This window comes from Haliotis rubra, unplaced genomic scaffold (assembly GCF_003918875.1).
Source record: "Haliotis rubra isolate DU_JTF1 unplaced genomic scaffold, ASM391887v1 Scf925, whole genome shotgun sequence".
Lineage (NCBI taxonomy): Eukaryota > Metazoa > Mollusca > Gastropoda > Lepetellida > Haliotidae > Haliotis > Haliotis rubra.
Window position 1 is genome coordinate 90,921 of NW_025767663.1, and position 144,179 is coordinate 235,099.

The 144,179-nt window shown below is 40.9% G+C and overlaps 4 protein-coding genes across 4 annotated transcripts; 2 read left to right on the plus strand and 2 right to left on the minus strand.

Annotated features, from left to right (window-relative positions):
* The first annotated feature begins 2,059 nt into the window (after positions 1-2,059).
* Positions 2,060-16,286, plus strand: LOC124264460 (putative transcription factor p65 homolog). The gene is made up of 12 exons (XM_046699202.1): positions 2,060-2,163; positions 3,824-3,943; positions 6,308-6,573; positions 6,887-7,038; positions 7,652-7,743; positions 8,373-8,507; positions 9,324-9,422; positions 10,098-10,189; positions 10,602-10,740; positions 11,164-11,232; positions 11,659-11,754; positions 13,198-16,286. Exons 1-12 carry the CDS (start codon positions 2,145-2,147, stop codon positions 13,674-13,676), a joined length of 1,758 nt encoding a protein of 585 aa, XP_046555158.1. The 5' UTR covers positions 2,060-2,144; the 3' UTR covers positions 13,677-16,286.
* Positions 16,287-27,682: 11,396 nt separating this feature from the next.
* LOC124264456 (axin interactor, dorsalization-associated protein-like) lies at positions 27,683-39,084 on the minus strand. The gene is made up of 11 exons (XM_046699198.1): positions 38,966-39,084; positions 37,543-37,685; positions 36,422-36,485; positions 35,898-35,951; positions 35,571-35,625; positions 35,076-35,163; positions 31,517-31,557; positions 30,861-30,989; positions 30,077-30,199; positions 29,193-29,310; positions 27,683-28,477 (listed from the first exon to the last, which is right to left on the minus strand). Exons 2-11 carry the CDS (start codon positions 37,665-37,667, stop codon positions 28,384-28,386), a joined length of 891 nt encoding a protein of 296 aa, XP_046555154.1. The 5' UTR covers positions 37,668-37,685; positions 38,966-39,084; the 3' UTR covers positions 27,683-28,383.
* A 5,393-nt stretch (positions 39,085-44,477) lies between these two features.
* On the plus strand, positions 44,478-80,593 carry LOC124264458 (son of sevenless homolog 1-like). Its single transcript, XM_046699200.1, has 23 exons — positions 44,478-44,857; positions 56,602-56,868; positions 57,688-57,771; positions 59,204-59,284; positions 60,797-60,991; positions 62,742-62,882; positions 63,601-63,714; positions 64,384-64,482; positions 65,654-65,784; positions 66,198-66,328; positions 66,677-66,871; positions 67,591-67,795; positions 67,990-68,202; positions 69,263-69,382; positions 70,148-70,304; positions 70,537-70,638; positions 72,263-72,418; positions 73,051-73,233; positions 73,864-73,981; positions 74,542-74,714; positions 77,231-77,347; positions 77,888-78,128; positions 79,483-80,593. Exons 1-23 carry the CDS (start codon positions 44,762-44,764, stop codon positions 79,905-79,907), a joined length of 3,744 nt encoding a protein of 1,247 aa, XP_046555156.1. The 5' UTR covers positions 44,478-44,761; the 3' UTR covers positions 79,908-80,593.
* Positions 80,594-82,611: 2,018 nt separating this feature from the next.
* On the minus strand, positions 82,612-126,796 carry LOC124264459 (tRNA pseudouridine synthase Pus10-like). Its single transcript, XM_046699201.1, has 19 exons — positions 126,765-126,796; positions 125,972-126,106; positions 124,097-124,219; positions 123,577-123,663; positions 122,044-122,078; positions 119,778-119,889; positions 118,854-118,915; positions 117,720-117,765; positions 115,873-115,946; positions 110,082-110,164; positions 109,086-109,211; positions 108,872-108,928; positions 106,237-106,313; positions 105,954-106,009; positions 104,560-104,677; positions 103,719-103,762; positions 102,466-102,564; positions 101,391-101,490; positions 82,612-83,951 (listed from the first exon to the last, which is right to left on the minus strand). Exons 1-19 carry the CDS (start codon positions 126,780-126,782, stop codon positions 83,916-83,918), a joined length of 1,488 nt encoding a protein of 495 aa, XP_046555157.1. The 5' UTR covers positions 126,783-126,796; the 3' UTR covers positions 82,612-83,915.
* Positions 126,797-144,179: the final 17,383 nt, after the last annotated feature.

Genomic DNA, 144,179 nt, shown 5'->3' on the forward strand with positions numbered 1-144,179 from the left:
CACGCCGAAGACCCGGGTTCGAATCCCCACATGGGTACAATGCGTGAAGCCCATTTCTGGTGTCCCCCGCCGTGATGATGCTGGAATAGTGCTAAAAGCGGCGTAAAACTAAACTCACTTGCTCACTCAACTCACCATGATCTTCTTCTCACTCAGTCAGTCAGTCAGTCATGACGTCATAGCATTGTCAGAGCATTGTACAAAATCTACTGTCAAAATGATATCTCCCAGGAGATATGTAGAGATTATTACACTTCATTTTTCATATCTTGCCCGATCTTATCCCGAGACACCCATATCGGGGTGGCAAAAAAAGTCCATAACAGGGAAAATATCACTGTATTAAGTGATAACGTTTGATCTCACACGTGCAATATCTCCTGCTGGAACAGTATGTATGTATGTATGTATGTATGTATGTATGTATGTATGTATGTATGTATGTATGTATGTATGTATGTATGTATGTATGTATATGTATGTATGTATGTATGTATGTATGTATGTATGTATGTATGTATGTATGTATGTGAGTGAGTGCGCACGCGTCCGTGTGTATGTGCCCGTGCGTGCGTGTGTGTGTGCGTGCATGCGTGTGGAGAATCCGAATTAGAATAGGCTCCCTTCAACGTACAGAGGCGACCGGATCAGCTGGTGAGAGTGTCAGCGTCCCCCGACGGCGTGGTTCTTTGCTCATTTCATCAACCGCTGGATTCTCCTTTCTAAACTGATTTACAGACCCTTCTGTTTTATAGCTGGAATATTGCTAAAAGTGGCGTAAAACAAACCTTACTAACTCACTCACTCTATTTTAAGATATATGGGCGTGGGTACAAAACACTTTTTTCAGTTTAAACACCGGTAACGTTTTAGAAAAACTGCCGGTCAAAACAATGTTTGATGGGTCTAAAAATGAGAGAAGAAATGTTTGAAACGGGTATCACAGACTTATGCTTAGTCTCTGAATATATATAAATTTGATAGATACAAGTAATTCCAGTTAAATTAAAAGGGAGCCCCTGTGAATTGGGAAATCTAGACTCGCTTCATTTAGAGCTCCAGCATTGCAGAAAGGGCTGGTCGAAATTGAAAATAATGCGGTTCTGGGACTCTGAACCAGCCAGTGAGTATGGTTTTACGCCGTTTTAGCAACATTCCAGCAATATCACTTCGGGGCCGGGGCGCACCAGAAATGGGCTTCACATATCCCATGTGGGGAATAGAACCAGGGATTTCAGCGTGACGATTGAACGCTTTAACCACTAGACTACCCCCGCCTCATTTGAGAGAGTCTACGGGTACGATAGCTCTGTTGGGTATTTAATTTACGCTTGCAGTGTTTCTGCGATGTTTTTCGGACTACAATCGTTTTTGATAGCATGTGTATTTCGATCCCTGATCCCACAAAGAAATCTTTGTGGTTCGATTGTCTTACGTCTTTGTTAAACTTTGGGAGTTACGATCGCCTTTACGCTAAACCGATCTATGTCTTAACCACAACAGATCATGTCGAGCCCCGATACACTAACGGGAACTCAACACCTGCACTCGCTGCTCATAATGCTATAATTTCTATTTTCATGAGATTGATGTGACGATCGAAGGTTCAAATAAAACTTTTAGATTTTTGGTGTGTTTGTAATAAAAATCGGCCGTTCTTATGTGTAATGTAAAACAATATTTACAAAAGAAATTTCAAATCTCCAAATTTGACACTATATTGATCCAAACAAACGAATAAATATTTCACCACAGTATTTGATATTTTCACTGATCGAATTTGTTGCATTATGGCTGTGAGCTATTTTGAGCAGTCGAATTTCCATCAATTGTAAATAATCGTGTCTGATGGTTTTGCTAAAAATAAACGAGAAAACTTTCAAATGTGTCATATGGCTGAGCAAAAGGGACATTTTGTATGGCACTGAGCGAGAATTTCCGATTCATAAACCCAGGCAATATTTTAGATTAGCTGCAATGTACGCTGGGATATGAAATTAACCAATCAAAATCGTTAGTCTGCTTGGTAATTCCCCGAAATCTATTTATAGCATATGACTTCTCCTGGAATTATCAGGAAGGTTGTGAGCATATTTAGAGTACTAGTACACCACGAGTAGTGGTCTACCACTAACTTGTCAACAATGACGACTCTCAGCTCAGGTAGGTACAAATTTATGTCTACTGCAACACCCAACTGTGACATTTAGGAAATCATGGGGCTTGTAATGTGCGAGCTATCGTGCAATATACTCGATTTCCGTCAACCGCTTCATCAGGACGCCATATTTGTTGACAGCCATATAACCAAGATCACGCCTGCATGGCCGAGTACGAAGTGGCGGTGCAAAACATTGGTAGGACATGATTTAACTCTGCCGTTACTATAAGGTGCGCTGTGTAATATGGAAGAAGACTCGTGTATAATTTATGGATGATAAGCTATATTTTAAGCGAATAGGTGATTGTGATTGGAGTATATTACGTATTTTCGATTTAGCTTCAGCATCAGCATCAAGCTAATAGACACTGGACAATTTATAATGCAAATAATCCACGACTTTGACGTTGACAGTGGCTGCAACGACAACGATTCGCCTTGCAAGTGGTAATTGTTGCTACTTCAGGTTACAAAACTTATATTTTATTTTTAAGTTCTGTGGCCAAGATGTCAGTTTGTACATATATTGACAACTGAAATACTGCCACATCAGGCACACATTTCCGACTTATGCACTGTCTCTATTTATGAACATGGTATAAATATTTTTGGGTGTGGTAAGCATAAAGCATTTTAATACATTTCAACACATTTCTTAATGATGTAAATGGACTTTTAAATGTGAATATGACCTGAAATTGTTCTGTGTTTTGATATCATGATATTCTTGTCAACCGAGTACAGTCCATATAGTTAGTATTGGCTAGGCATCCAAGAGATGATTGATTGTATTCATAAAGCATCAACTTGGTGAAGGTATCTCTTGGAGCAGGATCTCCAGGACTTGACATGACAGCATGATATTTATACTTGCCTGACATGTACTTTTATGATGCTGTAAAAGTGCAATAACCTGAACAAGACCCAATATCACCTGACTTCATAATCATTATAATCATTCAAAAAACCCATAAAGCTGAAGTAACTTTATTGGTTATGACCTCAAAGACAAGATTAACATATGAACTCAAGTTCTTATATATTTCAATGCAAATTTTGAGCACAGGTGCTAGTACCTCAACAACTGATATTACTGACTGACTCAAACACGTTTTCTTGACAAAAAAGTGGTATTGAAAAAAAATTAGCTTAAGTAGCATATTCCATCCTCTTCTTTTCAAAGGTACTGAATGATTACTTGTACTATATCATTATCAATACATGAAATCAACTGTTACCTCAAACACATGAATGTGAATTAGTGAAATCTATTTAAATAGAATATAGTTTTGTACAGCTTTAACAGGAATGTTTACACTATTGAATAGGACTAGTTAAGACGTAATGTTTACATCATTTCAGTCCTAGGGACGGTGGGGTAGCCTAGTGGTTAGAGCATTCAGTCATCACACCGAAGACTCGGGTTCGATTCCACACATGGGTACAATGTGTGAAGTCCATTTCTGGTGTCTCCCGCCATGATATTGCTCGAATATTGCTAAAAACAGCGTAAAGCCATACTAACTCACTCATTTCAGTACTTTAACACAGAGATTAACAGGGTAACACATGATAACATAGCTTAGAGGAAAAAAATATGCCTGTGTTCAGAAACTTTAAACTATTTTGAGACTGCTGTCATTAGACTGTGTCTTTCTTCAGATTTCAACTTGGATGACCTGTCTGCTGTGCAGCTGCCAAGTGGCGAGCTCGAGAGATATATTCACGCTAACTTTGGATTACCCGAAGAACAACCAGTCCAGGCCACTCAAGAAATGAATGGTTAGCATGCAGGGTTTTACCTAGATTCTAAAACATTAGGGGTCCTGGGGACCCTCAATTATTAGTTTTAAGGGTCCTTGCAGTCAATATGAAGGTTGCCTGTGAAGGTCCGGGTTAGAATATTGATCTTTAGTAACCCATGCTTGTTGTAAGAGGGAACTAACGGGATCGGGTGGTCAGGCTCGCTGACTTGGTTGACACATGTCATCGGTTCCCAATTGCGCAGATCGATGCTCATGCTGTTGATCACTGGATTGTCCCATGACTCGATTATTTACAGACCGCCGCCATATAGCTGGAATATTGGTGAGTGCAGCGTAAAACTAAACTCACTCACTCACTCAATATGAAGGTCCAATGAAGTGACGGTGTAGAGAACTGTATGTTTTGATAATTTCCTTAGAGTCTGGAATGAATCGTTGATCATATGGACTGGTGGATTAGATGATGCAGGTAACTGCTCTGAAAGAAACAACCAAACACTTAGCAAAGTCATAGATGTGTCGGTACAATGAATAATATTGTGCGTCCCTCAGGGAGCAGTGAATTTTTCTTTCTGCGTCCATTCTCTACATTTGTGTATACAGGACTCACATTTGTGCGTCGTGTAAAACCCTGCAGTATGGTTTGGTTGCTGTAGCAGTTGCTCTGTCATGCTTAGAGATTGTTTTATGAGAATGATGTCATAATATACATAATTTAGCTGACTGTCCTTGTACACGACATCTTAGGGCTGCAATAGTTTCGAAAATTTGCTGCGACAGTCCACAATTTTTCTATGATAACTGTACAATATTTTAGGGCTAAGATCATTTTGAAAATCTAAGCCCAGAACATTAGTGACAGGATATCATGAACATAGCAGAACTATTGCTTGTAACATATCACTATCAGGGATGCATCATAACAATTACAGATGACCAGATAAGCTGCGTATCTGGGTAAAATACGCATAGAAAACTTCCAATTACGCATTGAAAAAATAACTGTTGCGTGCCAATTAAAATGCATTTAAAATGTTAGATACGCAAAAAGTTTAAAACAAATGCGTACAGAATATATTTATAAAAATCACTTGCGTAATGAAAAAGACATCGATTGCTATCAAGTTGTACTGTTAGTATAGGACAAGTGTTGTACTGTCAGTATAGGATGAGTGATTTTTATGAAATCATTTTCATTATATTTTAGTTAGTTTTGATTAGGTATGACATAAGGCAGAACATACCTGCTTAGTAAACTTACTCAATGACGTAATACTTAGGTGAGTCAAATGACTGAAATACACACATATTTGAAAGCAGTGGGTAACGGAAAATGAAATACACACTCAACATTCATAATACCCTCTCCAAGAAAATACAGTGGGTACAGTACCCACATGAGCTACATGTACAACAGAGCAAGAATGAAAACGTAACGTAACGGAGTAATAGTACACGTTGGCGCTTCACATGACAACTATCTGGAGCTCTGCATTTAGCAGTGAGTATGTGTAACATGGATGTCTAAGTTGTCTGAGGGTGTGGGTTCGAATCCTGGATGGGACTCAACCCAATATAAATACTAAAATCTGTACTTTACTGAGAAAATTTAATCACAAACATGTGTTACATTTGTTCTTGTTGCAAGAAATCAAACTATCACCATCATTGTGTATGGATTCGTTGGACCATTTGTGCACATGTTCAAACATTTGCGATAAATCCTTGCAGCCAATCGACATGTACAGATATGAGTGCTAAATATTTGCCATTATTACACAAGTTCAAACGTTTGTGATAAATCCATGCCACTATTCCATATGTACAAACATTTGTCATAAATCCTTGCCACTATTCGATATGTACAAACATTTGCAATACATTCTTGCCACTATGCGACATGTTCAAACAATTGTGATAAATCCTTGCCACTATTCCATATGTACAAACATTTGTGATAAATATTAAAACATTTGCAATAAATCCTTGCCACTATGCGACATGTTCAAACACTTGTGATAAATACTTGCCACTATTCCATATGTACAAACGCTTGCAATAAATCCTTGCCACTATGCGACATGTTTAAACATTTATGATAAATCCTTGCCACTATTACACATGGTCAAACATTAGCTATAGTATAAATCCTTGCCACTATTCCGCATGTTCAAACATTAGCTATAAATCCTTGCCACTATTCCGCATGTTCAAACATTAGCTATAAATCCTTGCCACTATTACACATGGTGAAACATTAGCTATAGTATAAATCCTTGCCACTTTTCCACATGGTCAAACATTAGCTATAAATCCTTGCCACTATTCCACATGTTCAAACATTAGCTATAAATCCTTGCCACTTTTCCACATGTTCCAGGTCAGGTTTCGTCACAAGTCCAGACCGGAGTACAGGGTGGCATGATCCGTCAGGTGCAGTCACCGATGTTTTCTAGTGCTGCTCTCACCTCAGAACCAGCACCTCAGCAAGCACCTGCTCGCTCAAGCAACCAGCCATATATGGAAATAGTCGAGCAGCCCCAGTCACGTGGACTGCGGTTCCGATACGAGTGTGAGGGACGATCTGCTGGCAGCATACCAGGGGAACACAGCTCATCTGAGAGAAAGACTTTCCCCACTATAAAGGTGAGCACCTGTTTGAGTAACACCTCATTGAGCTAGCTCTCGTGCTACTTTGAAGACTTTATCTGTGGATTAGGGGCTAGAATGGATCCTCTGAAAAATATACTGCGTGTGGAGTGTATGTTTAGGCTGAGAGACACGTACAATAGTTACAATCTTTGTTCAATGTCGTTGCATGAATTGTCTTATCAAGACTGGACTGCATGTAATGAGATTAACATGCTTCAGCCAGGAGGGAAAGATGAATCTTCGAATGTTCATGTTTCTTGTAACCATGACATTTCCAAAATGACATTTTGTATCGCTTTGATTTCAGATACGTAATTATAAGGGCCCAGCTATAGTAGTAGTCTCGTGTGTGACCAGAGATGCTCTCCCACACTGTAAGCCACACCCACATTCTCTTGTGGGGAAAGATTGTAAGAAAGGCGTATGCACAGTAAAGGTCAAGGACACGGACACGATAACGTAAGTTGATAATAAACTTGAGGAATGTCTGGAAAGCGAATATATCATGTTTCATTTGTTTTGCTTAACAATAAGTCAAACCCCTTAAAGAATAGTGAGTGAGTGAGTGAGTATGATTTTACGCCGCTTTTAGCAATATTCCAGAAATATCATGGCAGGGGACACCAGAGAAATGGGCTTCACACATTGTACCCAGTCTTCAGCATGACGAGCAAACGATTTGGCCATTAGGCAAACACACCACCTCACTCTGAAACATATTACAGAAGTTCACATCCACAAATTTCTCCCTTCTAAATGCACACCTGTGAAGGTCCGGGTAACCCATGCTTGTCCTAAGAGGCGACTAACGGGATCGGGTGGCCAGGCTCGCTGACTTGGTTGACACATGTCATCGGTTCCCAATTGCGCAGATCAATGCTCATGCTGTTGATCACTGGATTGTCTTGTCCAGACTCAATTATTTACAGACCGCCGCCATATAGCTGGAATATTGGTGAGTGTGGCGCTAAACTAAACTCACTCACACTCACCCTTCTAAATGCAAGGCAAAGACTTTAAGACCTATTTTCACCTACTGATCTCAGAGTTTTCAATTGATGTTCGTTTTCAGATTTCCTCATCTGGGCATTCAGTGTGCCAAGAAGAAAGACGTTGAAAACAGTTTAAAACAGAGAAAAGAAATTAATGTGGACCCTTTTCAGAGTGAGTAAATCAAATGGCTTGGTGATGATGACATTTTATGAAACTTCTGAAAAATTTCTATCAGACTACAAGGCTGATAACTCTTTTGACCTACAGAAAACCAACCATTCCCATCACAATTGCATAAAAGTATTCTTTATTTGAATAAAACAGAACAAGAGGTATGTTTGGTGAGCCTCTTTCAATGCATAACTTCCTCAATCTGATAACCTTTGACATATTGGAACCGTATCAAAGTTTCGTAACAAATACACATGACATGTAAACTTAAAATAATGTCTTTGGGGGTGAAGTCTGAAGATATTATTGATCAATTATTAACCTGTCCATCCTTCAGGAAGCTTAAAATTTTGTCATGCCTGACCGTCTCAGGCATTTGGGCAGATGGAGATTTCAAAAAGTGAGTTCAGTTAACAAAACCAATGGATGGGGATTTGTTCTTATCCAGGTCCTGACTGCATGACAGCAGTTGGACTATGGTATGAATGTAAGCTAGTTCTCAAGATCCTTGAGGATAGAAATGTCAGTTACATGTACTCTTGATTGCACATGCTGAAGTGAAACACTTCCTTTCCAGTTTGGGGAATGAGTTCCCGACTGAGTTCTTTTAATTTCGTGTTGTATTGCAGCTGGCTTCAATCATGGCATAGGTCAGATTGATCTGAATGTGGTCCGTCTGTGTTTCCAAGTCTTCCTGCCTGATGCAAGTGGAAAGATTACCAGAGTTGTCCCCCCTGTGGTGTCACAACTCATCCATGATAAAAGTAAGTTTGCTAAGTAGTTGCACATGCTACCATAAGGGATATTAAGTGAATGAGTGAGTGAGTATGGTTTTATGCTATTTTAAGCAATATTCCAGCAATATCATGGTGGGGGACACCAGAAGTGGGCTTCCTATATTGTACCCATGTCGGAAATCGAACCCTTGTCTTTGGTGTGAAGAGTGAACACTTTAACCACTAGCCTACCCAACTGCCCTGATAGTTAGAATAACATCACCTTCAAACAAAAGAAGTGGGGTGAATGGGCTTTAGAAAATGACAAGTTTAAATCAAAAGATCCCAACTAGATTTGTTGTGATTGAGTGGTGTCCGTTAGACATACCAGAAAATTATGATCATGGGTTTGAATCCTATTTCACCCTGATGTGTATAGGTTTGTCTGTACAAATTTATACCACAATACATTCAGGTTCAACTGCAATCATTTTTTTACAATCTGTGAAATTTATTTCTAGTGAGGCAACTAACGGAATCAGGTGGTAAGGCTCGCTGACTTGGTTGACACGTCATCGGTTCCCAATTTATGCAGATCAATGCCCATGCTGTTGATCACTGGATTGTCTGGTCCAGACTCGATTATTTACAGACCGCTGCCATATAGCTGGAATATTGCTGAGTGCGGCATAAAACTCAACTCACTCATTTCTTGTGTCCCTGGGGCGGTGGGGTAGCCTAATGGTTAAAGTGTCCGCTCGTCACGCTCGTCCATTCCCTACATGGGTACATTTGAGGTAAGGAAAATAGGATACATGATGAACACTTGATGAATAATATAATTTCCTTCTTTCTTTTTCAAAGAGTCTGTCAACGAGCTGACAATATGCCGCGTTGATCGCAGTTCGGGGAAGGCGAAAGGTGGCGATGAGATCTTCCTCCTGTGTGAAAAAGTTAACAAAGGTAATGATTGTCAAAGATATTATGTAACATGTTATACTTAGGATCACGCTTTCTCAGTAACAATTGTGTTAGGTTGAGTCCCATCTGGGACTCGAACCCCACTCCGAGTCACATGATCACATCTATTATTGCCAGAACGCAACTTAAGCCACTCAGCCAGCTCAGGAAGTATATCAGTACTTGTTAAATGTGTCAGCTATTAATTGAAGTGTGGTTGATGTGAGGTGAGGTGAAATTGGGTTTAACGTCGTGCTTGAGAATATTTCGCTCATATGACGACGTGCATGCATGTGTATGTGTATGTGCGCCTGCTTGTACTAGCCCAGACTGAAGCTGGTTTTATAGTGCTAGCCCACTGAGATACCATGCCGCAGTGAAGCATGAATACCCCACTCAGACACATTATACTGACTCCGAGACAACCAGTCCTTGTTGTACCCATTAATGCCGAGCGCCAGGCAGGGACCAACGAGTACCATATTGTAACGTCTTTTGGTATGACGCGGTCGGGGATCGAACCCGCGACCTTCCGCTCTCCGGGCGGACGCTCTAACCACTACACCACGGGGGCAGTCGGTTATGTGGTTGATGCTTATTAATCAGGACTGTGTGTTTCTTATTGTCAGTAATAATGTAACATTTCAGTGTGTATAGGAATGTTTGTGTTGGTTTCAGATGATATCCAAGTCCGATTCTATAAAGACACAGCTGCTGGTTGCATGTGGGAAGAATTTGGTGATTTTGGACAGGGGGACGTGCATAGACAGGTTGGTGTGCTTTGGTTGGTTGATTTGTTGTATAACAGTGCACTCAGCAATATTCCAGCTATATGGAGGTGGTCTATAAATAATCGAGTCTGGACCAGACAATCCAGTGATCAACAGCATGAGCACTAATCTACGTAATTGGGATATGATGACATGTGTCAACCAAGTCAGCGAGTCTGACCATCCATTCCCATTAGTCACTGTAGTGAGTGAGTGAGTTTAGTTTTTACGCTGCTTTTAGCAATATTCCAGCAATATCACGGCGGAGGACACCAGAACTGGGTTTCATACATTGTACACATGTGCGGAATTAGTCACTGTAGGTGTTCACAGACAGATGTACATGGGGAGGGGCACTGTGCTTGTGTTCCCAGACAGGTGTTAATTATCTTTCCCTTGTGCTATGTTTCAGTTTGCTGTTGTGTTCAAGACCCCACCTTACAAAGAGGCATTCATACAGCAACCCGTAGACGTGCTTATGCAGCTGAAACGACCGTCTGACAATGAGACATCAGAATCGATTCCATTCACTTACATGCCCGAGGATCCTGGTAAGTTGTGGAATCCATCACTGGTTCCATGTCTTCTGCATGACATTCGTTTTCTGCATGAAGCTGTTATCTTTAGCAGTCATTTATAACTTCTTTGAGCGGCATTTTAGAAGTTAGGACGTACAATATTTAACAAACTTTATTGATAACAGCTTCTTATATTTCGTTAGTGCGATGTTTGGATACAGATTCTTGTACTTCTCAATTCCTGCTTGACAAAGGTACAAGAATCTGTATCGAAACGTCACATGCATGAAATAAATGAAGTTGTTATCCATAAAGTTGTGTCAATATTGCAGACATTTATAGCTTCATACGAAAAATGTAAAATATTGATTCTGAGTGACAAGTGGCTACAGAAATCTTTTTCATTTTTCCATAAAATTGCTTGCGCTGGTTATTAATAACATTGAAATATTGCAGATCCAGATAGAATTGAAGAGAAGAGGAAGCGCAAAGCAGCACATTTTGTTCAGAACTGGGGTGGTTCAGGTAAGTCACTGACCAAATCACCTTGTATAATATCGACCTTGGTGTTGCGGAAAATGTGAATTATCTTTAACAATTTTCGTAATACTCACTCACTCACTAGTATTAGTGATCCCTTTGAGTTTGTTATAACATGAGTTAACTGTATTTGCGACCAGTGAAGATCTTTAGCAACCCATGCTTGTTGTAAGAGGGACCAGTGGGATCAAGTGTCATGTGACCACATGTTGTGTCCAAATTACGTAGATCGATGTTCATGCTGTTGATCACTGTATCGTCTTGTCCGGACTGCTGCCATGTAGCTGGAATATTGCTGGATGCTGCGTTAAACAACAAACTAACAGTATTTGCATCAGACAGCAATGAAGTACCAAGTTTCCTTTAGTTTTTCAAACACAGTTTATGCTGAAAGTTACTTCTGTTCTTCAGTGAGTGAGCGAGGAAATGCCACAGTCAAAGAAGGCTTGCGTACGAAACTGAGAGCCAATCGCAGGATCAAACAGGAAGGAGAGCCAATGATGCAAGGTACACAGACAGTTGATGCTGGGTGGAAGTGGGATGGATGAAGTGTTGATGGATGAAGTGTTGAAGCGATGTGTCATGGCTGATATTGTGGTTCATGGGAGAGTTGCTTTGTTCCTGCAGTGATTGAAGAAATGACATTAGTGGTGAAGGCAATTGAGTTGGTTGGTTGGTTGATTGGTTGTTGATTGATTTGCTGGTTGGTTGGATTGATTTATTGGTTGGTTGGTTGGATGGTTGATTGGTTGTTGATTGATTTGCTGGTTGGTTGGATGGTTGATTGGTTGGTAGATTGGATGGTTGATTGGTTGGTAGATTGGATGGTTGATTGGTTGTTGATTGATTTGCTGGTTGGATGGTTGGTTGGTTGATTGGTTGTTGATTTATTTGCTGGTTGTTTGATTTTGGTTGGATGATTGATTGGTTTTGCTGGTTGGTTGGATTGGTTGATTGATTGGATGGTTGATTGATTGGTTGGATTGATTTGCTGGTTGGATGGATGGGATTGATTGATTGAACAGAAACGGATGTTGCATGATAAACTGATTGAGGTTTTGCTTACAAGGAAGAGAGCAAGCTCCATCATAATGTACAAGATGTTTGTTTACTCTTTTATTATTGAACAAAGAATTATGTATGGCTGTGTGGAGCTTTGTCACAGTGTCTGGCAAGTAAAACGCTTGGTTGGCTTTTGTCATTTGTTAACAAATGTTGAAAAAGACAACACATCTTGCAATGGCTCATTTAGAGGCAAACTCTCCTATTTTGACATATCCTGACTCATGATCTGTTGTTTATCTCCCTTTCCCTTTCGAATGGTAGTGGAACACTTGAATCCCTTGAAGTTGGACCAAACAGTGTGATGGTAGATGATTTTATGTGATGATTGATGAGAAGGTGTTTATCCATGATGGTGTTAGAGGTGTATGACGCTTGGTGACAAGTTAGTGATGGAGGATCGTTCAGTCTTGAATGTGAAAGGTGGGTTAACCTTGTGGTTATGGTGTTTGCTCGTCAAGCCGAGGAGTGGGTTTGATTCCCTAAATGAGTACAATGTGTGTAGCCCTTTTATTGTGTCCCCTGCAGTGATATTACTGAAATATTCCTAAAAGTGACATGATACCCAACTGACTAATTCCTAAGCGTAAGAACAGTACCACCAAGAGTCTAAGTCCAAGACAAGATCCACCAAGTGTTCTGTCACCATGTGACAGTAGACAAACCAATACGGTCTCAGATCACCCTGGGGACGGTGTGGTAGCCTAGTGGTTAAAGCGTTCGCTAGTCACGCTGAAGACCCAGGTTTGATTCCTCACATGGGTACAATGTGTGAAGCCCATTTCTGGTGTCCCCGCTGTGATATTGCTGGAATATTGGTAAAAGTGGCGTAAAACTAAACTCACTTGCTCACTCAACTCACCATGATCTTCTTCTCACTGTTTCCAGACGAACTACCCAGATACTCCTTCACCAACACCGGCGCCAGTGCAACAGCTGGGAGCATGACAGGCATGCCCACGATGAACATCCGCACAGCAGACAACACTGCCATGGGAAGCATGACCGTCTCCAACACAGCATCCACTGCGGCCAACCCCCAGTTTCAGCACTTGAGGATCGACCACACGGGGAATGTAATTGACAGCTCGGTTGTACAGAACCAGCAGCAGCAGCAGAACATCATAATTGAAGGAGGCCAGATCAACATTAACCCTGAAACCATCGACATGGAGTTACTTCACGCCTATCTCCAGGACGCACAAGGAGGTAGCAATGATGCCCTGTCGGCTGACCTGCTTGACGAAACATACGACCCAAACGTTGCTGCGATGGAGAGTGTATCGAGCAACGTCCAGGCAATGACTCATCCTGGATCGTTTGCAGCCACGCAAGAGAGTTTACAGGGGCTAAGTGAGAACTCTTGAAGACAGAACAGTGTGTGGACATTTTGTTTTATACAGCGGACTTTGTGTACATCAAGGTGCATTGGTATCCGTTTAGTGTGAAATAAACGTGAATACTGTGTCTTTTTTCTGAAATGGATTCATATACACTGCCAGCAAGATGGATGAAATTTTGAACATTTTGTTGACCTTCAGAATCCCACTGTTTATATGCATCCGAATTATTGTTAAGGTTGTTTTTGTCTTTATAGTAAAAGACCAAAAGTTGCTGACCAGCAAGCAGATGAGATTTCATCCAGGCCCTGTTCGGATGCAAGGAAATCTGAAAATGAAAAGGCTGTTTGTGGTACATGCCATGTATGAACTAAATACTGACATGCTATTTGTCTCCTATGTAGAAACAGAATAAGAGAGCCCTCCTCTACACCCAAAACATATGTGTTTTTTACTCCTTTCAAAGATGTTTTTTACAAATGTTTTCAACATTATCTAAGATTTGTACATACAATTCAGAAATCATTTACAGATGTGTTTTTAAAATGTGTCTGTGCTGTTGTTTTTCTGTTGTACAGTGTTTGAAATTAAGCGGGAGTCTTTGTTGCAAGCTTAAGAATCAGTGAGTCCTACAAGTACCTCGTAAGGATGAGAAAGCCACAATAAAGCCTAGTGGCTGCAAGAGTTGTATACACCCCACGGAGTTGAGATTGATAGTACGATCTGCCATTGAGACTGACATCCAGTGATTGAGGGAAAAAAAATACCAGCGCCTTAAGCATGCACTAGTTGCATGGGTATGTGCGCTATATGAATATCCTATAATAATAATAAGTACTATTGTGGCATCCCCAAGAACCCAACTGCCCCTCTTAATTTCAAACACTGTAGATATATTTCTCTTCTATTTCTAGTGTGATTGATTCAGGCTTTAAGCCTACTATGTTAATCTGGCTGTATTTTAGCATTGACACAAGACTGTTGCATTGTATAGAGATGAACTGATCCATGGTAGAACTGTACATGTTTGTGCTGAATTCATGAACTGTTCATTAAGTGCTATGATATCATGAATATATCACTGTTTGTTTAACTTACATCATGTTAATGTTCATTGCTGAAACATGCTTGGCATAGTAAGTGCCATCTTTCATACAGCATCAAGAGTTCCTACAATACTGGGTCCCGATTCACAAAGTGTTCGCAGCTCTACGTCATTCGTAAAGCCTATGGTAACATTACAATCACTTTGTGGATCAGGACCCTGGTCCAGGATGCTGTTAATGCTGAGTATTTAGTATATTTTAGGTGATATGTCTCCCAGTATGATTATAATCAGGGTTTTGACTGATACAATACCTCCCTGTGTGAAGATCTGGCAAATCCTAGCTGGAAAGTCGTGTAAGGTGAACTTTCTGATCAGCCAATCAGTGGCAGGCTTCTGAAGTGTCTGCATGAGGTGGCAACAGGTTGCTAATAGGGCTGTTTTGCTTCATGTGTTCACTGAATTGATCTTTTTCCCTTCTTGAATTCAATTTGTTATTCGCCGTCACTACAATTTACATATGTGTGAGTGTTTTAAAGCATTTGTTTTACTTGAATTTAGGTGTTATTTATCAAAACAGGATGTGGAAAATGTAATATATCTAAACCAGGTTGGGGGCTGTGGTTAAAGAGTTCGCTTGTCGCCAAAGACCTGGGTTCGATTTCCCACATGGGTACAGTGTGTGAAGCCCATTTCTGGTGTCCCCTGCCGTGATATTGCTGGAATTTTGCTTAAAGTGGCGTAAAACCAAAACTCGCTCACTAAACCAGGTTGAATAATAGCCAACACACTCATATTCAGTTTGTCAGTTATGAGATCACGGGTCGTTCTCATGATAGATTTACACTGTCAAAATTGCCGAAACATATCAAATAATTATTTTCTGATTGTTTAACTGGATATAATGAATGGGACGTCAGCTGCTGACTTGTTGTATTCGTTACCCAATATTCATGACGTGTATCTTATTCGCGTCATTATGGATTCGTAACAGCCCTCAATTTCTGTATCTCAGAATCAAACATAAACAAACTCTTCTGATAATGTTTAAAAATCCTTGTCATCTCCATCTCTTCTCCATGGGACCTGCATCCGAAACTAGGTTCTGTGACAGTTTTCTTATACAGATGTAAATTTCGTGGTAATGAAATGAAACCAAATTGTTTAAAAAGACACATCTGTTTGGCTTGAGAACCGAAAGACACTTCATGGCAAGCTCCACCATCAACTGCCGAACTCATATCAATTTGTCATTTCTTCATGCAGGGGGGTTCACTGTCGCAGTGAAGGATTTGATTTCAGTAGATTGTGATTTTCCCAACGTGTTTATAACTTATAAGATTGTTTCCAGATAGCATCATGGCAAGCTCACAAGAAACTAGCATCATGACAATTCCTCAAGTCTTTAGAGGATCCTGAAAATTGATTTGAGAAAGATGGGTGATGAAAACAAGCTGATGTGTTACTTGGTGAATCTCTTTGTTTATGTAAAACATTACATACAGTCTACTTTCTAGATATCTGCAGGAAGTGTGTTATTCTTTATGTTGTGTCATCTTTAGCTTCCTATCAGAATAAAGCATTTACGGAGATATGTTTGTAGTGGATGTGTTTGACGATCAATTATTACTATTGGGAATATAAGTGATGGTTGCCATATTTGTAGCAGAATGAAGTGAACAAACGTTTTGTCTGGCTATTTCCATTTGAATTCACATGAGGAAATTAAGTTATATAATATTATTCCCATCGACATCATTATGGTCATGTCCTTATGATTGTCATCTTGAAAAGTGCAAGTAATCTACTTTTAGGGCAAACAATAATTTCTGGTATTGTCTGGTTTAAATTTTGTATTTGTGAATATCAGAATGGTCTGGATTTAAGGAATGCCCAAACTAGACAGCCATGTTTGAATTAGTAGTATGCAATCTTCAACTTGATCCACAAACCTCACCCTGAACCAGTAAAATTTCCATTCATTTAGTAAGTATATTATGTAATAGGTCATATTTTTACATTGAAAGTTTCAATGGGTTCAAAAGATTTAGTGTAGCTGCTCATTAAAGGAAAACAGAAAAGATTATACTGATGACTAGATGGTTTGAACGATGAGGAACATTTTTTATATCATTTTGATAAGTTTCTCTGCTTCATTGCATCACTCAGGCTTCCCTCTTCCGATGAGATGACCTGCCATGATATAACTGTACAGTTCTAATCGGCACTGAAGTCACTCACTCACTCTGAATAATCAAGTTACGCCTGTCAAAACGATTTTGTACCTTGTGCACTCTACCCTTATTTCCTGTTGGTGTTCAGTGCAATATGTTTAGGACATTTCATTTTGTTTTGAAACTTTAAAAGAATCCTTGGTCATCATTTTGTGAGCTGGGTACTTAAGACAACAAAACACCAAACAGGGTACATATCAAATACATCATGGTACCAAACAGTGATTCCCAAGGTCAAGGTTACCCCATCACCGGAGACATGGCTGCTATGTTTTAAGTAGAAGTGTACTGAGTCAAGAAACATTCATCTGGAGGTCATATCAATCATGTATCAATATGACTTTGTAACATATGATTTCCTGCTGTTATGTACAAGCCGTTTCCAAACACTATGCGCATGAAATTTAGGAACATAATTAAAATATAGATTTGTATGTCGCAGTGATAGTCATGGTCAACAAAGAGATAAATGAAAATTGTGTTAATGCATCGCCATTATGTTTTGGTATATACGCAGAGCCTATTTGCTGCGATATCTTTGTTTTTGATTCATGTTGAAATAGCCGCTCAATGTAGAGACAGTGTTCTGTCGTATTAAAATGGGATCAAGTTACTAGTTCTTGACTTGTTGCAAGCTGTCTCATACAGAACTGAGAACACTTGTAAGCGTTATGATTTCCTCACAATCTGTTGATCACAATTCAATTAGCATAGTGGTTAAAGTGTTCGCATGTCATGTGGAAGGCCTGGGTTCGATTCCCAACATGGGTAGAATGTGTAAAGCCCATTTCTGGTGTCCCCTGCGTGATATTGCTGGAATATTGTTAAAAGCGGCATAAAATCATACTTTAATTTTACAATATTTAGTTAAACTTCTTTCCCAGCTAAGAGATAAAAGTTTATTCACTAGTGATGGTATATAATTTGTTGATATATGGTCATTGAGACTGCAGCTTTGAATGTAGATATGTAGACTATCCAAACTTAAGAGTGTATTTGATAGGTAGTTGATTTCAGGATCATAGGAAAGAGAAATTCAGTTTGTGATAAGAGAAGGTGGTGACGTCCCTACGAAACTGAAGCTATGATGGCTGATGGGTCAGCAGTACTTGTGATAAAATATACTCAATATTTTAATTGAGAATGCTAGAGTTGATTTCTCTCTCTCTCATGTCCATGTTGCCTATCTCTGTAATGCTGAAGAAATCACATCATACACATTTGCTTGTGGATGTTTTTTTTATGAAATCAAGATACCAAAGTTTCCACTGATTAATGTTGAAGCATTTAGGGCATGTTGGAGCTAGTTGGTTTCACAATGGAAATGGTTACTTAAGATTAGTTGATAGCTATTACGTTTTAATATGTGAGGTGAGGTGAAATTGGGTTTAACGTCGTGCTTGAGAATATTTCGCTCATGTGACGATGTTTTAATATGTATTATTGAACTTTGTATATACTGATGTGATATATGCTCCACCATTATTTTCCAGCTTGTAGTCAATACATAATTATGAAACATTATTTTTCGCTATCATATATCCTTAAAGCACATTCTCATTATTTTCATATTTATCAGAGTATCATGAAGTGGTCATTTCATTGAGTTCATTACACGCTAAGTAATAAGTATTAGTTCATGAAACACTAATTAATAAATATTTTTGTTTCTATATATCTCGTTTGTTGTACTTCTGTAAATGTTCACCCGTGAAGAATTGATCTTCAGTAACCCATGCTTGTCGTTAGAGACGACTAACTGGTTCGGGTGGTATGGCTCGCTGACTTGGTTGATACATGTCATCATATCCCAATTGTGTAGACTGATGCTCATGCTGTTGATCACTTGATTGTCTGGTCCAGACTCGATTATTTACAGACCGCTGGAATATTACTGAATGTTGCGTAAAACTAAACTCACTCATTCTGTTCTGTAAATGTTCAGTGCTGGAACAAAATATTGAAGGGTCTTCATGGAGTGTCGTCAAAAGGCTTCCAGACCCATATTGTCATGTTACATGTAACATGAATTAACATGAATACATCTCTAGATGATTATGCTTTCACACCTCCCACAAGAGTGAGTTTTACGCAATTCCAGCAACATCACGGCGGGGGACACCAGAAATGGGCTTCACACATTGTACCCATGTGGGGAATCGAACCTGGGTCTTCGGCGGGACGGGTGAACGCTTTAGCCACTAGACTACGGTTGACTACCCCACTTCCGCCCTCCCACCAGAGTAACGCCACAGCAATCAAAGTTCTGATTGAAACAATATGTGTAGTATCATAAACAATTCTGTGAAACCTTTGGCTGTTTCTACATCCCAATGCCCTAATGGTCAGAACCAAATTTGACCACCAGTGTATTGTTTATTGCACACATTAGCTGACTAAAAATATGATTAGCTGAAAGGTCAAGGTCACTGAGGTCACAGAAGTATCCAATCACAGCTGTCAGATGATTCATTCTGCACTGAACCCACCCCTTAAAAAACTGCTTGTTAAAGTACAAGTTTTGATTTGGTGTAGTATAACCCGAGAGGACTTGTGGCCAATAATTTGTCGAGTGGTGGGGTAGCCTAGTGGTTAAAGCGTTCGCTGGTCACTCCAAAGACCCGGGTTCGATTCCCCCGCATGGGTACAATGTTTGAAGCCCATTTTCTGGTGTCCCCCGCCATGACATTGCTGGAATATTGCTAAAAGCAGCGTAAAACCAAACTCACTCACTTTCTCTAGGTCACTTATTTTGACATAATGTATTCTGTTTAAACTTTACATGACTGGCACTTGAAAATCCAAATAAAATATTTGTGTTTATCTGTCAAAATATCAAACATGAACCTCCAGCATCCTCAGTCATCCAAATCAATCCTGGGTTTAGTTCCACATTAAATAATATTGTAGTTACATGGGGGCATGTCAGCACAAAGTTGGATGAAAGACTTGTTTCAACAGTTAAAAATATATAGTTGGTAAATATCATCTGAAAGAGTGCAGTTACCTTAAACAAATGCTGAGTTATCGCTTTAGAGCCCCCTTATGGGCTAAAGCCATGGCTTTGGTTTGTAAGACTGAATATTTGTTATTCATGAGGCAATTTTTAGACAGAATAAATGTTCAAACCTTTTGGCCCCTCTTGGGACTAAAAAGCAAAACCAGATTATCTTGAAATATTAAGAGATGCAAATCCCTTATGTTTACCATGTACAGTGATGAGAATTTTCAAGAATCTGTGGAATTTCACAGATTCCATTGTGTCAAGGGTCATTTCTGTGCCTACATGCAGTTGTTATATACTTATAAAGTATTTCGTTGCACTTGTCAAAATACATCTTCAACAGTTCTTCCTACTGGGTACCCATTCACTGATGGTTAACAGAAGCACATTTTGACAGACGTATCCAACAAATCTTGACATCCCTTTCAAAAAACATCTTCCGTAAAATGAATTTTGAAAAGAAATCCCATTGTTATCCCATGAGCCCAAGTGTGGTGCTGAGCGAGGATGGCAGTTTACAGGAGCCACATATCAAGGAACAACATGAACAATATTGCATTAATAATGATTTTATTATAAAAACTTTTAAAATAATGTGATTAAAAATACATATGATACAATGTAGGTTGGATAAAATATTCAGCCTGTATAATGGTTCATCTAAAAAAAATACAATCTTTAGACAAAAATCGCATAAACAAACAACAGCAGCATTCGTAAAATGGACATGATCACATAACAAGGAACAACATGAACAATAATGCATTAATAATGATTTTATTATAAAAACTTTTAAAATAATGTGATTAAAAATACATATGATACAATGTAGGTTGGATAAAATATTCAGCCTGTATAATGGTTCATCTAAAAAAAATACAATTTTTAGACAAAAATCTCATAAACAACAGCAGCATTCGTAAAATGGACATCAGGCCATGGCAACTGAATCAAAATATATACTTCTCAACAAGAAACATTACTTCATGTTATGTAGAAACAAGCCTCATTCACAACCACTTGTACATTATGATAATATATCACTATTCTTACAGCGACACTGGTAAACAGGGTCCAACATATTATGGTCTAGGCAATATAGATGAAAGATAGGTTCATCTGCCAAATATTTCCCTAAAACTGACATTTAGACCCTGAAAAAAGAATTCTTATTTCACAATATAAAATAAAATATGACAGTCAAACATAAAGTACCACCATCAAGGAACATGACAGTCAAACTTCAGGTACCACCCTGAAAAACCATGACAGTCAAACTTCAAGTACTACCCTGAAAGACTGACTGACTGACTGAGTTTGGTTTTACACCGCTTTTAGCAATATTCCAGCAACATCACGGCTGGGGACACCAGAAATGGGCTTCACACATTGTACCCATGTGGGGATTCGAACCCGAGCCAACGCTTTAACCACTAGGCTACCCCACCGCCCCCACCCTGAAGGAACCATGACACCATCTTTGTACCATGACAGCGATACTTAACAAACTGACCCTAAAGATAAATCTTTTATGGTGCGTAGATGCTACAAGAAATAACAATTACTTCATGCCTCAGATAGCATGGGATGGGCTGATGAAGCCATATTGTCAGCCAAACATCACTTTGTACTGATCGTAATCACTGACCACTTTACTGAAAACTACAAAAGTCACTAAAGTACTGTCGGAAATGCTAGAAAAATGCTTTTTAGCTTTAATACTTTGATAAAGGTGATAAATGTACTATGTAGTCAATATATCAACTCGCCTATAGTGTACCTAATTTTTATTTCAATCGATTTAACATTCCCATGCATTTAAAGGGCAGTTTACAGGAGAGAATATGGTACCAAAACAACAACTTAAGATTTTTTCAGAGTTCAACAACAGAAATCTGAAATAGTCTTTACATTTATGCTAATAATACAGGTGGTGTAAAAATATGAATCAACGTTTTTCTTTAACAAATAAATGTTGAATGTTTGTGTTACTTTACTTAATTATCGTTTCTTTATTGAAGAAATATTAATATAAATGTTAAGTCTTGATAAATAAGTTTCCCGTCATGCATGCACATCTTTATCACAGCGTTCACTATGGCCAACTATTTGCAGTCAATTGTTGCAAAGGTTTATAAGTATTTTTGTGCTTGAAAAAGACAGAGGTAAACCTTTTATTAGTTTAGAAAGGGTTTATTACAGAACTTGTAGAGCTGTTGGTATGTCTTACCAACAAGTTTACAATATTGTAAACAAATCAGACAAAACAGGGACCGTCTCAAAAGCAAAACAAATCAGACAAGACAGGGACCGTAAAACCATCCTTGACAACTTTGACAAGGGAGTACTTAGACGGGCGGTCTACAAACTTTATGTGAAGAAGAATATATATATTATAAAGAAGCTACACCAGTGACTTCGTTAAATCTTTGGCCAATGTTCACAACTAGAATAAACTGACCGAATTACATCCATATTTTTGCAATGAAATATACTGTTGACATGCAAAACATTTATTAAAACGTTGCACATTTCTACAATCAATCGATAAGATAACACAAGTGAGAGGATTCTTTCCAATGTACAGTAATTCGTATGTTTATGTCAAAACAAACACACATACACAAATGATCCCTTACATAACCAATACGTATACTATACGTACACATTCAACATTTTGAAGAAAACATCTATTGAGATCACCCCTCGCCCGAGCGTGTGCTCAGGTGTCAATTTCACCTGTCGATACCGTGCAAGCTGATGACGTAACACAGGCAGTTAATGTTTGTATCAAATAAAGTCCCACTACCCCTTATTTTTCTAAGTTTTTGGTATTTTCATCAGTAAAAACACATTTTAGGGCATGTCTCAAAATTTATTCCCTCGGTCTACATTAGGTAGATGTTTCTTACAGTGATATTTGTTATTTAAGTTACTGTAATACCTCTGAATTTTAAATATAAGTCAAAAAGCATTTTTCTAGCATTTCCGACAGTACTTTAGTGTTTTCTCTTACCCACAAGCAATTGAACTAAAACACAATCACAGACACAGGTTTTCATTAAAGAAAAGTGCAATATGTGATTGGGCAATTTGTGTTGGCGTTTTATAATTTTTTTGAAGAACATGCTACCCACAAAGTTAATAATGGCATAATATGTTCACATTTAACATAATTATTAATATAATGGAATAAGTTTGGTAAACACAATGCTTCCACCGGATATTCAGATGACCATATGACTGTAATTAGATACATATCATATAAACCATGCATCAGTCTGTGAAATAATATGTTATATGCTTTAGGGCGAGCCATATACACCAACAAATTGTTTCATGGTTTTGTTATACTTTTTCCAGGTGTTTATATATGCGATACTTTTTTCCAGGTGTATATATATGTTTATACATGAAAGTAGAACCATACACATTCATACATTATATACACAGAATTGTAGAGGTGCAATCTCATACAAATCAGTAGTATCAACTTGGAGCAACAGACAGGATAAAATTCCCATGGTCTCAACGTGAATTTGTTTTCCTTGCTAGATAGTGATCAGTAGTGGTGGTCAGATTAATTGAAATAGTCAAAGATTGGTCGCATTGACTAAACGACCAAGCAATCGAACAAGGTTTCTCGTAATTGAACACAAACAATTTTGGAACACTTGTTTGCATCAACAATATTTTTCACAAGGTTGCTTTTGTCTGTGTCATTAAATTCACATTTCAAAAGCACTACAAGCTCATTCCAAGTCAGGATTGAATTTATCTTAAAGAGTCCAGGAAATTTTTGTTCTTAACATACTAGTCATCCTTTAAAGATGTGAAATTTGCAAATACATTTTTGCAAATGAGTGAGTTCAGTTTTACGCTGCACTCAGCAATATTCCAGCTATATGGCAGCAGTCTGTATATAATCAAGTCTGGACCAGACAATCCAGTGATCAACACATTTTTGCAAAAGAAACCAAAGAACTACATGTTTTTTCTGTATTGTTTGCACATTAACAAACATAACAGGAACCTTCGATAACTGATGCTAACCAATTTTTTCGATGATTGATTGGTTGTAATGGACAAACCATTGATTATGATTTTAACCAATTCCCAACATTAATGATCAGCAGGGGAACCGCCAATAAGAACTAGTCCCCCCAAGCACTTAAATATCACAAATGACCTTCACCCTGACAGAAACTGGTACATAATCGTGCAACTCAAGTTGCATTTGTCAAAATACATCTACCGGGTACCCATTCACTGCTGGGTAAACACTGCTGGGTAAGCCCATTTGAGCGACCTTTTCCAACAAATCATGCAAATCTTGACGCACCTCTCAAAAGACATCCTCAATAACATGAATGGAGACCGTTATAACAGCAGGTCTGAATGGGTGTGAGTCATTTCAAACATCAGTCATCAAATTCATCATATGGCCCCCCGCCAAACAAACTGTGACCAACATCATCAATTTCTACTCATATGTCTTGGGTAGCCTAGTGGTTGAAGCATTTGCTTCTCATGCCAAAGGCCTGGGTTTGATTCGCAGGCTGAAGTCCATTTCTTGTGTCCCCTGACATCTTACCACTTGAGTATTGCTATAAGCAGCTAAAAAACCCACTCACTCATTCACAAAACCTGACTGACTCACTCACTCACTCACTCACTCACTAAGATCGAGTAACCTTCCACAGCATGATGGTTGATTGTTATTATGACAGTGAACCTGATTGTCAGAACCAGAATTATGATGTGTCATGATTGTTGGTAGATCCCATTGACAACAAAGTACTGAAGCAATAGAGGATTGCCCTACGAAACTAATGATCAAAGATCAGAGCGCAGCTACGAACTTTACTCTGTACACTATGTTTACTCTGTACGCTATGTTTACTCTGTACTCTATGTCTACTCTGTACATAGTACCCTGTTTAATACCTCCAATCTATGGGTAAGGATATAAAAAAATCATTATCACAGCAAATCCTATACAGATAAATTTGTTGCTGAAGAGGTTTTGGTCATATGTGCTCTTTTGCAGATCTTTAGGTCTTCTGGATTTGATTGGTAGCACATTTCCAGCTCTTCTGTATATTCTATCTCTGTTTGTCATCCAGGTGGATGATCTCAAGCACAAAGGATGTACTAGATAAGTTTTTATCGTCATGTTATGGGTTTCCAGATGCTTAACAACATCCATTGTTTCCTCGATGATTGCATGGACAATTGCATGAACAATTGCTTGAACAATCGTAAAACATGTCACTAACTTATTAAAGTTGACTTTATCTAAAATACAAGCTACCATGCGAGTGTTTACAATTTCTCTGCTACACAACACAATAGTAAACGCTGCTGTCCAAAGATACACAATCAACTTAAAACAGGTCTAAGTAAACTTAGGCTCAGTATTATTCGTTACACTGCTATACTGAGTCTAACAAACCCTAGTAGAAGGTCGTGTCAGCTAACCTTTGAGCATCCTATGACTGTCCAATCAAACACAAGACAGCCAAATGGATTGAACCAATCAGACAACGGCTACTATTTAGGGTTCGGCGGGACTTACAAAATGATTTTGGATTTTTTCTTTCCCGGTCGCTGACACTGATCTCTCAACAATCTGCATAAAACACAGATATTTTACCTGCAGTATATACGCTTAGGGGTTTCTGATGACATGGTTACTATTAGCTTATACTTTTGCAAGATGACATCCTAGAATATTGACAAAAACGCTACTCGCTGTTCTGAATAATGGTTTACTCCGTGATTATCACTCGGAAGCGATCGTGCAGAAAATAGCATTCAGAATCGTTCAAGTACAAACGTTTTCGAGGTTAAAGTTCAAACGGTGTGTGCGAATGTTGACTTTCACAATTTTATAAATTGCGTTCTGATTGGTCGATTCGAAAGTTTAGCTGACGCGACTTTCTCCTGTGGTTTGTTAGACTCAGTTTAGCAGTGCAACAAATAATATTAAGCCTAAGTTTACTTAGACTGACTCAAAACACACTTAACAGTTAGTGTTTTCATTCCCTCTTATCCCATATTCCCATAATATTATGGATATGACCTGATCAAATATGGCAGTTACATTCCAGTGATGCAAGTCTCTGTGGTTGCTAGAGATATGAATTTAATCAGACATAGCTAAAACATTCCACCATGGTAACGGAGGTGCATATGCTTCCTCTTTTAAGTGTTCTGGAAGCCATTTTGTGTATACTAAGGAAAGTAATAGGGGTTTAGGTGTGTCGCCCACACATCCTCATCCAGGGCTCCAGATAAGGGCCGTATCGGCGTATGTACGGATATAAAATGTGCACGATACAGTAGGAAATAATTTAGAAAATGTAGCAGATACGCAGTACAGCAATGGTGTACGGTCTTAGAATCATTTACAGACGTATTTATCTGAAAAAGTATTGTTTTATTGTTTATTGACCTGTTTACACAAGAGTAGCAATGTTGTTGTGCATATATGAAACGAAACACACGATTACTGATACTCCATTAAATTCCATTAAGTACTCTATATGTACTCTTTAGGTTTTCAAGTACTCCTGCATTGAAACAGTAAGGAGTACTTACTCCTGATGCTGAAAATTTATCTGGAGCCCTGCTCATCCATATGCATTTGTACAAAAATAGACTTTATTAGTGCCGCAAGTGAATGGAAAATACTACTTGTTTATTAAAACATGGCCCTTTTCACAAAGCGATTGCAGCACTACAACTGCGTAATTGTTAAAGCATATAACTGTCACCTTAAGTAAGTCTATGTTAAAGTAGTGTTACGATTACTGTCGTAAGTCTATGTTAAAGTATGGATCATCACCTTAGCACTACGACTGTCGTAAGTCTATGTTAAAGTATGGGTGTTACGATCACCTTAGCGCCTTCGACTGTCGTAAGTCTATGTTAAAGTAACGATCTATCACGTGTAAAGTCTATGTTAAAGTATGGGTGTTACGATCACCTTAGGCTTCACGACTGTCGTAAGTCTATGTTAAAGTATGGGTGTTACGATCACCTTAGAGCTACTACTGTCGTAGGTCTATGTTAAAGTATGGGTGTTACGATCACCTTAGCGCTACGATTGCTTTGTGAAATGCAGATCAGTTTGCTATTTTTGTTGCTAATGAAATGTTTTGATATTCAAGTTCAAGTTTTTGGCACAACCGTACAAATGCAAAACATTGGGTTCAGCTTACCCTGAACTTCTTAGCCTACCTATTCAAATAGTAACGCTGACCCACGTGGCGATATCAGTGGCATCAACAAATATGGCATATAGGTAAAATACATGTATATATATTGTATACCTTTTGATTCGTAAGCATTAGCTAACCCATGCAGCATACATTCTTTCATATAATGTAAATGGGTCCCAAAACAAAACCATGGCTGTAAAATATACAATAAGAACAAGAGCATTTCCATTCTGAAAATAACATCAGACAGATATGTATGCTCTCTGCACAGTTTAGCCTTTATAAAGGTAGTTATACGGTTATACCTTAACAGCGTTCGAAATACCTGCCTGTCCGACCACTGCCGGGACGGGATTATTTTCAACACGGACTGCCAGATTCTCAAATTCACCTGCCCGACGGTTGGGTTAGAATTTAGACATGTATATGAAGTTATTCATCATATTTCAGGATAATAAATCATTATTAATTCACTCATAAAAATAAATGATGAATTCCAACTGGTGATAAACTACACCGCTTGTCAAACCTAAATTATTTGTGGGCAGGTAAGTTTTGGTCAGGGCTGGCAAGTTTTACATCTAACCAGCCCTGTGGTCTGGCTGAAATTTTGGGGAGTTTCATACCCTGACCTTAATTTCTTTTCATAGGCCTGTCAGGAATTGTGTCCTAGTTAGCTGGTCTGTTTGATGGACATTTTAGAAGTTGGTGAGTTACAGTAAAGGAAAGATCCCGTTATGGAAGACAACTACTTTCTTCCATCATGTGTCAACATTTCAGTATAGGATCTTATACCACTGCATAGGATATAATACTTCAATAAGTAATAACGATCTAATCCAAAACGTCACATCCTAATAGGACAGAGAGGTGTCAGAATATGTTGCTTCTATTGATAGTATGCTGAAATAACATGACTGATGTGTGTGTGAAAATACTTCGGACAAGTTGACTGGCAAACAGCAAACTATATTCAGTAACGTCTGGTATTTTCTAGTCCTCTACGACCAAATGGAAACATTCCTTGCATGTTTAAAGGAAATCAAGATAACAAACAATGTATCTGCTTATCAAGTTAACTCTGACTTCTACAGCAAGTCCTGCTATCAGTGAACACTCTTGCATTGTATAACTTGTCAAAAGTATACACGATTGTACAACAATTTCTTCCTATCTCCCAATACTGACTCCACTACATAGGTTACATGCATGAAACCAATCACTACTAAGAATCTAGAGACAGCTTTAAGTGTAGATACAAGGGTTTAACTGTCAACAAGTGGACTTTCTTTCGGCAAGGATCTGTCGGCTTCTTGTATCTGGTAAGAGACAGAGAATCACATGAGTGAAACATATCTTTAAACATTCCGGATATGATATAAACTATAAAGGTCTCACCATACTTGAGACCGCCTCCGTGGTGTAGTGGTTAGAGCGTCCGCCCGGAGAGCAGAAGGTCGTGGGTTCGATCCCCAACCGCATCATACCAAAAGACGTTAAAATATGGTACTTGTTGGTCCTGGTCGGCTCGGAGTCAGTATAATGTGTCTGAGTGGGGTATTCATGCTTCACTGAGGCATGGTATCTCAGTGAGCTAGCACTATAAAACCAGCTTCAGTCTGGGCTAGTACAAGCAGCCGCACATAGACATACACATACACACGCATGCATGTCGTCATATGAAATATTCTCAAGCACGACGTTAAACCCAATTTCACCTCACCTCACCACCATACTTGAATTGCCATATAGGTCTGTGTGTTAGTCTGTGCGTGCATGCATGAATGGGTGAGTGTTCAAGCTCGATGCTGTCGGCCTCTCTCTATGAGTGGCATGTCTGTGAGGTGTAAAAAAGCGTGTGTGAGGATGAGAGTGTGTGTGTGAGTGTGAGCGTGCACACACATGAGAGATAGAATGTGTGTGTGAGGGTGTGTAAGAGTGTGTGTAGGAGTGTGTCTTCTTTACCTTTGAACTTTAAGTGAAGTTAATAATCAATACACAACACAGTAAACAGGACAAAATTATGCAACTTACAACTCCAGATAAGTTGGTCCCTCTTTGATTTCATCCTGCTCAAGAAATGCCCAACATTTTGTGCTTGTAGTTTTCTTCTTCGGTTTGAAGTGTTTGAATTCAAAGAACACAGCAAATCCTGTGAATAAAGCGATGAAACAGTCCTTGAAAGCTACGATGCAGACACAATAAAAGTAAACACCACATTTGCCTATTCCAAAATGGGGGCGGTTGGGTAGCCTAGTGGTTAAAGCGTTGGCTCGTCACGCCGAAGACCCGGGTTCGAATCCCCACATGGGTACAATGTGTGTAACCCATTTCTGGTGTCCCCCGCCGTGATGTTGCTGGAATATTGCTAAAAGCGGCGTAAAACCAAACTCAGGCAGTCAGTATTCCAAAATGGGGAGAAATGTTCCCAAGTTATCTCCCCTATCCATGTTACCGCCTAGTTACCTCCCCTTACAAACACACCCTTCTGCTGCAGTTTTATATAATACCAACAAAAAAGAGAGAAACAATGAATTTTACCTTATTTCATGTAAGATACCACATTAAAACAGAGATATTCAGCATAAACTTCAGATATAACTTCAGGAACTGAGTATGCATGTGCTGCTTGGTAAATCTTGATATCTGGAGTAAGTGAGACCATACCAGAGGCGGATACAGCTTTTTGAGAAAGGTGGGGTGCACAGTTCATTTTCACCCTTTTTCACAAGTTTCAATGCTCATTTAATAAACTTTCAGGATGAGAGGGGGCACCCCCTCTGGATCAACCTATGTATACTTATGACAACTTATAACTCACGATATCTGGAGTGAGTTAATGCAGTTTTATGCCCCAGTCAACTAAACAGGGCCTTAAAGTGCAATGACGACTGTTTCAGGTGTTGCTTGTATCTCACCTGGTGGCAGACTTTCTAACGTCTTCTGTATATGGACGTCTACATTAAAGAACACACATGTGTCCTGCTTGTCCGAGGCTATTGGGGTGTTCTGTATGGCTGTTAGGTTGTGGCCTTTCACATCTGAAATGAAGGCAATCACTGATAACACACGAAGCAGACAGGTAATACATGTTGTGAGTTTTGATTAATTACACATGCTTGCAACCCTTTCCTGACAGTTAACACCTACACAACAGGTTGGTTAGTTGGTTTGTTCGTTGTTTAACGCCGCAATCAGCAATATTCGGTCTGTAAATAATTGTCTGGACCAAACAATCCAGTGGTCAACAGCATGAGCATCGATCTATGCAATGGGGAACCGATGACATGTGTCAACCAAGTCAGCAGGCCTGACCACCTGGTCCCATTAGTCAACTCTTACGACAAGCATGGGTTATTGAAGATCAATTCTAACACGGATCTTCACTGGTTTGCTGCTTTAAGGCTTGCATATGCACACGGGCACAAGTAATAGCTGTAGAGGGCTAAGTTATCATTTTTTTCTAAAAAAACATAATGTTACTTTAGAAGTCAATGGGAAAATATTTGGTTTTGTGGAACCCCAAAAGTCAACATGGGATACTGGCGACCTAGTTATCCCCTGTCCATGTTACCACCAAGTTACTTCCCCTTGTTAGAGCAAATTCTGGTGAAGGTATAAATGATAACAAGAAGAAGTAAAGTCGCCTCTTATGAAAGCATTCTAACCTACATATCCACAGGGAGGTAATTCTGTAGTTACCTTTGACAGACACACAGATGAAGGGATCTATGAATTGGGAAGCATCCTTCAAGCCCATCTTTTCCACTCGGACACTCAGGTATCGCATGTTGGCTATCGGCAGAGGCTTAGGTAAAAGGTTGCCTAAAACTGAAGGAAAACCCACTCCTTCATAACACAGCACAGACAAGCCAGAGGTCAATACTATGAGCAAACATCCATGTTCCAGGAAAATGAAAATTAACCAAACTACCAATCCTGACCACAAAATTTATTCTAGTTGCATCTGATGACAAATATTTGTGGTGACCTATTCAACCCTTAAAATTTGTTTGATAATAAGTATATTTCTCACAACTTTGAGGGAGAAGATATTTACAGACAAAAAAAGAATATTATATCCTCTGTTTTCAGAATTCTTCATAGAAAATAAATTTTGAAATTAACATCATGAGAAATGAAACCAATCAGTCCCTACTGAATCATTTATGTACCGTGGATGGTCCATACATGGACATTTCAATAATAAGCAGGTATCCCAGCTACTTCAACATGTCTTTCATAAACTATATACACTTTCACCTTGTAAAATAGGGAGAAACCTCAAACAATAATCACAGATTTAAAATTACAGACTCCCTTTAAATGAAATGACAGATGTGCTTTAAAGATAATACCTCTTTGTGATGGCTTGTCTTCATCATTGGAAGTGTGGAGACTGTGGACAAAAAAACAACAAATTGAACATCAACAAACAATTTCTTGATTGTGAAGTAATGTTATATAACATTACAAAACAAACTAAATCAAGACAGTAGAGTAAAGAAAGAGTAAGCAGCAGGTTTAATGCTGTTGACAGAACCAAACAAGTGGTCAACATGATGAGCAAAATTTAGATGAATAAAATCTAGATGAATAATTTCCCTGCCAAGCTGTCATCCGTCAAGTAATTGTACGTCTTGTGATTAGGGTTGGGTATTGCCAAAATTTTCGTATTGTGATATATTGTGACAGGTGTTGGCGTATTGCAGTATGTATTGCAATATATTGTGAAAGTGTAACACATGGGTTAAGGTAATGAAATTCCTTTCTTTTGAAACAATGCCACTGGTCAATGTCATGACTCAGATAAGATTGTACAAGAGATCAATTGAAAATGAAGACTTCAGCTCTAAAGTTTTGAACTGGCGAAAAAGCGTCTGCAGTGGCATCTGCCATTTTGGTTTGTTTATGAATACAACGAGTGTCGGTACCAATCTATTTTTTTTAATTATATGGTTTAAAGTCATGCAAATGCAATCATATGGTCAATAAACATTCTCAAAACTATTATTGTATAATAATATAAAGGAAATACAAATGTTATTGGTATTTTTTACATCACTAAAATTACCGATCATAGTCACGGAAATTGCTGATCGTATCGGGTGAACCGGTTCACAAAGAGTGTACAGCAATATATTGTATTGAGAAGTTTAATTTGCAATACCGAACCCCACTTGTGACAAATAACAAAAGGTGACTATGGAATAGTCAAATACATGACTATTCTGGTTGATCTTTGTGTAAAGTGAGTGAGTGAGTGAGTGAGTTTGGTTTTATGCTGCTTTTAGCAATATTCCAGCAATATCACGGCAGGGGACACCTGAAATGGGCTTCACAGATTGTACCCATGTGGGGAATTGAACCCGGGTTATCGGCGTGACGAGAGAAGGCTTTAACAATTAGTCTACCCTAAAGAAATGCTATGTTTCAGCAGCTTTTATATGTCCAGCATTTATATACCGGAAGTGAACTTAGGACCGTAGTGATTGGCGCCATCTGTTGGCGAAGTGGTAAAGGGAGATAACTGAGGAATGTTCCCTTTTGCATGAGTAAAGAAGTACTAGAATCTGTACTTTACTGAGAAAGTGTAATCCCAAATATATCATATGTTACATTTGACCACTTTCTAAAATGGCATTATGTATTTCATGAGTAAAGAAGTTTTCCAGACAAACATGTGGGGTGTGCCAAGGTGAGCTACACAATTTTTTTAAACACAATAGTAAAACAAGAAGACAAAGTCATCAATATCCCCCGCAATGGCAAAATACCATTCATGGTTATGTCTACGAGTTATGATTATGTCAAATATTTAGGTCTGTATATAGAAAAGTGGAAGGAGAGTATTGAAAGGTTTTTAAAGTTCTGCTCCGGAAAAGAGCACTACCACCAATTTCTGTTTTAGTCAAAATTGTTGCCATGGAAACGCCAAAAATATTTAATTCAGAATTCCAAAACTATCAAAAAGGAACCAGTACACCACCAGACCAATCTATGTGTCAAGTTTGGTGAAGAAATAGTGAACGGTTTTAGAGTTCAGCTCCGGAAAAGAGCACTACCACCAATTTCAGGCTAAGTCAAACTTGTTGCCACGGAAAAGCCAAAAATATTTTATTCAAGAAATCCAAAACTACCAAAGGCACTAGTACACCACCAGATCTATCTATGTGCCAAGTTTGGTGAAGAAATAGTGAACGGTTTTAGAGTTCAGCTCCGGAAAAGAGCACTACCACCAATTTCAGGCTAAGTCAAACTTGTTGCCACGGAAAAGCCAAAAATATTTTATTCAGAATTCCAAAACTACCAAAAGGCACCAGTACACCACCAGATCTATCTATGTGCCAAGTTTGGTGAAGGAATAGTGAACGGCTTTTAGATTTTAATAAAAACTGTAAAGAAAGCTTATTAGTTACTAGTCTCAATCATACTTTTACATTCTGATTCAACCTTTGGATCTGGAAATGGATACATATGCTGGCTTTGTCAGATCTAAGAACAATGACCACTGACGAGCGAATGTTTTAAATATTCAGAAATCCAAAACTACCAAAAGGCACTAGTACACCACCAGATCTATCTATCGGTATGTGCCAAGTTTGGTGAAGAAATAGCGAACGGTTTTAGAGTTCAGCTCCGGAAAAGAGCACTACCATCAATTTCAGGCTGTCAAACTTGTTGCCATTGAAACGCCAAAAATATTTTATTCAGAATTCCAAAACTACCAAAAGGCACCAGTAGACAACCAGATCTATCTATGTGCCAAGTTTGGTGAAGAAATAGCGAACGGTTTTAGAGTTCTGCTCGAAAAGAGCACTACCACCAATTTCAGGCTGTCAAACTTGTTGCCATGGAAACGCCAAAAATATTTTATTCAGAATTCCAAAACTACCAAAAGGCACCAGTACACCACCAGATCTAATCTATGTGCCAAGTTTGGTGAAGAAATAGTGAACGGTTTTAGAGTTCAGCTCTCGAAAAGAGCACTACCACCAATTTCAGGCTAAGTCAAACTTGTTGCCAACGGAAAAGCCAAAAATATTTTATTCAGAATTCCAAAACTACCAAAAGGCCCCAGTACACCACCAGATCTATCTATGTGCCAAGTTTGGTGAAGGAATAGTGAACGGCTTTTAGATTTTAATAAAAACTGTAAAGAAAGCTTATTAGTTACTAGTCTCAATCATACTTTTACATTCTGATTCAACCTTTGGATCTGGAAATGGATACATATGCTGGCTTTGTCAGATCTAAGAACAATGACCACTGACGAGCGAATGTTTTAAATATTCAGAAATCCAAAACTACCAAAAGGCACTAGTACACCACCAGATCTATCTATGTGCCAAGTTTGGTGAAGAAATAGTGAACGGTTTTAGAGTTCTGTCTCGAAAGAGCACTACCATCGATTTCAGGCTGTCAAACTTGTTGCCATGGAAACGCCAAAAATATTTTATTCAGAATTCCAAAACTACCAAAAGGCCCCAGTACACCACCAGACCAATCTATGTGCCAAGTTTGGTGAAGAAATAGTGAACGGTTTTTAGAGTTCACTACCTCCGGAAAAGACAAATGTGCACATGGACAAAAATGACGGACACACGCACACACAGAAGGGAGTCCATTTAATATCTATGTGCCAAAACGTGTTGCGCGGGGATAAAACTGTAAGGAAAGCTTAGTTACTAGTCTCAATCATACTTTTACATTCTGTTTCAGAATTCAAATCTGATGGACAGAAGGACAGATTCAACCTTTGGATCTGGAAATGGATACATATGCTGGCTTTGTCAGATCTAAGAACAATGAGCATTGACGAGGGCGAATGTTTTAACCACTAGGCTACCCCACTGCGCCTAAAAAGTTATAAAAGGTAAGGGCATAATATGAACATGACTGCACTGTAATATCTACCTGTTTGGATACTTCCGAGTCTGGAGCTGAGCTGCTCGCACATCTACTGGAAAATTCTCACTTGGTTTCAGACAAAGGTTCTTCAGAGCTGGAAACAAATTTCATATATTCATCTCGGAGCTAAGATGGCAGTAAAATAACTGAACTTGACAGTCAGGGAGTGTAAGCTGTTACAGAAATATACTGGTTACATCAGGTGCTAGGAGGTAGTTTAGGTTAAACCAATGTACCCCAGTACATATTTTCTGGACCCATGAAGATCTGGGATCGTCAGTAACCCATGCGACTTCAGTAACCCATGCTTGTCGTTAAGAGGCGACTAACGGGATCGAGTGGTCAGGCTCGCTGACTCTGTTGACACATATCATCATATCCCAATATTCTACTACTCCAATAAATATCTTAACCATTATGAATTTGGGTTGAGACTCCAGAACTGGTGCTTGATTTTAATGTGACTAAAGAACTACAAAAGATTTTTAGTGAGTGTCTTACTTGACTCTAGTTTCAGGAGATCTTCCAAGGATATGCCCTCCTTTGATACACGGTCCTGCAAATAAAGATGTTATCAAATCAGTTTGGAAATCACTCATTACTGTTTACATAAACTAAATATATGAATTTTGTTGAACACTGTAGTCAGTAATATTCATGCCATATCATGGCAGCCTGTGATTGACAACCCATTTTCTCAGTGGCTCTCCTGACATAAACAGATTGAGACACCTTAAAACTGAGAAATATTACTACCAAAAAAGGCCAGGCCTAGTCTACACAATCAACTGACTATTAAAGATTAAGATTAATCTTTCGGTCTCTTACCTGAAGAAATTTTGAACGTGAATCCAGGCAAACTCTAATTTTTTCCAAGAATTTCTGAAAATCAGAAAATGATAAAGTGTAAGCTGGACAAACAAATTAGAAATGGACCTCAATTTTAGTAGTGGTGTGAATATGCATGAAATAAATGAGTATGAGCACATCACAATCAAATACAGCCACAAAAAAGAAGAAATGAAAAACAGACATATGGATGTAAACAATGGTCAAGTCAAAAAGGGTCATCACCCTCATGAAAACCTAAAACAACACGAATGTTTCTAGTAACAATAGATATTGTTTGGGACAGTTTCTTTTATTTCTATTTGATACATTTCTTAATAATTACAGACTTCTTGTTTAGATCTGATGCAGTGGTTATTTGAACTCATCTTGAACAAAAACGTGCAGAAAGGTCCAATTTTCTTCAGAATGTGAAACATGGGTTCTGAACAGCTGTTTCCAGATGTGATAATCAAACATCGGTTTCTGTGCTTTATAGTAATTGTGGAATATATAAACAGTACCTTTTGTTTATCTGTGAAAATACCATTGTCACTCATGGAACAGTGGTGCAGCTGCTTGGATAAGCTGTAAAACAAAACTTTGAAGTGAGTGAGTGAGTGAGTATGGTTTTACGCTGCTTTTAGCAATATTCCAGCAATATCACAGCAGAGGATACGAAAAATGGGCTTCAAACATTGTACCCATGTGGGGAATCGAACCTGTGTCTTTGGCGTGATGAGCAAACGCTTTAACCACTAGGCCACCCAGCCGCCCCAAAACTTGGTCAAATCAAGTCAACCCTAAGCAACTCTTTACTTTACAAAGTTACTTTGATTTGTAAAATCTTTGTATGATTTTTATGTTTGTAATCCATTAAAAGATGAGCTATTATTTTTTTGTTTTTTTTCTGATTGCTGCCTCTGACCCATTCTCTTCCCACAGAGGTTACTCTTCATATCTTCCTACGTAACCTCTGTTCTAATATGGCCCTATCATTGTGAGAGTGTTCTGGATTCGTGATTGGTTGCAATCAGAGTTAGTTGTGCAGTCAGCGACGTTGTTTCAAAAGTGATCATTCGCAAAGCCTCGATAATTTCCATATGCTTCGGGAAAACTAGTACCTCTTCCCCAGCACGATGCGCATACGTTTCTTATAGAAAGAACCCAGTCATGTAATGGTGGATCAAAGGCGTCTCCATCGCCCTTGTTGACAACGGACATGTTGGCCATTAAATGTCTTGTATGTCACATCAACAAAAACATCTTGTCGATTGATTCCTGCACTCTCTATTGCCCTAGTTTCTGCTTTTCAGTTAAACATGAAATACCGAATCTATCCTTCGCACGTTGATCAACTAACTCAATGGTGGCGGCCGCCATATTGGATCTAAGTCGATGTAACATGTGATTTGGATTGGACAGAATGAAGGGAGATAATTTGTGTTACGATTTTTTCCCGCTAGGGGATTTTATGAGAACCGGGAAATATGGCCGTATTAGAACAGGGGTTATGTAGGAAGATATGACAGGAGTAACCTCTGTGGGAAGAGAATGCCTCTGATCCAGGTCAGTCAAATCTGTAAACAGAAACATACTACAGGAGTCAGTTTAATTCAAACACTGCTAAGTCTCAGTGTCTTACCTCTGGTACATTTCTGTAGCCTCCAGCGGCTGTCCCCATGTATCAAAGTCTGTTCCTTGTTTAAACAGTGTGCACCAACCAGTAACAATTGATTCTTGGTCATCACTGTCAGACACAGTCGTCATCTCTACGAAAACTCATTTCTGCAATGGATAAGCAGAACAATATTAAAGCACAAGAATAACACACCACTGTTGGTTTTATGGGGATTTAACATGTTATATTTGGTATTACACTTTCTCAGTAAAGTACAGATTCTAGTACTTTTCTGGGGTTGAGTCCCATCCAGGATTCGAACCCACATCCTCAGAGTCAGGCACCTAATCGCCAGCACACAAAGTCATGTTACATTTGACCAGAATCTGTACTTTACTGAGAAAGTGTAATCCCAACAACCGTGACACATCGTAACTTTGGTACTGACAATCCGGTTCACTGTCTAAATAGCAGTCAGGAGTGATGCTGTGTAAGATTATTTGGTTGGTTTGCTGCACTGAGCAATATTCCAGCTATATGGTGGCTGTGAGCTTTATAAGGAAGAAATGCCAGAGATAATGCAGGTCTAAGGCACCAGTCCTCGTTTGAGTATACTACATGTCTTTTGCAAACTACAGCCATTGGTGCATGTCTGTATATACACACTAATTCAATCCCAATTGGACAAGTTAAAGAATATTGTCCCTTTGTGTACAAAGAACAATAAATGCAATATGGAAATGTTGAACGAAATTAGTGCAAGTTTGCTTCAAAGTTTGAGAACAATTCTAGTCGATAGGTGAACACGGTTAAATGGTGAGATCTTGCAGGTACTGAATGTCTCTTGTTCAAAATCTGGAAATATAGTCTCATTGTGAAGGGGCAGTGGGGTAACCTAGTGGTTAAAGCATTCATTTGTCATGCCAGAGACCTGGGTTCGATTCCCTACACGGTACAAGGTGTGAAGCCCATTCCTGGTGTTCCCCATAGTGATATTGCTCGAATATTGCTAAAAATGGCGTAAAGCCATAGTCACTCACTCACTGATTGTGACGTACATGACATGGAAGGGTAAAAGTGGATGTTTTCTGTTTTCACTGAAATATAGCTATTATGATATGAGCTGATGTACTAATTTGGTGCCCTTCGATTACATCTGGTGCCGGTTTCGCCGTTGGCAAACATGGTAACGTATTCGGCAAGCAAATGGGATTGCATTTACTCTCGGCCTTATCCACAAGATGACATCGTTCAATCGATCCAATAGAGTGATAACATTTAAACATACTGAGATAGTAAATCAGCACATTATGTATAGAAGAGGAAACGTAACACCCTTGGAGCAGAGAGGCAACAATATACCAACACGGTATGCCGGTTTACACGAGGCTTAAACAGCTGTGAAAGAAAACAACCCGGTACGAGCTGATTATTTCAAGATACTCACAGAAGTCATAACCTGTGTGCTGTCAGTAACTAAATCACTAATACAGCCTTCACTCAGATGAAGAAATTAAAACATAAATCCAACCGTGTATCTCCTGAACAAGTGAAGTTTATAAATACAGGTAATACTTTAATACAACGTTATTCATCTCATTTAGTCTAAAACCATACAATCAATGCCTAGAATGGAGCCAAAGACTTGTCAAATGCCATCGTAGATTTCTCTACTTGATTATTTCAGTGACTCACGTCTGAATTACAGTTTATATTTAGAGCTCAGCCGTACTGTTTTCCACAGGGAGCACTAATAAATCGGTGTGAAGTCCATTTCTGGTGTCCCCCGCAGTGATATTGCTGGAATATTGCTAAAAGTGACGTAAAAACCATACCTACTCACTCACTCACTAATAAATCGGCTACTCTTACAAAATGTTGAATTTTCAACGCCGTAATAATTGTTTGGGGAATTCCTATTGTTACGACTTACAAAATGTTGAATTTTCAACGCCGTAATAATTGTTTGGGGAATTCCTATTGTTACAACTTACAAAATGTTGAATTTTCAACGCCGTAATAATTGTTTGGTAGTTTTGTAATGACCGTGACACGCGGTTCGGGTTCTGTCGTTTAGAATCATCTGCTCCTCTCGGACCTACAGAGGAGGTGCGGTAGCCTAGCGGTTCAAGCGTTGCTCGTCACCCCGAAGACCCGAGTTTGATTTCACAAATGGGTACAATGTGTGAAGCCTTTTCTGAAGTCCCCCGATGTCAGGTTGCTTCATTATTGCTAAAAGCGGCATAAAACCATACTCACTCACTCCTTGGACGTGACTAGCGAACTCTCCACTTGACCCTCTCCTCCTGTTCAAGCAGCCATTTCCCTTTTTCAGTTTCAGAATATGCAATTTTCATATAATTCTGTTTTTTTCTGGGTCGTGTTACGATGGCTTCAATGACCTACTTTGGCATTGTTCCGGTTTCCAAAATGTTTATTTCTCCACAAGAAGAAACGCGGAAACGTGAAATATGTAACGAATGAGCGACAGGGCGCCATGGTCAAGTTCATGCATTCCGTCCACGAATGGTTTCACATTTGCGCGATCTAGATCGATGCTCATGCTGTTGATCACTGGATTGTGATCCAAACTCCATTATTAACAGATAGCTGGAATATTGCTGAGCGTGACGTTAAACAACAAACCAACCAACCATGGTTTGGGTCATGAATATAGCTAAAAGGTCACGTGACTACACAGGGGTTGATACAGCTCTTTGAGAAAGGTGGGGTGCACGCTCAGGTCAAGGGGGAGGGGGGGGGGGGATGTTGCAACCCCACCTTCGGGATCCGCTTATGCAAGCTTTTTTCAAAGCCACAAAACCACGCGACGTCATTGGCGTGAACATTGTGAAGATGTGATGCCAAGTTCGTTTATTGTAGTAATGACGATGTGTGCATGATTTAATTGTTTATTGTAGTAATGACGATATGTGCATGATTTAATTATGTCTTCCAGTGTCTATTGTAACCATGAAGCAAGTTATGATCGCGTGTCTGTATAGGAATCACTGAAGGAAATACTGACCAAAGATTAAAGTGGTGTAAGTATACAGCTTCTTGGACTCAGGCTTAGTCTCTGAATACATGTATATATAATTTTATGATAGTGACAAATAAACCCATTTAAATTGTGAAAAAAACCCAGTGAGATGGGAGATTCAGAGTCTGAGGAAATCTAGACTTGCTTCATTAAGAGCTTTAGCATTGCAGGGAGTGCTGGGCAGTAGGTTGGTTGTTGTTTAACGCCGCACTGGGTGGGAAAAAAAGAAATATGATTCAAGGACCGTGACTACTAGAACACAACAGTGTTATAGTTGCCATATCTGTAGTGAGTGAGTGAGTTCAGTTTTACGCCGACTCAGCAATACTTCAGCTATATGGCGGCGGTCTGTAAATAATCGAGTCTGGACCAGACAATCCAGTGATCAACAACATGAGCATCAATCTACGCAATTGGGCCACGGTGACATGTGACTGACCACCCGATCCCGTTACTCGCCTCTTACGACATGCATGGGTTGCTGAAGACCAATTCTAACCCGGATCTTCACAGGTCCTGGGCCGTAGGGAAACTAATGTGGTTCGGGGACTGTGAGACTCACTATACAGCTTCTCTGAGTAGGGAATGATGTTGAGTGAGTGAGTTGGTTGTGTTTAGCGAAGCTTTTAACAGTATCTCACGCCTGTCGTTTCAGAGGCGCTGACCAACCTAGAAACAAGACAACCCGGGATTCGAACACAGATCTTCAGAACGAGTTGTGCCGCCTCAGGCTACTGGGGAACCTGTGGCCCCGTATGGTGGAGAAAAATCCAGTTTTGATATGTGAGAACGAAAGAGGCATCAGAATGTGAGACAGACAAACCACATTTGTGGAGCCCAAAAGAGAGATTTCTGTGAAATGAGAAGAAATCGTCTATGACACAAAAATATTTTTCTTATGACCTAACAGCGGCTATTTGTGATGAATGTTATAGTAATATCCTGTATCCTATGCCTTAGTGATTAAGCAATTAACCATAGATATCTATCAAGTGAAAAAGCACCAAAGGTTCTGTCCATTGCGCAACCTTATCGAATATGAATATCTTTACACGTTCATTTGTCCTATATTATGTTAACCAAAGAAAGAAGTATTTTCCAAAATGGCCCTTATCTCGAGTCAGTGTTAAAATACTCTCCTCCTTACTTTCTTTCCACGTCGAAGTCCCAGGTACAATGTGTGAAGCCCAATTCTGTTGTCCCCTGCCGTGATATAGCTGGAATATTGCTACAAGTGGCGTAAAACCACACTCACACATCTTTCCTACAAGGAATCTTCAAAACAACATCGAGTAGTCCTATTTATTCGTCTTGCATTTTGTCAGAAAATGAATTGATGCCCTAAATTGGATACGATATGTTAACTGTAGTATGTAACTCATTTGTATATGGGTTTATGGCATGTGGTGCCATAAAGATATGAACTGACTGACTGACTGACTGACTGACTGACTGAGTTTTGGTTTACGCCGCTTTTAGCAATATTCCAGCAACATCACGGCGGGGGACACCAGAAATGGGCTTCACACATTGTACCCATGTGGGAATTCGAACCCGGGTCTTCGGCATGACGAGCCAACGCTTTAACCACTAGGCTACCCCACCGACACAGATATGAACTGACTCCAATGGTCCTCAACAAGCTCAACAGGTGGTATTGTGCTGTGTCGCTGCAACCAACTAATCAACACTGATAATCGCAAAAAGAGCACACGTACGACAATCGGAAATTATTACTCTCGATCTGTTTACCTTTAAAATATGGTACTTGTTGGTCCCCGCCTGGCTCTCGGCATTAATGGGTACAACAAGGACTGGTCGGCTCGGAGTCAGTATAATGTGTCTGAGTGGGGTATTCATGCTTAGCTGTGGCAATGTATCTCAGTAAGCTAGCACTACAAAACCAGCTTAAATCTGGGGAGCACACATACGACAATCGGAAATGATTACTCTCGATCTGTTTACCTTCCCTTGTAACAACGGAAGTGTATAGGCAACAACGCCAGATATCTATCGGAACCTTCAAAATATTCCCTTCGAAGCTGAAGTGCTTAGTTTTTGTATTAGTGATATTCAAGTATAAGATGGGGAGAAATCATTAGCGGTAACTTTCTCATGTCTCATTTGGGCGGTGGGGTAGCCTAGTGGTTAAAGCGTTGGCTCGTCACGCCGAAGACCCGGGTTCGAATCCCCACATGGGTACATTGTGTGAAGCCCATTTCTGGTGTCCCCCGCCGTGATATTGCTGGAATATTGCTAAAAGCGGCGTCAAACCAAACTCAGTCAGTCAGTCATGTCTCATTACAAGTGTGTTGTTTAACGCTGCTTGTTCCAGCTATATGCATATATGTACAGACAATCCAGTGATTGACATCTTAAGCATTGATCTACGCTACTGGGATATGAAGACATGCATCACGCAAGTCGACGAGCTTGGCCACCTGACTCCGTTAGTCGCCTCTTACAACATGCATGGCTGGTTGAAGATCAATTCTAACCCGGATCTTCGCAGGTTAATTTCCTTACAAGTAAAAGTAAACTGCGACGTTATAGATATATAGCTTGAACGACTTTGTCATACAGACCCTGAAACAAATATATCAAAGAAAGCCCATGCAAGTCTAGAATATGTGGCAAGTCTAGATTTCCACAGTTTCAGGATGAAGAAAGTCTCTGGGCTCCTTAGATTAATATTTTTATGAACAGTTTTTTGTGTAAAATATGTTCATTTCAGAGACTGTATGTTTGTCTATCTAACGACATAAGGCAAGTAACATATATACTCCAAACACGCGTACAAAGTTATAAAGGAATATATCATTGCCATAAAACATAGCCTATGTCATATGAAATACTCAAGTATTCATTTTCCATTAATACTGATATTATTTAAACACCTACTTAAGAGGAGGGGCGGTGGGGTAGCCTAGTGGTTAAAGCGTTGGCTCGTCACGCCGAAGACCCGGGTTCGAATCCCCACATGGGTACATTGTGTGAAGCCCATTTCTGGTGTCCCCCGCCGTGATGTTGCTGGAATATTGCTAAAAGCGGCGTAAAACTAAACTCAGTCAGTCAGACTTAAGAGGAGCGACGGTGTATTTGGGCGAAAAGTATTCTCCCGCGTGGTACAACATCTGAGCATCTGGAATAATTTGTCAAACAGCATTTGCACTGAAATGAATAGTTCATGAGTTCAATGCGGTTTCACATTTAACTCACTCACTGACATCCATGCGCACCGCCCGTGAATCAATCAAGCCAGCAATATTCAGCGACAAACGGAGCATTTACCGTAACACATTAATTTCCACGTCCAGTGTTCCAGTTTGCAAACAAATCCTAATCAGGATTGTGTGCATCACTATTAGTTGAAGCAGACAGGGGTCGGGTGATGTCAGCTGAACGAATGTGTCTCGATGTAGAGGAAATCAATGATATATTCGTTGGTAAATATATGTCATATAAAAAATAAGGAATGGTCGAGATGTTTTGCGCAACAACGCTTGTGTACCACACAATTACTAATCATTAGCTTACGTGTTAAATTTTACGCCATTTGACGTAATTATCACGTTAACGCTAATTACGTGATTAATTTCTGTAAATGGGGAATAATTGGGCGGTTTTCTTGTTGAACCACTCGAGCGTAACACACCCAGCTGTACACGTTTCAATGATTTAATACTAACCGCTAGAAATTCGAAGACGATAATTGAAGCATAACCCATTTGTCGAAAAGCAAACGATATCTTATTTACGACAAATTATGACGCCAGTTACCCCAATTCGTAGAGAAATGTGTTGCACACTGTCTTATGAATCCCAATTATTTGTAATCGCTCTACTGTAATAATTGCTGGTTGATAAATATTGTCGTAAACATATTACCCAATCGTGTACGCATGCGTATTACGAATCTAAGGCCCTTATTTCCTGTGATAAATGCGGAAATTTCATGTAGTTGTTTCATGTAAACAGCAAGTAAAACAATTGTTTATGTGAACGCTAATGATAGTAAGATGCGAGAAAAATATATACGCGGACTGTTGGTCGCAAACATTTCATAATAACTTACCTTATGTAATTGTATTTGTGAAATGATAAATAAGGTTATTTCCCTTGTATGTTAAACATGGCAGGCTCGGAAGAGAAAACAGCAGATCAAGTGTGTAAATGGTTTAACTTGTCAGTTCCGTAGGAATGTCACAACATACCGGTATGTATCCAACATCTGAAACAGTTTCTGAAGATACTTCGTCGAAATGGAAAGGTTTATTCATCAAACCCTTAATAACAGTGAGTACAATGACATCCATTATTGAAAGTCGGAACATTTCCTGATATGTGTTCATCAATGTTTTCGTTTAACCCATCAAGTCACAAATATGCCCGTATGAAAGGATGTGTTTGAATGTAAGCCTAATGACACATATGCCTAGGTATGGTATGCGAGTTTTTTAATAATCTTGCTAAGCAGATGTTTATATCATAAAAAGTAGGAACTACATGCGTCCATATACACACTGTCAGTCACAGATTGATAGTAAAAGTTGTTATACAGGGACTCTAGATGGATAGGTTTTTCAACGATAGTGAAATTTATTAACAGCAGTGACAAAATGTATGTGTTTTTTTTACATGCTTATCCACAGCCCTTGTCATGCTCATGTTATGTGTCATTTGCATGGTGCTTTCAGTCTTTCACAGATTGATCATATTATCAGTTTCCTAATCACATGTAAGACAAACTGTATTTGGATCTTATTACGTTGAGAACAGTAAATCCATATTACCTCAGTAGCAAATGTTTCTTAAAATTTCATTCTGCAGTAATGAGACAAATGTTTATTATCTCAGTAAGTAACCATGCAAACAGTAGCTACCAGTGAAGACGGCAGTAACCTGCTAGCAAATTCTGTCCAACACCATCTTCAAAATGTATATCTTTCTCATTAGTAAGGCTTGGTTAGAATGTTTCTTGTATTACATGACCCACCTGTCTACAAAATTGCTACGCTATGTATATGTTTTATTACCTTTTAAACAGTGTATAACTTTTGCATCTGAAATTTAATCATTGCACTATATCAGAACTTGTGGCTCATGCCATATCACTTGGCTGTTGTACATGCTAGTCTAGTATGATCCTGTCATGTAAGTTGTGTGTCCTCAGAATGTATCCAAATCATCAATATAGCTGCAAATAACCAATGAGGAGTGACTTTGCACAATACATATTATAATAAACATCATATATACAAAGTAATTAAAGCATCTTGTTTAATTTCCTTTGAATTATATGTACTTATTGATTGTAAACCTACAGGAAATATCAAGACAGGATCCTCCCTACCTAAGCAATCACATGAAACAGGAAATATTTTGTACTCACCTAACAGAGAGTGTTTGTTTTGAGCCTCTACTATGAAGAGCTTGAGGTGGCATTGAATATTACAGTTATACTTTGTTCTATGTGTAAACCACTGTCAAATGCAAGTTTGAGATAAAAAGAAGTGAGCATGTTTAAAGTTTAGATAATATTGCAAATTCAAGTATGAATCCAATACTGTTTACAGAGGTTGACAGGATATATTATGATGATTATATGTGTTTAACACTGCAATCAGCAGTATTCCAGCTACATGTTGTGTAAAATCGAGTCTATACCCAATAATCAAATGATTGATACCATGAGCATTAATTTATACAAATGGGATGTGACGTCACCTGCATCAGCCAAGTTAACGAGCGTGACCACCCGATCCCATTCCTTTCTTCTTAGATATCATGATATTATGATGCATTGACAGTTGTGGTCTGTTGATATGTATATTCAGTTTGGCAAAAACTTTATAATTATCAGCCTGAACTTGGCTGTTAGCATTACTTTGAGTAGAATTTAGTGTGATAGTATCCCTGTGTTAAGTGAGTGATGGAGGCATTAAGGGAGTCCCTGCTATAGCTGCATACCAAAATGACAATCTTAATATTTTTGATACTTCTGACAAAAGCACAATGATCATGAACTTTGATGATCCATGATTGGTTGTTTCATCAAAATGAAGAAAAACATTTAAGTACAGAAAATGGAGTTAATACTCCCATTACCTTGATGTTTTTATCAGAGTTCAGATAGAACCCTCAATCCAAGAACATAATAAGCATTAGTTCAATATATCCTATTTAGTAACTTATCATTTCTGAAAGACAGTACAACATGATTAACATTGAGATGTAAGTAACTAGCCATGTTCATTTAATCTTGTTGGTAGTGGCCAGTGTTACAGTTCATCAGTTAGCTCCAAATAAAATGGTCAAAAGAAATCTCTCAGGGCTCGATTTAGATGTTAACCCTCTTGCACCAGGTGCAACCTAAGATAAAAACCTAGTTGCACCAGTCAAATTCCAGTTGCACTGTTTTTAATGCAATATGTAATATCAGAAATATGCGATTGAATTATGTAGATGTTTTATTCAGAAGTTTACCCACTCAAAAATTGACTTTCACCTGGTGCAAGTTAGACAAATAACTAGGTTGCACTTTGTAATATTGGGTTGCACCAGTGCAAGTAACAAAGCACTAAATCAAGCCCTGTCTATAATGTTAGATTTTCAAACATCACAACAGATGTTTTGGTTGCATATGTAATCAGTGAAAAAATAACCCAAAAAATAACAAAAATGCTTAAAGTTTTGAACTTTGTACATAGTTCAGTTTTCTTTTATCTTGGTGGTAAATGCAAATTTTGCTACTAGTGAGGAAGTTGGCTCCAAATAAAAACTGCCAGGAAAGTTCTTAGATTTTCAGACATCACAACAGATGTTTTCGTTACCTATGTAATTGATGAGTAAAAATACTGAATGCTTTGAACTCCAGTGATGTTGTCAGGTACATGTGAACTAGCACTTTTACATAGCGTACATCATAGCCAAATGTGCTGCCTTGTTACTTTATATATTATATGTCTATTTTGTGGATCCTGTGGCCTAAACTTCAACAATTGTGGTATAAGATTTTGGTAAATTTCCTACACACAAGTAATTTCAGTAATGATGTTAACTTCACACTGCATCTACTGAGTAATTAGCTGAGTAATTAGCACTGGAATGAAACCAAATTTAGTACCCAGGTACCTGACCCCCTAGACTAATTCTTAGTCTCTGAATATATATAATTTTGATAGTAACAAACAAGCCCATTTAAACTGAAAAGGAGCCCCAGGGAGGCCAGAGATTCCTGAACCTGAGGAAATCTAGACTTGCTTTATTTAGGGCTTTAGCACTGCAGAGAGGGCTTGGCAGTAGGGAATATAAGGTTAAAGGCCGGGAGAGCCACATTTCCGAAACAGATAGCCAAAATTGATGTGGCTCTCCTGGTAATAGTTACGGTTGCGTGAACATGGAATGTGGCTCTCCCGGCTATGCTGTCAAAACATGCTCAGTGATTAAAACGCCTTACCATATTTAACAAAACAAGACATGTTTCCTCATAATTTTATTCAGATCACAACAGGTTTTGTTTCTATAATTAGCACAATATGATATACTAATAGGTGTATTACATATGATATAATAATAATATCACACAACTGAACGTGTTCATCTTAAATTCCTTAAATTAGCTACCGGTCTTAGATATTACACCCAAGCTTTATGGTTTATGGAGAACTTGGAAGACAACCTATTCAGCTCAAACTCTCTAAACGATTAATAACTTATTGGTGCAAATTGAAATTTTCCCTTCCAAACAACAAAATAGCAGCTTTCATTCTAGATTATATTTGATAGATTATGCTCCCTGGCTAAATCACGTGAAACATGTATGTTGTAAATGCGGGGTACCGGATGTAATTGTAAAGCCCTTTCATTATACTCAAACCTGGAACATATCAAAATCTAAATCAATCCAGAAAGACCAGTTTTAACAATTGTGGACCAGTGAAATGAATAATTTATCTAAAGGACAATATTATAAGATTTTTAAAAACTCACCTTTACTCGACAAATAATTACTGCTATCTGAAAATATTTGGAAACCTATTCTATATCTTAAAACATCTAACCATAAATTGCCAATAGAAAGTGGGAGATGGACGAATCTCGCATGAAAAGAAAGAATATGTAACCTTTGTAACTCGCAATTAACTGGGGATGAATTCCATTATATCTTTAGATGTTCATATTTTAGCCAAAAACGCATCACTCACCAAGATGATAGCTCTTGTTCCTTCCCTAATCTCTCAACATATATAAAATTGATGTCAAGTACTAAAATTTCAACAATCAAACACCTATCTAAATTTATCAAATGTATATGTTCTAGTTTTCAGTAATCATTGCGTATATTCACTGTCATCACCATCCTTGTATATTCTGCATTCCATATTCATGTATGCCATTTACCACCAGACATGGTACCATTTTGAGTAATAAACTCTGAGTGAAGAAGCTAAACACCGCGCTTGTGAGTAGGAAAGATTATTAGTTTCTTGTGAAAACAATATTATACATGGGGACACTCTTTTACCGGTTAAGGTAATCCTTTACTTAATTAATCTATTGGAAATGTGGCTTTACCGGCTACAGCCACGTAACTGAAATGTGGCCTTACCAGCAATAGTCATTTTTGAAATGTGGCTTTCCCTGCCTGTCACCGAATATAATGTGGTTCAGGGTCTGTGAGACAGACTACTGACCCCCCAATAACTGACCTACCTAGTCATCAGCTGTAAGTCTCTTGAGTGGTTACAAAATGTGGGATTGGGATTTTTTGCTGGACCATGGCAAATTTATTTATAAACAAATATTTATTTAACGATCTGTTCATGTCTACTGCAGTAGACTGAATCTTTTCTTTAATCAAATATATTAAAATCAGAAGCAATGTATGCATAGTCGGAAAGAAATGAATGTATTATAACCGTGTTGACCTTAAAGTTTCAGTAAATTCTTTTTTGAAACAGTCTTAGCAACGAATTAAGTTCTAGGTCAAATTAGCTGTATTTTTGCCTTTGTAAAACTTGAATTTTTAGCCATTCTAACTGAATAAGGTGTGATCAAGACAAACTGTTGTGTACAGGGTGGTGGATCATTACCTTGCTACCAACCTCTGATTTGCCTGATCCCGACTTGGTTATTTACATGCTGTCATGAAATTGCTGTTATAATGTTGACTTCAGCAGTGTAATCTCCCTATCCCTTTCCCTCCTTTGGTGACCCATGAAGATTCGAGTTTGAATTGGTCTTCAGTAGCCCATGCTTGTCATCAGAGGCGACTAACAAGATCGGGTGATCAGGCTCGCTGACTTGGTTGACACATGTCATCATATTCTAGTTGCATAGATCGATGCTTATGTTGTTGATCACTGGATTATCTGATCCAGACTTGATTATTTACGGACTGCCGCCATATAGCTGGAATATTGCTGAGTGTGGCGTTAACCAACCAACCAACCCTTCTTTGGTGGTGCTGGTGGTTGAGTACTCTATCTCACAGTCCTTGAACCATATTTCTTACTTTTTAACACCACTACTCCAGAAAGTCATGTTAAAGGTCTAAATGAAGCAAGTCTAGATTTTTCTCCAGTTCTACCAGCCTCGACGGGGATTTAAATTCAGTTCTTTTTTTCTGTCAGAATTTTATCTTTTGAGGTATCAATGTTAATCTGGTGGTTGGGTGGTGGGGTCCTTAAAGCTTTTACTGCTATAGTATCAAGGGACCCCAAGAGATATATTCGTTTATTCATTGTTTACTGCATCATTCATCTGCATCATTCATTTCATGAAGTTTGGCATCTGCATTGTCAATACTTAATTTCTTTCATTGCTCACTGCATTTATTATTTAATACTGCAAATGCATTTAGTAATGCCCATATGATGAGGATATCACATATTTTAAAAATTCTGAACTTCTAGGAGGTCTGGTATGAGGAGTGTCCTTCACATTTATAGCAAGTCGACTTTGTTTTTGTTTCACTCGTCCAGCTGAAATACTATTAAGTGACAACTTATTCAGTCCTCATGGGGCCCCTGACAGGCTAGGACTGTTAAGTTAGGGTTGGCCATGGGGTGGTTATGGTTTGTTCATCTAGTTTTTGAATCAAGGGGTCCTTTAAGTCTGTAACTTCAAAGCATCACAGTCAAGATAAGGACCTCTTCTCTAGTATAAGGCCAATACCAGAGGCTGTGCCTTAGGTCAACAAAAGAGACTGTACCTCAGGCCAATATGCATGATAACATTGCTGGTTCCTGTGAAGTTTCTGTTATAAGGACATTCTCAATTCAACAGTTTTATTGTTTAGGGTGTTCATAACATATTGATTAAAAGTAGTGAAAAATCTTTCATTAAAATGCATAGTTCAGAATACCATGATAACTTTGCATATATCAAAATGTATTCCTAATTGATACATGCTCAGGGGCGATACGGTAGCCTAGTGGTTAAAGTGTTCGCACGCCATGCCTAAGGCCTGGGTTCAATTCTCCACATGGGTAAAATGTGTGAAGCCCATTTCTGGTTTTCCCCCTGTGTGATAATGCTGGAATATTGCTAAAAGCGGCGTAAAACCCACCCCCTCTCTCCCTCTGTCTCTAAACAAATATCTTTACTTAAATGTATGCTCCCGTATAATTGTGATGTTGACAGAGCGAATAGTTGATTTGTTGTTAAACTGAAAACATTTTTTGGTAGAGTTGATGATGTGGATTTTTTTCAGCAAATTTAATGTCAGTTCTCAAGACCAAACTAATAATTAAAGGAGGAATCATTCGGTGGGTTGATTTTTCACTCACGATTGAGTTGAAAACAAATCTGAAAAACAATTTTCTGGTTATGATTATGGTAATAGTTACTGAAGCCGACTGAAACATCAAAATCGGAAATATTGTTGATGTGAATTATTATTGCTTAACGATGATCAATACAAAAATAGTGTCATCAATAATATCTTATCTAAACTACTGTGATGATATTAAGTTTGAGTTTCACAGACAATACACCAAACTTACCTATTTATTCATGGTCTATTTCTAAATCATGTACAGGATGCTGCTTTTATTAACCCATGCATAACTGTGTAACCAGTCAATGCAATTTCACTCATTGATGTGAAGTTTGTTAAATTGTTTAACCATTTTGCTCCAAGTTACTTCTCCTATATTTAATTTGTCAATCTATCAATTTTTATTTGATGACTTTGATCTCTATGATCTGTTTTGATAGCCAGTGATAATAGCTTATTAAAAATGCAAATTGCCCTGTGGAATGGCCTGTTGCCAGCTGGCCATTAGTGTCATGGATAACAATCTGTAGCTCTCAAGATAAGCTGCATATTCATGTTAAATAAACAAAAATAATCACATTTACTCAAATAGATATGAGTTGTGTATGTACAGCAAGTTGGGGGCGGTGGGGTAGCCTAGTGGTTAAAGCGTTGGCTCGTCACGCCGAAGACCCGGGTTTGAATCCCCACATGGGTACAATGTGTGAAGCCCATTTCTGGTGTCCCCCGTCGTGATGTTGCTGGAATATTGGTGAAAGCGGCGTAAAACTAAACGCAAACGCAGTTGGTTGGTTGGTTGTTTAACATGGCACTAAGCTATATCCCAGCTATATGGTGGCAGTCTGTAAATAATCGAGTATGGAACAGACAATCCAGTGATCAACAGCATGAGCATCGGTCTACGCAATTGGGATACGATGACATGTGTCAACCAAGTCAGCAAGACTGACCACCTGATCAAGTTAGTCGCCTCTTACGACAAGCATGGGTTACTGAAGATCAATTCCAACCTGGATCTTCACAGGTCATGTACAGCATGTACAAATACAGGAGTTAATGACACAGAGTGTAATTACCCAGTGTTAAGTTTTCAGTTTATATACCAGCTTTGGTCCATCTCTATTACTGATTGAATGCAGGCATATAAACGTGTATGAACTCAGTCGCAGTGGATAATAAGACAAAAATGTTGTATCTGGCATAAAATAAGTCAGACATATGGATTATATACAAGTTTTGTGACAAATTTGAGGCATCACATAGACAGCTGCAGTTTAGAAATAACCTGAAACAGGTTGTCAGCAGAGTTGTGGTTTAAGGTTCACTTTTTAGTTTAAGAATTCCTAATAGACTGGACCCCTGAAGGTCTGGGTTAGAATATTTATCTTCAGTAACCCATGCTTGTCGTAAGAGGCGACGAACAGGATCGGGTGTTCAGGCCCGCTGACTTGGTTGACACATGTGGTCGGTTCCCAATTGAGCAGATCAATGCTCATGCTGTTGATCACTGGATCGTCTGGTCCAGACTCGATAATTTACAGACCGCCGCCATATGGCTGGAATAGTGCGGTGTAAAACAAAACTCACTCACTCACTCACTCCTAATAGACTGGTGTCCCCCGTCCTGATATTGCTGGAATAATGCTAAAAATGGCGAAAAACTAAACTCACTCACTCACCCTATTAAACTGGACCCAAGGGAGAGAAACGAAACTGAGAGATAACATAGGATACAGCAACTATTTCGAAGCCTGAATCATTTTCTTTGGTCAACCAAAAGATGAATCCTTATCAAAATTAAAATCTGATGGAAATGATGACAAGGGAGAGTTTTGGGTGTAAATGTTTGTGCAACAGATGGTTATAACAAGGAAGTAATCAGCAAGACAAGACATCAAGCACAATCATGGTTGTTTTTCATTACTAATTATGCTTTTCCTGCTTTGGTACATTATATAAGCATGTGTATTTGAGTAGACTTGTTGGGTGTAATACATTAGTGGTTTGAACTGAAGGAGGATCCTTGTTGGGAAGGAAGATGGAAACAAACACTCATGAGATCAGCATGATAAAACCAATCCAATTGTAGGGAATTGTGAGGATGATGTATTGGAATTGGTCCCCGACTTCCTTTGCTGATTGTAAGAAGATTGGATGTTCAGGCTGAATGACTTGTTTATAGTGTATCATCGCTCTAAATTATTTATAGGCTGATGTTATATAGCTGGAATATAACTGAGTGTAGTATTCCACAACACTACACGCCACACCCCACGCCACGCCACGCCACGCCACATGCCACGCAACGCCACCCTACGCCACACCCCATGCCACGTCCCACACACAACCACACCACACATACCCATATCACACCACCACACACTACCACACTACACATACCCATATCACACCACCACACACTACCACACTACACATACCCATATCACACCACCACACACTACCACACCACACATACCCATATCACACCACCACCACACTACCACACTACACATACCCATATCACACCACACACAACCACACTACACATACCCATATCACACCACACCACACACCACACCCATATCACACCCACCACCACTACCACACCCATATCACACCACCACACACTACCACACACACATATCACACCACACCATACCACACACACCCATATCACACCACCACACACAACCACACCACACATACCCATATCACACCATCACACCACCACACCACACACACCATATCACACCACCACACACACTACCACACTACACATACCCATATCACACCACCACACACAACCACACCACACATACCCATATCACACCACACATGCCACACACACACACCATACCACACCACACCACCACACCACACATACCCATACACCACACTCACCACACCACACACAACCACACCACACATACCCATATCAACACCACACACACACCACATCTACACATACCTATATACACACACCACCACCAACACACATACCCATATCACACCACACACACCACATCACACCACACCACACCACAACCACACCACACACCACACATACCCATATCACACCACCACACACTACCACACTACACATACCCATATCACACCACCACACACTACCACACCACACATACCCATATCACACCACCACACACTACCACACTACACATACCCATATCACACACACACACACTACCACACTACCACACACACATACCCATATCACACCACCACACACTACCACACTACACATACCCATATCACACACACCACACACATACCACACACACACACATATCACACCATACCACACCACACACACCACCACACATACCCATATCACACACACCACACACACACACACATACCCATATCACACCACCACACACACACACTACACATACCCATATCACACCACACCACACACACACCCATATCACACCACACACAACCATATCACACCACACCACACACAACCACACCACACACCACACATACCCATATCACACCATACCACACCACGCACAACCACACCACACATACCCATATCACACCACACCACACACAACCATACCACACATACCCATATCACACCACTCACCTCATCCCATCCCACACACCATCACACACCACTCCACACCACATTTCACATCCCATACCACACTACACACCCCATACCACACCACACACCATCCCACACCACATCACACACCACACCACATCACACTCCACATCACACACCACACCACACACCACACACCATCCCACTACCTCTTCATTGTAAGGCTATTATTGGTTTCTCATCTATGCTACTGTTGCTAACTTGACTCAACCATCATTTCACTTAATGCCTAATTTTTTTATCAAAAGGGTAAGACTTCCGTCCGTATCCCCCCTAAATTTTAACGATGAGCAAAAATTTCTTTCACTGGCATTTTTAGAAGTTGGATATGTCTTTCAGTATGTTCAGATACAAATAAAGAAACATGTTAAAACTCATCCTTATCAGAGGAGGAATATATAATCAAGTTATATGATTTGACTAGAATGAAATTTAAAGGGGGATACGGGCGGAAGCCTTTCCATCAAAAGCTAGAAAAAGTCATCAAGAAACAAATATTCAACATTTGGTAATATCAAGGATATTTTTTGCACATTTGCTGCATATTCACTGTCAAGATCACAATTACTACAATGTGTGTTATAGTTTATGTTTGAGGTGTGCTCGGTGCAAGCTAGAGCAGTGATGTAAGCAGTGAGCGATTGTCTGTGTCGGAGGTGTGTAGTATGAGAGACCATTGTATGTATCTGGGAAGTAAGCTTGGAGGTCAATCAAGTCAGGTATTATAGCTTGGGGGGTATATAAGCACTGATTTGAAAGGTGAGAGTTGGTAACCAGTTGGAAAGTGTATGTGCTTGTCAGGTTGGCTGTTTTTCCTGTATATTTGACTGGTTTTCCAGGGTAGGTGATACATTTGTGGTGTAGTGATATTTTGACTGTTGATGTGAGTGTATGTGAATGATGGGTGTGATGTACGTGCTTGGGTGAGTAGAGGCAAGAGAGTGAGTGTGTTGGGTGATTGTGAGAATGAAGTGGTGAGTATGAACCATTGTACATACAAAGCAGGTTTAGTTCATAAATCATATTTTCTTTCAATTTTGGGTTTGTGTTTACTCTAATATGTGATATTCATGAACAAATTGAAGTACAATGCAAGTAACTTCTAAACAAGCCATCTGTCTTTACAGGTTAAATAATGTTAGAAAGATCTTTAGATACGAAAATTCAACAAATGTTATATGTTGCTAAAATGGTTTGGTGTTTTTCTATTCTTCAGAATGGAGTGTTCCTTTTGTGATACATTATAGAATGTGTGAAGCCCATTACTGATGTTCCCTGACTTGATGTTACTGCAATATTGCTAAAAGCAATGTAAAACTCTCTCACTCACTCATTAAACATTACAAATCCAGGTTAGAATTGATCTTCAGTAACCCATGTTTGTCGTAAGAGGCGACTAACGGGATTGGATGGTCAGCCTGACTGGGTTGACAACTGTCATTTTATCCCAATTGTGGAGATTGATGTTCATGCTGTTGATCCCTGGATTGTCTGGTACAGGTCCGATTATTTAGACCGTCGCCATATAGCTGGAATATTGCTGAGTGGGTCGTAAAACTAAACTCACTCACTCACTCATTAAACATTAAACATTAAACATTACTGAGACTGTGTTTGTATTTGCAGGTGCTCCGGCAGGTGCACCCCTCCCTCAATGCGCGGGACGATGCACTGGGGTACATCGAGGAGCTGATGATCCAGCTACTGGCTACCCTGTGTTCAGCACAGCCTCACTCTGTACAGGATGTGGAGGAGCGAGTACAAAGAACCTTCCCTGACCCCATCGACAAATGGGCCATTGGCGATGCCCAGAATGCCATTGAGAAGAGCAAAAAGAAGAATGAGAGTCACACTCTTGTCTTGCCTGTGGATAAAGTTCATCCTTTGCTTCGGGTACGTTTCAGATATGTACCGTGGGTCAATGATGTATATCAGCTGATCTGGCTAGAGATGGATTAATTATTCAAGTTTTTTTTCAAGATGTTAAGGGATTTATCTATGCCTACTTATAGTACTAAAAAGCCTGATTTTCAGCCTCAATTGTTTCTTTGAGTGTCATTTTAGAAGTTGAGAAGTACAATATAGACCAAACTTTATGGACAACAACTTCTTACTCGTGAGTGCGACATTTCAATACAGATTCCTGCTTGACAAAGGTACAGGAATCTGTATCGAAACGTCACGCTCATGAATACCGTAAGTTTTATCCCTAAAGTTTGTTCTATTTTGAGCCTCAAATTTTACAAAACATGTTGATGAACACTTTAAAATTTGAATTTTAAACTTTCCAAATCAACTCTGGTTTCAGAGGTCATTTGTATTTAACTGATAACATGACCAGAAATTATCAGTAATGAGCAGTAATGAGCAGAATAACCCGCCACTAAGTAGGGGTTGCCAGGGGTGGAAATAACCCATTGTCCGACACCTGAGTCCAGTGTTTTTTTCTGTCGGGCAAGCAGATTTGTATATCACACTGTACCGGTGTCCAGTTGATATTCCAATGTTAATTATGATGTTTATTTAAAAAATCAACAAGAAACGGCCGGTATAGTGGAATAATTATCAGGGCAAGTGATTTTACATGTGCCACTGTACCGGAGTACACTAGCAATTTTAAAGTTATTTCCACCCCTGGTTGCATCATATTTATGCGAGTAACTGGATCGGGTGACGAGACATTGAGTCGTGTCCTGGATGTTGTGTCTGCAGGAGATGCTGGGTTATCGGGTGGACTACCAGGTTGCTGTGTACATTGTTGCTGTGTTGGAGTATATTGCTGCTGACATTCTCAAGGTAGGTCATCATTGCTGACTGATTTCATCATCGTGCCAGGCAGGATGGGATCCTTTACTTTACGCTTCTCACGATGTTTGTGCTTTGATGGACAGCTGGTATAATCCAGTGGAATTAAGGCTGTCCTGTTCCTTTAACTTTAAGTTACTACAGTCAGATCGTCCCGCCGAAGACCCGGGTTCGAATCCCATTTCTGTGGTGAAGCCCATTTCTGGTGTCCCCCGCCGTGATGTTGCTGGATTATTGCTAAAAGCGGCATAAAACCAAACTCAGTCAGTCAGTCAGTACTACAGACAGAATCAGCCTCATCAGCATGTTGATTACTGTTGTGGTCTCTTCAAGGACTTGTGTTCTCGTGTTCACAATGGCTGCCAAGTATGCTAACATCGAGTGATTATACTAACTGCCAAGTATGGCAAAGATCCCATGATCACAAGTTGCTGAATATAGCTAAGACCATGTGATTATATTAGCTGCCAAGCATGGCAAAGATGGAGTGATCACAATGGCTGCAAGTATGGCTAAGATCCCATGATCACAAGTTGCTGAATATAGCTAAGACCATGTGATCATATTAGCTGCCAAGCATGGCAAAGATGGAGTGATCACAATGGCTGCAAGTATGGCTAACTTGAGTGATCACAAAAGTTGCTAAGTATAGCTAAGACCATGTGATCATATTAGCTGCCAAATATGGCAAAGTTGGAGTGATCACAATGGCTGCAAGTGTGGCTAAGATTGAGTGATCACAATGTTTTCAAGCATGGCAGTTACTATGCCCAGAGAAAACAACTCAGATTATAGGTATCATGCTTTGACAGCTTTGATTATTGTACTCACTGTCTACAGTTTTGAATTAAGGGATCCTTGATCCTTAAGATTTTTGGGTATTGTGTATTTGAAACCGGCCCTTCACATTTCATGCTTATTTTCAACCACTGCTATCAATACATAATTGAATACAAACAAATAATACAATGGTCACTGATCAATTGTTTCTTGAACCAGGACTATTATTTTCACATGCAGCCATGTATTCAAACCTATTTCAGTAACAACCTAATAATTCTGAGAATTTTGTTAGTTCTGCATGCAGTTTGTAAGTGGTAGGTTTATCATTGGCCTTATAGAATCAGTGTTTCTGTTTTCCGGTATATACTGGCCTTTGTCCAAAAAATTAGCTGTTTTGGAAAACCCCAGGATAAAAATAGCGGCATTGCGATAAACTCTACATTTCTGATTGGTTGTTAGGGTGCAAGGTCTCACCCACAATGAAAAGCGGGATCACTTGGCCTGTAAAATTGACAAATGACTGATATTTGAAATGCTGGCCGGTCACAATTTCCAGGGTGAAAAATGCCAGCAGAAACACTGAGAATGAGAATTGTTTTTGACAGGAGACTTATTGCAATGTATGTGTGTGTGTGTTTAGTTCACAGGCATCTATGTGAAGAACATCAGGCATCAGGACATCACATCGCAAGACATCAAGGTGGCAATATGTGCCGACCAGGTAAGTCTCTAGTGGAGGATCAGTGAATATTAATAGAACATAAACTCCATTTACCCTGCAGTCCCCTGGTCAGTGGAAAAGGAAACGCTTTAGTTACATGTTGAGCTAAACTACAGTGTTCATAAAAAGTTGTTTGTCAGTGATGACATTCCATTCCTTAAGTGTTACCGACCGCCTCCGTGGTGTAGTGGTTAGAGCGTCCGCCCGTAGAGCGGAAGGTTGCGGGTTCGATCCCCGTCCGTGTCATACCTAAAGACATTAAAATATGGTACTTGTTGGTCCCTGCCTGGCGCTCGGCATTAATGGGTACAACAAGGACTGGTCGGCTCGGAGTCAGTATAATGTGTCTGAGTGGGGTATTCATGCTTCACTGCGGCATGGTATCTCAGTGGGCTAGCACTATAAAACCAGCTTCAGTCTGGGCTAGTACAAGCAGCCGCACATACACATACACACGCATGCATGTCGTCATATGAGCGAAATATTCTCAAGCACGACGTAAAACCCAATTTCACCTCACCTCACCTTAAGTATTACCACTTTTACAAATAAGCATAACCCTGAAGATCCGGGTTAGAATTGGTCTTCAGTAACCCATGCTTGTCATAATGGGTGACCACATCGGGTGGTCAGGCTCGCTGACTTGGTTGACACAAGCCATGGTTTCTCAGTTGTGTAGATCAATGCTTGTGCTGTTGATCACTGGATTGTCTGGTCCAGACTCGATTATTTACAAACTGTCGCCATTTCGCTGGAATATTTCGGAGTGCTGTGTTAAACAAGAAACATATGAGTAGGTGACAAGTCTGTAGCAGACTTTTGCAGAGGAATATTGAAGTGGAGTGATATGCACATATCTGATGAACATCTATACTATGTCTGAGGACAGGGTGACCCAGTAATCTAAAGCTCTCCAATTCACCATTCATAGTTGCATCTCTTATTTTGTCTTAATCATGTTTCTAGGTTTGTCAGCACTATACATGTGCCCATGCGTTTCCCCAAAGTTTTAAATATCTAAGACATGCTTTGTTTAAATTTTCCTCCCATATCAAACTGACATGCCATGATATGCTGTTCAAAGCAGCGTCAGTCCCCACTCTCACTCCCTTTATTACCTGTGACAATCCAGGTTAGAATTGATCTTCAGTAACCCATAGGCGACTAACGGGATCGGGTGGTCAGGCTTGCTGACTTGGTTGACACGTCATCGTATCAGTTGCTTAGATCGATGCTCATGCTGTTGATCACAATATAGCTGGAATATTGCTGAGTGCGGCATAAAACTTCACTCACTCACTCCAGAGTGTTACCATTGTGGTCCGGCTCTGCACTATTTAAGTTAAAACATTCTGCTAAAAATGTGAGGATCTGCCCTAACTAAACCATGCACACAATGTCAGATATAGATATTTTAAATGAAGTATATCCTAAAAGGTAATGATAAACCATTTATTCATCCCCCACATCTTTGTCCTACAATTTTCCACATGGCTGTTGCTCCTTTTTCAGGTGTTGATGGACATGTTCTCCCAGGAGGAAGTGGTTTCATTTGTAGTGGAGGATGAGCCAGTGCGCCGCGAATCAATGACCTATGAAGAGATTGTGAAAGATTTTATTGTGGAAGAGACTCAGTACATGCGAGATCTCAACATGATCATTAAGGTGTTCCGAGCTCCGTTTGCTGACCTGTTTCCACGCAGCAAGGTGAGTTGGGCATTCACTACTATGTGGAGTTGAACTCTGACAGGACATTGGTACTATGGCAGATGTATTGCTGCTCGTAGAATTCACTGTTGTTTGAGGGGATGGTTTTCTAGTCTGCATTTCTAATGATAATGTAGGGCGGTCAGGTAGCCTAGTGGTTAAAGCGTTCGCTCATCACGCCAAAGACCCGGGTTTGAATCCCCACATGGGTACAATGTGTGAAGCCCATTTCTGGTGTCCCCCGCCGTGATTTTTCTGGAATATTGCTAAAAGCAGCGTAAATCTAAACTCACTCACTAGTGATAATAATGTAAGTGGTGGCCGTGGACAGGCTTGATAACTTGGTTCATTGTGCATCATTTTCACATTCTCACTTCCATGAATCCTTCACAATATCAGTCACTGTGTCATGGTTAAAACATTTGGTTTTCACTCGAAGATCCGGGTTTGATTCCACACATGAGTAAAATATGTGAAGCCCATTTCTTGTCACCCAACTAAAAATTGTCAGAATATTGCTAATAACGACTTAAAATCTTACTCACTTATTCATTCACCCACCCATTTTGTGGGAATACAGTGTCCAAATATTAAGCCAAGAGGGCAGGAAACATTGTGTTGCCTTTATTGTCCCCCACCACAACGCGGAACGGGGGACTATGTATTAAGCAGCGTCCATAAGTACCCCCCGATTCTTGTTAATACGATATCTCATTGACTGTTGTGCTCAATGTCTTCAAATTTGGTGACAGCCCACATTAGGGGATTATGCAGACACCAGTTGATTTGGGTGACCTTGACCTTATCTTCAAGGTCATCAAGCCACTTTGAACACTTTTCAAACTCTTGTTAACGCGAAATCTCACGCACTGTTGTACCCAATATCTTTAAATTTGGTGACAGCCTACATTGGTGGATTATGCAAACACCAGTCAATTGGGTAACCTTCACCTTATTTTCAAGGTCACCACGACCACTTTTCAAACTTATGTAAACGTGATATCTCATAAAACATTGCACCCAATGTCTTCAATTATGTCGACAGCCTACATTGGGTGATTGTGCAGACACCAGTTATTTCAGGAATTTTGTGTGACCAACAAAAAAACCCTAGTAAATATGTTATAAATATTTCATACTTCTTCAGCATTCTTCTTTATATTGCCATATAAGTGTCAAACACTTGTTATGTCTAAAACCACAGTTGTTGCTTATCTGACATTGTGTCATTAATAATGCAAGTCAGTTAATCTGAAACTATTAAAAACCTGAAAGGACTAATGGTATTTCTGTTTAATGTGATCGCCTCCGTGGTGTAGTGGTTAGAGCGTCAGCCTGGAGAGCGGAAGGTCGCGGGTTCAATCCCCAACCCTGTCATACCAAAAGACGTTAAAATATGGTACTTGTTGATCCCTGCCTGGCGCTCGGCATTAATTGGAACAACAAGGACTGGTCGGCTCGGAGTCAGTATAATGTGTCTGAGTGGGGTATTCATGCTTCACTGTGGCATGGTATCTCAGTGGGCTGGCACGATAAAACCAGCTTCAGTCTGGGCTAGTACAAGCAGCCGCACATACACATACACACGCATGCACATGGTCATATGAGCAAAATATTCTCAAGCACGACGTTAAACCCAATTTCACCTCACCTCACCTCTGTTTAATGTTTCCATTGCTATGTAGTGTAAGTGTCCGAATTGAATCATGGACTTGTTGGATATAACTGACTTGAGAGAGTGTTTGTTCAGGATCTGGAGGTGATCTTCAGCAACGTGCTGGATGTGTACGAGTTTACCGCCAATCTGCTCAGCTCCATGGAAGACCAGGTGGAGATAGCCGAGCAGAACGAACCACCGTGTGTCGGCACATGCTTCGAGGACATGACCGAGGTAGACAACTTTTCTTGAATATCCATGTTGAGATTGAAGTGGATGATGATCACATACTTGGGACAGCTAGTGTATTGTACTCCCCTTTTCAGTGAATCAAGTTGTATTTCTTCATGAATTCAATTCATTATTCGTGATTTTGAATGAAATAATCATGATTTACATTTTAAAAGGATTGTTTTTGCTTCAATTTAAGTGTTATTTATCAATGCGAGATAAACAAAATTGAATATATCTATGCCAATCAGGATGAGTTAGAACTGATCTTCAGTAACCCATGGTTGTCGTAAAAGACAACTGACAGGATCGGATGGTCAGGCTCTCTGACTTACATGTCCTTGTATCCCAATTGCGTCAAATGAATGTTCATGTTGTTGATCAGTGTGGTGGGGTAGCCTAATGGTTAAAGCGTTGACTCGTCACGCCGAAGACCCGGGTTCGAATCCCCACATGGGTACAATGTGTGAAGCCCATTTCTGGTGTCCCCCGCTGGAATATTGCTAAAAGCAGCGTAAAACCAAACTCAGTCAGTCAGTCATGTTGTTGATCACTGGATTGTCTGGTCCAGACGCGATTATTTACAGACCGCTGGAATATTGCCAAGTGCAGCTTTAAACGACAATGAACCATCTAAAATGCCACTCAAAGAAGTGACAATGAGCCTGTTTAATAAACAAGTAGCCCAGTGCAGACATTAACATGTGTTTTCTGTGTGAAGGGGGAAGAGTTCAATGTGTATGAGAAGTATGTGGACGACATGCTGGCTCCCCATGGCAAGGAGCGGCTAAACACACTACTCATGAGGGACGATGTCAGCAACTTACTCATCAAGGTAGCAATTTGTTTTAGGAGATATCTAAAATTAAAGATTGTTGTTTTGAATGGAAAAAGCCCAAATAGCATGCTTTAATATGATGTCATTTTTAGATTTTGTATCCCAACTGAAGCTTACTGACGAACACAACAGTTGTATCACAGATGGTGCTTTGGAAGTGTTGTCATTTCTAGGTATTGAATTGAAATTATTGGAACAATTCAGTGTCAGTGTGTTTAGTGTTGTTGACTAGGAGTGTTACACTTCACCTGTGTCTCAATGCATTGAATATTTATGTCTGCAGTGTTTTGATTAAAGTCTTAACTATCAAATGTTCAAAAAGGGATATTTTTTTAACTCATTTAGAGGAAAAAATTATTAGGACAGTGTAAAACCTGTCAACAGACATTGTGTAGTTTGACATTTGGTGTGTTGTAGGAAAACTTCAGGTAGACCCAGCCTGACACTTTCTTCGCTTCCTTACACATGTTAAAGAACCAGTGGTTTGTTTTCAAGTAACTTATGTACAATGAGCTGCATTTATGTGGAAGCAGCATTAGAAGTAACAGGGCAGCTGCAGCAATTGTAGGTGAAGTGATTCGTCCCTGTGCTTTCATTCTAACTTTCAAACACTGTTGAAGGAGAAAGCATCCTTGATGTACACCATCTCTTGTCTGTCTGTTTCAGTGTGCAGGGCAGGGCCTGAAAGCTGCCACTAAGTATGTTCTTCCAAAGCTGTTGCTGGGGCCAGTGTCTCACTGTCTTCATTACTTTGAAGTCATCAAGGTGAGGACAGCAGAAACAAGCTTCTTGTTTGGGGGAAATCAATTCAGTCCTTGACACTGATAGCTTTTTATACCCCCGGCATGTAATATAGTCGACGCCTCGTCCGTCTGTCGGTCGTCGTATTCATTTTGTTTCCAGAGCATAACTCAAAAACCGTTCAATATTTTTCAACAAAAAGGGGGTGCCTTTTGCTATTTACAGATTTTTGTCATTTTTCTTTTTCTCGGTTTCCATGGAAATGTTTTGGACTTAGTCCCAAACGGGAGGGGTGGGTTTCGTTTCCGGAGCACAACTGGAAAACTTCTTAATATCTCTCAGCAAAACTTGGCAGATATGTGAGGCAGATGCCAAAGTGGTGCCTTTTGCTATTTGGGAGAACTTTGGCATATTTATTTGTCCCGGTTTTCATGGAAAAGATTTCGGACTTAGTCCCAATAGGGAGGGGTGGGCTTCGTTTCTTGAGCATAACTCAAGAACCGTTCAATATTTTTCAACAAAACTTGGTAGATATATCAAACAGAGCCTTAAGTGGTGCCTTTTGCTATTTGCAGATTTTTGTGATTTATTATTTTCTCGGTTTTCATGGAAACGATTTGGACTTAGTCCCAAAAGGGAGGGGTGGGCTTTGTTTCCGGAGCACAACTGGAAAACTTCTTAATATCTTTCAGCAAAACTTGGCAGATATGTGAGGCAGATGCCAAAGTGATGCCTTTTGCTATTTACAGATTTTTGGCATTTATATTTCTCATGATTTCCATGGAAACGATTTGGACTAACTGTCAGATGATTTGTTCTTTCAAATATGTGGGGGCTGGGGGGATATGTCATCTTCTGATGACTCTTGTTAAACATAACTATAAACTGTGTGTGGTTATCAGACATGGACATCTTGAATGGAATATTGCTAAAGTTTCGTAAAACTAAACTCCTTCACTCACACATCAATGTTGATGATCAAGCAGACGGACAATTTTCAGTATATTTTTAATGTCAGTTATTTCCCTTTTGTCATTCTTACATTGAAGATTTTGCTGTATTTGCTTAGAACATGTCCATTTGTATGCATTAATAAACTATCTGCTGGGAGGATTATAAGAATTTTAGGTAGGATAAATACTTGACTTGTATCTTGATGCGACAGGATTTGTGAAAAATCTGTATTTTTATCCAGCTGTTGAAAGATACCAGTCAAAATGAAGAAGATCGAGAGTGCCTGATACAAGCCAGTGGCCTTCTACAAGCTCTCAAACTCTCGCTGGATAGAAAGTTCAGCGGTGGTAACATTCCCAAGCGTAAACCCTGGTAGGTGTATATTTCAGAAGCAGGCTGACTCCAATTTGTATCCATTATGTATCTTTATATTGTCAGATTTTTTAAATATAGTTTCGAAAATGCTAGGACTGTGTAAGGGAAACAGAAGTTTCAAACAGCTCTTTACTCATAAGCAGACTTATTTGTCAGTCTATTACTGCGAAACACTCACTTGTTACCCTCAATAAGCATCCATTGCTCACAGAGCAGTAATCTGTTCACCAGATAGGACAGTGATGCATTATATTACTCGTTAACTGAATATAATTAAAGGGAGATAACTCTTGTATTACATCTTCACATGAAGAGAGGGATCTTTAGTTGTTTTGTAATTACTGTCATGATTACTTCTGAGTTAATCACATACTTTTGTAGTGTTTCATGAAACTCTTTTTCTTTATTAGGGAAATATCAACACGTCTTCAAGGTCAAACAGGCCGCACAGCCATCTTGCAGAAAATGACAGACATCCAGAGAAGCATAGATGGCTGGGAGGGCAAGGATATCTGGCAGAGCTGCAGTGAATTCATTATGGGTGAGTCACAAGTCACAGTAGATGATTCTGTGTTATTGATGGGTTAGAATTGCTGCCCAGTAGCCGGACAGTAGTATCAATCAGTTGCTTGTCTGGTCCAGATTCGTCTCCATCTTGGGACGGTAGGGTGGCCTAGTGGTTAAAGCATTCGCTAGTTACGACCAAGATCCGGGTTTTGATTCCCCATATGGGTACAATGCTTTCACAGTATTTGAAGCATTGTCTGACAGAAGCATTTTCACTGAGCATTACAGGAAATGTGGACATTGATTAACAACTCACCAGTACCATGCTCTGGCTTCTGTCCTTGTATGAATTCTGTGTTTATGCACTTGTGTTGTTTTTCAGATGGGATCTTGACCAAGTACACCAGTCGTCGCCCTTCAGAGAGATATGTCTTCCTGTTTGATGGCCTGATCATCCTATGCAAGAAAAACCTGAATGCAAGGAGATCATCGGGAACTGTGTCTATTCCGGAGTACAAACTAAAGGAAAAGTACTTTGTTCGAAAAGTAGAGATTTTGGACAAGGAAGACACTGAAGGTAGCCAACCCAATTATGTGTGCAAGTCAAATTCATAATGTATTTATCCATCTTGTGAGTTTGTGAACCATCATATTAGTTTGTTATATAAGTGGAAACATTCGGAGTAAATTAATGGCCCTCTGTAACTGTACTATTCTGAGTACTCTGTAAGCATGATTTAATTTAGGATGGTAATATCTGTGTTTTGCTAAGAAACTGAACAAGCCTTGACAGGAACCCTTTAGCAGAGATACATGGGGTGACTTTCACGTATAGGGCCACACTCTGAGAGATCATATAAAACATACAACCTAATATGCAGGTTATTGATTGAAAGTCGCCATCAACAAGTATTCTTGTGTTATTGGTTTTCAGATGCTTAAGAAAGTGTGTTGTCATCTTGATTATTGCATGAACAATTGTAAAGCATGTCACTTACTCATAAAAGACAACTTTATCATAAACAAAAGCCATTTTCTGTATATTTATAGTGTCTGTGTGATGCAACCCGCCACATTATAGTATTAGAAAACACTGGTGTCCGAAAACATGTGACGTCTGAAAACCTATGATACAGCCATAATGTTAAAGATAACAATGTGTTGTATTATATCCTCAGATGTAACGTATTGCAGCAAACAATGGTGCCATACTACCCCAAAACAGGCATCCGACCTACCACAGTTTATTTCCAAATGTCCTGAGACATTTACTGTGAATGTGAAAATGTTTTCCAGAACCGAAGAATGCCTTTGAGATTGTCCCCCGAGACCATGCTGGTAGCATCACTCTGTATGCCAAGTCAGCAGAGGAGAAGGCCAACTGGATGGCAGCGCTGTTCTCCCTGCAGACGCGGAGTAACCTGGAGCGCATCCTGGATGGCATTCTGCGAGATGAGGAGAAGCAGCATCCCCTCCGTCTACCTTCTCCCGAACTTTACAGGTGAGTCCTTTGCTGGATTTTTATCAACGGGGTCAGGTGGTCAAGCTCGCTGACTTGGTGGACACGTTGTCATTGTGAAGGAAGTGTTTGCTAGTTCATTATGAAGATTGTTGAGTTGTGTCAGACCTTCATATGATGAGGGATGGATTTCATCGTGTATATGCTTAGTCCAGAGTCTCTGTTCCTCCTTGCAGGTTTGCCATGAAGGACTCTGAAGAGAACATTGTGTTTGAGGAGAACCAGGACCCGTCTATTGAGAGCCCACTCATCAAGGGCGGGCTGCTCATCAAACTGGTGGAGCGACTCACCTATCACATGTACGCAGACCCCAAGTTTGTGCGAACATTCCTTACCACCTACCGGTCAATCTGTAGTCCAAATGAACTGCTTGACCTTCTTACAGAACGGTATCCTTTTCTCAAGTTTCAGTGTGGATTTCTTGGAGTCTCCGAGTTGGTTTCTCACAAATGTTGAAATGTGTGCGGGTGGTCTAACTTAACTCTGGGTTTTACCTTGATTCACAAACATGGGGGTCCCAGGGGCTGATATGTCCTGATAGTTTCTTGGAGTCTGGAATGAATCATTGATCATGTGAACTGATGTGTGAAATGATGCACGCTACTGCTCTGAAAGAAACAACGAAACACCTAGCATAGTCATAGATGTGTTTTGGGTACAGTGAATAATATTGTGCGTCCCTTTGCATCGCTTAAAACCCTGTTAACTGTTGGTTATCCTTTGATGAAGTACTGGTATTTCTTACTCCCAGGTAAGAAACAAATTTGTTATTTACAATAACAATTTGGACTACATAAAGGCTTGCATATAAAATTGGAAGTCTTGACAACATACAGTCTAGGTCAAATACTTTATGTACTCCTCAAACAAGTGTAAATTTGCACTGCTGCCAGAGCTGAAAGGTAACGGTTGTGAGACATCATTTTGGTGGAAGTTGTGGTATCTGAGAGGGTTAGATTGCTGGTTGAAGCTGTGGTGTCTGAGAGGGTTAGATTGCTGGTGGAAGCTGTGGTGTCTGAGGGGTTAGATTGCTGGTGGAAGCTGTGGTGTCTGAGAGGGTTAGATTGCTGACATTGTGTGATGGTAATTAGGTGCCTCACTCTGAGAGAGGGTTTGAATCTCAAAAGTACCAGAATCTGTACTTTACCAAGAAGGTGTAATCCCAACTGTGAGATTGATACCTAATTATATTTCAGTATTTGTTGGCACATTGACCCTGCATTGACATCTAAGAAGTGCATCATTTTGAGCTTTTCCTCCAATATTAACCGATATACCATTATACAGTACTCAAATACTTATATAATAAACCAGAGTTCAACCAAATATACTTGCTCATTACATATTGTTTGTAAATTCTGTAAGCTGATTGTTAAAAATAGCTGTAATATCTAGGTGTAAGATATAAAATCATGAGCACACACATATTCAACCTTAACCTTGTTCAAGATTTGATATACCTGAGTTCCCCAGTGATGACACAAAATCAGATGAAGTCGACAACAGCCTCCGTACCAGAGAGGACCTCAAACGCTTCCGCAAAGAATATGTGAAACCCGTGCAATTCCGGTAAGCTATCTCGCATTTTTATCACAATTATTTGTGACTTGAATCAAAGTGACTTCAGTAACTCTTCCTAGATGAGATCTGCATGCGAATAGCTGCAAAATTGCTGATGCGGCTTAAAGCCACATTCACTCACCCACCTGTGCCATTCAGTGGGCTATGATAAAGAGATGACAAAACTTCATGGATGATCAGTGTCTTTATTTTCACAATAGCGACATTTCGAGTGTAGCTTCTTATACCGTTTTCATACATATATAACCAACTTCTAGAATACCACTCAAACAATTCTGGCTACAAGTTATGGTAGTTCAATATTTACGTGGTCACTTAAAAACCTTTCGCTGTCCTCTGATGTGAAGTAGTGATGGGAATTCTAGCAGATATGAAAGACAACTAGAACTTGATTTTCAATGTATTAAAAAACTGTACAAAATCATAGGTTTTCTATGATTTTCAATATGATGATTATGATACTGTCACCAGTGATATATGTGTTGAATGCATCTCCAATACAGTCTGAACTTCATCAAGCATTATTAAGTCTTGAGGTTTGCATTCCGACCTTAGTAGCACCTTAAGTTTGAGTCAGCCTTGAAAAGCTCCCTAAGTGCAATAACATGCTGGGAAAGGCCTTAAATTATTCAATATTGTATGCTTGATATGATTTGTCAACAACTTAGCCAATTACATCGTTGACTAACTACGTTGATGCTAAATTTGGTAACTCCGGTGCCCTATGAACCATGTTCTGTTGTGTGTGTTCAGAGTGGTGAATGTGTTGCGACACTGGGTTGACCACCACTACTATGACTTCGAGCGGGATAGTAGCTTGCTGGATAAGCTGACGAAGTTCCTGCAGACTGTCAAGGGCAAGGCCATGAAGAAAATGGCTGACTCCATCATGAAGGTCATTCAGAGGAGGGTAAGTCCATCATGATCATCTGCCTTATGTAGTAGTTAATGGAAACTGTTACTGTGATCATTTATTGTGGGTTTAAAATAAAATGGCTGACTCCATCCTGAAGGTCTGACAGTGGAGGTTAGGTCAAGCATTTGTCTTTTATGGAAGTAAATAGAAACTGTTACTGTGATCATTTATTGTCTGTGGAAAACAATTCATGTTTTGATAGATAGTGTTTTTTGTTTCTTTACAGTGTGAAAGTACAAATCCTGGGAGAGAATTTACATATCAAAAACAGCCCCCTTCCATAGAATGGCATATTACGAGAAGAACAGAAGATTATGACCTTATGACAGTAAGTATTGTCAAATTGTTTGCAAAGTGGCACATAGTGCTTCTTATAGTCATGGACCGCCTCCGTGGTGTAGTGGTTAGAGCGTCCGCCTGGAGAGCGGAAGATCGTGGGTTCGATCCCCGACCGCGTCATACCAAAAGATGTTAAAATATGGTACTTGTTGGCCCCTGCCTGGCGTTCGGCATTAATGGGTACAACAAGGACTGGTCGGCTCAGAGTCAGCATAATGTGTCTGAGTGGGGTATTCATGCTTCACTGCGGCATGGTATCTCAGTGGGCTAGCACTATAAAACCAGCTTCAGTCTGGGCTAGTACAAGCAGCCGCACTTACACAGGATGTTAGCTATCTATCAACTACTGTTACCAATATATGTTACCTAATGGGGTGGAACCCGTGAAGATCCGGGTTATAATTGATCTCCAGTAACCCATGCTTGTCGTACGAGGTGACTGACGGGATCGGGTGGAACGTTCACTGTCTTGGTTGACATATGTCATCGTATCCCAACTGTGTAGATCGATGCTCATGCTGTTGATCACTGGATTGTCTGGTCCAGACTTGCTTATCTACAGACTGCTGCCATATAGCTGGAATATTGCTGAGTGCGGCGTAAAACTAAACTCACTCTCTCACTCACTCACCTAATGGTGTGAAAAAGGAATGAGTGAAACTTAGATATTTTCAGAGGTTTGTTTCTGCTTATATCAGTGCAGTTGAAGCTGTTTGATGTCACATTTCTGTAGATGGAAACAAAGCACTATGATATGAGCAATTGATGATGTGGCATATTGATACAGTTATGAACAAACAGTTTAGAATCTGTAGTTCCGTTACTTGCGTCAGGGACTGCCTCTGTGGTGTAGTGGTTAGAGCATCTGCCCAGAGGGCGGAAGGTCACGAGTTCAATCCCCAGCCGTGTCATACTAAAAGACGTTAAAATATGGTACTTGTTGGTCCCTGCCTGGCGTTCGGCATTAATGGGTACAACAAGGACTGGTCGGCTCGGAGTCTGAGTGGGGTATTCATAACTACCTGTTGCATGGTATCTCAGTGGGCTAGCACTATAGAACCAGCTTAAGTCTGGGCTAGTACAAGCAGCCACACATACAGTCGTCTTATGAGCGAAATATTCTCAAGTACAACGATAAACCCCATTTAACCTCACCTCACATGTGTCGGGTTTTGAGATTCTTCTCTAAATCTGTTTTGACCACCCATCATAATGTAGAAATATATAGAAATGTTTTTCAGTATTCTCTGTGAAGTCTTGTAACTCTTGTTTTATATTTACTTGTACCTCAGATTATGTATAAGGGAAAGAGGGGTAGCCTAGTGGTTGAAGCTTTCACTCGTCACGAAAGACCCAGGTTCGACTCCCTACATGGGTACAGTGTGTGAAGCCTATTTCTGGTGTCCCCCGCTGTGAAATTGCTCGAATATTGCTAAAAGCAGGATAAGACTATTGCTCCCTCCCTCACTCACTCACTCATATTATGTTTGTGTTCCCAGCTTCACTCACTCACTCACTCACTCATATTATGTTTGTGTTCCCAGCTTCACTCACTCACTCACTCACTCACTCACTCACTCACTCACTCACTCATGTTATGTTTGTGTTCCCAGCTTCACCCCATAGAGATCGCCAGGCAGGTGACGCTGCTGGAGTTTGACTTGTACCGAGCTGTGAAACCGTCAGAACTGGTTGGCAGTCCCTGGATCAAGAGGGACAAGATGAAGACATCACCCAACCTTCTGAAGATGATTCACTTCTCAACCATGGTAAATTCCTTGTATTCATATCAGTTGAATAGAATTGTGCATGAATAGCCATGATATGACTGGCTTGCTTTGTAAAGCAGCATTAACCCAAATCACTCCCTCAATCACTCAAGCCATGATATGACTGGCTTGCTTTGTAAAGCAGCATTAACCCAAATCACTCCCTCATTCACTCAACAGAATGTGCCACATATATTCCACATATATAAGGTTTGTTAAAAAAAAGAAGATTGAACAAGTGAATTTCATTTCATCTTTTAAATTGAGGGTGGGTTAGACTATTCATGTGAGGTGATCTAAGACAAGCTCTCTCACTTACTCTTGGGCAAGGCCTGCGAAGTTCCGGGTTAGAATTGATCTTCAGTAACCCATGCTTGTCGTAAGAGGTGACTAATGGGATGGGAGGGTCAGGCTCGCTGACTTGGTTTGACACATGTCAATGTGATCAATGCTCATGCTTTTGATCATTGAATTGTCTGGTACAGACTTGATTATTTCAGTTTGCCGCCATACTCGAATATTGCTGAGTCTGGCGTAAAACTAAACTCACTCACTCACTCTTTGGCAAAACTGATATATGGGTAAATTTATTTCCATCTTGTTGTTTAAATTGTGATTGCTTTGTTTTACAGTTCACATTCTGGCTAGAGAGATGTATTATAGAGGCTGAGAACCTGGAGGAGCGTGTGGCTATCGTGTCACGGATTCTCGAGATCATGCATGTCTTCCAGGAGCTCAACAACTTCAACGGTGTGCTCGAGGTCGTCAGTGCCCTCAACTCAGCACCTGTTTATCGACTAGAAAACACCTTCAAGGTATGTTTAGATAAGAGTTCTTTACTTAACTGATAGATTGTAGAACTGTATAAACTCAGTGTTAATAGTCATGTTTTGGGAGATTGCATGATGGGTATGTATGTTTGTTCCTGATCCTGTTAGTGACCTTTTATGAAATCATTGGTTGCTGAAGAATGGGTTAATGGGTTTAACCCGTGAAGAGTGAAGATGCGGGTTAGAATTGATCTTCAGTAACTCATGCTTGTAAGAGGCGGAGAAAGGGATCGGGTGGTCAGGCTCACTGACTTGGTTGACACATTTTATCGTATCCCAGTTGCGTAGTTCGATGCTCATGTTGTTGATCACTGGATTATCTGGTCCAGACCTCCGCCATATAGATGGAATATAGCTTAGTGCAGCGTACAACTAAACTCACCCACTCCACTCACTCATGGGTTTAAATGGGTATGACTTGTTTTTCTGCATATAAAGTAGGGAAACTGATCGATTGTAGATAGTACTAATTATGAGGTCTGAAGAAAGCCGGGTTTAGATTTAACATGAGGGTTTCATTCTGGTGTGATGTTGGTGCTACTAGTGCCTTGGTTGAATTCATTATTACAGCTGAATACAAGTGACTAACAGGACACTCAACTGCTTGTTTTGTAGGAGATTCCTAACAAGTACCTCCGGGCATATGATGAAGCCAATGAACTCAACTCTGATCATTTGCAGAAGTACAAAGTTAAACTCCGCTCAATAAACCCACCTTGTGTGCCATTCTTGGGTAAGTAGCATGTAGACTTGATTTGAAGCTGTAACTGCTATAAGACGTACGGTTAGCTGCGCTTTCAAAGTTTGTTATAACCATAGTTCACTATACCCATTTCATATGCTACAGTATGAGTTTATTTTTGTAAACAATCCTCGGATGCGTCATACCAAAAGAGGTTACAATATGGTACTTATTGTTCCCTGACCGGCGCTTGGCATTAATAGTTACAACTAGGACTGATCGGCTCGGAGTCAGTATTATATACGAGTGGGGTATTCATGCCTAACTGCGGCATGGTATCTCAGTGAGCTAGCACTATAAAACCAGCTGAAGTCTGGGCTAGGACAAGCAGCCACACATACACATGCATGCACATCTTCATATGAGCGAAATATTCTTAAGTACGACTTTAAACCCCATTTCACCTCACCTATTTTTGGAAATAGTTTGAATATATATATAAGTGTGTGTGCATTATAAACAGCTGTATGTACATGTTTAGTTTGAGGAATGTTGTTTTTTTCATTTACTGTTTATATTCATGAGGGCATATCTGATTTACTTACTGCCAGGTATGTACCTGACAAATATCCTGAAAACTGAAGAAGGAAACCCAGACTTCCTGCAAAACCGGCATCCAGGGCTGATTAACTTCAGCAAGAGACGAAAGGTGGCAGAGATAACAGGGGAGATTCAACAGTACCAGAACCAACCTTACTGTCTCTCTGCAGAGACCTCCATCAGGGTAGGGAAACACTGTCATACTGTCTACAGAGACCTCCATCAGGGTAGGGAAACACTGTCATACTGTCTACAGAGACGTCCATCAGGGTAGGGAAACACTGTCATACTGTCAACAGAGACGTCCATCAGGGTAGGGAAACACTGTCATACTGTCTACAGAGACCTCCATCAGGGTAGGGAAACACTGTCATACGGCCTACAGAGACGTCCATCAGGGTAGGGAAACACTGTCATACTGTCTACAGAGACATCCATCAGGGTAGGGAAACACTGTCATACTGTCTACAGAGACCTCCATCAGGGTAGGGAAACACTGTCATACGGCCTACAGAGACGTCCATCAGGGTAGGGAAACACTGTCATACTGTCTACAGAGACATCCATCAGGGTAGGGAAACACTGTCATACTGTCTACAGAGACCTCCATCAGGGTAGGGAAACACTGTCATACTGTCTACAGAGACGTCCATCAGGGTAGGGAAACACTGTCATACTGTCTACAGAGACGTCCATCAGGGTAGGGAAACACTGTCATACTGTCTACAGAGACGTCCATCAGGGTAGGGAAACACTGTCATACTGACCTACAGAGACGTCCATCAGGGTAGGGAAACACTGTCATACTGTCTACAGAGACCTCCATCAGGGTAGGGAAACACTGTCATACTGTCTACAGAGACCCCCATCAGGGTAGGGAAACACTGTCATACTGTCTACAGAGACGTCCATCAGGGTAGGGAAACACTGTCATACTGTCTACAGAGACCCCCATCAGGGTAGGGAAACACTGTCATACTGTCTACAGAGACGTCCATCAGGGTAGGGAAACACTGTCATACTGTCTACAGAGACCTCCATCAGGGTAGGGAAACACTGTCATACGGCCTACAGAGACCTCCATCAGGGTAGGGAAACACTGTCATACTGTCTACAGAGACGTCCATCAGGGTAGGGAAACACTGTCATACTGTCTACAGAGACGCCCATCAGGGTAGGGAAACACTGTCATACTGTCTACAGAGACCTCCATCAGGGTAGGGAAACACTGTCATACTGTCTACAGAGACCTCCATCAGGGTAGGGAAACACTGTCATACTGTCTACAGAGACGTCCATCAGGGTAGGGAAACACTGTCATACTGTCTACAGAGACGTCCATCAGGGTAGGGAAACACTGTCATACTGTCTACAGAGACGCCCATCAGGGTAGGGAAACACTGTCATACTGTCTACAGAGACGTCCATCAGGGTAGGGAAACACTGTCATACTGTCTACAGAGACGTCCATCAGGGTAGGGAAACACTGTCATACGGCCTACAGAGACCTCCATCAGGGTAGGGAAACACTGTCATACTGTCTACAGAGACGTCCATCAGGGTAGGGAAACACTGTCATACTGTCTACAGAGACCCCCATCAGGGTAGGGAAACACTGTCATACTGTCTACAGAGACGTCCATCAGGGTAGGGAAACACTGTCATACTGTCTACAGAGACCCCCATCAGGGTAGGGAAACACTGTCATACTGTCTACAGAGACGTCCATCAGGGTAGGGAAACACTGTCATACTGTCTACAGAGACCCCCATCAGGGTAGGGAAACACTGTCATACTGTCTACAGAGACCCCCATCAGGGTAGGGAAACATTGTCATACTGTCTACAGAGACCTCCATCAGGGTAGAGAAACACTGTCATACTGTCTACAGAGACCCCCATCAGGGTAGGGAAACACTGTCATACTGTCTACAGAGACCTCCATCAGGGTAGGGAAACACTGTCATACTGTCTACAGAGACCTACATCAGGGTAGGGAAACACTGTCATACTGTCTACAGAGACCCCCATCAGGGTAGGGAAACACTGTCATACTGTCTACAGAGACCCCCATCAGGGTAGGGAAACACTGTCATACTGTCTACAGAGACATCCATCAGGGTAGGGAAACACTGTCAAACTCTTGCTTGACAACGGTACAAGAATCTGTATCGAAATGTCGCACTCACGAAAATAAAGAAGTTGTTATCCATAAAACTTGTCATATATTGTACGTCTCAACTTCTAAAATGCCACTCAAACAAACTGTCAAACTGTCTACAGAGACGTCCATCAGGGTAGGGAAACACTGTCATACTGTCTGCAGAGACGTCCATCAGGGTAGGGAAACACTGTCATACTGTCTACAGAGACCTCTATCAGGGAAGGGAAACACTGTCATACGGCCGACAGAGACGTCCATTGGGGTAGGGAAACACTGTCATACTGTTTACAGAGACGTCCATCAGGGTAGGGAAATACTGTCTACAGAGACCTCTATCAGGGTAGGGAAACTGTCATACTGTGTACAGAGACCTCTATCAGGGTAGGGAAACACGGTCTACAGAGACCTCCATCAGGGTAGGGAAACTGTCATACTGTGTACAGAGACCTCCATCAGAGTAGGGAATTCCTGGTGTTTCTAGTGGGTTTGGATGGGAGAAAGTGAAATGTGTTGTGATACTTTCCATTTTTTTTCCAGGAATTTTTTGAGAACTTGAATCCTCTGGAAGGCATGTCTGAGAAAGACTTCAATGACATGTTGTATGCGAAGTCACTGGAGATAGAACCAAGAGGAGCCAAACAGGTGCCCAAGTTTGTAAGTATTTTTCCTTTTCTATTTCTTGTATTGCATTGTGGGACACCAGGTTCTATTCCTGGGTACAGTGTGTGAAACCTTTTCTTAGTGTCCCTGCCATGATTTTTGCTGGAACATTGCTAAAAGTGGTGTTTGAGGTGTTTGTAAGTTCAAGGTGTTTGAGGGGTGGTGGGGTAACCTAGTGGTGAAAGCGTTACTCGTCACGCTGAAGACCTGGATTCGATTCACCACTAGGGTACAATGAGTGAAACCCATGACTGGTGTCCGCTGCCGTGATATTGCTAAAAGCGGTGAAAGACCAAACTGACTCACTCATTCACTCAGGGAGTTTGCCATACGCCGAATGCTGACAGTTACAGATTAAGGGTGCCCCAAAGTCGAATACCATTGGAAAACATCTCAAGGATGTTAATTTGGAACACTGTCAAATATATTTGGTGATCCAAGCTGGACTGTGGAGTCTCTTCCAGACACTGTACTTGTCCTAAAGTAAATGTCAAACTATGGATGTTTTCAATGACACTATGCCACTGCTTACAGCCCAAGAAGTTTCTGGAGTACTCGTTAAAGTCCCCTGGTGTCAAACCCATGGCTAACCGACACAGCACATCAACCCGGAGTGTCTTCCCTATTGGCTTCCCTGCTCCAGTGAAGAGCCCAGAAGATACAGAGCCCAATGAGGCTGCTGCCACGCCCCCTCTCACCCCCTGCAGTCCCCTGACCCCACCGCACACTGCCACTGGGAGCAGCTTCAACAGTGTGTTTGATCATGGAATTGCCAGTAAGTACAGACAAAGTCGGAGATACAGTTAATGAAAGCGGGGTGGTATTGCTGTAGGATTCCGGATGAGAATATGAGTCCTTAAGGACATGTGCTTGTTTCTAAATACACAATGCCTTTCAGAAAGTGGTTGGTTGTAACATCCACCCAGCGGTGAAGGGGTACCTCGTAAGAATGGGAAAGCCACAATAACTTATAATAATAACATATATTTTGGATTACACTTTGTGTGTTGGTTATTAGATGCCTTTGACAGTATGGGTTCACATCCCCGATGGGACTCAAGCCAAAATAGAGTACTAGAATCTGTGGTTTACTGACAAGGTGTAATCACAAACTTGAAGATATACTCATGGAAACAAATAAGGGAACACATGAACACACAGTGTTCCTTTATTCTTTTCTAGGTTTCTTCACAAGGTATGTATTGCACTGTGTGAAATTCTGGAAATATATAAAGGAACACTTGTTCTTTCATGTGTTCCCTTATTCGTTTCTATGAGTATATGAGGCGGTGGGGTAGCCTAATGGTTAAAGCGTTCGCTCGTCACGCCGAAGACCCGGGTTCGATTCCCCACATGGGTACAATATGTGAAGCCCATTTCTGGTGTCCCCCACCGTGATATTGCTGGAATATTGCTAAAAGCGGCGTATATGAGTATATGTTGCACCTTTGCTGGTTGTAAGAGCTCACCAAATGGATACGGTGATCTCTCTTAGGAACTTAGTTGATTGAGAGTCATTGTACTCCCAACAGCATGTGTCATGGCTCACAATATCCAGCACTTGTTTGTTTGGTCCAGACTCCATTATTTACATTCCACGGTCACATAGCTGGAATTTTGCTGAGTGCAGCAAACAGACAATCTTTTTTCTCACTTGATATTACAGTGGTTTTTCTCTGTAGTTGTTCTTTCAGTTACAGGTGTACCAGGACATAGATTTTCGAAGCTCTCTTAGTGTTAAGATGGTCGTAAGTGCCATAGATTAACATTAACTTACCACTATCTTAGCTGTAAGAGAGCTTAGAAAATCTAGGCCCTGGTTTGTAAAAGTTTGTTTGTAGTTTAATTCAGTGGAACATAGTTAATCCAGACTGTACTTTCTAATTGAAATCATTTGGATTAAGAAATTTCTTGATTAACTTCAATTATACTTCGAGACTGAAAATTGATGAAAAACAATACCATTTGAGGGTGAAATTGACACTGATATCACTGGAACTGTTCACTTTAAATGGAGGAATATGTGCACAAATATGAGAAGTATGGACAATGATCATTTCATGGTACAATGCGAAATACAGTTGCTATGGGAACAATTTATAAATCTAAGAGTTTCTTTCCTATTTCAGATGCTGGGTTTTTGAGCATCAGCAGTACAAGTCTAGCAAGCTCCGTGTCTACTCCTGCTGCCATCCCTGAAGACGGCAACTACCCACTGCAACCACCTCCCCTCCCGCCCAGACGCAAACCCCGCAACTCGGTCACGGACCCGTGTGACCCACCTCCCCCAACCCCACGGCAGGACAGTGATAAACCCCCACCTGTGCCCCCTAGACGGGACTCCATGCGAGACTGTAATGTGAACAATACACTGCCCCGATCACTTAGCGTTTCCCATCCTCGCTCTGCTCACAGTGGACATATCGCCACTTTGCCTAGGCATAACTCCGACAGGGGCTATAACTTTTTGGACCTTAACGGTGAAGATAGAGACACTCCTGTACTGCCGCCTAAGACTTACAAATTTGTACATTCACGCAAACAAAGTAGCTAGGACTGACTAGATTGTGATACAAAGACTTGATTGAAATCAAACAGTGCGGCACTCAACAATCACCTTGCCCACTATACCTCCCTCTTTCACCGTAATAGTATCTTCCAGTATGACAATATGGAAGAGTCCATTCAGCAATATAGGGGAGTGGTGGGGATTTGTTGTTGATGTGTGCTGTCTAAACATATTGTAAAGACGACTTCTGTGAGGGACATCATTATTTTGCTGTGCCCTTCAAAGTGTGATTCATTATCTGCAGTGATTGAAGAGGATCTTCATGGAAGGAAAACTGTGAACAAATAACCCAAGCAGGCTTGGAAAATACTGATGAAAATGGTGATGCTTGAAATGTGATGCCAATAGCAAGAATGGTGATATAGTGACACCTGAATGTGAATATAACTACAGATATCATGATTAGCTTGTGTGACAAGACTAACCCACTGTCTTGGACAAGCTGTTGTTGTTATTGAATAACCTACAGTCAGGATTGCTTCCTACAAATGCCCATATTGCTCACGTACTATGGCAATGCTCACAACAGCCTGGATGGTTGAGAACCTCTAATCTTTAGTAAGATTTGGCTTGACTCATAGTGCCAGTGTGTGAAAGGATCTCTTTATTGTCAGTTCTCATGAACAAATCAATCCTTTTGAATAAAATTTCTTTTGAGTTGCAAAGCAGGACCAACCAAGGTTACCAGTGCTTCTAGCTATGACCATTAAAGGGTGCTGATTATTTATTTTCACAAATGGAAATCGCATTCCGGATGATCCTACTTTTTTGATCCTACTATGAGCACCTGACCCTGCACTGTGGGATGAAGCCGACTACAAGATGAAGTGATGAGGTTGTTGAGAGCATTATCTGTGAGACAAGGTGACTAGAGACTTGAGCGGAGCTGTGTGCATTCCTTCCCATACACAACTAGTTCTCTGACGCCCCTCCCAGCTGCCTCCTCCCTGTGTGGCTCGGGGACTGGGGTGCTTCTGTTTATGCCGGTTCTGTGTATGTCTTTACAGTAACTGTCACAGTACCCTAGTGTGTGTATCTGCCTGCTTCTGTCTGTCCTTTCCTCCACCTGTGCCAAACTTGATGTGGATATTTTCATCTCAGGTTTATAAGCAGAATATGTTCTGAATTTCAGGATATAACCTTCCTTAAGATTTTTTCAGTACTTTGGTACATTATTGTAATGAAAGTTCGCTGTCTGAAAATTTTGTAACGGAGAGGTTTTACTCTAAGATATGATCTGTCGTAAACTTACCTCCTTAGATAAAATGGAAATTTACATTGCCTTAGGAAGAGTTATAAACAATTGGTAGATTTGTAAATCAAAGCATCTGACCCATTTGGATGTCTCTGATATCTTACATATACTTTAACTTAAGCTAATGTTGGATTGTCAGTACGAACAAAACACCTTAGGAGGAAGAAGCGCACAATGTTTCTCTAATGTTTTGTTGTCCAGACCAGATATTTCCTGAGTATGTAACAATTAGTTATCTCATCTGAAGGTATGGTTTGTACACAATATCATGGATTGAGTTAAACAGCAGGGTAATCAATAGCTTCCATTAATGTATTGAGTAACCATTTACAGAGATGCCAACCTCTATGATTTTATCATAGTCGCGACGAATTTTAGCCTCAAACTATGCCAGTACTATTGCGCTAGAAATTCTATGAAATCTGAAAAACATTCATTACAATTCAGATATATAGACAAAAACATAGTTTCATTAATTAAATACTTTTTCCGGCTTCTCTTACCTTCCATTCATCATTGCAAGTAACAAACAATTTCACTAAAAGTATGTTTATCAGAAATCTGAAGCTGATATCAATACCTTTGCGACTGTATACTAAACAGCTTCACTATGGTGTCATATTATCTTGCTCAGAATCCATCATGATTTTAAGTATTTAGTGGACTACAAATTATGATCCTTGTAAATACTATTTGCAACACTTTGGGGTTGGCATCTCTGTATTTCGTTGCTTGTTGAAGAAGTTAAGGATCTTGAATGACCAGGCATTGTGACAATGAATACTGTGTATAATTATGATTTGGCCAAACATTTATGACTTAACTTTACTACCAAACTGCTGAATATAACATTTTTTTTTTTGTGGGTTATGAATATATACATTATCTGTAGGAATCATGAAATTGATCAGATTTAAAGAATTCTGAATGAGCCATTACCATTATTTTAAATTACAAATGCTACGAATATTCTTGGAATACAGCCAATCATTGTTGGCCAAATTGATGAGTGCAATGTTTGTAAATAATTTATGGTAACACTGATTGTGATACCATATTGCCTTCCTCTGAAAATCAATTGAAGTTCACAGTTCAATCATATACATTGTATATTCACTTTGGAAGACAGGGCTGAAAATATCCACTACAAGCAGGACTTGTAAGAAAGGCATACGGCCTTTGACTGTTACCCCATGTTGAAATAGTGCTATTCCTGAGGTCTGTGTTGTGTTAATGTTGATATATTGTGTTCAAGGCCGACTCCAGATGTATCCATTCTTTCCTGTCCCTGCCTGCTTGCCGACTGCCGATTACCTGGCCTACAATTTCACAGTATCGCAACATAGGACAAATTGATAATGTACAGTTCAAGCCTCATTCTGTAGTAATAATTTTTTAACCAAATGGGAAAAAGAATAAATCAAGTATGAAGCATGTCGTTGTTGATTTAATTTTTGAATATGAAGTCAGTTTTGAAGATTTACATTCAAATGTGACTGGAAACAGCAGTCATGCATTACCAGTCCATGATATTCTGTGGTTTAAAGATGTGTATTTTGGTGATAAAAATAATAATCTAATATTTCTTCAAAATCAGGGTAGATGAGATTATGGTCTAAGAAAATTTCAGTGAATAATTTGATATTGAGTCCAAAACACACCACCTTGAAACACACGAAATTTCAAAAGTAGATCACATCTTACTTTGAAACTGATACATAAATTTTCAGTCAAGCATATCAAAAGCAGTTTTGCCGAACACAGGAGCCTAAAATGCTGATTAAATATTTACAGTGGTGGGTTCATTCGATCCTGTAATCAAAAAGCCTTCTTCATGGTATTACTAGAAGATATTGCTTCAAAACTGAAATGAAAATGTTTTGCCTACAAAAAAATCGTTCACAGCTGAGATCCAGAAAACAGTCTTCAGGTGACATGTCCTGAAACAAATGGACTCATTTACTTCTTACATACTAACGATAGTGGAGCGGAGTGATTTTGATTATGATCAACTACTTTGGTTTAGTGGGGGAAGAACAAATGAAATACTTGACAAGTGTTTATCTCTACTCCCAATATCATCCAGGTTCCTCAAGTTCTCAATCACTTGACTTTTCAGGACAATATTTCATTTGATGTGCTCACATTAATATTGCCATCAACTGCAGTTCAATGACAAAGGGAGGGTTACAGTACTGTAATTTTTTCAGAATTTTTCTTCCCATAATTCTGTGCAGAGTTGTCATAGGTTGTAGCCATAACACTGAAATCGTTTGACAATAAGGAACTCCACTGTGACAAAGATCACATGTTATCTTAAATCTTCCAGCCTTTAGGTGGTGCTTGATGTGTTCCTTTAAGGATTACAACTTCTTCGTAATTCCCAACCAAGTTTGTTCCTTGCAATTACAGTATTCTTGCATCAGTCTTATTTGCTGTTATTTATGCATTCATAACTAAACATGACATTTTCCCTAAAATTTAAACAAATAGTCATATGCCAGACTAAAAAGAACTATCAAAATGTGTTGAGATTTGAACCACAATGGAATGTTGTTCATAGGATACAAGCACACAGTTCTGTCACAGTTGATTCATACATCATGAGGGGAAGTTATAAGGAAATCCCAGTTGAGTCACTCCTTATTTCATGTGTCCTGGTGAACACAAATACAATAGATGCAGTAAACACAGCACTTGCAGAAATGTCTTTCATATCACAGGTGAAGCTGGTGCCATCAAGACAGTCGAGGTGGCCATTCAACATTGACAGCCTGGAACAGAAAAGTGCAAATCTTACTATGCGTGATGTTATTGGCAAAAAAGGTTTCTTTGGCTCAAGTTATGAATTTGAGGGACTGTGTTGGAATTATGGTGAATCCAGGAATTATCTGCAAATATTCAGTGAATGAATGAGTTGGGTTTTATGTTGCTTTAAACAGTATTATAGTTAAACCACAGCATCAGGTGATCAAGGCTTCTGATGTTTACCAGTTTGGTGCTTGAGAATATTTCGCTCATATGACGACGTGCAAGCGTGTGTATGTGTATGTGTGGCTGCTTGTACAAGCCCAGACTTAAGCTGGTTTTATAGTGCTAGCCCACTGAGATACCATACCACAGTGAAGCATGAATACCCCACTCAGACACATTATACTGACTCCGAGCCGACCAGTCCTTCTTGTACCCATTAATGCCGAGCGCCAGGCAGGGACCAACAAGTACCATATTTTAACGTCTTTTGGTATGACGCAGTCGGGGATCGAACCCGCGACCTTCCGCTCTCCGTGCGGACACTCTAACCACTACACCACGGAGGCGGTCGATAGGTATAGGCTGACACACCCATAAACAACTGGGACAAACCAAGATTCCAACCTGTCAGCATTGGTTTCTGCATGCCAAAGTAACTCCAATCTGCACTGCAAACTGTGGCGCTCAGGCATCTGAGACACCCATGATCTCAATGAAAGAGCATTAAAAGACAAGAGTCATCAGAAGATGACATCCCCCGGCCCCCACAAATATGACAGAACAAATCATCTGACAGTTGCTTGAAGTCCAACCTGATTTATTTGGACAAAGTCCATCAAGGCACCACTTCAAGATCTGTCTGATATATCTGCCAAGTCTTGTAGAAAGATATTGAACGGTTTTCGAGTTATGCTCCTGAAATGAAGCCCACCCCTCCCTTTTGAGACTAGGTCTAAAACGTTTCCATGGAAAGCAAGAAAAATAAAAATGACAAAAATCTGCAAATGACAAAAAGCACCACTTTGGAATCTGTTTGATATATCTACCAATTCTTTTTGAAAAATACTGAACGGTTTTTGAGTTATGCTCCGGAAACAAAATGATTACGGACCAGACATGGGTTCAATTACTTTGAAATGTAATTAATTAAATTACAATTACATTACCAATGTAATTAATTACATTACAAATTACTTTGTTAAAAAACCAAAACAAATATATTTCTGTATTCCTTTAATCAACAAGATATCGATGTTGGTAAGCAGTGGTCACTAAATCCAATTCATATTTTTGTCATCAAAAAGTGAAATGCAAAATTGGATTATATCTACAATGTACACTATTTGATCAAATTTGTATTTTGCATATTTCTTTTGGCTTATTATCAAATACACACCTCTATCATCTCTTGTTGCAAAAAACACTTTGTCCACCACTGTTACCTTAGGTGTACTGTATCATGACATCATTACAGGCCTACATTACAATATATAATCAGCCGGTCTCTCTATCTGACATAATCCACATTAACATACTAAAGGAATTGTCAACTTGGATTTATGGCTTGATTATAAAAATAGGACTACAGTTAAGTAAGATTTTGAATATCATATCCTATGAGAAATAAACAAAGAGGCCATTTTGATAGGAACTTGACTAATAGTACTGTTAATCCCCCATTTCCTCAAATACCGACCTACATTCAGTCATGCGTTACTGATTCCCTTTGTTTCACAAATGTGCAGATGGTGATAGTTACAAAGGCTTAGACATTCAAATCTCTTTCAAAACTTAACACCTGCTAGAGTATATACCAACAACAAGCATCTTATTGAAAAACACTGCTTTGTCCTCCTTATTGTACAGAATATAATTGCAAGGAGTAGTATATACAATGGGGGTTTTGGACCAGGTCCAACAAAAGCCTCTGCAAAGCCTTATTTGGGAAATAAGGCTTTGGGCGGACCCTTAGCTCTTGCTACCATTACCCCTACTATAAAAAAGTTTGGGACGGTAGCGGGATACGAACCCCCAATGTTATACCTCCTAGCCGCGCCGCTTAACTACCGGGGACATGGCTGAAGTGTGTTGGTATCCTGGGATTGCCGCTATGCCGTGTTGACAGGAGGTAACACTGTGCCGTACGGTACGATCAATAATTCCGCTTTTACAAACCCTCTCCCTGGCCCATCCCTCAAGTAGTACAAGTTAGGCTCGTCTGCTTTCATGTCCACTTTATCTATGTTGTAAGTTTTGACTGACCATATTGGGTCAGTGGCTCGCTTACGGCTGTCACCCTCGTGTTCCTCCGGCTGGTATAGATACCTAACTAGGGCCCTATCTGGTATCTGTTTCTCCTTCCCACGCAATGGAGCAGCCGACTCTGCTACTATTGATTTTAGTTTGATAGCGTCTACCGGTTTCTTGCCGGTGAGACGGGTGACTTCATGGTTGATTGCCGACACCACCTTAGGCAACCTTGTGACCCATTCAGTCGATCGCTTCCCCGGGGTGGCCATCTCCCTCGCATACTGATGCCCGAATAAGCGCTCAGCCAAAGTCCTATTGAATCTCTCAACTATGGCTTGGCTGCGATGGGCTCCAGCCGTATCACGCCTGACCTTTGTATCGTGTTTGTCTAACAGGTGTGACACAACACCCATGAACTCCCGCCCGGGGTCAACTTGCAGCTCTGTTGGCCACGTCAGCGGACTGCGTTTGTATATGCGTTCGAATCCTCTGGCTACCTGGGCAGAATCTTTCGCTGTCAAGGGCTCGGCTTCCTTGTAGCGACTGGCTACGTCCACTACGGTTAAGGCATACTTGTACCTCTTGTCGTGGGGTAGGAACAGTAGGTCTGCCTGGTAAACGCTATTAGGTATGTTAATACCAAACTTCCTTCTAGGCACGTAGCGTGGTGCCGGTAAATAGATCTGCCATAGGGCTTGTTTTTCAAGCCACGCTTTGGCCTCCTCCGGGGTACTCGCGCCATTTTAGCCAGCTTATCTACAGCGCTAGCGCCTTTCCAGTATCCACGTGGGCTATAGTAAATAGCCTCAAACTTTCTCTCTTGGTTCAATTTTCTCATGTCCATACGCGTACGTGTTTATCCCATCAATAGCTATCCAACGTTTAGTGTCCATCGGCGACAGAGACGTCTTGTTTATAGTCAGTCCGTATATCTTATGCCCATCACTTCTAAGTGTGTTCATTTTATGTCTAAAGGTACGGGTTTTGAACAGGGCTTCCTTGAATCTGGCGTGTTTGATGTGTTGTTTAACCACGTATTTCTTAACACCCTTAGCCTTCCGGATCTCCCCATTGTCGGCTTTTAGTATGGAGTACATCTTAGGTCTCAAACCTATGTACTCGGCTATGGGCGTGCCAGCACACTCGTCCTTCATCTTACCTAGGACCTTTTTATTTACCGTACTGTGTATGGTATGGTCCTTGGGGTAGTCGCTGGTGTCATACAAATTAAGGTGTTTTTTCATGTCCTCGTACACGTCCTCGGTTCGAATCTCCATCAGCAGGGAATCCGTGTCAGTGTACAGCACTTCGCACCTGTCGTTGTACTGTTTCTTAAGCTCGTTGTAGTAAAAGTCGTACATCAGGTGTTTGGATAAATCGAGGATGCTCATCCCCACGTAAACAGGCCGGTTGAATTTTATGTGGCTTTTCTTCATGTGTAGGGCAACTAGGTCATCGGTGAATATTTTACTACGGTTGAATGCCGGACTGGCTATCAGTCTCCTGAGCTTGTCTTCCTCATTCGCCCGAACCAGCTTCACGGTCACGCGTTTCCTCAGGTTCTCCATAGTCTTACCGAACACCGAGTTGTTCATGAGCTTATAGAGATTTTTCTCAAAGTCACTGGTGGCAAGCTTTCGGAGGTCTGTGTTCATTCTGATGTAGGACTCCATCCATGGGCTCTGGTTGAACACGAGCACCCTGTGTATTTTGCTCAGCCTCATACCCAACGACAGGTACAGCTGTAGGTTGCGATAGTGAACGATGTACTTGGTCTTATTCATTAAGTTGGGCACTAGTTTTTCAACGTCTGCCACCCGCCCACCTAACAAGTTATGTTGGTACTCAGACATCCAGTCTGGGTTAACCCTCATACGTTTGGGGGCCAGGGGGTAGCTGTTGTGTGATGTGTGTAATGCCTTGGGGTACTCCAAATCAACCTCGAGGATATAACCTTTGTTCGAATCTGGTGCGATGCTCATAACATCAACATGTGACACCCATTCGAATCCCCCTGTGGGTAGATACTGGCTCACGGCCCAGCTGTACAGGTTGTTGGCGTCGAGGTAGAGAATGTGATTGGTTGGCTTGCTAGGGTCGTAGCCCTTCACTTATTGATTATTTGCTTTTCGGCGTATCGTTTGGTTGCCATGGAGATCCCACCTCGCAAGCCTTTCTCAATGAATAGGTGCATGTCGTAATCTGTGAGCAATTCCAGCTTAACTCCGGTCTTTTTAAGCAAGGCATCCTACGACAGACCTGGGCTGGTGTAATACCATGCGGGGTCGAGTTTATACTGCTTGAAACATGTCCGCCTAAACGTCTCAAACACGTCGGCTAACAGCAGTACATCTGTCCTCAAGTACAGGTCGTGATAGTCACCCAGATTCTCACAACCCAGTTTATTCCATACGTTAATCGCGTGCGAGTAATCGTCTTGGGATATTGCCGAGTCTGTTAGATTGCTGTAAAATTCTCTCATGGGGGGTAGTCTGGTCTCGGCGAACTTGGCCCCACTATCCATGTACTCATAAGGGTACACACCCTTCCTCATAAGCAGGGGTCTAGTCTCGGCGTCTGTGTATCAAGCGGTAATAGGGAAGGTATTATTGGCCTTGACCAGACTGTCGAGTGGCGACAATAAGAATTGTACTGAATCTATGAACCTAAGGCCATTTAAGCTGAAGGAGATGTATCTCTCCATGTTGTTGGGGATGCACGTTATATTACCATCGATTTTCGCGATGGCCTGCATGATTAAGTGAGAGTCGTACCCTCTCAAGTTGTGAAAGACAACGGGAATGTTTATTGTCTTAGGGTTGATTCTAAGCTTAAGGTTACACGCGCTGTGAGCGGCGCCTCTATACTTACCGGTTATGTGGCAGTGATCTCTCACCGAATCGCCGTTAAGTGGTGAGTCACACACGTGGCAGTTAGTGCTACAGGCGTGAGCTAATCTGTCGGCTCGGGTCATACGCATGGGAGCGATTGTGTACAGTGCATTCCTAATAATTTTTTCTTCCTCCTGCAAACACTTTAGAAACCTTTCAGCCGCGTCGGGACCCCTATACACTACGGGAGCTTTTGTTTTCCCATCACAACGGACGACAATGTATCCAAACCCACAGGCTTCATGCTCTTGTGTTTTGAGTGTGGTTGGGTACCCCCAACAACCCCGCCTGTGGGCAGAGTACTGGGGTTATCCCCAACAACAGGTTTGACCAAGGCTTCAAAGTCGGCGTATATGATATAAGGCACAGACATTTGGTTCTTGTGGTTACCGAATTTTAGGATATTGTCACCTTCCTTAGGCATGTCAACTCGTATAGCCGTCTGCCCCACACCTTGGCAATCCTCCCGGTGGGATTCTAATAAATCAGCTCGTGTGAAGCCATGCAGGCACCGTTCGCAGAAGTGGGTCTTTTCTCTGTGTGCCGATTGGTCATACAACAGCCTACTAAAGTGTTTTATCCATGTGTAGTGGTACTTGTCACCTCGCTGGATCATGAATATATTGATAATGCGTTCCCCCAATGCTGGGCTGACCCTGTGTACTATTGTTGTGTTACCTTCGTGCCCAAAGACATTTATAGCTAGATTATTCTGTTTTTCTATTTTAGTTATCTGGGATATGGGGGTGGGTTCATCTATACCATCCCAGTTGAGCCCATCGTCTTGGGGATAACTAGAAGGCCTGTCTGAATGAGTGTCAGCTGGAAACAAGGCTGACCTGATAGCTACCCTCAGGCAATCGTCTCCTCTATTCTTGACATTGACCATGGCATGTTTTTTCCTATAGTAGGGGGGTAAGTCTAGGTATGACCCGCCTCTGAATGGCACGTAGTTAGCTATGTCTAGATAGACATTATCAATTTTATCTACAGTCCACCCGGACCCCAGGTGTGTGTAGCGTTCTAGGTATTCCCGTATCTGCTGAAAACTAGTATCGATTGATGCGTCAATGGTCTCTATATGGGTCATGACCTGTTGTTTGCCACGGAAGTAAGGCTGAACGTACTCAGTGACACCTCCCCCCACTTGCTTATCGAGTGACATTTTAACTGTGATCTGAAATTTGATACTTCCTAGACTGTTTAGTTCCTGGTTTATTTTATCAGCTATGAGAGGCTTGATATCAGTAATGTTTATATTCCTATCAATATGCATGCGCCAGCCTCTCAAATAGTTGCCTACAGCGCGCTCAGTGGGTATGAACTGTAGGTCAATAGCTCTATTCTGCCGTAATAGTTCTACAAGCTGTGGTTTCCTCATTCGGGAATACCCACCTAAACCCAAATTACGTGCCTCGGCTTGTAATTGTTTTACAGTGGGAGGTTTTGCTACGGGGGCATGTGATAACAATGCGACTAACCCAGCTCTCCCCAGGTTTGAATAACCCGTGAGCCCAAGCTGTTTTGCTTGAGCTGTTAATTGTTTTACCGTAGGAGGGGCTTCTAAACCTAGTAATTTCAACAAGGCTGGCTTCCACATTCGAGAATACCCAATAACACCTCTCTGCCTGGCGACCCGCTTAAGTTCACCAACAGTAGTCATAGTTGCGTACACATCTAAGAAGATCAATGTCTAATTGGGCTGCCGTAAAGGTAAAAAATCTAGATACACCTTATCGATTATTCCCTCGGCCCACCCGGAACATGCGCAGTATAGTAGGGTGTTTTGTATTACTTGCAACGAGTCGTCAACAAGTATATCTATATCCCCATGCACATCTACTCGCCCCCCATCAAAGTAATTCCAAGTGTGCCCAGCCCATGGCACATCAAACCCTACTTTTACCATGAATGTAAACGAGCACCCCTTATATAGTTCACTAACAATCATGGGTTTGAGGACACTGATATCTATACTTTTCCCCACATCCATCTGCCAGCTTCTCAGGCAACCTTCCCTGGGCTCAATTTCCACAAACATAGCTATACGTAGGTGTGTATAATCTCTAACTGGGCCACAGTCAAAGGGAGGTAACTCCTCCAGCCTTACACTGCTATCTTGAGAAGTCGCCTACGTTCTTTTATGTAGGCCTTTTTATTCTCGTAGATGAGGCGATGTCTGACTACGTTCGCCCCGTGAGCTTTACATAGGCAGTAGTGCCCTTTAACCCCTATGCCACACACACAACACGCGTAGTTAGGGCTTCCCATGTGGAACCAACAGTACCCCTGAGTCCTGCATTTCCTACCACAGGTCTCGGTCTTCCCCATAAGTATGTATTCGCATCGGTATGGAGCAGGTCTCATGTTTAGCATACTTATATGAGTATTTAGTCTAATTGTTTCGCAACCAACGCAGTCGCTGCTATACCCAGCGCTATGAATACCAGTTCATGGTCCATTTGCCCCTTGGATGGTGTGTAGTACTGAGCGAGTGTGGGTTTATTGAGTGGTTGCAACTGTTTACCTGTTAATAAGAAGTATTCTCTCGCTGCCTCGTCGACATCGTGGAATGTTTGAACGGCATGGTTTTCACGCCTGAGTTGTTCGTTAATGTAATCGATCCTCTGGAGGCGTTTTTTAGCGTACTCAGATTGGGCAGCCTGTAATTTCTCAATAGCGAGATCGTGCCGCTTTCTTTCTTCCTGTATTTCAGCCGCGTGTGAATCTCGTAGTTTTGAGAAGAGGAAATTACTCCCGGAAAATGCTAGGGCATTTACTAACGCCCCACCGACCATCATGGCAATCGTAGCCATCCTATATTTACTTCATAATATTTTCAGGTAGTATCCCTTGTTTTACTAGGATGTCTTTTGTAGCCATCGCCATACCAAGGTTCATTATGAGCATACCCATATCCTGCAGGTTGAAATCTAGCTTGATAGTCGGTTGTTTAAGCACCATTTTGGTCAACCGAGCATATCCTACGGCTAGACTGGCGACCACTGTGGCGTGGTATGCGTCGTTGACGAACGTTTTCCCCTCAGACATTATGTATATGATATAAAATATTAAATTATAACATGATATGCGGGTCGACCTCTGATTGCGCGGGAGGGTTTCCATCCCTGTGAGGGTCTCCCTCCCCGGAATCCTTGGGATTCCTATGTCGTGTATATAACCATGAGATAGCCACGGCAGCAGTTGCGCATACAACCAACAATAGTCGAGACAGGTGAGTCACCCTAATCATTTTATGTTGGTTACACCACCGTTTTTTACTGGCAGCTACTCTCTTAGGATTCTTCTGCCTGGTTACTGTAGGGGTCACCTCCAGTTGGGGTGGGGTTTCCCCCTGCCCCCTGGGGGTTTCCTCCAGTAGTTGGGGTGATGTCTCCTCCTGTGCAGCATCCATCTATACTATTATTATTATTTTTCCTCTCAAATTGACAATGCTTTGCCATGATAATCGCCGCCGTCACTGGGGCTAACAACATACCGTATTTGTGGTACAGCTCGCAGCTGATAGAGCTCAAGGCGTGTTCGATAAAAGGGTCTTTCTCGAGGTCTTCCCACAGGTAAAGTCGACGCTCCGGGGGGATGGGAAGGAAGTATGACGCAATACCAGTGTATATCTGGGTCATAGCCGATCCTATTGTTTTTGTCATTTCTGCTCCGAGTCTAGCCTCGTATCTAGCGTACAGTTTATCGATTTCTTCGGCTGACATTTTGTGAATTTTATCGGGAGTGTACTCCCCAAAGTAATGTTTGGCTTTGCCACCAACAGCCAACGCCACCAGTTTCTCTCGCTTATCATCGTCCACCTGTGGTATCAACAGTTGCTCTAGCAATTCCTCACACTCCATCTTATAATGTAACAAGTAAGTTTTAGTTTTAACAATATAATACCTGATGCAGGCAAAACACAGAGAAATGAAGGTTAAGTTGCACACGACGAACACTTCAAATACCATAGCTATAACTAAACACTAAGCATTTATACTAAGCATTGCTTAGCATTTGCTAAGCATTTACTAAGCATTGCTAAGCTAAAACACTCTATAGGCTACTGGTTGATCGGTCTTGAGCACGAGCTTAGCATGTTTAGTTTCAGCGAGCTGTTTCTTCACACGTTCCCTATCATGTTTACTCATCACATCGTTCTCTCTCAAACACTCCTCGAATGAATCCCTGTCCTTGCAGTGAAATAAGGCCACCCATCGCGTCTGCTCCCTGAGGTCTTTTAACACCGAGTTGAACTTCTGCGTTAGCACCCAGAGGCTGTGATTTGCGTGTCGGCCAGAGAAGGCCAGGTACGATAGCATGTCTCTCTTTTTTGTTATCTCGCGATTAGCGCTGCAGTCGTCTAGTATGAACAGCGTCGACTCCCCTTTAAATTTCTCGTGAAGAGCTTTCAACCAGTCCTGCAGGCGTGTTCCCGGGTCGACTTTGTGTACGTCCGGGTCCGTCATCACCCAAGGTCTTTCCGTGTACGTTTTATTCATACTCAAAGTAGGGCACATGATAACGATGTTGTCGAACACATCCCTGTAGTACCCCTCCAACATATCCAACACGAAAACGGTCTTCCCACAGCCAGTCTGCCCGCACACTATGGCGCAGTGTGGGTCGCGTGGCAAATCAGTAGGCAGTGGCCTAGTAGATGGCTTGCACGAATCTCCCATTGTCTATATTCAGTTGCGCGTCCATAATAACGTACAGATATAATTTCAACTTACCAGCGGGTTGAGCCTTCTTGGTAATCTGGATGGTTATACCCTCACTACCGTTATCTATACGGCGGCCGCTACCGTGCAGTTTATCGTCATCTGTGGATCGCATGTCCAACCATAGTGCGTACTTGCTGGTTGGGCACGCCCTCTATGGCCACTTCCACCTTTTCAATCTCGGGGTTGAAAAACTTCTCGCTGTCCCTCCGGAACGGCTCGTAATCCTCCACTGGGACGACCAGGATGCCTTTCATCGATTGCGCCGGCACGTTCAGGTTGATATTCCACACAGTGTCGCTCTTATCTCGCACGACCGATCTATGCCTCAGTATGCGATCGTACAGGATCGCCATCTTCCCAGAGTACTGGCTTCGAACCTGCCTGGCCAGCTCCGGGCTAGTGACCATGTCGAACTCCAGAGAGATGTTGTCTATGACGTAACTGGCCTTATCGCCGTTCGGCGTACGCACTACTTTGCTGTAGTCATTAAACGTTAGCTCGTATTCAAGCCTATCACCCAGCGCGGCCTGGTAAAACGGCGCGTGCCCCGTGAGCAACTTGAAGTCGAGCGGCACGCAGAACCGGTTCCCGTACGCTTGAGCGATAGCCTTTTCACCGTCCGATAGCTTGTCTAGCTGGTCTTGCGTGAAGCTATACCCAATGCGCAACCGGGTCGATTTGCTGATACCCTGGTACACGTCCTTGATGCGTTCTCCCTCGCTTTTCCAGAGATCCCCATAGCAGTGAAACACGCCGCTGTCGTCGATGCTCAGAACCTCGCTTACGCTGATCTTGATGGTGGTTTTCTTGATAATAGCTTCGACCTACGTTCGCGCACTAGCTTCGCGTTTGTCGTTGGTGGAGGTCAACGTGAGGTTGAACGCCAGTCGAACCGTGCCTGGTACAATGAGGTCATTCTCGCCAAGGTTTGGAAATCTAACCAGCAGCGTTTGATTCTGGTCTATCTTGCTGCGATTGTTGGTGATGGTCACCGACTGGCGCACGGCTCTGGCACCTAGAGGCTCTCTTGATCTTCGAAAAGGATCTAGTTTTCTACCGTACATTGTTATATAAATGAAATATATAAGTTTTAATACTAAATAATGGCTGAGTACATACCTATGGATGATATGTGGGATTATAGTGCCCAGGCATTCGAGGATGACACCTCATTCATGCAAGGCAACGAACTCGTGAAGCAGGCCGTCAACGGGTTTTATGATGGTTTAAAAGAGGATAGAAATTACGTAGAGCCGTTGGGGCGAGACTATACCAAGTTTTTTGTCGATGGTAAAGGCACGCTGCGGTTGAAGGCTCACCCGGAGATCGATCTCATGAATAAGCGCACGAGAGAACCGCTTGCCTTATCAACACTCGGCAGTCGCCATGGGGGTGACTTGATCCGCGATGAACTAGGCTTCATAGATTACGGTGGCGCACGGCCTAAGATTCCCATTCAAGATCTGCAAGACGTCAGGGACGCCACATCGGATCAAGACATGACTGATAACATTGAAAAGCTGTTGGCCACCTACCGACAAACCCTTACCCGGATTGAATTTAATTTACCGGGAACTACGGGGCTTGACATGGCCATGCAAACCATTCGTGGACATCTCGTGAACAACACGGCCAAACTGGACGCGATAGACGATCATATCGCCCATGAAAAGGTCAAACTCGGTGAAACGGAGGACGAGTCTCTGAAAGCCACCACCGAGGAACGAATACGTAGTTTGGAAGAGGAAAGGAAGACCCGGCTGGAAACGGCATCCTCCTTCCAAGACCAGCTTCGATCCCAGGTCAGCCGTGCGCGTGAAACCGTTGATCGAGTCCTCTACGAGGACACCACGCTAGCTGACAGGATTCGGACCCTGTTCCGGGAGCAAGGGATCACCATCGCCAGCATTTTGACTGCATTGGGCTTCATCGTATCAACCCTGGTGGTGTCATTGAGTGGGGGTACCCCCACACCCCCAAGTGGCGGCGGTGGCACACCACCAAGTGGTGGGGGTGTCAAAGCCTGGATTAAAAAACTAGGGGAAACCCTGGCTAAACTGGCTGGTAAGGCCGGCGAAGCCCTACCCGGCATCCTGGGTAGCATCGTCTCGTGGTTGCTGAGCGCTCTGGCTAAAACTGCCACGTGGCTTAGTCAAAACCTGTGGGCAGCCATCGTCGCCGTGGCGGGTCTGGTGTACGTAGCGGCTAAGGAATTTTTAACCAAATGAGCCCCAAAGCTACCCCACCAACCACCAGGGCTGTTTTACGATCGATGTGCTGCTGATTGGACGCTGCAGGCTGGGGCTGTGTGTGTGTTGGTTGAACCCTAGGCTCCGGGGGTGGCGCCACTATACCCGTTTCACCGGTCGTGGGTGGTGGGACGTTGGGGACGTTGACATCGAGGTTGACACCCAACTTTTGGTCCGCCGTGGCTATAACTATTTCGTTGTTGTAGCCCACCACTTTTTTTACTCTCAGTTGCATATCGCTCGGAGCCATGTACAGTCCCACGTCGAACACGTAGTCGACTTTCGACCTGGCATATTCCAACACGTCTTGGTAGCGTTTGATGGCCCTCGGGAGATCAACTGGAGCATTGATAGCATCCTCAACGTTAACAACGAACTGTTTTTGGGCATCGTAAGCAGTCCCCTTACCCAGGAAGTTGGAAGCGCGTTGGCGCGTCGCGCACTAACACAAGCCCCACACGCACGCTCAATCGAAGTCGTTTAACCTGATTACCCCGGCACGAGTAAACCCTTTCGACGTGTCCAGCATGAACTTTTTCCAGTCATCCGCTGCCCCCTGCTCAAACCTCCAGACTCTGTAATCCTTACAGTTGTCGAAAGCCATATAACGGTCATCCCACTCGTTGGTTGTGAGGTGATGATACGCCTTGTATCCCCATTCCTTCAATTTCTCGCTGGCTTCCACGAGGTGCATGTTGTGAACGATGGGGATACCCAACCCGTGGTTCGGCCCCGGCAAACGCCAACCCGTCTTCGGGTTTAGTTCGAATTCGTTACAAATACGTTTGTAGGCCCGTCTATCGTACTTGTTGTTTAATGGGTTCCATGCATTGTCCTGTGGGACCGGAGCACTGATTTCTTTGAGGATACACCCAATCTGGTAGTACACGTGGAACGTGAACACAGACTGACTCAGCGGTCCACGCCGAGTGTCGGTCAATGTCACACCACACCCCGTTGTAGCACACCACACGGCGAAGTTGAGTTGATTCTGCCAGAACTGCATCGGGTTGTTGAACCAAGCATGAACTACCTTAGCGTTAGTCACCGAAAATTTATACTTGTCAAACACATCTATGAACTGGGCGTCGAAATACAACCCAGCAGCGACCACGATCTTCATAGGTGAGAAATCTATGTCCAGTTTAGGGTAAAACACTCCAGGGGAGTAAGACACTCCTTGGGAATACATTTTAAAACTATTATATAAGGAGCATATATACTCTAACATGTACATAACACTTCCAGGAATAACGAGCGGTGAGGCCGTTCAGCTGACGCACGCGATCGATAATACGTTGGGTCAACCCGAAGTCGCACTCTGTGATATCACCTACCTACCGCAATGGACTAACATCAACGCCAGCAACAATAAGCTGTTCGTCAGTGGAGCTCGCAGCCAGATAACTGACGGCTACTACAGCGTGTGCTCGCTAAGCGACGAGGTCTTCAAACCCCTGGGAGCTGAACTCAAGATGAACGACTCAAAAGGTACAGTGGTGTTCATCAAGAACGGAAGAAAGTCCTTAAAGCTCGGTCGACCATTGGCGAGGACACTAGGTATGTTGTCTGACGAGATAAAACCAACAACAACCGTCACAGGCATGAAGTTACCCGACCTAGTGCCATACCGAGAGCTGTACATTCATCTCGGCCAGGTGAGCACAACGTACAACATTCAAGGGGGGCACCCTTCCACTATACTGAGAGCCGTACCGGTGAAAACGGAGAAATACAACGACGGTAGAACGGAGTCGTTTTCACCGCGGCAGTATAAGAGGTTGACCCAGGGCAACATACCTGAGCTGATAATATCGGTGTTAGATATAAATCATAATCCTGTCAATACCTCAGCTTAACGCTTCACATAAAATGACCAGCGCACAAGGGCCCGGGGTGAAAAAATGCTTCAATGTGGGGATCTCCGACCTCGGGGACACACGCGGTTTCGACGCTCCCGGAGTAGATGGCACACTGTACGCCTTACAACTGAAAAACAACATTTACAAACGCATTGAAGTCCCCTCCAATGGTACTAGCAATCTAAGTGATATGGTAGATACCTCAGGAGTGGTCGTCAACACTAAGTACACCCTTGTCAACACCGATGATGATAACTGGATAATATACCCATCATTCGGGGGCAAACTGTTTGACTTAGACGATGTTGAGAGCACTACCGTCGCCCGAAACAAGCCATATACGCTCGTCTTCACCGACGATGACAAGTGGGTGTTATTACCCGATAAAGTCGACTGGTTTCTCAACATTAAGCTCAGCTCCCCCTACGTGTTCACGGATAACAAAGACAACCACCTAAACAAAGTCGTGAACAATGGAACCCTGCTCGTGGCTTACGCCCCGACTCAGAGACGAAGCGTAGTCATCAGCCCACTCAACAGTATGGCAGCCCACATGCTATCGAGTAAAGCGGGCATACAAAAGCGTGACATTGCAGTTGGTGTCTGAATTCGAAGGCGTGGTCACCATCCTGGAGAGTCTACCGGCGAACTCAACACTGATCATCCAAGTCTACCTAGGGGAACCATGGCTGGATGATGTCGAAATCGTGAAAGGGGTCAAACTCCGGTTGGGGAAACAACACCAGTATCACGTTTGCAATGTTTACGTGCGGGTGGGTGTCGACTCCAAAACCAGTCTGCAGGGTGTCACCGTGATCGTGGAAGACACTATATCACTAACCAAGATCTTCCTACCCGACAACATACACTTCATGGGGTTGAAGTGCACCCCTGAACTATTATCAGAAAACCAGTTGGAAATTATATCGTAATGGTATTATAGCAATGTCTTGGCTTCGCCCCAACACTACACTTAACGACTTAGGGGACACGGAGGGATTCGATCAGCCTGGTGAGGAAGACACCTTATACATCCTGCACTTGAAAGACAACGTGTATAGGCGGGTGCCGTTATCAGATTTTAAAGAACCCAAATGGATAGTCAACTTAGCCCTCACCTCACCTTATATCACATCAAAAGAAGATGGGTATATCTATGAAATTAAGAATAGCGGTACCGCGCCGCTCGGGTGTTTCATTCCGGGACCTAATACAAAGATTGTACTAAGGTCGGTTTTACCCAATATGTTACTATCATCCCGCGGGGGTGAGTTAAAGTATGGCTGCTACAGAACCCTATATGAAATTCCAGTTGTGTCACCAGGCTCCACACTCATCATAGAAGTCTATATCACTAGAGTTAATAATAATAATCTAGAACAACAACTTGTACCCGGGATGATAGTACACTGGAATCCCCAGAACCGTAGTGAACGTTACCGCGCCATCATCATACAACCGGACCCCTCAACGGGTTCTATAACCCCCTCAATAAGCCCCTCAGGGGGGGATCGTGTGGATGCAAAGTTACCTATTACATTCTCACCTATTTCCCTACATGAGGATTTACACCTTATAAGCCTCAAGTACGTTGATCGACTGTTAACTGAAACCCAATTAAAATATCTTTTGTAATATATATTATAGGATGGGGCTATACCCAGTCGTAGAGGAAGTAGCTAAGACCCTGGAAACCGTAGATGGGTTCCGCTTGAGACAGTTATGTGATGTGAAACGCCAACTAGAACAAGACCGCGACACGTGGAAAGCACTATGTAAAAAGTACCATAGAGCTTTCAATATCGTGGACGGGGCTGACACTGCCCTTATAGTAACCAGCATGGGAATAGGGGCGGCAGGTGTTGGGTTGTTAGCTACCATCGTGGCTGCACCTATAGTGCTAGGTATCGAAATAACAGCTGGGGTGGCAGGGGTGGTAGGGTTGGCGCTTAAGTTGGCATCACGCAGACTGCATCGTAAGGCATTGAAACACGACGAGATCAGGGTTCTGGCTGAAGCAAAGCTGAACACAGTAAGTGAGCGTATTTCCACTGCACTCACTGACAGTAAGATCTCAGAGGAGGAGTTTAGTTCAATCCTCTCTGAACTCACAAAATATAACAAAATGAAACAAGATATTCGATCCAAGTCTCGTAAGTCTGCTATCAGCGAGGATGAGAAAAAAAAGTACATAGAACAAGGGGTGAAAAAAGCCCAGCAAGCCTTTATTACAAACACCAAAGAGATTATAGGCGATTAACATTAAACTGTTTCATCGAAGTAAACGTGGCATAGCGGCACAATAGTGCCATAGCGGCACGTTAGACGCAGCCCAGCATTGGATAATACAATCCCAGGATACCAACATACTTCACCCAAGTCCCCGGTAGCGTGTACATTGGGCGTTCGTACTCCGCTACCGTCCCAAACTTTTTTATAGTAGGGGTAATGGTAGCAAGAGCTAAGGGTCCGCCCAAAGCCTTATTTCCCAAATAAGGCTTTGCAGAGGCTTTTGTTGGACCTGGTCCAAAACCCCCATTGTATATACTACTCAAGGGTTGCCTGATGACCACCAAAATAAAAAAGTGAGATGCAATTTGATGTAATTGAAAAAGTAATTGAAAAATTCAATTACATTGAGATATTAATTAATTAAATTACAATTACAAATTACATTTTGAACATTCAATTACAAATTACATGCAATTACATAGATTTTTGTAATTAATTACATTCAATTACAATTACAAATTACAATTACCCCATGTTTGTTACGGACAGAAGGACACACGAGGCATCAACTATATCCCCCCCATTACATGCTGGGGGGATAAAAAGAAAAGAAAAGAAAACCAGTCTCCAGCGTGGGTATGTGTCAATCAATGATAGAAATGTTGCAGCTACAGCTTTTACACCGAGCTTAGCTCTAAGTAATCATGTCTCGACTAGAAATAACTGACAACTTGCATTCAGGAACCGACAACCAATCCTCCAACTCACAGAGTGAGGTTCTGATCGGGCCTATACTAAGTTATTTCTTAACCAGGTTACAAAATCAAGCACACAGACAGGTGCTTCATCTATAAGTGTTTATCAGTGGTATTCATTGTACAGTGCATCAATGTTATTGTTGAGTGAGTGAGTTTAGTTTTACGCCACACTCTGCAATATTCCACCTGGTGGTCTGTAAATAGTCGAGTCTGGACCGGACAATCTATTGATCAACAGCATGAGCATCAATCTACGCAATTGGGAACCGATGACATGTGTGAACCAAGTCAGCGAGCCTGACCATCCAATCCCCTTAGTCGCCTCTTATGACAAGCATGGGTTCAATTCTAACCCGGATCTATCAATGTTAGGACACAACAGAGAAAGTTGGAGTACATCTCATTATTAGCCATGCAGTGAATGTGCAACCATGGCGACTCTCAGTACAAGATATGACACAGATATGCATGTCCTATTGAATATTACCTCCACATCCAGTTCCAGGATATCACATTCCACCCCCAGTAGAGTGGACAGATTTGGAGTGGTTCGGCCGAAGTCTCCATGGACAAACTCTTTGATATAGCTACATGCTGCTAAGGAATAATATAGAGGAAAGGCAGTACTTTCCCTGGTTGAAATAAATATCTGAATTTCCCCAAAACATATTTCTTATGACACACAAGAAACAAGATAGAGGTGATGTAATGCAATGTGCATCTATGAACCCTTCAGTCTTGAGGCACTGGTGATTTATTGTAAAGGAGAGTTGGGTGGGTTAGGGTAGGTTTAATTAACAGTTAAAGAGGAAGTTGGAAAAATTTGTCACAACAAACGGGGGAGGGGGGTTGGGATGTCATGAACGAAAAAACGAAACATAAACAAGAGTCATCAGAAGATGACAAATCTCCCCGGCCCCCACAAATTTGAAAGAACAAATCATCTGACAGTTACTTAAAGTCCAACTTGATTTTTTTAAACTAAGTCCAAATTGTTTCCATGGAAACCGAGAAAAATAAAATGACAAAAATTTGCAAAAAGAGCACCACTTCTAGATCTGTTTGATATATTCGCCAAGTTTTGTTGAGAGATATTGAACGGTTTTCGAGTTGTGCTTCGGAACCAAAATGATTACGAACGAACGAACAGACAGATGAGGCGTCAACTATATTCCACCGCATTACATGGTGGGAGGATAAAAAATAACATATTTTGTACAAAAATTATTTCTGGACTAATTCAAACACTTACTTCGGGGATTGTCATGAAACATGAATTGGGAGGGAACCAAACAGATTATAAGGGACAAGGGTCGGCAAAATATGGTAGTCGTAAGACAGCATCACATCCTTATTTTTAGTGGAGCTTCAATAAATGATCAATTCAAAAAGGAGTTCATAGTATGGGCCTACATACCAGCAACACAACACTAACATATATCAGTATTCGACCATTTGACTGAAAACCCAGTGTCAGATATATTTCTATCCACAATCAATAATGAGATTGCTTAAGATTGCTTTCCCCATCTTAGTTTTGAGTGTTAATTCCTGAAGGATACGTCCCAGCTTGTGTGGAGAGATACAGCCGGAAGTGGTGCTTGTTGACCTTCACAGCATGCATGGTGTGTACCACCCTCTCACGACAGGCTAAAGGCCGTCTGGAAAAAGGGAAAATACCATTTAGTAATTTGCTCATAACTAGATTTCCCTGGACCCATCAGAGTGAATGAGTGACAGCGGAAAAGTGAGTGAGTGAGTTAGTTTGGTTTTACGCCGCTTTTAGCAATATTCCAGCAATATCACTGCGGCTACACCAGAAATGGGTTTCACGCACTGTACCCACATGGGGAATCGAACCCAGGTCCTCGGTGTGACGAGCGAACGCTTTATCCACTAGGCTACCCCACCAACCCAGACCCAGTACCAACCTATTACAGTTGTAGAGCTGACACCATCACAATTTTGTAACACAGGGCCTAGATTTTCGAAGCTCTCTTAGCGCTAAGATAGTCATAAGTTAATGCTAATGCATGGCACTTACGACTATCTTAGCGCTAAGAGAGCTTCGAAAATCTAGGTCCTGGCCTCCAAAATGATCTTATTGCTAAGATTAACAAGACTCTCTACGCTGACACACCCAATAGTGACAGGTACTCTAAATAATAACAGCTCCTCATCAGCTCCTGTGACAGGCTGCAGACCTATCAGATGCCTTTGTTAAAATCTGAAAGCTACAAAATATTAGCCCTTTGACTGAGTCTTATTATACAATGTCTATGGTATCAGTACAGATAGCCAAGCAGACATTTCCCCAGCATGAATTATAAGAAATCTTAAGCCGGGATTTATTCTTTTCACACTACAGAATTATCCAAAGATTCCCAGGAGGATGAAGTGGTCAGACAGACTGTTTGTCACTGTGAAAACTGTTATCTGAAGCTGTCCTGATCAATCAGAGATACCAATTTCTTTGTCAAGTGATTTTCTGCTTGCAAAAGCTCAACAATAAAAACTCATCGATGGATAAATATTTGCTTGTTTGTTGTTAAATGCCTTAATTATCAATATTCTAGCTGTTTAGTTCCATGTTAATAATCAAATATGGACAAAACAATTCTGTGACTGATATAACAAGCACACCCCACACCATCAGAGTTTGACAACATGTAATCAAGTCTTGAGCTTGACCATCTGATTATAAGACAACTGATTTGGTTCCTTATACAACAAGCAAGGGCTCTTAGGGCTTTGTTCAAACCCTCAAGATGCTCAAGATGTAACAGATTAATAAGAAGGTATAGGAATGATTTACCTGTGAAGTACTCTTATTGGTGTGTTCTGATCCAGTTTTAAGTCCTGAAATCATAAAAAGTACATAAACCCAGCATCATTATTAACGGGTGACAAAGTATGTAGGGTGTCAAAACATGTGATTTAACACCTGAAGAACATGTTGTTTATGCCTATACCATACTGATATATTTAATGATATTTCAAACTGGAAAACTTGACTGAGGTGAGGTGAGGTGAGGTGAAATTGGGTTTAACGTCCTGCTTGAGAACATTTCGCTTATATGACGACGTGCATGCGGGTGTTTGTGTATGTGCGGCTGCTTGTACTAGCCCAGACTGAAGCTGGTTCTATAGTGCTAGCCCACTGAGATACCATGCCGCAGTGAAGCATGAATACCCCACTCAGACACATTATACTGACTCCGAGCCGACCAGTCCTTGTTGTACCCATTAATGCCCAGCGCCAGGCAGGGACCAACAAGTACCATATTTTAACGTGTTTTGGTATGACGCGGTCGGGGATCGAACCCGCGACCTTCCGCTCTCTGGGCGGGCGCTCTAACCACTACACCACGGAGGCGGTTGAAAAATTGACTGAACATGATCCAAAAGGTACCAAATAACACACACGACAGCAACCAATGGTTTTGTGCAGCTACATGCAAAAAATGACAGTCAATGTTGGTATAAAATGGTTCTTTCTTGATGCAACTGAACTGCACCCACGGAAGTTACATCAATGTTAATATGTTACATCATTGTCATACTTTCATCTTTTATTATCTGATCTGTCAATAAAGACAGTGAGTATATATTGAAAAAAATCAGAATGTCCAAAGCTTCCTTTATTATGTTAGTACCGTTAATTCTTTCAGCTTGTCAAGTTGTTCCTGTTGTAGCTCTGTCTCGGACCAGCAGAGGGCGCTGTAAGACTTGGACTTTTCAATCTCGCCTTCCTTCAAGTTTGCTGTGTCCTCCCTTGGTGCAACAGTTCAGACATTATTGGAAGCCAACAAGCTGTGTGCGAAATAGTCACTGGCCCGCTAGCCCGTGGCTAATAAAAATCCAGTCGGGCCAGTGAATCTCCACAGTCACTGGCCCGACTGGTTAGTGAATTTTCATGGGGTCATTTTGTAAATACAGTCAAATCCCGATGAGTCGAATCGCTGGGGACCAAGTAATAAATTCGACTTATCGATGTATTCGAGACATAGGTATGTCTATGAGGGTAGAAAAAATGATGATCCAGTCCTAATTCCTCCGCCTAAGCATTTGTTTCGAATGATTTCCATATCACTAATAGGGACACCTTACCAGTTCCAGTCTGATTAGCACAGACAGTGATTTCCATAAAATCACTAATCTGCCTTTTGAACTCACCCGTCAATGGCGGAAAAGGTGTGAGCCGCGCTGGTTTGTTAATTGGATCAGTTTGCTACACCAATCAACTTCTCATTGACTGACTTCGGCTTATGTATACAAGATTGCTGTTGTTTGAATCTCATGGGACCAAATTTCCTTCTCGAGTCATCGTGTGTATTTATGAGACGAATTCGTGTAACCGGTATTCAAATGATGACAACTATAACAGGGAATGGTCGGGACCGACAGGTACTTCGAGTTATGCATAATATTCGAGACACCGGCATTCGACTCATCAGGATTTGACTGTATATCACTCTCTCCCTCTTGTTATGTGATAAAATATTTTGTTTATGCTCAAATAACTTAAATAAGTCATCATTAAGCTGATAATAATATGAACATTTTTATCAGGCCATAATCTTTCATGATTTAAAAGTGTATCATAAATTCAGACATGTGTTTGCTTATTTGTTTTGGAAGGTATTTTACCTTGTAATATTTTGCTGAGTTTCTACATTCAAATTTCGGGCTAGTGAATTATTTTGTGGGCTTGTAACTTTCAGGCATAGCTAGCTCAACTGGCCAGCAACATTTGGAAATTATTTTGCACACTGCCAGCAAGTGAAGCAAATAGGTTATTTCACTTGTCTCATCAGATGTTTTCTCTCATAATAAGAAATCAGATGGATTTTTTTCTCAAATGACATCTGCCACAGATGGGATACTTGGTGTCTATGACTGCAAACTGATCTTTGTGTGGAAAGCTACTGAAGAAATTTAAGAAAAGTCACTAAGTAGGCACTAACATGCAGCTTACGCAATGCTCATTCATATTTTCAAAGTACCCTTTTCCAACTATTCACCAGATTTACAGTAGTCTAAGTCTTACCTGGATACAATCTGCAGGTCCGATATTGCCACATCCTTGGTGAGACTATTGGTGTCCTGTTTAAAAAGGGAGAATGTCAACATATACAGAGGTCACTTAGTCTTTCATGATGTGTCACCTCCTAGTTTTCAGTTCCCCTCATTAGTTGCAAAATTGAATCTGGAAGTTGACAATGATTTTATTCTTTATTTTATGCAGAGCCACCCTCTATGAAGTTTAGGCAAAGAAAATTGTAAACCGTGAAATAAAACCACATGTAAAAGAACGTGTAATCTGTACCTACCTCTTGAATTGCCTTTAAGTCTTCCGCTGTGAACTTCACCACATGTGGGTTGATCAGTTCCACAACAAAAGGTCGACCTGGCAGTAACAAATAGTGTCATAAATACTTGATGTCTCATGATCATTATAACACATCTTAATAGTACCTGTATGAGGTATTGGGTACATATTACCTATGGATCATTGAGCAGCAAGATGACTAATAGGTCCAGGGTACATATGGATCATCAATCATCAAGTTGACTACGGGGTACAGGGTACATATGGTTCATTGATCACCAAATTGACTAGGGGTAACAGGGTACATATGGATCATCAATCAGCAAGTTGACCGTGGGGTACATATGGATCATCGATCAGAAAGTTGACTACGAGGTACAGGGTACATATGGATCATCAATCAGCAAGTTGACTACGGGGTACAGGGTACATATGGTTCATTGATCAGCAAATTGACTTGGGGTAACAGGGTACATATGGATCATCAATCAGCAAGTTGACCATGGGGTACATATGGATCATCGATCAGAAAGTTGACTACGAGGTATAGGGTACATATGGTTCATTGATCAGCAAATTGACTAGGGGTAACAGGGTACATATGGATCATCAATCAGCAAGTTGACCATGGTGTACATATGGAGCATCGTTCAGCAAGTTGACCATGAGGTACAGGGTACATATGGTTCATTGATCAGCAAGTTGACTAGGGGTACATATGGATCCTCGTTCAGCAAGTTGACCATGAGGTACAGGGTACATATGGTTCATCGTTCAGCAAGTTGACTACGGGGTACAGGGTACATATGGTTCATCGTTCAGCAAGTTGAGCATGAGGTACAGGGACATATGGATCATTGATCAGCAGGTTGACTATGGGGTACATAGAGATTATCGTTCAGCAAGTTGACTACGGGGTACAGGGTACATATGGATCATCAATCAGCAAGTTGACCATGAGGTACAGGGTACATATGGATCATCGTTCAGCAAGTTGACCATGATACCCATGGTACATATGGATCATCGATCAATCAGCAAGTTGACTAGGGGTACAGGGTACATATGGTTCATCGATCAGCAAGTTGACTAGGGGTACATATTGATCATCATTCAGCAAGTTGACCATGAGGTACAGGGTATATATGGATCTTCGATCAATCAGCAAGTTGACTAGGGGTACAGGGTGCATAAGGATCATCGTTCAGCAAGTTGACCATGAGGTACAGGGTACATATGGATCTTCGATCAAACAGCAAGTTGACTAGGGGTACAGGGTGCATAAGGATCATCGTTCAGCAAGTTGACCATGAGGTACAGGGTACATATGGATCTTCGATCAAACAGCAAGTTGACTAGGGGTACAGGGTGCATATGGATCATCGTTCAGCAAGTTGACCATGAGGTACAGGGTACATATGGATCATTGATTAGCAGGTTGACTATGGGGTACATATGGATTATCGTTCAGCAAGTTGACTACGGGGTACAGGGTACATATGGATCATCAATCAGCAAGTTGACCATGAGGTACAGGGTACATATCGATCATCGTTCAGCAAGTTGACCATGATACCCATGGTACATATGGATCATCGATCAATCAGCAAGTTGACTAGGGGTACAGGGTACATATGGTTCATCGATCAGCAAGTTGACTAGGGGTACATACTGATCATCATTCAGCAAGTTGACCATGAGGTACAGGGTACATATGGATCATAGATTAATCAGCAAGTTGACTAGGGCAAGGGTACATATGGTTCATAGGGTACATACATATTGATCATCATTCAGCAAGTTGACCATGAGGTACAGGGTACATATGGATCATGGATTAATCAGCAAGTTGACTAGGGGTACAGGGTACATATGGTTCATCGATCGGCAAGTTGACGGGGTACATATTGATCATCATTCAGCAAGTTGACCATGAGGTACAGGGTACATATGGATCATGGATTAATCAGCAAGTTGACTAGGGGTACAGGGTACATATGGTTCATCGATCAGCAAGTTGACTAGGGGTACATATTGATCATCATTCAGCAAGTTGACCATGAGGTACAGGGTACATATGGATCTTCGATCAATCAGCAAGTTGACTAGGGGTACAGGGTGCATATGGATCATCAATCAGCAAGTTGACCATGAGGTACAGGGTACATATGGATCTTCGATCAATCAGCAAGTTGACTAGGGGTACAGGGTACATATCGATCATCGTTCAGCAAGTTGACCATGAGGTACAGGGTGCATATGGATCATCGATCAATCAGCAAGTTGACTAGGGGTACAGGGTACATATGGTTCATCGATCAGCAAGTTGACTAGGGGTACATATTGATCATCATTCAGCAAGTTGACCATGAGGTACAGGGTACATATGGATCATCGATTAATCAGCAAGTTGACTAGGGGTACAGGGTACATATGGTTCATCGATCAGCAAGTTGACTAGGGGTACATATGGATCTTCGTTCAGCAAGTTGACCATGAGGTACAGGGTACATATGGATCATCGATTAATCAGCAAGTTGACTAGGGGTACAGGGTACATATGGATCATCCAGCTATGACTTGACCACTAGGTGCAATTGGGATATGCAATTGGGATACGACAGGTGCACACTCACCTGTCCCCAACATCCGGACATCCACATCTTCTCTTCCTGATGATGACAACTTGTGATCTGCATGTAGAATATATATCAGTCATGTAGTGTACAACCACTTCAAGTATATCTGTCCTACGTTAGTGTCCATAGTGTCTTAATACATCTACCTTCATCAGTACAATGTTGAGGTCATTGAGTTTTGAATGGCTCTATATTGTAAGTGCATCTGTACCTGTTGGCTTGAACTTGTCAAGGATGATCCCACAAAGCAGTTCCTGAACTGACGTCTCGGACTTGCGGCCACCATCAACAATCCATGGCGTCTGGCTGAGATTACGGCTGTATTTGTTGTATCTGCCTAATCAATCAAATTAAGCTTAGAAAGTAGGTGAAGAGATGAGGTGAGGTGAGGTGAGGTGAAATTGGGTTTTACGTCGTGCTTGAGAATATTTCGCTCATATGACGACGTGCATGCGAGTGTATGTGTATGTGTGGCTGCTTGTACTAGCCCAGACTTAAGCTGGTTTTATAGTGCTAGCCCACTGAGATACCATGCCGCAGTGAAGCATGAATACCCACTCAGACACATTATACTGACTCCGAGCCGACCAGTCCTTGTTGTACCCATAATGCCGAGAGCCAGGCAGGGACCAACAAGTACCATATTTTATTGTATTTTGGTATTACGCGGTCGGGGATCGAACCCGCGACCTTCCGCTCTCTGGGCGGACGCTCTAACCACTACGGTTGTAGGTGAAGAGGCTTATATACACCAAGGAAATTGAAACATCTTTCATCATCATCAGCAGCAGCAGCAGCATACCCTTAATCATAATCATCATGTCTACTCTACAACTTATATCATCATCATCATCATCTCCCTTATAATCATAATCACTATGTCTACTCTACAACTTATATCATTATCATCATCATCATCATCATCTCCCTTATAATCATAATCACTATGTCTACTCTACAACTTATATCATTATCATCATTATAAGCATACTCTTTGTAATCATGTCTACTCTACAACTTCATCATCATCATCATGTTACATTTAATATATACCATCATATTTATTGCTTCAATCTCAATGACAACCAAAACATCTCAATGATCATGATAATCACATGGACGCTTTTCACTAGTTTCATCTCTGCCAGCAGTATCCTTATCATCATCATCATCATCACTTCAACAACCAAACACTGCAACATGTTACCTGCTATAAAGACGGATTCATGTGAGCACCCCAGCCGGTAATGACACTTGCTGGCTGGCCGGGCAGGGGGACATGTGTAGCACCTGAGGGGGAACACCACAAAAACCAATACTCAGTCTCAAACATCATGTCTGGATACATTAGTTACAATCTGTTTCATCCCTTCTGTGACGTGTACCTCGTAGGAGTGAGTTTGGTTTTACGCCGCACTCAGCAATATTCCAGCCATATGGCAGCGGTCTGTAAATAATCAAGTCTGGACCAGACAATCCATTGATCAACAGCATGAGCACTGATCTACGCAATTGGGATCCGATGACATGTGTCAACCAAGTCAGTGAGCCTGACCATCCAATTAAGTTAGACGCCTCTTACGACAAGCATGGGTTGCTGAAGATTAAGTCTGCCCGGATCTTCACAGGCAGTATATTGTAGGACTATACGCCAAGTGCACTGCAGGTAGCTGATGTCAGTGTATTGATTTTTGGTTGATTGTTTTAAAAAATTTACTCTTCTCATGCAGATGATAGCTACTTAGTTTCAATGTTCATTTTGTCAATTATTCATCAATAATTATAACTATGATTTGTTACGAGTGGAGAGATCAATCACACAACAGTGCGTTAAACATTTCTCCCAAAATGTTTAACGCATTAACTTCTATATATAACTGCGTCAAGGGACGGGTTCGTGATAGCTCTTCATCTTTATCTCAACTATTTGATTGCCCACATGGCTTGTGTCAAGGGTGCGTTTTAAGCCCCTTGATCTTTTCCTTCTTTATCAATGAATTAGCTTTAGAAGTTGAGTCAAGCTGTTACCCTGGAATACAATTGCACCCTGATGTTGTACAAATATTCCTTCTGTTATTTGCTGATGATATAGTGTTATTTGCTGATACTATATATGGTCTACAAAAACGTATTAATGTTCTAGAAGGCTTTCGTGAAAGTCATCAGTTATCAGTAAACATAGAAAAAACTAAAGTTGTTGTTTTTAAGAATGGCAGCAAGATATCGAAACATGAGAAATGGTTTTTGAATGGGAATCTACTAGAAACTAGTCTTATAAATATTTAGGTGTTATTTTTTCAAGATCCCTGTCATGGACTTTTCATGTAAATAGTGCAGCTTTACAGGCGAAATTTTTTTATATAGTGTGCTTAAATCTCTACATATATTTAATCCATTGCCATATGATCTTTTTTTAAAGATTTTTGACTCTAAAATTAGTCCCATTCTCCTCTATGGTTCGGAAATATGGGGCTTAGATAATTATAAAGAAGTTGAAATTTTACAAATGTTTGCATGTAAACGATTTCTTGGGGTTAAATGTGGATGTGGACGTTATCCAATGTATATTTAGGAGATAAACCTACTGTGTGGGAAAATCAGAGGTATATAACGTAATTATAATAGCTCTAAATCTCATTTAACGCCAGCAGTAGCGTGAGGTTTTAAATGAACAATTTAGAGCTATTATAATTTCGTTATATACCTCTGATTTTCCCACACAGTGGGTTTATCTCCATTCTACCATGGCAATTTTATGAACAATTTCAGGTGGAGCTCTTTCTTTGGTTACGAGTCAATGCGTGAAGCGGCCTCACATTCCAATCTCAAGTGGCATCGCCGAACGGGTGATTGGCGGCAAACCGTCAATGACTAACAAACTCCAGATTCAGTAATAACAAATCACATTTTGTTTTTCAATGCATTAATCACCAATCATTAACTGATAAGTTGGAAAACATATATCAAATAAGTTTAAAAAGCTTGGTTCACATTTGAAAATTCCACCGTAGACCCTTTCCCCACCAGAATAATGGCAGCAACCTCATGGCCTTGACCTTTTCTCGAAGTCATTGTTTACATTTACGGGCAAATTTGGAAAGATGTTACAGGAGAGCCTCTGACAGTTTTTGCTAAGGTTAACCTGATTGTATGACTGAGATAGTCTTTGATATCTAATTACTGGTACTGGTACAAAATTTAAGAGTAGAGGCTTTTGCTGTAACGAGAAGTCCGTGTTAAAATCGAATTTAGGTACTGTTGAATTTTGCGCCCAGTCAACTTGCGATTTCACGCACCTCGTCTGCGTGCGCGACAGCTGTGGTGACTCTTACACTCATGTGTGTACTTTGTGCTCAAATTCGATTCTCACGGATATTATTTTTTAATTTTGGAAAGTGTTTTGTGACCTAGTGGCTTCAAAGTGTAGTGAATTCAAATTGAATCGGATTGGCTGGCATGTTCGCGAGTCTGTTGACAAAGACCCTGATTTGTGGTGATATTTCCGAAAGGATGGATCAGGACATGAGGGTGTACCTCTGGCAAACACACGGTAAGGTAATTAATTATACTTTAATAGACTACTTTAGATCAAGCAGTGTAATGGATAAGAGGGATCATGACTAAGCTAAATAACTTTTTCAACGATATTATACTTTCAGAAAAAAAATATGTTGGGCTAAACAGAACGGTTTGAAGATTCTGTAATTGTGTTTTACTACCGCTAAATTTGAAACAGGACAAATTTCAAATATCATTTTGTTTGAATTGATAACCCAACTGTTTATTTATGTGGACGGAAAGCATTAAAATTTCTTCGGCGTTCGATGTTAGTGCATCCTCCGGTACCGGATCAAAATCAGTGGCGATATCGTTGACGAAAGCTGATAATTAATTTAACACGGAAATTAGCAGTCTGACATAACATAGAATCAACGTAAACATATTTGTTTTTGCTGAATTTTTATTCGGAAAGCAGACGATGTTTTGATCTTGTTTGACTGAATATTTGTTTCCATGCTTTCGAAGTACTTTTGTATGTATAAACACCTATTGCTGTGATTTACGCAAGTAGTGAGTCGAGCCCGTCATCGCTAAATCCATCTTTAAAGACATGTGTAATTTCCGACAGGTTGTTTGGTGTCCGCCATGTTGGTGGGCAGACAAAAATAGTGCATTACCGTAAACCATGTATGATTGCGCAAGGGAAACAGAGACCTGTATAACGTGATTATATACCTCTGAATGACTTTAATTAACCAATCACAATCCAGTGTTTACTGAAGTCATGGTAGAATTTTACTTATAAAAGGGCCGTTGCCTACTGGTGTAAAATATGCAATATGTCTGATACGAGATTTGTGAACAAATGTTATAAGTTATTAGTTCTAGATTGTATCAAGGGGAAAAGTAACTGGGCCGCTAAAATCAAACATATTCTCTACATGTATGGATTTGGCTATCTTTGGGAGGAACAATGTGTAGTTGGTGTTAGAAATTTTATGTTGGTGTTTGTATACAGACTTAAAGTATCTTATGAGCAAGATTGGCATGCAGCCCTCAATAGCAGCACTAAATATTCAACATATATTTCGTTTAAATCATCATTTGGCTAGGGCTTCGTTTGCTCAATTTAGATGTTATTCACACCGGCTTCGAATTGAAACTGGAAGATATGCTAATGAACTGACTGACTGAGTTAGGTTTTACGCTGCTTTTAGCAATATTCCAGCAATATCACGGCAGGGGACACTATAAATGGGCTTCACATATTGTACCCATGTGGGGATTCGAACCCGGGTCTTCGGCGTGACGAGTCAACGCTTTAACCACTAGGCTACACCACCGACCCATATGCTAATGAAACTAAAGTTGATAGATTACGTCTTGTAAGCAAAGAACGATATATTGAAGATGAATACCATTTTTTATTAGTATGTAATGTATACCAAGATCTAAGGTCTTTACTTTTGCCAAAGAAATATTATTTGAATCCTACTGTACATAAATTTAACATGTTAATGTCAGAGATAAATCCAGAAACTTAAATTTTTTTTAGCAGTGTATGTATATAAAGCTATGCATCTTAGACAGTCATTTGTACATATTGTAACATAACCGAACCGTATGTTATTGTTTATATTGTATATTGTATATACTCTCTCATAGTCAATTGTAAATGTAGAATTGGCCTGTGGCCTCCACTACAAGAAATAAAGATTGATTGATTAACAATGTAAAATAGTTTTAACAAGAAGACAAAGTCATCAATATCCCCCGCAATGGCAAAATACTCTTCATGATTATGTCTACGAGTTATGATTATGTCAAATATTTAGGTGTGTATATAGAAAAGTGGAAGGAGAGTATTGAAAGGTTTTAGAAGTTCTGCTCCAGAAAGGAGCACTATCACCAATTTCAGTCTATGTCAAACTTGTTGCCATGGAAATGCCAAAAATATTTTATTCAGAAATCCAAAACTACCAAAAGGCACCAGTACACCACCAAACCAATCTATGTGCCCAGTTTGGTGAAGAAACAGTGAACAGTTTTAAAGTTCTGCTCTGGAAAAGAGTACTACCACCAATTTCAGGCTAAGTCAAACTTGTTGCCATGGAAATGCAAAAATATTATATTCAGAAAACCAAAACTACCAAAAGGCACCAGTTCACGACCAGATTTCTCTATGTGCCAAGTTTGGTGAAGAAACATTGAACGGTTTTAGAGTTCTGCTCCGGAAAAGAGTACTACCACCAATTTCAGTCTAAGTCAAACTTGTTGCCATGGAAAAGCAAAAAATATTATATTCAGAAAACCCAAACTACCAAAAGGCACCAGTTCACCATCAGATCTATCTATGTGCCAAGTTTGGTGAAGAAACATTAAACAGTTTTAGAGTTCTGCTCCGGAAAAGAGTACTACCACCAATTTCAGTCTAAGTCAAACTTGTTTCCATGGAAATGCAAAAAATATTACATTTAGAAATCCAAAACTACCAGAAGGCACCAGTATACAACCAGATCTATCTATGTGCCAAGTTTGGTGAAGAAATAGTGAACGGTTTTAGAGTTCTGCTCCGGAAAAGAGTACTACCACCAATTTCAGTCTAAGTCAAACTTGTTGCCATGGAAACGCAAAAAATATTTTATTCAGAAATCCAAAACTACCAAAAGGCACCAGTAGACCACCAGATCTATCTATGTGCCAAGTTTAGTGAAGAAACATTGAACGGTTTTAGAGTTATGCTCAGGAAAGGCAAATGTGCACGGACGCACACACAGACGGACAGACGGAGTCCATTTTAATACCCCCCGCAAAACGCGTTGCAGGGGATAATAATGGCAGTCTATTCATATGCACAAATGTGAAAAAGAAGGTATCATTGGTTAGAAGTCTTACTTTGGTTATACAACTGTTCCTGTTCCAACCCATTCCTCAGAATAATAACACATAAATCCATCAAATGAAATCCACGCAATGCCTACATGGCATATTCAGATAGTCAGTTTAAACCTGCCGACATGCTAATCCTTTCATTTCACTCCCGACCTGGGCACTGGACACTTTCTGTTTAACCTTGTTTGAAGAAGTCAAAAGCCCAAGCTACAATTATATAACCCCTTTGTAGATTGATTACCCCAGCTGAAGCAAAGACAATGAAAAGTGGTCAGCGGTAAAGCAGAGCTTCTGAGTTGAACAGGTGTTTTGGTGAATAGGTATTTTAGGGGAGAAAAGGGAACATAACTATACCGGATCTTCACGGGTAAGGTGACCAACTGCTTGATTGATGCATCCTATCACAGTTGCATAGATTGCTCATGATATCATTCACTGGATTGTTTGGTCCATACACGATTATTTACAAACAACAGTCATAGAGCTAGAAAACAGCTGAGTGTTGTGTAACACAACAAGCAAACAAAACATCTGGATATCCCATTAATCACTATATGTTTTAAGTTACCAGTTCCAGCAAAAAATACACCATCATCAGTACTTACTCCTGGAATTTTCCATCACTGATTTCTCGGACAGCTTTCGCCACATTTGTTCTTGTGAATGTCTCGAAGTCAAACTGTGGTAATTAGTGGAAATAAAGATAGAATATATAATCATGTAATATTTAGTCAATCCTAATTGGAAATGATGAATGATTAAATAACCCAAAATAGGGATAAGTGCACAAAACATAAATAAGACACTGATAAGATGCTGAAACCTCTGTACCCAACAGGATCTGAAATCTGACGATCTATGATCGATCATGGAAAAAGTTGTTTAAGAAAACTATCATGTAATATTGCTCTATTTTCATGCTTCACTCCGAGGGGTGACAAACGGCTGGTGGAACAGCGCCACCACCGCAACTGAGCACAGCCGGGTGAGATGACCCCTACTGGACAGGAAACAGCCGGCACAGTTCCACCAGCCGTTTGTCACCCCTCAGTGCCGTAGTTTGAAGCTAAAATTCGTAGCGACTACGAAAAATCGTAGAGGATGGCATCTCTGAAGATTCATTTGAAAAATCAAGCACAATTTTGTTTGGGTTTACTCCCGATTTTGACAGTCTGAATTTTGACAGTGAAATTTCACACTTCTGTAATTGATCTACCCAGTTGTCCCAATTTTGACAGTGAGCTTACCAGTCGTCCCAATTTTTTACAGTCCTCGGCTCACACATGTTAATTAATCCCTGACTAGCCCTGACTGATTGTGGGAGCTACTGTAACAGAATACGACTAAAACCTAAGACTAAAACAAAAAAGACTAAAACTAAAACAGTTTATTCTTGAAAGTCAACCACTTCAAAGTCGTCAATCACTGAGCAACACTGAGAGCCAGCACACTGCCACAGGCAGAAAAATATGACACCATAATTCTGTCACATGTCATGTATCTCAAACCAAGTTGGTACAAAGTTGCTGAAGCATTTACAACACGATGTCTCTTCATCTGTTTCTGCCCACCCTGCAGCTGTATAATATACACTTCTTTGTTAGTCCCAGTTTTGACAGCGAAACTTCACACCTTAACAGATCAGTGGCCAAGATGCTGTCAAGAATGGGACACTACCGTTGTTAGACTATCTGGGTATGAAACTTTTGTATGTGTATGCTAGCAACTAGAACATAATGAGCTTATGGTGATTTAGTTTGAATAACTTATCGGGAGCTCTGAGTAACTGACAGTAAGTAAAGCCACTTTTAACTGAACATCAGATACATCAACAAAATCAACTGGCTCATGAAATGCCTGCTTAATGTGGGAGACATGGGTAAATATGAGATTCAAAACCACAATCACAGGATCCTGGCATGCAAAGGGACACAACTCCGCTCATCAAATGAACAAGAATAATGATCATGTAATAACTGGTGTTCACTGACACCTTCATCATTAATCAGTTTCACTGTACAAAATGAAAGATGAAGAATCACAATCATAATCACTCCTAAATCACTGACCGCCTCCGTGGTGTAGTGGTTAGAGCGTCCGCCCGGAGAGTGGCAGGTCGCCGGTTCGATCCCCAACCGCGTCATACTAAAAGATGTTAACATATGGTACTTGTTGGTCCCTGCCTGGCGTTCAGCATTAATGGGTACAACAAGGACTGGTCGGCTCGGAGTCAGTATAATGTGTCTGAGTGGGGTATTCATGCTTCACTGCGGCATGGTAACTCAGTGGGCTAGCACTATAGAACCAGCTTAAGTCTGGGCTAGTACAAGCAGCCGCACATACATACACACGCATGCACGTCGTCATATGAGCGAAATATTCTCAAGCACGACGTAAAACCCAATTTCACCTCACCTCACCTCACCCAAATCACTGTCAGAACAATAATTACCTTTTTCATTTTGCGTCTTCGGAAAACATGAGGCTGAACATCAAGGCTGGAAAACATGGTGAAGAGAAGACTAAACACACACAACACAACAGCTTATATGTTCAATATGGTCACAAATATCCTGGGAAGAGTCTCGATATCATAACACGATTTGTCAAGATTTAGTACAGATACCTGGCAGTAAAATCTACTACTACTTACATTTGATATGCCTTATCATATTAATGGAGATGTTCCATGTTACCTATGTAATGGAGGGACTTGATTTCATAAAATGTATTCAACATGTCCTCTACTGTTACATGTGGAACAGAATCAGTCCTTGCCGTGCTGCAGTATATTTGGTAGTTTCAACAGTATACTTGCAAGTTGCATTTATCATTGACCTTCTTAGTTACATGGGCAGCGGGGTAGCCTAATGGTTAAAGCGATCGCTCGACACATGGAATACCCAGGTTCGATTCCCCACATGGTACAATGTGTAAAACCCATTTCTCGTGTCCATCGCGGTGATATTGCTGGAATATTGCTAAAAGTGGCGTAACACCATACTCACTCACTCTTAGTTACATGAAATATCAGGTGACAATATCCCACTGACAATGACAGACTGCACAGAGTGCATTCTACATATATATTGAACAGGCTAATAAATACCACTTGCTACACAAGATGTAAACAAACAGAAATAAAAGGATTGACTTCAAGATTCTCTGCCTCACCTATCAGTCTTTCTACAACTCAGGACCTTCCTACCTTCAAGACCTACTGACACATTCCTCTCCAGAAAGAACTCTACGATCATCACAACAACTGTTGCTCGCTGCCCCAAGCTATAATCTAAAATCGTTTGGCCCAAGAACCTTTTCATATGCAGCAGCTTCTCTGTGGAACTCTTTCCAAATCGAGTTAAAATCATCTCCTTCCCTAAATGACTTTCATTCAGCACAATGTTCTTATTTCAATCCTATTAATGTACTCTACAAATAGACGATATACACTTTATACATGTTTAATGTTCCATTAAAGTATGTGGTGCAACCACTTTGTCTGTTGTGCAGTCAGATGTTAACTAGGTGGGAAGAGAAAACCCTAAAATCGCACCCTAAATGTAGAATAGGATTATATACTTACAGGAAGTTGCATTCTTTCTCTGCATCATCGTGAGTGAAGCTGACTGATATATCAAACTGACTCTGTAAAGGATCACAAAGGTGAGTAAGTGAATATTGTTTTATGTTTGGAATCAATACTGTAGTTTGTGAAGTTTGGTCGGCAGCACTCACAGCAAAAATACCTTGGTTTACGCAATGCTGAAACCTGATAGAAAGTGGACTGAAACTTAAGTTTCCAATTAGAATTCAATGAGTTTCCACAGGAACGGAAACTTGCAATTACCCACTTTCTACAGGTTTCCGCAGGGTATCCATTACCCAGACTCCAACAGGTTTCCGTTGAGTTTCAGTTAACTTAGAATCCATCAGGTTTCCTGTCTGATACCCAGACTTGAACAGGTTTCCGCATAGTTTCAGTTACCAACAATCCGACATAGATTCTGCAGCATTTCAGTTACTCGGGTTTACAGGTTTTCATATGCGTTTCATAGAGATTATTCTTATTCATTCCTACTGAATTTGTTATAATCGTCATGTTAAAAATATATATTCATGTTTAATGTGACATTCACTATGATTCAGGACTATCACCCTGCAGCAAGCAGGTCTGCATGTCCAGGCATTGACCACTGACCATCCACTTCTGGACGGATGGTCTAAAAGTATGTTGAGTTTGGGGCTAGTTAGCACTTGAGTCGGCAGACACAAACTACTGTTTAACCTGAGATGAAATGGTTACATGATCTAGGCATTTTGGTTCACTCATTGCTCACTTTGAGCTGGTATAATTATACCAGTATCCATGACAACTGTGGTACCATGGTAATGGAAACTGATTCCGTTTGTACAACTCACTCTCAGCTGGAATGATTGATTATACCAGTATCCAAGACAACTCTGGTACCAAGGTAACAGAAACTAATTCTGCTTGTGTACTACTCACCTTGAGCTGGAATGAAGAACCCAATATCCGAGACAGCTCTGGACCAGAGAACCACTTCCAGACGTCCTTCACTGATGGGATAGCTTCATCATCCAAACCACGATATGCAAAACTGGATTTGAAAAACATGACTTTTCAGATGCTTTGTACTAAGCCACTATACCGCCTCAAGAACAACAAAGTAAGGGGGGCATCATCTTAGGAGTTTATTCTGGGACTTAGAACAGGGCAATACACATGCAACCAAACCATTACAAGCATATCACAACAAACTAACTTCAGTGGACAACATTAGCATTGGCATGATGCAGATTTAAACCCATAATCATTGGTTTTTGCACATCAAAGGGACATAATTCTGAGTGATGAACACTAATCTTTAGTTTGAGGGTGCGAGTTAAGTTTTACGCCACTCTCAGCAATATTTCAGCTAAATTGCAGTGGTCTGTAAATAATTGAGTCTGGACCAGAAAATCCAGTGATCAACAGCATGAGCATCGATCTGCGTAATTGGGAACCAATGACATGTCAACCATGTCAGCGAGCCTGACCATCTGATCTCATTAGTCGCCTCTTATGACAAGCATGGGCTGCTGAAGATCAATTCTAATCCGGAGAGGCGTCTCTCGTACGCGTAACGGTTGTGTGAGGGCAGTTTGTTTGTCTATGACGAGCAGTGGGAGGAAAGTAGACATGTTTCAAAGCGATGGCACACCTATGTGCGTTCGTGTACATGAAAATGTACTTACATGAGGGATATCAGCACTGAATAAGCTTTCAGGAAATATTAAAATCTTGTTTCTGTGAAATTGGCACATAGGTCAAAATTGTCGTCAAAAACTGACTACTTTTGCTTGTGATTCTAAGAGGCGTCTCTTGTACGCTAAACGGGGCTGTGAGGGCAGTTTGTTTGTCTATGACGAGCAGTGGGAAGAAAGTAGACATGTTTCAAAGCGATGGCACACCTATGTGCGTTCGTGTACATGAAAATGTACTTACATGAGGTATATCTGCACTGAATAAGCTTTCAGAAAATATTATAATCATGTTTCTGTGAAACTGGCACATAGGTCAAAATTGTCGTCAAAAACTGACTACTTTTGCTTGTGATTCTGAGAGGCGTCTCGCGTACGCGTAACGGGGGTGTGAGGGCGGTTTGTTTGTTTGTGACGAGCAGTGGGAGGAAAGTAGATGTTTCAAAGGGATGGCACACCTATGTGCGTTCGTGTACATGAAAATGTACTTACATGAGGTATATCTGCACTGAATAAGCTTTCAGAAAATATTATAATCATGTTTCTGTGAAGCTGGCACATAGGTAAAAATTTTCGTCAAAAACTGACTAATATGACAGCAAACTGAAAATTTACGCAGGCGCATTGTTTTTACATCGGTAGAAGTGACTCCCTCTCTTAGTCCCTTTTTCCAATGATCATACTTCCACCAATATATAGGCCGTATAAAAAATGTTAGTCGTCATTTTGTATTAATTTATTATATATCCTCTTTGTTGTAACGCAAGAAAAAGATCCCCATATATAGTACGTACGCTTCTGACAGTCCAAGTGTTTTGACTGAACAATTTAGTCAGGCACCAGTTACCTCCCCTTAATGACTCGCTTCCCCAGTCACTTCTACGGGAGACGGTTCGCTCAGTTTTAAAGAAAGTAAACATGTTTCAACACGATAACAAACGGGTGTGCGTTGGTGTGCCTCCAAAGCTGCATATATATTTCGAATCTGCAATGAATGAGCTTTCAGAAAATACTAAATGTAAGTTTCTGAAAAATATGCACATAGGTGAAATTCACTGTTCAATATCGACAAATATTGCCTAAATTTTGCACATTTTTCTCAACATTTGACTATTTAAAGTTATCTTTTTACGTTTTCATTCATGTCAATCAATAACTTGAACAGCTATCAATGACTGTAGCAAATTTTATTTCATTATTTTCGTAAATAACACTTTTAGACGTGTTTTTGTGTGACATGCAGAATTTCCCTGTCTGTGATCAGGCAGTCACGCGAATGAGTGACCCCCTCTCAGGTAGTCACTTGTACGCGTAACGGAGGACCGTCTCGCGTACACGTTACGTCCTCTACTGTTCATGGGTCTAATCTTTAGATATCACAGGGGATAGAGATTCTCAACTACAGGTCAAACTGCTGTTTCACTAACTGACCCAAAATGTTCTCAGAATGTGAGGTATTTCACTAAGATTACAATTCAACATGTTTATAGCATATGACGAAAACAACTTACTCAAATTTGTTCCCAAGGTGTAATGAAAGAGCATGCTGAAAGGAAAGGTATACAGTTAATACAACTATTGGCATGCAGTGCATCAAATCTCATTAGCATCATAGGTTTCAACTGTTTGCCATAGACAACATGGTCACAAACAACCATCTAGAAACCGGGTTTGCAGGAATGTATTTTCATTTGATTTATTACCATGGTTACCATAGTTATTGATGCCATGGAAATCAACACAATCTATACTTCTTATAAAGGATGAATGAACCAAGGCCACTCTTTGGAGTTAAGGCATGCATAGTTTTTCAAAAAGAGAGTAACTCATGTCAGTAAAACTTAAAATAACTCTGAGATGCTGTATTACTTGCCAGCTACCACTGAAAGTCCATGAAACTGGAAAGTAGCTTTCTTACTGATATTATTCATGTAGTCTGGATATATAACTGACTGACTGAGTTTGGTTTTAAGCCGCTTTAAGCAATATTCCAGCAACATCACGGCGGGGGACACCAGAAATGGGCTTCACACATTGTGCCCATGTGGGGATTCGAACCCGGGTCTTCGGCGTGACAAGCCAACGCTTTAACCATTAGGCTACCCCACCTCCCCTCTGGATATATAAATCATGATTACTTTGATTATAGAGTAATGTGACAATTCTTCGAATCTCATTATCATATGTCACACATTTATAATTCTGCTTGGCCATTTTACATCACATTTTTGTGAAATTTTACAAAATGTGACTTTACTGGCAGTTTGTCAACAGGCACTTTCCAGATACTGCTCACTGACAAAATGCCTTAAAAATATTTAATAATTAGGTCTGGACCAGAAATTTCAGTGATTCATATAGACTAGCAGTGAGCCTAGTCATCAGGTTACGATGACAAACAGAATACCGAGCTACTGGCTCTCAGGCAATCCATGTGCTTGTCTCTCACAACCAGCATGGTTTGCTTCGAACCAATTATAACCAATTAAATATCACTGTGGCATCATCACAATGTTCACATGTATTACCGAAATTCCTTTGACATACACATAGATACAAGCTTACAAGAATCCAGTAGTTTTTTACACAGAATACATCCATTGGTCATTTCTGTCTTCAGGATACCACAAATTCTAAATGAGTGAGTGAGGGAGTGAGTGAGTTTAGTTTTACGCCGCTCAGAGCAATTTTCCAGCTATATGGCAGTGGTCTGTAACTAATCGAGTCTGGACCAGACAATCCAGTGATCAACAGCATGAGTATCGATCTACACAAGTGGAATATGATGACATATGTCAGCCAAGTCAGCGAGCCCGACTATCCGATCCCGTTAGTTGCCTCTTACAACAAGCATGGGTTACTGAAGATCAATTCTAGCCCGGATGTTCATGGGTATCTAAATGAAGCTTTAAGATACTGGTAACACAGAAACCTAAACTTGCTCAACATGTAATGTTTTTATCCTAATTTAAAGAGAGGTTAATCTTAATACTTACTATTTGCCATTAACATTTTACATGAGGACAAGAAATATTGTTCCCTACCTCTCTGAGTATGTTGGAGACTGGCAGTGACAGTGAGCACTGATAGTTGATGAACTCAAAGCCATTCTTGTCCACACACTGCTTGATCTGCAACAGAGCGAGTTAAGCATTAAGCAATATTCCAGCAATATGACAAATAGGGGCACCAGAAATGGGCTTCACACAGATTTGAAATCGAAGATGTCAGACACAAGTAGAGTTCAGACAGTTAAAAATCAACATCAGCCCCTTGATATAGTTATGTGGTGCTGTTGTCAGATCTTTTTGGCGCCTCTAGAAATTGGATCTAGCCAGAACTGACCCCTAGGGAGACAAACATGTGCACTGAGTACCTATTCTAGGCAGAACTGACCCCAAGGGAGACAAACACAGGCAATGAGTACTTATTCTAGGCAGAACTGACCCCAAGGGAGACAACACAGGCAATGAGTACTTATTCTAGGCAGAACTGACCCCTAGGGAGACAAACACGGGCAACGAGTACTGATTCTAGCTCCAAGAGAGTGCTGTAACCTCTCACCTTCTGTAGGAAGTCTGTGCAGCAGAAGTCCTCTAAGATGCCCAGACACACGGGACAGGGAGGAGTTCCACTACTGCTCAGTTCCTCCTCTTCACACAGCTGGCACACAAGTTTCCGCAGGTCCTGCAACATTTGGTCCATTCCAGTCTAACATGAGCCCCTACCCCAACTAAGGAAATGTCAATCCAACCATGCAAGTATTTCTTTCAACTGGGACACAAGATGGACTGCTGTGGCCAGTTGGCTGATTGACAGACCAAGATCTGCCCTGCAGTAGAAACAGTGGGGCTGCAGTTGATTGGTACTCATTGTAGTCCTGCTGGGGCAGGCTTGGGGAGTGATTGGTGACACAAAGTATGATGTGAATACTGTAAATCTTGAAATTAATGCGAGCATTTTATTAATGCGTAAAATGCATCTGCACTTTTCTTGCATAATTATTATGACGCATTTCAGTCTGACCATGTCTGCTTAATAAAAGACAGAAAACGTAAATCTGTTCACACTACACATTACACCAATACAGGTCACTTCCTCATTACAGGTATCTTAAGCCACATGTAATTATCACTGGTTACAATCACTGGTCATTGTTTAAAGTCACTCAAGCACATCAGCCAGACCAGACATTCTCCAACCACTTGTTTGTTGAACAACGAGGAGAGTTCTAAGGATATACAACTTCTTTAATATAATATGAGCGCCGTTTCGGTGTAGCTACTACTGTAAGCAATATTGACCATTTGCTTGATAACGGTGTTAGTAGCTACACCGAAACGTTGCTCATATTATATTAAAGAAGTTGTAGATCCATAGAACTCTCCTCGTTGTTCATCACACCAACTTCTAAATGCCACTCAAACAAGTCACTTGTTTGTTGTACCTTGGTAGATGACTTGTGTCTTTCAAGTCGGATTACGTTTATACATGTTGTCATAAGACAAGTAGTAGCAAGCAATCACGTGATCAAACATGGCAGCGTAATCAAAACATCGTCAGCTCATTTCCATTCATTGCTTAACAAGCTCAATTCAGGTTATTTGGTAAATAACAAGTGTGAAAAGAAAAAAGAACAACACCAAAGATTCAGGGTGTCACATTTTATCATCAACACAGATTCCTGAGCTCGCATTAACTTCGTGACTCATTTTAGACTAGATCCTTGCACTCGCATTAAATTCGTGACGCATTAATTTCATGATTTACTGTATTTCCATCAAAACTGATATGAAAATTGTGAAATAACTCCACATTTTGACTGTTCTGAAGACTCAAAGTTCACACAAGCATCCCTGGCTAGCACAGTATCAATGATTGAATGTATAATGCTTGAGAGATTCAGTGATCCTGATGATCAATTTGTCCAGAAAGCATGCTGACTCACTTTTAGATTGTTCGAGAGACATTCTTGAAGTTAGTTAGTTAGAAATAGGAATGACAAGTCTTATGGATGATCAACTTCTTTATTGCACAATGGCGATGTTTCGTACGTATTAGATACTTATGCCACTTTCAAGATGAGGAAAACGGCATAAGTATCTATACCGAAACATCGCCATTGTACAATAAAGAAGTTGATCATCCATAAAGGCATGTCAGACTTTTAGATTGTTTCACATGTTTAGATTTATTATCAACTTCCACTACAGGATGGAAAATAATTAATATAATTGTTGGGTCCCATCTCTAAAATATCACTTAACTAATCACACTAATTTGGTCTTTGGCTGTCCTGAAAAGAGTGATATAAAATTAATGATGCCAAATGGCAAAGTGTTCATAAGCAGTCAAAAATTACAATTTTCTAGTTGAGAATGCCTTCAGATACTGTTTTTCCTGCAATCTCTCATTCTCTTCACAATGATATAAGATCACCTCTTGATTTGTTTTGTACACCCATGGTCTTTTCTCCCCCAGATATCGCAGAACACACCGAGGACAGCAGCCAATGTCTACCAAGGTTCCTGCAATCAGTGTCGTCTCTGCAGTGGTTGAGGTCAACAGCTCCAACTGAAATAGGGTTGCAAGCAATGGAGAAGTGTCTGTGTCAAATCTAGAAGCTGCCTCCAGTTACACGTACTTATGTCCAGTGTCATTGAAGTAAACTATCTAGTTATGTTACACCTAATCATATTTATGAATAGTTTAACCATATTAACTGAAGCTAATAACTGATTTATAGTAACTCATATATATATATGGAATCCAAGGTGGGTTTCTTCACATTAGCCGCGAGCCGCAATAGGGTCCTACAGTCAAGACATGACCCTGCACCGCGGCTTTCGCTTTACCTTTGGTTTCTTCACATCGAGCTTAAAATTATCGGGCTCGAACCTGAGCCCTTGTTGGCAAGAAGAAAAGAAAAAAACCCGCCCCGTCTGTAAAGTGTAATAGCCAGCGAAACATCTAGAGGTAAAAGGTCGAGACTTTGCCAGCATGGTATGTGCAGCTGAAAAACATATCGGTATCCAGCGATCTGTTCACGAAAATAGATGACGCGTATAACATATGACTCGACCGAGCAACTGAGAAAAAACTGACCACTTGTATGTCGACAACTGTCAGATATGTTAATTGATAAATTAAGCAAAACACTAGCACTCTGTGTCTGGAGCTAAATAATGTTCACCATAAGTTTCACGTTAGCAGAAAATATTTTCATGCTTACATCTGTGGGGGCAGCCATCTTGAGGGGTATTTCGAAAAGAGGTTAAACGATTTAAAACGAAACGAAACGACATCGCGGAAAGGGTCATGATTTGAAGTTGTTCAAATATAGTATCCGAATTAAACCGAGACAATGTTTCAATTCTACTAGTCAGTCACAAGAGACAGATATTGCTAGCTAAAACACAGACACAGAGAACTGTGCGTCTTTATCGAAAAAACATTCTTTTCGCGTAAGTAATAGTAAAAGTCCGCTTATATGGCGCTCATATCCAGGCACATTGCCTGCTCATGGCGCTACGTACATTACTATCCCCGGTCATAGGACACTATCGTACTTTCCGATACTTTTTCAACTCCCTGGGGATCATACAGCCATGCTGCCTGTTAGACGCAATGAACTTAACACTCACATTGCCAGCACATCCTCACGGGTACCCATTTTACAGCTTGGTGAACTGAGACAATGTGGATCTAAGTACATGTATCTTGTCCAAGGATACTACGCAAATGTGCCCACCTCGGGACCCGAAACTAGGTGCCTCCACCGGGGATCGAACCCGGGCCTTCAGCGTGATAGGCAGATGCCTTTCCACTGCACTACTGCGCTCCACAAGTAAGAATTTTGTCACATGAAGAATATAGATAATAATGCATTAATATGAACATATATAATTGATATTTCACAAAGTAAATGTTAATGTATATGTTTAAATACGACAAGGAACCATTATCGGGATCGCTGAACGGCAGGATGTCAAAGATTGCTTCTTCCCAATGTGGCTATGTACCATTATGACTACAGCTGAAATAACTATACTCCATGCTTCTATGACCATTAATTACTGTCTGTCGCTCCTGTTCCTCTGTGCTTGTTTAACGTCGCAATCCAGTGATCAACATCATGAGTATCGATGTGCACAATTGGGATACCCCATTAACAATCTCGTTAGTCGCCTTTTATGACAAGCAAGGTTTTGCGTAAAACATTTCTAACCTGGATCAGTGCCCTCATCCCGTTTTGCCTCCAGGAAAGAAATACTTGTGTTTAGAACGCCTACACTTCTGGTATGGCTCCTAATGTATAAATATAGACTTTCCCGCTGTTAGTGGTGTTTTTTTTTACTTTTAACTCGTGGTAAACTGAGACCTGAAAACAAGTACTTTTTACATTAGAACCATCTGAGTCACTTACAATTGATTTGAATATACTAGTAACAGTACCAGATACTGTTACACCATCTAAGGTAACGGCATTTTTTACAGGGAAGGAATGTTTTTGTGTGACCATCCCCTAACACCCCTACCCCTCTCCTGTAATAAATGACGGACCCTTAACAACATTGACACTGATCCGAGAAGAAGATCCGGGTTGGAAGCGGTCGGTCTTCAGCAACCCAACCCGTGAAGGTCCGGGTTAGAATTGGTCTTCAGCAACCCATGCTTGTCGTAAGAGGCGACTGACAAGATCGGGTGGTCAGGTTCGCTGACTTGGTTGACACATGTCATCGTATCCCAACTGTGTAGATCGATGCTCATGCTGTTGATCACTGGTTTGTCTGCTCCAGACTCGATTATTTACAGACCGCTGTCAAATAGCTGGAAGATTGCTGAGTGCGGAGCGACAGTAGCTGAAAACCCTTTAATGATGCAGCTACATGTAATTTCACATCCGCAGATACTAGCAGAGGTACAGCTTCCTGGATCTGAACTTGTGAGGTAGCCTAGTGGTTAAAGCGTTCTCTCGTCACGCCAGGACCAGGGTTCGATTCCCACATGGCCACTATGTGTGAAGCCCATTTTGGAGTCCCCTGGTGTGATATTGCTGGAATATTGCTGCAGGCGGCGTAAAACTAAACTCACTCACTCACCCTCTCTGAACTTGCATCAACCCATGGAAGCATTAGTCATGGACTGTGTGTCCTTTCCGTGCCTTACACTTGTGTATCAGTGGTATGGATCTCAAGCACTTGATGGATCGACGCAGGAATATGTCTGCGCGAAGAGTTTTTGGATGGGTGACCGTGTTTGGCGGCTTTACTCCTGAGAGTTTCTAGGACTTCAGTCCTGCCCCATAACGAAGCACATGTGATGCATGTGGTCTCACCTTAGGCAAGTGAGTTTGATGAAATTTGCCTCTGTCCACCCAGCAGTAAAATTGGGTACCTGGAATGATAAGATGGTAGACTGAATGTGAACCTTGAGCGTCTGCCAGGCAACAGGTTGTATTCTCCACAGGGAGTGTCCTGTACTCGTTGACCAGGGGTAATATGTCAGCGATTTGAGCACGCAATGTGCACAGATAAATGCACAATATAAATGGACTATTATTAGTAGTACTTTAACAGCTGAAGAATCAGTCCCGAATATACGCCGAAGCAGATTCCAATGGGCGGATAAGGCAACTTAAACCACTAGGGAAAGTTATGGCCATAGTTCTTGGAAGTGGTTTATTAGCCTAACTGATTAACTGCCCTAGGGCAATTATTTCTATTTAAAATCAATAAAATTGTACTCGTTTTGATAATCGCCATCATGTCTAATACATTACACGTGTATTAAATAAGTATGCCCTCGTGGTGTAAGCCGTTTAATCACCCTCACTGCAGTAGTTATTTAAATAAACCCCGCCCGGGCTAAAGCCCTTACAGAGTTTATTTAAATAACTACCTTTTTAGGGTGTTTAACCTATACATCGCGATGGAAATTCATGCATGGAACGCTAAAGACAGCAGTTTTCGCGATATGAACCCACCATTTGCACAATTTGTACTTGAAAGTAAACGGCTTTGTCTGACGCGACATAGCAGTAACACAGCTGAAAGGCCACAACCAGTTAACATTGGAGTCTTGATCAGACAAAGAAGTGATGGACAGGACAGTTCTGTGACAGGAACGCGCATGTGACACAGAACTATGACAATAAACATAGTGTGAACAGTACACCAGACATGGATATCAGGTTCGATATCAGTCAAGCTGTCAAGGATTAGTAGCTCTAATGCGATTTACTACATCAAACGTACTCTAGCAAAGTGCAGACACAATACCTCGTTGCCACCTCCCCCACACAAACATCACCAAGCTGTACGACCAAGTCAATAAACCCACGCAAGAATGTGTTATCACACTTCGTAGCTCATCTTCTATGACGACAATTGAATAGTTCTACACAGACAAGTTAAATAAAATCTATATGTACGTAAAAAGTTAATTAGCAATAAAAAAAAGCGACAAACCTTTCATAATCATAAGAATTTTGTGGCACAATTCCGACTACATCATGCGCAATTTTATTATCAGTGGATAGACACCAGGTGATCACTAAAAGTAGGAATATCATGCTCTGTCGATGGCGCCCATCACAAACACATGTATAGGAAAGTCAATGGTTTACCTGAAAACCGGAAAAACGGCAAAACACGGGAACATATTCACAGGGTGGAAGCGCTGTCCACACGAAATGTGGAGTTGCCCCCAAAGCTCCATTTCCTCGCTGGACATTGAAAGAAGGACACGTGGCGCAAGAGTAAAGGTAGGTGTTTCCTCGCATTTTCATTAGTTTGCAAGTATATCAGGTTTTGCCATTTGGCAGAAGGATCTAGAAAGTTACAGATCTTTCTGTAATTGCTTGACACCCTCTATATTTATTGCAATTGCACGTTAACCGAGGACACCCACTGAGTATCGAAACAAGATCGCGGAAAATGATCGTTTCAACACGAAATATGACATCCTCATCAGCAGACACACCTTTTTTGGCTGTCAATTCTTAGATATAGTGATTTTAGGTCTTCAATCGCAGTTTAGGCTTTAATGTGTCAGTATTTTTTCAATGATCGTCGAAAAACCAATCTGTACATTATATATGGAGTTGTTCACGTTTAGCAAACAAACTGTCCATTGCGTTGTGATTTTACTGTCCACAGGAGTTGACAGTTTATAGTTTTAACCGTCAGGTGATCAAACGTTTTTCTAGAGATATTTGTTGTGAAGAAGAATGTTTTGTTACTGCCTACCTGGCGTATTTATTACGATTTTGTATCTTCAAGTTCGATTGTACATCCTCATTGCAGTTTGTACCCTGTCTGGGATTTATTGGATGCAAACCTATAAAAACACATATTAATTTGTTTAAAAAACCAACATGCATTCGTTTCACTTCAGCTGTACTTGCCAGCGTAAACACGACATGAAAACGGAGCTAAAAAGAGTGACCTCCCTTTCAAGTCACTTTCGCGCGTACAACCGAAAGTAATTTATTTAAAATCGTGACCGTAATGTATGTTCATTGATGATAGATATAGATCAAGTACTTCGGTAGATGTCGTGAAAATACAAAGTAATCTGATTGGCTGATTTGTCCGGTCTTTATCGTCGGGTTCTCACGTATTTTCCCGGTTCTACCCATCTTATCCGATTGCTTCCCAACCAGTGGCATCATGGCGGAGCGTTCATCGGGCTCATATGGGCCAGGATTAAAACATTTTACAAAATCATGTACGATCAGAAGTGTATTAAGAAATATACTAATATACATCTACCCCAGGAATAACCAAGACCAGGTTATTCCAAAGTATGTACATTGTTCATACTATCATTCAGATATTGCACATTCGGGTAAAGCACATCACTAAGCATCTGAAAACCAAGGGACATCTAACCAATGTTGAATGTGCGAAATCAAATACAATAATGACTTCCTTTGTTCCCACCGGTGGCACCAACATCGATATGGACAAGTCAATGGCAGTTGTAAAAACAATACAGGAGAAATCCAAATGGCACAATTTAATGAGAAAATGAACTTGCCGATCTTATCTGCAAACCTTACGAAGACAGTCAAAACTGTGTTGAAGTTGATTGATAAACACCATTCTGGCATTCAGGAATGTGTCAAATTTTCTTTTCTTATAAAATAAGATTGTACACTTTTGACACATCAAAATACACTTTCAAACCACCATGAATACACTTTGCAGACAAAGGGGGTAGGCAGGTCTGTTATTGTACATAGTCTGTGGTTAATATATGCATTAGTTTGATATGTTTAAGGTTTCAGGAAATGAATTTGAACCACTGGACGAGTCGCATATATCAATGCCAGTCGTTTGTTGTCAAGCACACCAAAATAAAGAAGAAACAGGATGGAGACCGAGTCAAAACATTGATTTCACAATAGTCTCGTTTCCTGCAGACTATTGGGCAACTTAGTACAAAACCAGTTCAGAATTTTGAGACCAACTCATTTAGCTGGATATATAAATATTAATCAGTATTATTTGATACATATAATTACTTGTATATTGGACACTACTCTCCTTCTAATCCGTACTCTGTCGTACAACGTGCTCTGACAAACGGAAATCTGGAAATCGTGGAAATCTCAAAACGAGGTTCGGCTGCGAGAAAAGTTTGGCGGTCTTGTACGGACTTGATATTATATCAATCACATTGTGCGTTACAAAAATACACTTAATAAGCGCAAAGAACACATAACAGGTGTAACCAGTGAGCCAGATGAATTATGAAACATTTTTTACGACCTCATGAAACAGAGGCAGTCTGTGTCGTCTTAGTTAAAGTCATGCTGCCTAAACCTAGCCATAAAATATAGAAATACGATTTTATTAAAGTTCATTTGTAAATACCAATTTCTTATGAAACAAGGAATTGGAATTTAGTGTAACCATAGTTGTCTGTAGTGTCTCTTTTCACTTTCACACGAGAAAATTCAGATCGGCTGAAAAGTAGGTCATTGTCTGAATTGGTTCATGAGACTCATGTTTCGGTTTGACCGCTGCCACATATGCGGGAAGTTCTACAAGTCTTCATTTGGCCTCAGACTGCATGTGTAAGGGATCCTTCACAACAACTACCGTTTCCATTGCCAGGTCTGTGGAAAAGGGTATCCAAAACTGGGGGATTTCAACAGTTAATGCTCTAAAATCCTAGCTAACATGTCAGTGAATGTTATGTATCCTAGCTACTAAAATCATGCAACTACATGGACAGTTACTTCAACGTAAACATTCAAAGCAATGGACAGTTTCAAAACAACTCCATGTAAAATGTACAGTTCGATTTTTCGACGATAACTGAAAAATTACCGATGCATTAAAGCCTAAACTGCGAATTGAGACCTAAAATCACTATATCTAAGAACTGACAGCAAATAAAGGTGTGTCTGCTGATGAGGATGTCATATTTCGTGTTGAAACGATCATTTTCTTTCGACACTCAGGAGGGTGCCCTCGCCTAAACCCGCAATTGTAATAAATATAGCGGCTGTCAAGCTATTACAGGCAGATCTGTAACTTTCTAGATCCTTCTGCCAAATGGCAAAACCTGATATACTTGCAAATTAATGCAAATGCGAGGGGAAACTTACCATAACTCTTGCGCCACGTGTTCTTCTTTCACTGTCCAGCGAGGAAATGGAGTTGCTTTGGGGGCAACTCCACATTTCGTGTGGACAGCGCTTCGAACCTGTGATATTGTACGAGTCAAAACAGTGAATTGCATCACATATCAAACTTGCTTCAGATGACCTCGGCGTGACTAGAATAATATTCAAACACCAACAAACAAGCAATTCTTTATAAAGGCCTCGAGCGAAATGGCCAATTAAATTTCTTTTGATGTGTCCGATCTCAACAGACATCTTTCGCTCCCTAAAATACAGAAGCTGATGTCCATTAATGTCTATATGTATGCGTTCAACGAACTCCTAAATGAGATTCAAAGCCCTATGGAAATTTTGTCATTTAGTTATATTTATGTTGTCCTATCTTACACGCGTTTTCAGTCATAAAATAATGAAATGTGATATTGTCTTTAGAGAATTTTTATTTGTTCCAGCTTTATGTCCAAACGATTCAAAGTTAGTTGATCTTGCGTTTTCAAAATTTACATGATCAATGTGAATAATGACGAATTCTGTATAAAGTTTGTCAAGGAATCATTAAGGCGCCGAACAGATTTTTTTTTGTAAAAGGCAAAATAGCAGTGAAAATCACTCGATTGGATCACAGAAAATCAGTCTGTATACCAGGTGAAAGCCAATATACAAAAAATGTTAGCTGTAATTGATTTAAAATACAATACATGAATGCCCAAACCATGATAAGATATGCTTTAGCACCGTCTAGTGTTCCGTGTTTCAGTGTTCAAGGGTGATCTAAATACGTGTTTTAAATAAAGTTCTGTGCATTATATGAAAATATATCCTAAATGCCTCATTTTCCATTTGTCAAAATACATCATGAATTTCACGACACATGTTAAAATACAAAGAGAGTACATTGGACATGAATGGTACCAAAGGTCACCGTGCAAACACGTTGAATAAAATATCGAACTGGATTAAAAGATATTGTACGGCCAAAGTAAGAGAGCATATCCATGACATGAATCAATGATGAATCATTTGAATTGTGTGAAGGTGGTTATAGAATGAATATGTGTGAAAGTGGCTAATGTATTATAAAATCCCAGACTTCCACAAGCAGTCACGTACAAATGCCGGTCACATGCTGATGTACAATGCTCTGTTGTTCCACGTACGTAAGATTAACTTAAGATTGGACTTCAGCAAGAAACACAGCGGGACTGAATAATTCTAAATCGGACTGTACCAATAAATAACCCCAAGCTCTGACCAGCGTACATAAATAACACATCTGACCTTTCTCCGCATGAAATAAACAATTTTACCCTTGACGGTATACATTGACACAAAATACGTAACTTTGGTTACGATAGGCCTGTGCCTTTCAATTCTTAGTTTTCTTCTCCCAGAAAGATGTGTTAAGAATACCATAGCGATTTAAATACATTGTGTTTATGTTGACTATGTTCTTATACACATACAACGTCACATTAAGTTCTAAAGAAGCGATTGTCCACGCCTTGGGCTCTGCCAGACTGCTGCATATGTTACCCGGATCAATAGGCTAATCTCGAGGGCGGGATATGCATACTAATGACACCTCCTTTCTTTAGAGTCCTTCAACATATACAGGATCAGTATACTGAACAACAAGCATTGGAATACAAAGACGTAACCAGTCGGCATATAGTAGTGCCATATGACAGAGCATGTTTCGTGCATTTGGACGTCGAATGTCTTAACATCGCTGTTGTCACTAAAATCATCAAAATGAACGAATGAAAGTCATTTGTTATTGGGTGTTCATCAGCATTGGAGGACAGTTCATAACTTTGTTCCGCACGTGTATAAACCTCCAAACGAGGTTTGAGGAAAGAGGCCCAAAATGGATTATTTACACTTTAAAATACCCATCACAATCAAAATATTGACAGTTCTGGTGCTAACCATTCCCACCCAAGCCTTCCCAGGAGATGGAGCTTGTGTTCCCAAGGATTGCACCCTCCAGGACTGGACTCAGTGGGGAGACTGTTCCGAATCGTGTGGTGACTCAGGGGTTCGGGATCGAACCCGACTTATTCTCCAGGAAGCAAGCTGCGGCGGCAGGTGCAGCGACAACACGACGGAGACGGAGCCTTGCAACCGGAAATGCTGCCCCGTTGATTGCCTGATGGACCACTGGTACGCCTGGTCCTGCTCCTGCTCGACCACGTCCTGTAGTGATCCTGGAGCAAGAATTGCATGTTCCAGGTACAGGTTTCAGATCCATCCTTCCTCCTGTGGAGGTTACTGTGACGACCGTACGACGGAGAAGCTGTGCAACACCTTATGCTGCTATAAGGATTGTGTGTACGGGCACTGGATGACCTGGGGATCTTGTAATGCACATTGTGAACAGACAGGTACGCAAATACGACGGAAGTACGTGGCGCAGAAATCAGAGTGTGGTGGCAAGATGTGTATCGACATTCCCCAGGAGGTGAGGGAGTGCCAGGGTCCGTGTTGTCCAGTGGACTGTGTCCAAGGGGACTGGAGTCAGTGGTCAGAGTGTCCGGCTACGTGTGGCTTCGGCAATATGACCAGGACTAGGTATGTGGAAGAAGCTGTCTGCAAGGGGAAGCCTTGTGAGGCGCCTGTCCACACCGACCATAAGGCTTGTGAGAGGTACCACAACGTGGACTGTAAAGTAAGCATGAAACAGAATAGTATTATACCTTGTAATAATGATATGCAATCCCTTTTTAATCAACTCGAATCGAGTAAGTGAATATTGCTTAACGCCGTATCAGCAAGCCGGCAGCTGAAAATGTCTGTAATTTAACTGCATGCCAACAATATAAGTGAGATTTTAAAAAAAAACCCAACCATATCTCAGTCAAATATTGCAATCAATATGAAGATTTGGATTAAGACACGGATGCAACCTGTATACAGAATCAGAAATTACAATTACCTCACCTGTTTTGAAGACCTCACTGAAGATTCAGAATTACAGAAAGATATCCACATGGCCTTTGACAGGAGGGATGATTTCACCTTCCCAGTAGTCAATGTTTTCTGAAAATGGAGAAAGAAAGTCTATGGGCTCCATTTTATTATATTGAATGCATTTTACCTGAGAATTTTTTCTATAAAATATGTTCATTTGTTAGGCTAAGGTTCAACGTTTTGTGTCTAAATGTCACAACTGATGAAATACAATCGAGAATGCTGTTTCTTCAAAGAAATCAATGCGCCCCACACGACTACTGCTCAAAGGGCGTCAGGAAAGCTTTCAAAATGTTTTGTTGAAGACATATGAAAAACATTTACAAATTTGGCCCTCAGTGACAAACATTATGTCTGATGCCATTCCGTAGCTCTACTTTTATACCATATGCCCCACATGAACAATTGCCTTGGTTTGCATGTATTTATGATCTAGTATCATTAATATTTGAGAGTAATATCCTTAATACATGCTTAAGATATATATGGACTCACACAGAGAACTCCGCTTTAAGCAGATGATTGTCCTTCTGATGAAAATTGTCACATTGTATGCACTTTAAAGCCACTTGGACAGAGTAAAAGGAGATGCCGAATGCTGTCTTCAGGAATGTTTTGATACTCTTGCTGAAGTGCTGTGTGCAGTTCTTGTAGTGTCTGAGGTGGCCGATATTACGCTGGCGCAAGCGTCGATCAAGAGTATCCCCTAGATTTCGATGGGGGACAAACCCGGTGATCGAGTAGGCCAAGGTAATAACTGAACATTGCTGGAGGCAGACCTGTCAAACACGTGAGGTCGAGCATTGTCAGGCTTCAAAGATCAACCGCTGACGTTGATGTAGGGAACGACGTGACGTTGAACTGGTCTTCTGGCAAAAAGTCTGGCTTTCCATAGCCAATTGCGCACTGTCTGGTCGGGGATTTGGCACAGTCCAGGGATTTGGATTGTTGTGGATGATGCGGCCGTGGTGTTTGAACGAAAATGTCTCAACCGGATGGGGCGATCCTGGGCAGTGGTAGTAACTCCAGGTCGACCTGACCTGGGTCTGTCATTAACACCCTCAGTATTTTTGTATCGGGTCTATAGGTTTGAGATGGTCTGTCTGGACACGCTGAAGTGCCTTGCCACATCATGCTACGATGTCCGTCCTTGTAAACGGCCGATGGCGTTGTGTCGTTGAGCTTCTGTCAGTCTGTTCATACTCTTGTCTATAGTGGCTTATAGCAATGAATGTGGGGTATCATTGATGCAGCTTTTTAAATCCTACAGTCATAGGCTTCAGCTCAGGGTGATACACAATTTCATGATGCTCGTGCATTTCATGCAGCGTGCGTTTTAGCGATTTACTACAGACGTGAGTGTAACGTAACGTTCTTGTTAAACGTTTCTTTTTTCAAACGTTTCCCCACATGCTGTGATCGGCATGGATTGGTTTGTGTCAAATATTTTCCTAAAATTCAAATTTGTCCTAAGTCAAGTTGTTGTTTTTTGAAGAGTATATATATGGTTGGTCTATGTAGATAATACCACATTCTTATACAAATCAACACAAACCCTACAACTCACAGACAAGGGTTATAGATATAAAAAGACGTAAACCTTGAACAGCAAGAGATTTAAGTGGTTTACAAAGCTATTTTACACTAAAAATATATTTTAAAAACTTTATGGGAGCCGTGACCAGAGCATAAGTGAAAACGTAAATTGTGTTTGTACATTTCCGACGAAATAATCATACTTCACATTTCGCTCTTATCACATGTATAATTGTTATAATATGTTACCCAATTCAGCAAAGATAATCTCAAAACCTTCTCTCGACTAAATTCCGTTATAAGAAGAGACAAATCTATGTTCCATTATATTTCTCATGGTCTCAGAAAATAAACACGATCACCCAAAGTTAACGTCATCATGGAAGTATTGATTTAGTTAGAAAAAATGTAAACGATGATCCAAATTGCTTATGGCAACATAAGACCGCCTCCGTAGTGTAGTGGTTAGAGCGTCCGCCCGGAGAGCGGAACGTCGCGGGTTCGATCCCCGACAGCGTCATACCAAAAGACGTTAAAATATGGTACTTGTTGGTCCCGGCCTGCCGCTCGGCATTAATAGGTACAACAAGGACTGGTCGGCTCGGAGTCAGTATAATGTGTCTGAGTGGGGTATTCATGCTTCACTGCGGTATGGTATCTCAGTGGGCCAGCACTATAAAACCAGCTTCAGTCTGGGCTAGTACAAGCAGCCGCACATACACATACACACGCATGCACGTCGTCATATGAGTGAAATATTCTCAAGTACGACGTTAAGCCCAATTTCACCTCACCTCACCTATGGCAACATAGGTGAACAACTTGTATCATTTACTTCTTTGAATCTCTAGTTTTTAGATTGGCTAGAAAATCACCTTTGCTAAAAGTGGCAGATACTTGTGTCGTAAATACTGATGTGGATGCTGGCAATGCAGCGTTAGCTACATGTTTAAATACCTGAGTATGGTAAGTAGGCAAAATGGTTCGAGCGAGCAAAGTTAATAAACATACAATTCTCTATTTCTGTTCTGTACTACTTGTTATTTGATACACGAGTGACGGCTAAAAGCTAACTAGGATGGCTTCGCTCGTTGAGTTGGTTGCTAGTTGATATTTTCCAGCATAATTAATAAATACTCACCCTGAGGTCGGCCGTCTTCTGCCAAAGATGCCGGAATGCATAGATCCCAGTGGTGTATGTGGCTTCGTCCTGTTGATCTAAAAAGTCCCCCGTGACATACGCGATGTCTTCGACAATTGGATACTGCTACTCAGACAGTTCTATTCTTCCAATTTGGGAAGAGGTGAAAATCTGACGGTCACAATTTAAGCATAGAAAGTATTATATTTAATACTTGCGAACCGTTTAGGGTCTTCTGATCATACCTCGTAGTTGGATCAGAACTTGTCAATCAACACTCGTCTTTATTGCAAATACGCATCCATAAAAATATATTGGAAAATGTTTGAGAAAGGTTTTGTTGTGAAGTTGTGAATGACATGTGTTCAAAATGAGCTGTTATTGTTTTCATATGAAATTTAATATGATTGGTTCTGGCTCATAGAACATAGAGATCTGAGTACATCTGAGTACGTGTATCCACGAAGGACCGCGTCTCATATTGGAAGAGGTCCAAACCATTCTTAAATATCATCCGATTCTACATGCAGCTATGCGAGCCTAAGTCTGCAATCAGTATGCCAGATGGCAGTCGCTTTAGTCTGAGTAATGGGAAATTAATCTACAATCTGTTGCCATCAGAGTTTATGTCACACCCGTTGCCAGCTGGAAGTGTTATTGTATGGTGTTGCCGTTACCGACGTTGGCATTACAAGGCTGCCAGTGTGAGTGGTATTCTACATAATCTTTACTCAATTACTGGGTATATACAAACGTCGGCTTGTTCGCCTTTGTCGACTGTTTTGTAATTAAAATGCATTACTATTTCTTGTTAGATTGCCAAAACCCAAAAGGGCGGGTTGCTAAAATTCAATTATTGTACTTGACCTTAATCACAGTGTGACTCACACTTACGATATAATTTTCTAGTTGTTTCTATAGGAATTTTATATTTTCAGAGACTAAGCGTTAGTCTGTTTCTGTGCGATAATAATATGATACAGAATGCCGTTATATAAATATATATATTTACAGAAACACCAGTTCATATACAGGTGAATTATCACCTGCTCATCCAGCAACTGGATGTTAAAGACCAACTGTAATCTCGGTGTTCTTGGGGTTCGATGTCTTATGTTTCAATTTGAGTCCTCGTGAATATTCGAGGTGTTGATAAACGTATCCTAACCTGGATGCTCGTGCGGTGCAAGGTGTAGAAGGACCCATTCTAATCCAGATCCTCGAGAAGGTTCGAGGCGTTGAAGGATCTATTCTAATCCAGGTCCTCGTAGGGGTTCTTGGTATTGAAGAACCTATTCTAATCCAGGTCCACGTGGGGGTTGTTGGTGTTGAAGGATCTATCCTAGTCCATGTCCTCGAAAAGGTTCGAGGTGTAGAAGGACCTATTCTAATCCAGGTCCTCGAGAGGGTTCGAGGTGTTGAAGGACCAATTCGAATCCAGGTCCTCGTAGGGGTTCGAGGTGTAGAAGGACCTATTCTAATCCAGGTTCTCGTGGGGGTTCGAGGTGTAGAAGGACCTATTCTAATCCAGGTTCTCGTGGGGGTTCTTGGTATTGAAGGACCTATTCTAATCCAGGTCCTCATGGGGGATCTTGGTGTTGAAAGATCCATGCTAATCAATGTCCTCGAAAAGGTTCTTGGTGTAGAGGGACCTATTCTAATCCAGGTCCTCGAAAGGGTTCGAGGTGTTGAAGGACCTATTCTAATGCAGGTCCTCATGGGGGTTCGATTTGTAGAAGGACCTATTTTAACCCAGGTCCTCGTGGGGGTTCTTGGTGTTAAAGGATCCATTCTAATCCATGTCCTCGAAAAGGTTCTTGGTGTAGAGGGACCTATTCTAATCCAGGTCCTCGTGGGGGTTCTTGGTATTAAAGAACCTATTCTAATCCAGGTCCTCGAGAGGGTTCTTGGTGTTGAAGGACCTATTCTAATCCAGGTTCTCGAGAGGGTTCTTGGTGTTGAAGGACCTATTCTAATCCAGGTTCTCGAGAGGGTTCTTGGTGTTGAAGGACCTATTCTAATACAGGTTCTCAAGAGGGTTGGGGGTTGGTGTGTTGAAGGACCTATTCTTGGTGTAGAAGGACCTATTCTTATCCAGGTTCTCGTGGGGGTTCTTGGTATTGAAGGACCTATTCTAATCCAGGTCCTCATGGGGGTTCTTGGTGTTGAAAGATCCATGCTAATCCATGTCCTCGAAAAGGTTCTTGGTGTAGAGGGACCTATTCTAATCCAGGTCCTCGTGGGGGTTCTTGGTGTTGAAGGATCTATTCTAATCCAGGTCCTCGAGAGGGTTCGAGGTGTTGAAGGACCTATTCTAATGCAGGTCCTCATGGGGGTTCGATTTGTAGAAGGACCTATTTTAACCCAGGTCCTCGTGGGGGTTCTTGGTGTTAAAGGATCCATTCTAATCCATGTCCTCGAAAAGGTTCTTGGTGTAGAGGGTTCTTGGTGTTGAAGGACCTATTCTAATCCAGGTCCTCGTGGGAGTTCTTGGTGTAGAAGGACCTATTCTAATCCAGGTCCTCGTGGGGGTTCTTGGTATTAAAGAACCTATTCTAATCCAGGTCCTCGAGAGGGTTCTTGGTGTTGAAGGACCTATTCTAATCCAGGTTCTCGAGAGGGTTCTTGGTGTTGAAGGACCTATTCTAATCCAGGTTCTCGAGAGGGTTCTTGGTGTTGAAGGACCTATTCTAATCCAGGTTCTCGAGAGGGTTCTTGGTGTTGAAGGACCTATTCTAATCCAGGTCCGAAGTGTTCGTGGGGATTCGTAGTGTAATTGGCGGAATTGCTGTAGTTGATTTATTGATAAAGATATAAACTATACCGAAACAAGTATCAGACCTATACCCAGTATATATAATTCATTGTTTGCATTTATTAAAAAGAATGCATACGAACCATGAAAGTATATTCTTCAGCTCACAAGGACGTAACATTCCAGTAATCAGTACTTTGAAGTATTCACTTAACACATGCATGCTTGTCGATAGAACGGAATCTGGTGGTCAGACTCGTAGACACATGTCACCGTATCCCAACTGCGTAGGTCGATGCTCATGATGTCGATTATGTACAGACTACTGTCATACAGCTGGAAAATGTCCGAGTGCGGCGTTAAACAACATACAAGAAAAGCAATGTTAAAAGTGAAAATCAAAACTAAATTCTTATGCAGGCGTACTTCACTTCATTTCAGTTTAAACTAAACTGGTTTTATGACAATATTCTGTGTGCTGTAGGTGTCTCCCTGGTCACAGTGGACGCTGTGCGAGCTGGACAATGGTCACTGCGGTCGTGGCCAGAAGGAGCGCATAAGGTCTATACTGGTGGACGGGTACTGTCATGGTCAGCCGTGTCCTAATCTCGTGGAGAAGAAAAACTGTTCTGGTCCGTGCTGTGTCCAGGACTGTGTGGTCACTGAGTGGACACCCTGGTCGTTCTGCAGCACCACATGTGGCAAAGGCGTCAGGTGAGACATCATCGACACAATAACCTCCCTGTGGTTTGAAACATATCAGATCGTTCACTAAAGAGCTCGTTCCGGAAACGGGCGACGGTGTAGGGTAGTAACTCATTATGCTGTGCACCCAAGTTCGATTCCCCACGTTGATACATTGTGGGAACATTTCTGGTGTCCGTCAGCCGTGATGTGAGTGAAAGTTGCAAATAGCGACTTTAAAATCTACCTGCGAACACCCTTGACGCCATTTTAGTGTCTGAAGTGAAGGAAATTTAAAAAATACGACTGTCACGGTTGCTGCGCTTGGGTGTTATTGTAGAAAGGAGATGTAAGCAAATATCAATGTCCTTCCAATATAGGTAGTATGCTTTATTGTAGAGAATTACAAATGTCTCTGCAATTATACAAATCTAATTTTTTGAAAGTTCAATCGTCCCACTTTTCTTCCAGAGCATAGCAAACACACAGCACACCTTAGACACTGATTGAGACAGAATTTATAATGCTTTCTTGAGTATTGGATGTCACATGTTTGATGCAGCAAATCAAGGACGTATAGTTAAATGTTAAACCCTCAATGATTAATAAGTGTTACCAAAGTAAATTCCCCACGTTCATCGTACTCTCGTTGTTGTCTGCTAAACAATACTGTAAATATATGAAGGAAAGGTGGAAATGTACTTACAAGTGACTGTTTCATATTTACAAGTCAACGATCCCGCAACAAAACGACCGACCAGGCGTGCAATGGATCTCCTTGTCCTGAGTTACTGGAGACCAGGGAGTGTGAGCAGACGACAGTTGTAGACTGTGTGTTCGGGGACTGGACCCAGTGGTCAGCCTGCAACACAGACTGCGGTGAGGGTCTGAAGCTCAGGAGCCGGACCATGTTGACGCCCGCGTACTGTGGTGGTCAGTGTTCGGACAAGACGACGGAAGAAACAGCTCCGTGCACGTCTCACACTGCCAGGAGGGACTGTCAGGTAAACCTGTTGTTTGGCTGGGTCCAGTCTACCGATTCCAGCTACTCAAACCAAAAGTGGAATTTTTATTTTACTTGGCTTTCAAGTCATTCCGTTCGTGGCCATTTCTGAACTTGACAATGGCAAAATATATTGTGATTGTTTTTAACTGCTTTGGGCGTGTAAAATTTAAATGAGGATTTCTGAAGTAGGTGATCAACAATTCACAGTCAATTCAATATTTAGTAGTTCATTACTTAAACTGTCAACCCTTGAAGATCCTGGTTAGAATTGGTCTTCAGCAACCATGCATACTTGTCGTAAGAGGCGACTAACGGCCAGTAACAGGATCGGGTGGTCAGGCTCGATGATTTGGTTGACAATTGTCATCGTGATGCTTATGATGTCGATCAATGTATAGTCTGGTTTGTTTGATTATTAACAGACCGCCGTCATATAGCTGGAAACTTGTCAAAACAACCACCAAATTTTAACCCTCCTCTGGGTATAAAGATAGTTTACTGTATATTCCATTGCGTCACCATGTTGTATTTAGATTGGTCAGTGGACCGAATGGTCAGGATGCGTGCGCAACTGCAACGAAGGGGAAATGAAACGCAACAGAACCATCACACAGAACGATGAATGTGGCGGACTCACATGTTCCGCGTTTAAACTTGTTGTGAGTTTGCCCACAATACCAGCGGCATGGGTGTACAATATGGCCAGGCTTTTCAGCTATTGATTTGCTTTACACGGCAGAGAACAAGAAACCTCATTCTTTCACGTTGCTGTCTCCATGATCCATCATCATCATCATCATCATTTTGATGTTTCAGAAATATTCTGACTCAGTTATTGTCTCTATAACCTGATTAAATGATATATATAATTCACAGTTAAGTCGGGTCATAATTCTTCTCACGATTTTAATTAGA

What these genes read in the sequence shown, in the direction of transcription:
- LOC124264460 (XM_046699202.1), top strand. An exon ending in GGCCACTCAAGAAATGAATG is followed by an intron (nt 3,944 to 6,307) that starts GTTAGCATGCAG and finishes CACATGTTCCAG; the next exon opens with GTCAGGTTTCGTCACAAGTC. An exon ending in AAGGACACGGACACGATAAC is followed by an intron (nt 7,039 to 7,651) that starts GTAAGTTGATAA and finishes GTTCGTTTTCAG; the next exon opens with ATTTCCTCATCTGGGCATTC.
- LOC124264456 (XM_046699198.1), bottom strand. Translation starts at nt 37,667, where the DNA reads ATGACGACTGTGTCTGACAGTGATGACCAAGAATCAATTGTTACTGGT. An exon ending in ACTCGGAAGTATCCAAACAG is followed by an intron (nt 31,558 to 35,075) that starts GTAGATATTACA and finishes TTTTGTCCACAG; the next exon opens with TCTCCACACTTCCAATGATG. An exon ending in AGACAAGCCATCACAAAGAG is followed by an intron (nt 30,990 to 31,516) that starts GTATTATCTTTA and finishes GTTTTCCTTCAG; the next exon opens with TTTTAGGCAACCTTTTACCT.
- LOC124264458 (XM_046699200.1), top strand. Translation starts at nt 44,762, where the DNA reads ATGTCACAACATACCGGTATGTATCCAACATCTGAAACAGTTTCTGAA. An exon ending in AAGATTATGACCTTATGACA is followed by an intron (nt 70,639 to 72,262) that starts GTAAGTATTGTC and finishes TTGTGTTCCCAG; the next exon opens with CTTCACCCCATAGAGATCGC. An exon ending in GTTTGATCATGGAATTGCCA is followed by an intron (nt 78,129 to 79,482) that starts GTAAGTACAGAC and finishes TTCCTATTTCAG; the next exon opens with ATGCTGGGTTTTTGAGCATC.
- LOC124264459 (XM_046699201.1), bottom strand. An exon ending in GCACAGACTTCCTACAGAAG is followed by an intron (nt 123,664 to 124,096) that starts GTGAGAGGTTAC and finishes GCTCTGTTGCAG; the next exon opens with ATCAAGCAGTGTGTGGACAA. An exon ending in TCTCCAACATACTCAGAGAG is followed by an intron (nt 122,079 to 123,576) that starts GTAGGGAACAAT and finishes CTTTCCTTTCAG; the next exon opens with CATGCTCTTTCATTACACCT.